This window comes from Schistocerca americana, unplaced genomic scaffold (assembly GCF_021461395.2).
Source record: "Schistocerca americana isolate TAMUIC-IGC-003095 unplaced genomic scaffold, iqSchAmer2.1 HiC_scaffold_520, whole genome shotgun sequence".
In the NCBI taxonomy this organism is placed as follows: Eukaryota; Metazoa; Arthropoda; class Insecta; order Orthoptera; family Acrididae; genus Schistocerca; species Schistocerca americana.
This window is the reverse complement of record NW_025726259.1, coordinates 1-101949: the sequence shown is the minus strand read 5'-3', so window position 1 is coordinate 101949 and position 101949 is coordinate 1. Positions and strand designations below refer to the sequence as shown.

The 101949-nt window shown below is 52.2% G+C and overlaps 65 non-coding genes across 65 annotated transcripts; all 65 read right to left on the bottom strand.

The window, feature by feature from the left end:
- Window positions 1–49081: 49081 nt before the first annotated feature.
- On the bottom strand, window positions 49082–49153 carry Trnae-cuc. Its single transcript has one exon. It is a non-coding gene; the product is annotated as a tRNA-Glu (tRNA).
- Window positions 49154–49431: 278 nt separating this feature from the next.
- Window positions 49432–49513, bottom strand: Trnal-cag. The gene has a single exon. It is a non-coding gene; the product is annotated as a tRNA-Leu (tRNA).
- Window positions 49514–49593: 80 nt separating this feature from the next.
- On the bottom strand, window positions 49594–49675 carry Trnal-aag. The gene has a single exon. It is a non-coding gene; the product is annotated as a tRNA-Leu (tRNA).
- A 724-nt stretch (window positions 49676–50399) lies between these two features.
- Window positions 50400–50471, bottom strand: Trnae-cuc. Its single transcript has one exon. It is a non-coding gene; the product is annotated as a tRNA-Glu (tRNA).
- Window positions 50472–50749: 278 nt separating this feature from the next.
- Window positions 50750–50831, bottom strand: Trnal-cag. Its single transcript has one exon. It is a non-coding gene; the product is annotated as a tRNA-Leu (tRNA).
- An 80-nt stretch (window positions 50832–50911) lies between these two features.
- On the bottom strand, window positions 50912–50993 carry Trnal-aag. The gene has a single exon. It is a non-coding gene; the product is annotated as a tRNA-Leu (tRNA).
- Window positions 50994–52066: 1073 nt separating this feature from the next.
- Window positions 52067–52148, bottom strand: Trnal-cag. The gene has a single exon. It is a non-coding gene; the product is annotated as a tRNA-Leu (tRNA).
- An 80-nt stretch (window positions 52149–52228) lies between these two features.
- Window positions 52229–52310, bottom strand: Trnal-aag. Its single transcript has one exon. It is a non-coding gene; the product is annotated as a tRNA-Leu (tRNA).
- Window positions 52311–58660: 6350 nt separating this feature from the next.
- Trnal-aag lies at window positions 58661–58742 on the bottom strand. Its single transcript has one exon. It is a non-coding gene; the product is annotated as a tRNA-Leu (tRNA).
- A 1073-nt stretch (window positions 58743–59815) lies between these two features.
- On the bottom strand, window positions 59816–59897 carry Trnal-cag. Its single transcript has one exon. It is a non-coding gene; the product is annotated as a tRNA-Leu (tRNA).
- Window positions 59898–60621: 724 nt separating this feature from the next.
- Window positions 60622–60693, bottom strand: Trnae-cuc. The gene has a single exon. It is a non-coding gene; the product is annotated as a tRNA-Glu (tRNA).
- Window positions 60694–60970: 277 nt separating this feature from the next.
- Trnal-cag lies at window positions 60971–61052 on the bottom strand. Its single transcript has one exon. It is a non-coding gene; the product is annotated as a tRNA-Leu (tRNA).
- Window positions 61053–61957: 905 nt separating this feature from the next.
- On the bottom strand, window positions 61958–62039 carry Trnal-cag. The gene has a single exon. It is a non-coding gene; the product is annotated as a tRNA-Leu (tRNA).
- Window positions 62040–69398: 7359 nt separating this feature from the next.
- On the bottom strand, window positions 69399–69480 carry Trnal-cag. Its single transcript has one exon. It is a non-coding gene; the product is annotated as a tRNA-Leu (tRNA).
- An 80-nt stretch (window positions 69481–69560) lies between these two features.
- Trnal-aag lies at window positions 69561–69642 on the bottom strand. The gene has a single exon. It is a non-coding gene; the product is annotated as a tRNA-Leu (tRNA).
- A 724-nt stretch (window positions 69643–70366) lies between these two features.
- Window positions 70367–70438, bottom strand: Trnae-cuc. The gene has a single exon. It is a non-coding gene; the product is annotated as a tRNA-Glu (tRNA).
- A 277-nt stretch (window positions 70439–70715) lies between these two features.
- Trnal-cag lies at window positions 70716–70797 on the bottom strand. Its single transcript has one exon. It is a non-coding gene; the product is annotated as a tRNA-Leu (tRNA).
- Window positions 70798–71880: 1083 nt separating this feature from the next.
- On the bottom strand, window positions 71881–71962 carry Trnal-cag. Its single transcript has one exon. It is a non-coding gene; the product is annotated as a tRNA-Leu (tRNA).
- An 80-nt stretch (window positions 71963–72042) lies between these two features.
- On the bottom strand, window positions 72043–72124 carry Trnal-aag. The gene has a single exon. It is a non-coding gene; the product is annotated as a tRNA-Leu (tRNA).
- A 724-nt stretch (window positions 72125–72848) lies between these two features.
- Trnae-cuc lies at window positions 72849–72920 on the bottom strand. Its single transcript has one exon. It is a non-coding gene; the product is annotated as a tRNA-Glu (tRNA).
- A 277-nt stretch (window positions 72921–73197) lies between these two features.
- Window positions 73198–73279, bottom strand: Trnal-cag. The gene has a single exon. It is a non-coding gene; the product is annotated as a tRNA-Leu (tRNA).
- A 1083-nt stretch (window positions 73280–74362) lies between these two features.
- On the bottom strand, window positions 74363–74444 carry Trnal-cag. The gene has a single exon. It is a non-coding gene; the product is annotated as a tRNA-Leu (tRNA).
- An 80-nt stretch (window positions 74445–74524) lies between these two features.
- Trnal-aag lies at window positions 74525–74606 on the bottom strand. The gene has a single exon. It is a non-coding gene; the product is annotated as a tRNA-Leu (tRNA).
- Window positions 74607–75330: 724 nt separating this feature from the next.
- On the bottom strand, window positions 75331–75402 carry Trnae-cuc. Its single transcript has one exon. It is a non-coding gene; the product is annotated as a tRNA-Glu (tRNA).
- Window positions 75403–75679: 277 nt separating this feature from the next.
- Trnal-cag lies at window positions 75680–75761 on the bottom strand. Its single transcript has one exon. It is a non-coding gene; the product is annotated as a tRNA-Leu (tRNA).
- A 1083-nt stretch (window positions 75762–76844) lies between these two features.
- Window positions 76845–76926, bottom strand: Trnal-cag. Its single transcript has one exon. It is a non-coding gene; the product is annotated as a tRNA-Leu (tRNA).
- An 80-nt stretch (window positions 76927–77006) lies between these two features.
- Window positions 77007–77088, bottom strand: Trnal-aag. The gene has a single exon. It is a non-coding gene; the product is annotated as a tRNA-Leu (tRNA).
- A 724-nt stretch (window positions 77089–77812) lies between these two features.
- Trnae-cuc lies at window positions 77813–77884 on the bottom strand. The gene has a single exon. It is a non-coding gene; the product is annotated as a tRNA-Glu (tRNA).
- Window positions 77885–78161: 277 nt separating this feature from the next.
- On the bottom strand, window positions 78162–78243 carry Trnal-cag. Its single transcript has one exon. It is a non-coding gene; the product is annotated as a tRNA-Leu (tRNA).
- Window positions 78244–79326: 1083 nt separating this feature from the next.
- Window positions 79327–79408, bottom strand: Trnal-cag. Its single transcript has one exon. It is a non-coding gene; the product is annotated as a tRNA-Leu (tRNA).
- Window positions 79409–79488: 80 nt separating this feature from the next.
- Trnal-aag lies at window positions 79489–79570 on the bottom strand. The gene has a single exon. It is a non-coding gene; the product is annotated as a tRNA-Leu (tRNA).
- A 724-nt stretch (window positions 79571–80294) lies between these two features.
- Trnae-cuc lies at window positions 80295–80366 on the bottom strand. The gene has a single exon. It is a non-coding gene; the product is annotated as a tRNA-Glu (tRNA).
- A 277-nt stretch (window positions 80367–80643) lies between these two features.
- Window positions 80644–80725, bottom strand: Trnal-cag. Its single transcript has one exon. It is a non-coding gene; the product is annotated as a tRNA-Leu (tRNA).
- Window positions 80726–81808: 1083 nt separating this feature from the next.
- Trnal-cag lies at window positions 81809–81890 on the bottom strand. Its single transcript has one exon. It is a non-coding gene; the product is annotated as a tRNA-Leu (tRNA).
- Window positions 81891–81970: 80 nt separating this feature from the next.
- On the bottom strand, window positions 81971–82052 carry Trnal-aag. Its single transcript has one exon. It is a non-coding gene; the product is annotated as a tRNA-Leu (tRNA).
- A 724-nt stretch (window positions 82053–82776) lies between these two features.
- Window positions 82777–82848, bottom strand: Trnae-cuc. The gene has a single exon. It is a non-coding gene; the product is annotated as a tRNA-Glu (tRNA).
- A 277-nt stretch (window positions 82849–83125) lies between these two features.
- Trnal-cag lies at window positions 83126–83207 on the bottom strand. The gene has a single exon. It is a non-coding gene; the product is annotated as a tRNA-Leu (tRNA).
- A 1083-nt stretch (window positions 83208–84290) lies between these two features.
- Trnal-cag lies at window positions 84291–84372 on the bottom strand. Its single transcript has one exon. It is a non-coding gene; the product is annotated as a tRNA-Leu (tRNA).
- Window positions 84373–84452: 80 nt separating this feature from the next.
- Window positions 84453–84534, bottom strand: Trnal-aag. Its single transcript has one exon. It is a non-coding gene; the product is annotated as a tRNA-Leu (tRNA).
- Window positions 84535–85258: 724 nt separating this feature from the next.
- Trnae-cuc lies at window positions 85259–85330 on the bottom strand. The gene has a single exon. It is a non-coding gene; the product is annotated as a tRNA-Glu (tRNA).
- Window positions 85331–85607: 277 nt separating this feature from the next.
- Trnal-cag lies at window positions 85608–85689 on the bottom strand. Its single transcript has one exon. It is a non-coding gene; the product is annotated as a tRNA-Leu (tRNA).
- A 1083-nt stretch (window positions 85690–86772) lies between these two features.
- Trnal-cag lies at window positions 86773–86854 on the bottom strand. The gene has a single exon. It is a non-coding gene; the product is annotated as a tRNA-Leu (tRNA).
- An 80-nt stretch (window positions 86855–86934) lies between these two features.
- Window positions 86935–87016, bottom strand: Trnal-aag. The gene has a single exon. It is a non-coding gene; the product is annotated as a tRNA-Leu (tRNA).
- Window positions 87017–88099: 1083 nt separating this feature from the next.
- Window positions 88100–88181, bottom strand: Trnal-cag. Its single transcript has one exon. It is a non-coding gene; the product is annotated as a tRNA-Leu (tRNA).
- An 80-nt stretch (window positions 88182–88261) lies between these two features.
- Window positions 88262–88343, bottom strand: Trnal-aag. Its single transcript has one exon. It is a non-coding gene; the product is annotated as a tRNA-Leu (tRNA).
- A 724-nt stretch (window positions 88344–89067) lies between these two features.
- Window positions 89068–89139, bottom strand: Trnae-cuc. Its single transcript has one exon. It is a non-coding gene; the product is annotated as a tRNA-Glu (tRNA).
- A 277-nt stretch (window positions 89140–89416) lies between these two features.
- Window positions 89417–89498, bottom strand: Trnal-cag. The gene has a single exon. It is a non-coding gene; the product is annotated as a tRNA-Leu (tRNA).
- Window positions 89499–90581: 1083 nt separating this feature from the next.
- Trnal-cag lies at window positions 90582–90663 on the bottom strand. Its single transcript has one exon. It is a non-coding gene; the product is annotated as a tRNA-Leu (tRNA).
- An 80-nt stretch (window positions 90664–90743) lies between these two features.
- Window positions 90744–90825, bottom strand: Trnal-aag. Its single transcript has one exon. It is a non-coding gene; the product is annotated as a tRNA-Leu (tRNA).
- Window positions 90826–91549: 724 nt separating this feature from the next.
- Window positions 91550–91621, bottom strand: Trnae-cuc. Its single transcript has one exon. It is a non-coding gene; the product is annotated as a tRNA-Glu (tRNA).
- A 277-nt stretch (window positions 91622–91898) lies between these two features.
- On the bottom strand, window positions 91899–91980 carry Trnal-cag. Its single transcript has one exon. It is a non-coding gene; the product is annotated as a tRNA-Leu (tRNA).
- Window positions 91981–93063: 1083 nt separating this feature from the next.
- Window positions 93064–93145, bottom strand: Trnal-cag. Its single transcript has one exon. It is a non-coding gene; the product is annotated as a tRNA-Leu (tRNA).
- An 80-nt stretch (window positions 93146–93225) lies between these two features.
- Window positions 93226–93307, bottom strand: Trnal-aag. Its single transcript has one exon. It is a non-coding gene; the product is annotated as a tRNA-Leu (tRNA).
- A 1083-nt stretch (window positions 93308–94390) lies between these two features.
- Window positions 94391–94472, bottom strand: Trnal-cag. The gene has a single exon. It is a non-coding gene; the product is annotated as a tRNA-Leu (tRNA).
- Window positions 94473–94552: 80 nt separating this feature from the next.
- On the bottom strand, window positions 94553–94634 carry Trnal-aag. Its single transcript has one exon. It is a non-coding gene; the product is annotated as a tRNA-Leu (tRNA).
- A 1083-nt stretch (window positions 94635–95717) lies between these two features.
- Trnal-cag lies at window positions 95718–95799 on the bottom strand. Its single transcript has one exon. It is a non-coding gene; the product is annotated as a tRNA-Leu (tRNA).
- An 80-nt stretch (window positions 95800–95879) lies between these two features.
- Trnal-aag lies at window positions 95880–95961 on the bottom strand. The gene has a single exon. It is a non-coding gene; the product is annotated as a tRNA-Leu (tRNA).
- Window positions 95962–97044: 1083 nt separating this feature from the next.
- Trnal-cag lies at window positions 97045–97126 on the bottom strand. The gene has a single exon. It is a non-coding gene; the product is annotated as a tRNA-Leu (tRNA).
- An 80-nt stretch (window positions 97127–97206) lies between these two features.
- Window positions 97207–97288, bottom strand: Trnal-aag. Its single transcript has one exon. It is a non-coding gene; the product is annotated as a tRNA-Leu (tRNA).
- Window positions 97289–98371: 1083 nt separating this feature from the next.
- Window positions 98372–98453, bottom strand: Trnal-cag. The gene has a single exon. It is a non-coding gene; the product is annotated as a tRNA-Leu (tRNA).
- An 80-nt stretch (window positions 98454–98533) lies between these two features.
- Window positions 98534–98615, bottom strand: Trnal-aag. Its single transcript has one exon. It is a non-coding gene; the product is annotated as a tRNA-Leu (tRNA).
- Window positions 98616–99698: 1083 nt separating this feature from the next.
- On the bottom strand, window positions 99699–99780 carry Trnal-cag. Its single transcript has one exon. It is a non-coding gene; the product is annotated as a tRNA-Leu (tRNA).
- Window positions 99781–99860: 80 nt separating this feature from the next.
- On the bottom strand, window positions 99861–99942 carry Trnal-aag. The gene has a single exon. It is a non-coding gene; the product is annotated as a tRNA-Leu (tRNA).
- Window positions 99943–101025: 1083 nt separating this feature from the next.
- On the bottom strand, window positions 101026–101107 carry Trnal-cag. The gene has a single exon. It is a non-coding gene; the product is annotated as a tRNA-Leu (tRNA).
- An 80-nt stretch (window positions 101108–101187) lies between these two features.
- On the bottom strand, window positions 101188–101269 carry Trnal-aag. Its single transcript has one exon. It is a non-coding gene; the product is annotated as a tRNA-Leu (tRNA).
- Between the last annotated feature and the right edge of the window lie 680 nt (window positions 101270–101949).

Genomic DNA, 101949 nt, shown 5'->3' with positions numbered 1-101949 from the left:
TTGTTTAAGTTGTAAATAAAAAGTAACAAACATGAACAAAATTCAGCATTGTTTTGCTGTTGAAGGAAAGGTCAATGTTTCATTAGGTATGTTGGTGCGTCAAAATGTCAGTGACTAGTTAGATCGCAGGTTAGAACAGGCCCCAAGTATTCCCGCCTGTTGTAAGAGGTGACTTAAAGGAGTCTCCCACTTTTGGCCCTACAAGTTTAGGTCTTACTTTATGGTTTGACTTGCCACTTTCCAAATTCCACAGAAGTGCGGGTCATAGGGGAAGGACACCTACATGGTGCACGAGTTATCCACAGCACCCTTAGATTCGATCTCCTGAACCTCTTCTCATCATGGCTTTGCACCTCCACCTGCAATTTAACTACATGGGAGAGGACACTTTCCGGGGTCTGTCATATTCTTCTGTTGTTTCCTGTCCTCTTTCGCCCCATGACAATATTTGATTTCTCTGTGCCCAATATACATCACGGTAGCCAGCCCGTTGTGGTGGGGCCATCATGCACCCATTTGGTGGTAGCCCCCTGACAACACGGGGATCGCACTGCTGATGTCTGAGCTGTAAACTCCCCACGTATGCCCAAGAGTAGATGCCCATTTTTGTGGGGCATCATGACTCCTGGCAACAGCCATCATGCCAGGTGGCCTTTGCTGTGGCTGGGTGGCACCCATTGAGAGAGCCACTGATCAGAGTGGGTGGCATCAGGGCAGATGATCTGCAATGAAGCAGACCAAGTCCTCTCTTGCTAGTGACTGAATGGTGCCAGCAGTCTCTAAGAAGGGAAAGATCGAATACAATGCTGACGGGTATGACCCTAAATCATTTCCCTCCCTCACTACACGATGGGAGGAATGTAGGGCTACAGAAAGAAGAGAGCCCTATTCGCATTGGTATTTAGTCTGTAGCAGAATGGATGGGGACTCGTTTCTAGGTACAAAGCCTCAATTTTTTGTTGAACATCTTGAGGATAAGTTTGGGGAAGTGACAGTGCTGTCCAAGATGAGAAACGGTGCAATCTTGATTCAGACAGCACCCAAGCCCAATCCTGTGTGTTACTCGCCTGTGACCAGCTGAGTGATATTCCTGTTTCCTTCACTCCCATAAAAGCCTCAACATGGTCCAAGGTATTATTTTCCATTGCGATCTCCTCTTGCAATCTAATGATGAGCTCCATGCCAATTTAGAATGGCGGGATGTTCATTTCATCCAGCGTGTTTACAAGGGACCCAAAGACAACAGGGGTTGCTACCGGAGCCTTCATCTTGACCTTTGAGGGTGATTAATTGCCGGAAAAGGTCAAGGTGATGGTTTACCATTGTGACATTAAACCATATGTCCCATCCCCTATGTGGTGCTTTAAGTGCTGGAAATTTGGGCACGCCTTTCCACTGCACTTCCAGGGCCACATTTTGAGACTGCAAATGTCCACTGCATCCAGATACTCCATGTGCACCTCCTCCCACTTGTATCCACTATGGAGGGCACCACTCCCAATGGTCGCCAGACTGTACAGTACTCCAGAAGGAGCAGAAAATCGTGGAATACAAGACCCTGGACCAGATGACTTACCAAGAGGCTAAACGTAAATTTGAAAGATTACACCCCATTCGGTTGATGTCCACATATGCTGCAGCTACTGCAACGTTGGCATCACAAGGGCCAGTAGTTCTACTCCATGTGCCACGACCAGTGGGCCCTCTGGGCCACCAGAATACATCTGCCCACTTGGTGGTAGAGGGCAAATACTTCTCTATTACTCCTAGTGCACCTACTTTGGGAGCAAGGGCCCTCCAAACACAGGAGACATCAGTGCTCTCCCCCCCCCCCCCGCCCCCCCCCCCCCCCCCCCAGCCAGAGAAGCAACAGCCTCCTCTGGCTCCTCTCGTGCAGAAGGGGTCCGTTGGGACCCCTCTCTTCCAAGGTCTCCACTAATGCCATTGTGGACACTCGCCCCTGGCTAAAGCAGCCAAAAGCTGCTGGATGAAGAGCTTCACGGTCTTCCTCCATGCCTGAAGCTACTTCAGAGAAGTTCTCCTAGTAAGTCCCTAAAGAGAAGAGAGAGGGTAAGCAAATGAAGAAGAAGACTGCTAAGGAACAGGACCCCTCTGGTGACCCCAACACCACCACTCCCTACCGGTTCTGCATCTGAGGATGAGGTGGACATTTTAGCGTCTCTTGAGGACCTGGATCTCACTGATGCCACATCCTCAATAGGAATCGATACCAATACTCAATCAGTGGCAGTATGTGACCCTGAACTGTAAACTGCCTCCTTCAGTGTTTCATGCCTTCCCAGCCTCACGATCACGTCATCCTCCAGTGGAATTACGGCGGATTTTTTTCCACCACCTGGCTGAGCTACAGCAGCTGTTAAGCCTTACATCTGCTTCCTGCGCTGCCCTCAAGGAAATCTGGTTCCCGGCAATGAAGACCCCAGCGTTCCATGGCTGTAGGGGATATTTACAGGAACCATAGCGACTATAATAGAGTGTCAGGTGGAGTTTGCGTCTATGTCCTGGACTCAGTATGTAGTGAACCTGTGCCCCTTCAAACCCCTCTTGGAGCTGTGGGTGTCAGGATATGGACGACGCAGGAAATAACTGCCTGGAACGTGCATCTTCCTCCAGATGGTGCAGTACCCCTGAATGTATTGGCTGCACTGAGTCACCAACTCACTAAGCCTTTCCTACTTTTGTGAGACTTTAACGCCCAAAACCCCTTGTGGAGTGGCACCATGCTTCCAGGCTGAGGTAGAGATGTCGAAAATTTACTGTTTTAACTCGACCTCTGCCTCTTAAATACTTGGTCCCCCACACATTTTAGTGTGGCTCATGGTACTTACTCAGCCATTGATTTATCCCTCAGCAACCCAGGACTTCTCCCATCTGTCAACTGGAGAGCCCACGATGACTTGTGTGGTAGTGACCACTTTCCCATCTTCCTGTTGCTGCCCCAACGTCATTCCCCAGACGTCTAACTAGACGAGCTTTAAACAAGGCAGAATGGGAAGCTTTCACCTCTGCTGTCACCATCGAATCTCCCCATCGATGTGGTGGTTGAGTGGGTCGGTAGAAAGATCGTTTCTATGACGGAAAGCGCGATCCCTTGTTCCTTAGGTTGCCCCCAGCGAAAGTCAGTGCCTTGATGGTCGCCAGGAATTGCTGAGGTAATTAAGAGAGCGTCGGCGAGCTCTACAGTGATATAAGGGGCAACCCTCCCTGGAGCACCGAATAGGTTTTAAACGGCTCCGTGCCTGGCTTCGCCAGCTTATAAAAAGACGGAAACACGAGTGTTGGGAGAGGGACATTTCAACCATAGGGTGCCTTACGTCACCTTCCCAAGTCTCAATGAAGATCAGACATGGTTTCGGGTGCCAGACCATAACAGGTGTCCTTGGCATTAACATCAATGGCATATTATCTACCACGCAAACACAATTGCCAAGGACTTTGCTGAGCACTATGTTCAAGCCTCTGCATTGGAGAATGACCCCCCCCCCCCCCCCCCCCCCCCAGCCTTTCGCACCCTGAAATGGCGGATGGGAGGGTAAGTCCTCTCGTTCAGTGAACATCACAGTGGACCCTATAATGATCCATTTACAGAGTGAGAGCTCCTTAGTGTTCTTGCACATTTCCCTGACACAGCTCTTGGGGGGGGGGGGGGGATTGGATCCACAGTCAGATGATTAAAACATCTCTCATTGGATTACATGTGACATCTCCTTGTCATCTTCAACCAGATCTGGTGCGATGGCATCTTTCCATCACATTGGCGGGAGAGCACCATCATTCCAGGGCTCAAACCCAGTAAAAACCCGCTTATTGTGGATAGCTATCGATCCATCAGCCTCACCAACGTTCTTCGTAAGCTGTTAGAAAGTATGGTAAGTCGGCAGTTGTGTTGGCTCCTCGAGTCATGGGGCCTATTGGCTCCATGCAAGGCTGGTTTCTGCCAGGATCTCTCTACCAGTGATAATGTTGTTTCCCTCGAGTCTGATCCGAACAGCCTTTTCCAGGTGCCAAAACCTTGTTGCAATTTTTTTTATTTATGAAAAGCTTATGACACAACCTGGGTGACATCATATCCTACCCACTTCATACGAGTGGCATCTCCAGGGCTGCTCCCGATTTTTATCCAAAACTTCCTGTCCCTTTCTGAGTACAAGTTGGTGCTTCCCAAAGTTCTCCTGCCCGCCCCCCCCCCCCATATCCAGGAGAATGGAGTCCCACAGGGCTCCATATTAAGTGGCTCTCTATTTTTAGTGGTCGTTAACGGTCTAGCAGCAGCTGTAGGACCGTCGGTTTCATGTTCTCTGTATATTGACCTTTACATTTTGTACTGCTCCTCCAGTACTGGTGTTGCCAAGTGGCGCCTACAGGCAGCCATCCACAAGGCGCAGTCATGGGCTCCTAGCCTACGGCTTTCAGTTTTCATCTTCAAAGTCGTGTGTCATGCATGCACTTCTGTCAGTGTCACAGCATTCATTCGGAACCAGAACTTTACCTTACTGATGATCCACTCACCGTAGTGGAGACATATCGATTCTTAGGGCTGGTTTTCGACAACCGCTTAACTTGGCTTCCTCATCTTTGTCAGTGCCATTTTCGACTATAGATTAATCTCTCAGGCAGCTACCCACGCTCTGGGGCCGCCGAATTACTTGTTGATGAAATGGTAGTGTGGCCTGCGGAACATGCGTGAAAAATGAAGAGAGCATTGTGATTTCAAACACTGGCTGAGTATTATCTTTGCAGCAAAAGCAAGGCAAAACTTTCAGAATTGCCGTGACCAGGATTCGAACCTGGGTTATTGCGGCCACAACGCAATGTCCTAACCACGAGACGATCATGGCCGCGGTGGCGCCCGGGGGAAGCAGTTCTCGCGACTGCACCCGCGAGATACACAGCAAAGCTCTGCCCACTGTGTCGGACGCGATCTCCATTATATGTATACGGGCAAACGAACGTGCCTTCGCTGTTAGGATACTAACCAGAGTGGTTAGCTGCCTTCACGTCTCTGGCAGTGTCTTGCAGTCCTCCAAGTCTGTTGACCACAGGTGGACAGGTGTCGCATCTCTCTCGCCGTCACTTGTAGCCGTGATTCATACTTAACGTACTTTTCTGCAAGCGTCAGCGAAGCGTCAGTCAAGCAGAGTCGGGGCAATTCGCGTAAGAGGAGCAACAAAATGATCTTCCAGTACCGGGAATCTCATTTTGTTCGCTTCTGTTCGTTGCATCTGCTCGGGGCGGACATCGGAAGACATCCTTTTGTGTTGGTTGTTGGTCGATTGACTCAGTTTTTTTATTACACAGGGCAGCCAACCCCTGACCGAACACGCTGAGCTACTGTGCCGGCGTCCACTAGACCACACCGGACAACGACGCAAGCGGTTCTTCAGCGAACACAGCAACCACCCACCCGCTGCCTGACGACAAACGTATAAATTAACGTTTCCACTCTGCACAACAGCATGCTCGGACCAGATTTCTGGGGGGGGGGGGGGGGGGGGGGGGGGGGACGCCAGCAGTCATGAGAGCACACAGCGCCTATGAATCCTCTTCGCCTCCCCACGCACTCTGCTACGACAATTTAAGAAACAGACGCTCATACCGTTTCCTTTTCGGGTAAGCAGTTCTCCTGTCTTCGACACAGAAAACATTACACAGTTGGCAGCTTTATTTTTTTTTTTTTAGGGCCTCCCTTCTCCCCTCACAGCCCTTCCTTACACTCTACAATATGTGCCTTCTTCGGCTAGCTTCTCTGGCTGTAATTTTGATTTGAACATTGCCCCGATGTTCTGTTGCCGCTGGCTGCGTGGTAAATTCGATATGAAATCGCATACTCCTTCAGTGATCATAGTTAACAATAATGATAATTCACTGAAAAATCAAAATGTTGTTGTCCGTGATATAACTGGGAAAGGAAACACACTCTGCGTAATGTTCACCCCACGACACATTCACGATCGTACTGCAGGGGTGCAGATAACAAAATCTTCTTAAACGGTATCAACTTAATTTGTGAAAATGCTAATGAAATTGGCGGTGGGTGGTTGTTGGATGCTTAAGGGGGACTAAACAGCGAAGGTCATCAGTCCCCCATTCCAAAATCAGGCGAGCCGAAAATTGACGGAGCAATTAAAAACCAAAGGGGGAGGATACGTCCCCCCAGGCGCTAAAAGAACACAAATGCAGCAAGAAACACCACAGACAAGAACAGGACAGAGGAACACCAGACAGAAAGAAACAGAAGAAAGGAGGATGGCCGGAGACTGGTTGACTGACCATGAGAAAAAAAAAGGGAAAGAGTCAACCATCTGACAGCACACCAGAACAGCAACAGACACAAGGACAACATACACAGAAAGGGAAAGGCGCAGAACCTCCCTAAATCGAACCATAAAACGACTACTACGGATAAAATGTAAAACATGGTTAGCCATGGAGGCATCGTCGGATAAAACCAAAGCCAAAGTGCCCGGGAGATTAAAAGATTGCCGGAGTGTGCGCAGTCGAGGACACTCCAGCAAAATGTGGCCGACCGTCAGCCGGGACCCACACCGACACAAGGGGGGATCCTCCTGACGCAACAGATGGACGTGCGTCAGGTATGTATGGCCGATGCGCAGCCGACACAGGACTACCGAGTCCCTGCGAGAAGCCCGCAGGGAGGAACGCCACACATCGGTCGTCCCCTTGACAGCCCGCAGTTTATTCGGGGCTGTCATGCCACGCCACTCAGCAGCCCACATCCCAATCAGCTTACGGCGCAACACCATCTGCTGGTCGCGAGCCGTAAGGCCGACCTCCAAAGCCGGGGCGTCGATCGCCCCTTTGGCCAGCCTGTCTACACGTTCGTTCCCTGGGATGCCAACATGACCGGGCGTCCAAACCAAGACCACCGAACGACCAGATCGGGCAATGGCGGAAACAGTCTCCTGAATGGAGGACACCAGAGGAGAGGAGGGATAGCAGCGGTCGATGGCCTGAAGGCTGCTCAGGGAGTCACTGCAGATCACGACGGACCTACCTGAGCAGAAACGCATATGCTCAAGAGCGCGCAAGATGGCCACCAGCTCTGCAGTAAAAATACTGCAGCCAGCCGGCAAGGAGCGCTGCTCAACATGGGCAGCATGAGCAAAAGAGTAGGCAGTGCGACCATCAACCAGGGAACCATCAGTGTAGACAGTCTCACAGTCCGAAAATGAGGCGAGGAGAGCAAGAAAACGGCGACGGAGGGCCACAGGCGGAACCGAGTCCTTGGGTCCCTGTGCCAAGTCCAGACGGATGGACGGCTGGGACAAACACCAGGGAGGCGTAGGTGCATGGACCCGGAAGGGAGGTGGAAGAGGGAATGAACCCAATTCCGACAGCAGGGACTGAACGCGGACAGCGACGGAAAGCCCAGACCTAGGTCGCCGTTCGGGCAGATGGAGGACCATGGCAGGGAAAAGCAGGCGACGATTGGGATGGCCTGGCGAGCAATGCACGTGGACAGCATAGTCGGCGAGCAGTCGATGGCGGCGAATCCGCAGCGGGGGAACCCCGGCCTCCACCAGTAGACTATCCACGGGGCTCGTACGAAAAGCGCCAGTTGCAAGCCGGACCCCACAGTGGTGTATGGGGTATAACAACTTCAACACTGAGGGTGATGCAGACCCATAGGCCAGGCTCCCATAATCAAGCCGAGACTGCACAAGGGCTCTGTACAATCGCAGCAGCGTGCAGCGATCCGCACCCCAAGACGTGTGGCTAAGGCAGCGGAGGGCGTTGAGGTGCCGCCAGCATTTTTGCTTCAGCTGAGTAATATGAGGAACCCATGTGAGCCGGGCATCAAACACGAGTCCCAAGAAGCGGCAAGTGTCCACTACTTCAAGCAGGTGGCCGTCGAGGTAAAGTTCAGGATGAGGGTGGACCGTCCGACGCCTGCAGAAGTGCATAACTCGAGTCTTGGCTGCAGAGAACTGAAAACCGTGAGTCAGAGCCCATGATGCTGCCTTCCGAACGGCTACCTGCAGCCTGCGTTCAGCAACTCCCGTAGTCGTGGAGCTAAATGAGATGCAGAAGTCGTCGGCATACAAAGAAGGAGACACCGACGACCCCACGGCTGCAGCCAGACCATTAATGGCCACTAGAAATAAGGACACACTCAACACCGAGCCCTGTGGGACCCCATTTTCCTGTGTATAAGAAGAACTAGAGGCGGCACCGACTTGCACCCGGAAAGAGCGGTGCAATAGAAAGGTTTGAAGAAAAGCCGGGAGCCGACCACGAAGACCCCACCCATACAACGTGGCGAGGATGTGATGCCTCCATGTGGTGTCATACGCCTTCCGCAGATCGAAAAATACAGCAACGAGATGCTGACGTCGGGCAAAAGCCGTACGGACAGCAGATTCCAGCCGCACCAAATTGTCCACTGCAGACCGGCCCCGACGGAAGCCACCCTGGGATGGAGCGAGGAGACCGCGCGACTCAAGGACCCAACACAAACGCTGCCCCACCATACGTTCGAGCAATTTGCACAAAACGTTGGTGAGGGTAATGGGACGATAGCTGTCCACCGCCAGTGGGTCCGCACCGGGCTTCAAGATGGGGACAATAAGACCCTCTCGCCATTGCGACGGGAACACGCCCTCGCTCCAAATGCGGTTAAAGATGGTGAGGATGTGTCTCTGGCAGTCCCTGGAGAGATGCTTCAGCATCTGCGCGTGGATGCAGTCCGGTCCTGGTGCTGTATCAGGGCAATCGGCGAGGGCAGCGAGGAGTTCCCTCTCGCTGAAAGGAGCATTGTATGTTTCATAATGACGCGTGTGGAATGAGAACGGCGTCCGCTCGGCTCGCTCCTTTAGAGAGCGAAAGGCGGGGGGATAGGATGCAGTCACAGAGCTCTGAGCAAAGTGCGCGGCTAGCCGTTCAGCAATGGTGGCAGCGTCCGTGCAAACAGCGCCGTCCAAGGAGAGCCCAGGAACACCAATAGGGGTCTGGGAGCCATAAATCCGCCGGATCCGGGACCACACGTGCGAGGACGAGACACGGGAGCCCAGGGAGGAGACGTACCTCTCCCAGCACTCCTGCTTACGCCGTGCAATAAGACGACGGGCGAAGGCACGGAGCCTCATAAAGGCGATGAGGGTCTCCAGAGACGGGTGCCGCCTATGACGCTGGAGAGCCCGCCTACGGTCGCGAATAGCCTCAGCAATCTCCGGCGACCACCAGGGGACAGCCTTCCGCCGAGGGAGGCCAGAGGAACGGGGGATGGCAGCCGCGGCCGCTGAAATGATGGACGTGGTGAAAACACGGACCACCTCGTCAATGTCACCCTGTGGGGGAGACGCAATGGTTACAGCGGAAGTAAAAGCTGGCCAGTCAGCCCTGTGGAGAGCCCAGCGGGGCAAGCGCCCAGAAGAATGACACTGTGGCAGTGACAAATAGATGGGAAAATGGTCACTACCACACAGGTCAGGATGCACCCTCCAGTGGAGGGACGGGACAAGTCCAGGGCTGCAAATAGAGAGATCGATGGCCGAGAACGAGCCATGGGCCACACTGAAATGCGTGGGAGCACCGGTGTTCAAGAGGCTAAGGTCGAGCTGAACCAACACATGCTCCACGGCCCGACCGCGATCATTGGAGACAGTCCCACCCCATAGAGGGTTGTGGGCATTGAAATCGCCCAGCAGCAGAAAAGGTGGCGGCAGTTGTGCTAGCAGAGCAGCCAGGACATGCTGCGCGACAGTACCATCAGGTGGAAGGTAAATACTGCAGACGGTGATAGCCTGTGGCGTCCACACCCGAACAGCGACAGCCTCTAAAACCGTTTGTAGAGGTACAAACTCGCTGTGAAGAGAGTTAAGGACATATATGCAGACGCCACCAGACACCCTTTCATAAGCTGCCCGGTTCTTAAAATAACCCCGATAGCCACGGAGGGCGGGGGTTCGTATTGCTGGAAACCAAGTTTCCTGCAGAGCAATGCAAAGGAAAGGATGACGGCTGATAAGCTGGCGGAGCTCAGCTAGATGGTGGAAAAAACCGCTGCAGTTCCACTGGAGGATGGTATTAGCCATGGATGGGAAAGGCGTGAAGGGATTGGGGAGGCAGTTTACGCCTCCGGGGCCCCTGCTGCTACGGAGTCACCACCTGGACAACAGCCATCTACTGCATCCGAGGGACCGGCGAGATCCATGTCCTCAGCGGACGCCAGAATCTCCACCTCATCCTCAGACGCAGAGCTTGTAGGAATCGGTGGAATGGGTGCCACCGCAATGTCGGTAGCCTTGGGGAGTTTCTTCTTCTTCTGCTTCTCGCGCTGCGCCTTGGGTGGTTCAGGCTGAGAGGGCGTCACTGGGTCAGTCTCAGGGACAGACGATGACCGTGTGTCCCGACGACCAGGGACTGGCGGTTGTTTGAGCCACTTGCGGCCGTCGGCTTTGGAACCGGTCGGAGCGTGCGAAGGAAGGTCCCCAAGGGACCCCTTCCTTACGAGAGTAGCCGAAGAAGTCTTACGCTTCTCTGGCTGGGAAGGGGGGACTGATGTCCCCGATGGTTGGGGGGGTGTTGCTCCTGAAGTAGATGGAGCAGGAGCAACAGGAGGTTTAGTGCCCCCCATCATCATGGGGGCAGGTGTGGGACTTCGACTCTGAGAGCTGACTGGAGCGGAAGGCATTGTAGAAGGAGTGACAGTTGCGGCATAAGATGCTGTCATGCGCACCGGATGAAGCCGATCATATTTCCGCTTCGCCTCAGTGTATGTCAGGCGGTCGAGAGTCTTTATTTCCATGATCTTCCGCTCCTTCTGCAGAATCGGACAGTCTGGCGAGCAAGGCGGATGGTGCGCACCACAGTTCACACAGATTGGAGGCGGCGCACAGGGATGATCAGGATGGGAAGGTCGACCGCAATCGCGACAGACGAGGTCGGACGCACAGCGTGAAGACATGTGGCCGAACTTCCAACACTTGAAGCACCGCATCGGGGGAGGGATATACGGCTTGACATCACAACGGTACACCATCACCTTGACCTTCTCAGGTAACGTGTCACCCTCGAAGGCCAAGATGAAGGCACCGGTGGCAACTTGACGATCCCTCGGACCCCGGTGGACGCGACGGACGAAATGGACACCTCGGCGCTCCAAGTTGGCGCGCGGCTCGTCGTCGGACTGTAAAAGGAGATCCCTGTGAAAGATAATGCCCTGGACCATGTTCAGACTCTTATGGGGCGTGATAGTGACAGAGACATCCCCCAGCTTAGTACAAGCGAGCAAGGCCCGCGACTGGGCGGAGGATGCCGTTTTGATCAACACCGATCCAGACCGCATCTTGGAAAAGCCCTCCACCTCCCCAAACTTGTCCTCTAAATGCTCTACAAAGAACTGAGGCTTCACGGACATAAAAGATTCCCTGTCAGCTATGGTACAGACGAGATACCGGGGCGAGTATCTTTCGCTCTCAGTCATAGCCCTTCGTTCCTCCCATGGTGTGGCCAGGGAGGGGAACGATTTGGGGTCATACACATTAGCCTTGAAGTGAGCCTTGGAACGCTTAGAGACTGCTGACGGCTGGCCGCCAACGAGAGATGATGTACCACGCTTCATTGCGGGTCATCCGCCCTGATGCCACCTACTCCGACCAAGGGCCCTCCCCACGGGCGCCACCCAGCCACAGCAAAGGCCACCTGGCAGGATGGCCATTGCCGGGAGTCCCGATGCCCCAGGGCGATGGGCATCTACTCCTTGGCATACGTGGGGAGTTAACGGCGCAGGCATCAGTAGAGTGATCCCTGTGTTGTCAGGGGGCTACAACCAAGAGGGTACATGGCGGCCCCACCACAACGGACTGGCTACCGTGCTGGATCTTAGGTGCAAAAACGGCCAAGGTCGTCGTCGCAGTTAAAAGAAACACTGCAGAGTGCAGCGTGGGAATCGCCTAAGAGATCGAAAACGAGCGGGACATCATTGCAACGACGAGCAATCCGGCTAAAGGTCTAATTGCACGACGGATACAGTGCACCATGTAAGGCGCCCTTCCCCAATTGGCTCGCTCTTCGGAATAATTTAGAAAGATGGAGGTCAAACCCAAGAGGGGACCATCACATAAGGCCGAAACATGTGAGACTCCTTTTAGTCGCCTCTTACGACAGGCAGGAATACCGCGGGCCTATTCTAACCCCCGAACCCGCAGGGGGCTGAAATTGGCTTCCGGTGAATGTAAGGAACACAAATAATACAACCAACATGGCCTCCATACAGGAGCCTTTAGATAAAATGGATTTAAAGAAATAGGCCTTCTTCTTAAATAGGTTGGTTGGTTTGGGGGGGATTAAAGGGACCAGACTGCTATGGTCATCGGTCCCTTTTTCCAAAGACAAAGAACACCCACAGAGAATAAAAACGAGGAACAGAAGAGATCACAGACGATACAGAACAAGAGAAACTGAGATAAAGACAAGACAAAACGAACTAAAACCACACAGAGAGTGATGGTGGTTGGCCGACCATAGAAATAAAAAAGGAAAAGCCAACCACTGAGAAACACATTAAAAAATCAGTTTAAAGTCATAGGCCAAAGGCCAGAATCAACACAAAACAATAAAATAAAACAGAAACACTCAGATTAAATGATAAAATCCCCCTGCCCGAATAAAATGTAAAACTAAGTCAGCCATAGTGGAGTCGTCTGTTAAAAGGGCAGGGAGCGTATCAGGCAGCGCAAACGTCTGCCTGACCACAGCTAAAAGGGGGCAGGCCAACAGAATGTGGGCCACTGTCAAAGCCGCCCCGCAGCGACATACAGGAGGGTCCTCCCGGCGCAGTAAATAACTGTGTGTTAGCCGGGAGTGGCCAATGCGGAGCCGACAAAGGACGACGGAGTCCCTGCGGTTGGCTCGCATGGATGACCGCCACACAGTCGTCGTCTCCTTAATGGCACGGAGTTTATTGAGTGTAATCCGATCGCGCCATTCAGCGTCCCAAAGCGCAAAAACTTTTCGGCGGAGGACTGCACGCAAATCAGTCTCTGGGAGGCCAACATCCAGAGATGGTTTACACGTGGCCTCTTTCGCCAGGCGGTCAACATGTTCATTGCCCGGGATACCGACATGACCGGGGGTCCACACAAAGACCACAGAGCGGCCGCAACGCGCAAGAGTATGCAGGGACTCATGGATAGCCATCACCAGACGAGAACGAGGAAAACACTGGTCGAGAGCTCGTAAACCGCTCAGGGAATCGCTACAGATCACGAAGGACTCACCTGAGCAGGAACGGATATACTCTAGGGCTCGAAATATGGCGACGAGCTCAGCAGTGTAAACGCTGCAGCCAGCCGCCAAGGACCGTTGTTCAGAATGGTCCCCCAGAGTTAGCGCATACCCGACACGACCAGCAACCATCGAACCGTTGGTGTAAACAATTCCAGAGCCCTGATACGTGGCAAGGATGGAATAAAAGCGGCGGTGGAAGGCCTCTGGAGGGACCGAGTCCTTCGAGCCCTGTGCCAAGTCGAGCCGAAGGCAAGGGCGAGGAACACACCATGGGGGTGTACGCAGAGGCGCCTGGAAAGGAGGCAGAACAGGGAAAAACCCAAGCCCGCAGAGAAGCTCCTTGACGCGTACGGCTATCGGACAACCCGACCGGGGCCGACGGTCCGGCAGATGGATGACCAACTGCGGGAACAGGACACGGTAATTTGGATGCCCGGGCAAACTAAAAACATGGGCAGCATATGCAGCCAGTAATTGTTGGCGTCGTACCCGCAGTGGAGGTACACCTGCCTCCACTAGTACGCTGTCCATAGGGCTGGTGTGGAAAGCACCAGTGGCAAGGCGTACCCCGCTGTGGAGAATCGGGTCCAGCACCCGTAACGCAGATGGGGATGCTGAGCCATAAGCCAGGCTCCCATAATCCAGACGGGACTGGATTAACGCCTGGTAGAGCCGCAACAGGGTAGAGTGGTCGGCGCCCCAGCGGGTGTGGCTCAAGCATCTCATAGCGTTGAGATGCCGCCAACACGTCTGTTACAGCTGCCGGATATGAGGCAGCCAAGTCAACCGGGCATCGCAAACCACCCCCAAAAACCTGTGGGTCTCCACCACAGCAAGGAGTTCGTCGGCAAGATAAAGCCACGGCTCAGAATGGACTGTTCGGCGCCGGCAGAAATGCATAACGCAGGTCTTGGCTGCCGAAAACTGATAACCATGCGCTACAGCCCAAGACTGCGCCTTATGGATAGCGCCCTGTAGCTGACGTTCAACAGCTGCAATGCCAGTAGAGCTGTAATAAAGGCAGAAGTCGTCAGCATACAGGGAATCGGAGACAGAATTTCCCACGGCCGCAGCAAGCCCGTTAATGGCTATTAAAAACAGACAGACACTTATAACAGAGCCCTGTGGCACACCGTTCTCCTGGACGTGGGAGGAACTATATGAGGCCGCGACTTGCACGCGGAAGGTACGACACGACAGAAAATTGCGGATAAAAATCGGCAGAGGACCCCGAAGACCCCATCCATGAAGCGTAGAAAGAATGTGATGACGCCATGTCGTATCGTACACCTTCCGCATGTCGAAAAAGGCAGCGACCAGGTGCTGACGGCGGGAAAAGGCAGTACGGATGGCCGACTCCAGGCTCACCAGATTGTCGGTGGCGGAGCGGCCTTTACGGAACCCACCCTGAGACGGAGCCAGAAGGCCCCGAGACTCCAGTACCCAATGCAAGCGCCGGCTCACCATCCGTTCAAGCAACTTACAAAGAACGTTGGTGAGGCTAATGGGACGGTAGCTGTCCACCTCCAGAGGGGTCTTCCCAGGTTTCAAAACGGGGATGACAATGCCTTCCCGCCATTGCGACGGAAACTTCCCCTCGACCCAAAGACGGTTGTAAAGATCGAGAAGGCGCCGCTGGCAGTCCACTGAAAGGTGTTTCAGCATCTGACAGTGGATGCCATCTGGCCCAGGAGCGGTATCAGGGCAAGCAGCGAGGGCACTGCGAAATTCCCACTCACTGAATGGAGCATTGTAAGATTCCGGGTGGTTGGTGCGAACGAAAGGCTCCGACGTTCCAGCCGCTCTTTAATGGAGCGGAAGGCCTGGGGGTAATTCGCAGAAGCGGAACTCATATCAAAATGCTCTGCTAAGCGATTTGCAATGACGTCGGAGTCAGTACAAACGGCTCCATTCAGTGAGAGCGCAGGGACGCTGGCAGGGGTCCGATAGCCGTAGACGCGTCGAATCTTGGCCCAGACCTGCGAGGGAGTGACATGGAGGCCAATGGTGGACACATACCGCTCCCAGCACTCCTTCTTGCCTTGGCGGATAAGGAGGCGGGCCCGCGCACGCAGCCATTTGAAGGCGATAAGGTGGGATAAGGAGGGATGTCGCTTGTGACACTGGAGCGCCCGCCGGCGATCTTTAATCGCTTCAGCGATCTAAGGCGACCACCAAGGCACAGCCTTCCGCCGAGGGGACCCAGAAGAACGGGGAATGGCAGATTCGGCGGCAGTAACGATTCCGGTGGTGACCGATTGAACCACCGCATCAATGTCATCAGTAGAGAGAGGCGCAAAAGAGGCAGTGGAGGAGAATAAATCCCAGGCAGCCTTATTCATAGCCCATCTGCTAGGGCGCCCAGAAGAGTGACGCTGTGGTAGTGACAAAAAGAGCGGAAAGTGGTCACTACCACACAGGTCGTCATGCACACTCCATTGGACAGACGGTAAGAGGCTATGGCTACAGATGGAAAGGTCAATGGCGGAGTAGGTGCCATGCGCCACACTGAAGTGTGTGAAGGCACCATCATTTAACAGCGAGAGATCGAGCTGCGACAATAAATGCTCAACGATGGCGCCTCGACCTGTGGCCACTGACCCACCCCACAGAGGGTTATGGGCGTTGAAGTCGCCCAATAGCAAGAAAGGCGGCGGCAATTGGGCGACCAGTGCAGCCAGGACATGCTGCGAGACATCACCATCCGGTGGAATGTAAAGACTGCAGACGGTAACAGCCTGTGGCGTCCACACGCGTACAGCGACAGCCTCTAAAGGCGTCTGGAGAGGGACAGACTCGCTGTGCAGAATGTGAAGGACATATATGCAGACGCCACCAGACACCCTTTCATAAGCAGCCCGGTTCTTAAAATAACCCCGATAGCCACGGAGGGCGGGGGGCGGGGGTTCGCATTGCTGTAAACCAAGTTTCCTGCAGAGCATTGCAGAAGAAAGGGCGAAGGCTGAGAAGTTGGCGGAGCTCAGTTAGATGGTGGAAAAAACCGCCGCAGTTCCACTGGCGGATGATATTGTCCATGGCTGAGAAAGGCGTGAAAGGACTGGGAAGGCAATTTACGCCACTTTTTCACTCACTGCCACCGATTCAGTACCCGTACGAGAGGCATCCATGGCGTCTGAGGGACCAGCGAGATCAAGGTCCTCAGCGGACGCTAGAATCTCGACTTCATCCTCAGACGCAAAGCGCGAAAGGTGCGGTGGCGTTGGTGCCACCGCAAGTTCTTTGGCCTTAGAGGTCTTTTTCTTGGACTTCTCTCGGTGAACCTTGGGTTTCACCGGCTGGGAAGGCTTCACCGATTCAGTCTCCGGGACAGAGGAGGATCGTGAAGCCCTACGCCCGGCCGCTGGTGAGGACTGATGCCACTGGCGGCCGTCATCCTTCCCGCTGGTGGAACCCTGGGAAGGGAGGGTCCCAAGGGAACTCTTACGGGCGAGAGTAGCCGAAGAAGTGAGACGCTTCTCCGGCTGAGAAGCGGGGACGGACGTCCCCGACGGGTGGGAGGAGGTTGCTCCTGAGGTAGGTGGTGCAGGAGCAACTGGTTGGGTAGAGCCCCCCACGGGCAAGGCGGCAGGAGGAGTCTTACTGCTTATCGAGCTGGCTGGAAGTCTCGAAACTGATGGGGCGAGCACAGGTGTTGTAGCAGCTGCATAAGAAGATGTCATTCTCACAGGATGGAGTCTGTCATATTTCCTTTTGGCCTCAGTATAGGTCAGCCGGTCCAGGGTCTTATATTCCATGATTTTGCGCTCTTTCTGAAAGACTTTGCAGTCAGGCGAGCAAGGTGAATGGTGCTCCCCGCAGTTGACGCAGATGGGAGGCGGGGCACATGGAGTATCGGGATGAGATGGGCGTCCGCAATCTCGACATGTGAGGCTGGAAGTGCAGCGGGAAGACATGTGGCCGAACTTCCAGCACTTGAAGCACCGCATCGGGGGAGGGATATAGGGTTTGACGTCACATCTGTAGACCATCACCTTGACCTTTTCCGGTAACGTATCACCCTCGAAGGCCAAGATGAAGGCACCGGTAGAAACCTGATTGTCCCTCGGACCCCGATAAACGCGCCGGACGAAGTGAACACCTCTACGTTCTAAGTTGGCGCGCAGCTCGTCATCAGACTGCAAAAGGAGGTCCCTATGGAAACTAACACCCTGGACCATATTTAAACTCTTATGTGGTGTAATAGTAACGTTAACATCCCCCAACTTGTCACAAGCTAGTAACCTGCGTGACTGGGGGGAGGATGCCGTTTGTATCAGTACTGACCCAGAGCGCATTTTAGACAAGCCCTCCACCTCCCCAAAATTGCCCTCTAAATGCTCGACGAAGAACTGAGGCTTTGTGGAGAGAAAAGACTCCCCATCAGCTCTCGTACAAACTAAGAATCGGGGCGAATAACTGTTACCTCCATCCTGAGACATACGCTCTTCCCACGGCGTGGCCAGGGAGGGGAACGTTTTCGGATCGTACTTCTGAGCATTAAATTGAGCCCGAGAACGCTTAGAGACTGCTGGCGGCTGGCCGCCAGCGAGAGATGATGTACCACGCTTCATTGCGGGTCATCCGCCCTGATGCCACCTACTCCGACCAAGGGCCCTCCCCACGGGCGCCACCCAGCCACAGCAAAGGCCACCTGGCAAGATGGCCGTTGCCGGGAGTCCCGATACCCCAGGAGGATAGGCATCTACTCCTTGGCATACGTGGGGAGTTAACGGCGCAGGCATCAGTAGAGCGATCCCTGTGTTGTCAGGGGGCTACTACCAAGAGGGTACATGGCGGCCCCACCACAACGGACTGGCTACCGTGCTGGATCTTAAGTGCAAAAATGTCCAAGGTCGCCGTCGCAGTTAAAAGAAACACTGCAGAGGGCAGCGTGGTAATCGCACCCAGGGACGTATTCTCGCCCAAGAGATCGAAAACGAGCGGGACACCATTGCAACGACGAGCAATCCGGCTAAAGGTCTAATTGCACGACGGATACAGTGCACCATGTAAGGCGCCCTTCCCCAATTGGCTCGCTCTTCGGATAAATTTAGAAAGATGAAGGTCAAACCCGAGAGGGGACCATCACATAAGGCCGAAACATGTGAGACTCCTTTTAGTCGCCTCTTACGACAGGCAGGAATACCGCGGGCCGATTCTAACCCCCGAACCCGCAGGGGGGCCTTAAACAGGAATACGTCGTGCCACTCCTCAAGTTAAATCACTGTATACAAACATTTATGGAAAACAAAATGACAAACTAACGGCGAATTAACAGGCGAAACTCAAAACAATTCGCATACTCGTTCTCTGCCTACACCATATCAATCAGAAACATAAAATGATAAAAGAATGGAAATGATAATATAATGTAATATAAGAACAGAATAAATAAATTTCACTATAAAGCGACTTGCACAAGATAGTTATGTTCTTCCACTGAGAAAACATTTCGTCCATTAATTGTACAGTGTGGTTATCAGGCATAACGTACGTTTCATAACACAACAAAAAGTTGAGAAGAATTTGCGAGAAACGTGAAATAGACTACGCAGTCCCCTGGTAGAGCAGTTTTTCAAACGCATAGGCTAAGGCAACATTAAGAAAATTTGCAAACGTTTGATGATACTTCTTCTACAGTTGCATCTTATCGTGTTCAGCAGACAAATACACGACATACAGATATACGTCCGTAATCTGCAAATAAAGCATTGCATATACGGTATGGGCCAGAATCCAAGTGGTGGCAGCTCGTTTTGCTGGAGGAAAGGGCCGGTAGTCCGGGATGAGTGCAGTGGTAGCGCTAAAACAGTCTACGTGAGTCCTGTTGACTAGGGCGAGAATCCGCACAGCAACTTGCCAAACCGACGTAAAACGCGCACAAGTAAAACGGTGCTCCAGGGTGTCTTTCTGCGGACAGCTGTCACAAGAGCTGGATGCCCCTAAATTAATGTGATTCAGCTTGGCATTGGTGGGAAGAAGACGGTTGACCACCTTGTACCAGAAGCTGCTCACTGCCGATGATAGATATGGGGCATGAACATTCGCCCACACCACCTTCCACGTCACTGTCGGGTAGAGACCCTCCAGTTTATGTCTGGCTGGTTGCCCCCTCAGACCTTGGTAGATCACTCGTGCATTTCGCGATCTTGGGTCCAGATCGTCACTGTCGAGGTAACTTTTCTGAACATAAAATTCACGAAGATACCGCAGCCGATATGGAATCTTTGTCGGATCAACCGGGGCTGTCTCTGACGGAGGGCGATAGATGTCGAACAAAAAGGCTGTGGGACTCGTGGCATGGACCTCGAGCGTGCGACATGTACGATGAATGAGTAATGCTGCAACTTTCATAGCCTCTCCGCAGGAGCCAGTACACAGCCTGTGTGATGGCTCGCCCCAAGTTCTTTGGCACATGAAAAATCTGGGCGAGGTACCGCGCTTTGCTGAGGACGAAGGAATTGAGCAAAAGAACACGTTGTTTCAGCGTTAAGTATCGGGTGGCATGCAAATGAAGCATCGCTCGAATGCCATATAAAGTGAGACGCCAATTGTAAACCGCCGTTTTCAAAAGGTTGGCTTGGAAATGAACCCCTAAAATCTTATGTTCCTGTTTGACAGTGAACCAAGATCGCTTAAAGCCACGCATTGCATTATGAATTGGCAGAAAAACAGTTTTCCGGGTGTTAATCTCCGCCCCCGAGGCGCGCGCATAGAGCATAAGAACATTGTGGATGGTGTCCAGATCGGAGGGCGAAGACACGAAGAGGCCCAGATCATCGGCATAGGCCCGACAAACATGTTTGACTCCCCCAACACGTATTCCCATGCAGGAGCTGTCTAATTTGCGTAAAAGTGGATCCATCGAAATGGCAAATAACGCCATGGACATCGGGCACCCTTGTTTAACCGAACACTTGAGACCAATACTGTCGGATAAGAATCCATTCACGTAAACACGAGAAGTTGAGGCTTGAAACAAAGTGGAAACCATTGTCACAAAGTTTTTGCCGAAACCAAATTTTTGTAGGGTGCGCCGAAGATAAGTATGGCTGACCCTATCAAAAGCCGTAGCGAAGTCAATAGATAGAATTCCAAAACGGATTTTCTCCACTGTGGCGTAAGCAATGACGTCTGTATAAGTTAACACAGTCCCATAGATTGTCCTATGTGGCACTGCGCAATTCTGAAAATCACTGATAATCTTTGACATGACGCTGCGTAAGCGTGTTGCAACACATTTCGTGAAAAGCTTGTAATCGCCATTAAGCAGAGTAATAGGACGAAGATTGGACATCTTATTGTTCACCCTGGTTTTTGGAGTCAGTGTAATAATCCCTTCAAGAAAGGACGCAGGAACCGACACCCCGTTTAAAATTTCATTAAAAATATCAGTGATAGTAGTACCAAATAAAGGCCAAACCTAAGGTAAAATTCTGGCGGTAGACCATCTGTTCCAGGTATTTTATGTGTAGAACACGACCGCAAAACATCAGAAACTTCTTCCACCGTCAAGGGAGCATTAAGATGGTGGCGATCAGTAGCTGTTAAAACACGTGGTGTCACTTGTAAAAGATCCGCAATAGCTGCAGCATCACTGCGTTTGTCACTAAATAAATCCACGAAGTGACGGTGCACTTCCTTAAGGATTTCTGACTGTGTACGGAGACGCTCGCCATCAGCTGATTCAAGTTCCGTTATACAACTGCGCGCGATGCGCCGACGTTCCCATAACAAGTGGAACATTGAGGGTGTTTCATAGGTAAGGTGTCCAGGAGCCTGGCTCCGCACAACCGACCCATAAAGTGATAACGTTTGCAGTTCCATAAGGCGTCCCTTAATTTTGCGAATTCGCGCCACCCTGAGAGCAGGGTCATCGGTCTGCATGGTAATAACATCTTGCGAACAGAGCTCATAAAATTCAAGCGTGGATTTTTTCCAGAGCGCGACGTTTGAACTAAATTCCTGGAGAGCTTTCCGCAAAGCTGGATTTGCATATGCCACCCACCAAGACAACGTTGTTTCGTATTGAACGCGATATTGCAGAACTCGCCGCCATACATTGACAATGATGGGTTCTAATGTAGTATCAGATAAGTGGCGGGTATTCCATTTCCATAGGCGTCTCACGCGAGGTGGTGGTGGTAACAGAGTGTGGAACTGACAAACGTAAGCACAGTTGTCAGAGAAGATTACAGGATGAACCACCGACGTCAGAATACAATGCTTCCTGTCACTGGATACATATATTCTGTCAAGCCGACTCCTACCAGTGGGATAAAAGTGGGGTACATGCCTCCACGAATCGCTCAACTTAAGTTCCGTAACCAAAGCCTGCAGTTCAAGACATTTGTACGCTCGCGGCTCTTGGTCCCTATCGCCGAGCACACAAAATCGCCTCCTAAAACCACAGGGAGGTGGGGACCTTGGAAAAGATGACAATTCACTGCCATAAAAAACACTCCGTAACGGCTTTGCATCAGCACCAGAAGGAGGTACACATTCACGTAGCGGACGTTGTTGACTGTGCATGCCACACCTCTACCGTTTGGAAGCCTCGTGATGTTTGAGATATCATGCCCTAAACGAACGAGAATTGCTGTGCCACAACGAAATTCAGGATCAAAATTCACTAAAACCTGATATCCTGGCACCGTGTGAATCAAATTTGAAATCACTTCTTGTAGGAAAACGACGTCTGCACGAACAACTGAAGAAAGTCAACCAAAGCTAAAAATTTAACGTTTGACTCAATTCTATTAACATTAATTGTAGCAACAACTGATGGTGGATGTGCTACCATAAAGTATTTGAAGAAGACACGCGCTACAGGGGGTGCGACACCCGGATCTTATTCTACATCTTCGGACCAGTTTATTGGCGTACTCAACTCCGGACAGAGGGGGCCCACCTCCATAGCCACATTAGCTGTAGTTCCAGACGACACATTCGCGGTATTGACTGGTTCAGAAGCAGATTCCGACCCAGCAAAAGGTGGTTGTGAGCGCGGACGCTTTTGATAAGAATCCTCCGACTTGCGTTTCACAGACGGCTGTGTAGGTTGCGTAGTGGGAACACTTTCACCTTGAAATTCGACTCGCTGTTCAATTTCCTGTTCTCCTTTGTTTAAAATTTCTTTCAGCTGACGAACCGTAACGTCACGGCGGCTTTCTGACGCACTTTGATTTTGCACGGGCTGGCTACTAGCTAACGGACGCTGCTGCCGCCGGCCGGAATCAAGCACCTGCTTCGAGGTAACATCGGTGCGGTTCGGGAATCGTTGTGAATTTTTCTGCTTCTGTTTCGGATTCGGATTGCGACGCGAAACAGGTGCCCTATCAGGAGAAGGACTCCGCTCCCTTCGAACCGAAACTCCTTCCAAAATTCCGGAACTACTGGCGCTACGGAATCTTTGCGAGCAACTGTTTCTACCCATATAGCCTGCACGTCGCGGTTTTGGTTCTGGTCCGGCGGGGATGGTTTCCCTTGCCTCACGCCCTTCAATATCAACAGAAGAAACCGACGCACCCTCGTTTACAGAAGCGTCGTCAGCTACAGAAGTGGACGAGCCGATATTTACGACAGGTGAAGCAATAACAACAGGATCGATGTTTGAAACAGGCGGTACATCACTAGAAACAGCAGCCTGGGGCACTATTACAAGTTCTCCTTCACTTACAGACGCTGAATTTTCAAACATTTTCGAAACAGGAGAAATCTGAGACGTGGTAGGAGTAATTTCCATCGCTTCGGCCTCGGTCGTGTTTGTATTTTCGGCATGCCGGCGTTTGGGCGACTGGCCCCGTGCGAGCGACGCATACGTCAAAACATCAGTTTGATCACTGTCGTGACCAGCTAATGGTAACTATACGGGGCGCCTACGTCTCGGACAATTTTGTCGCAAATGATCACTAGCATTACAAAATGAACAGGTCTGTGGCTGCCCGTTGTACGAAATAAACGCCCGGTGGCCAGCAATGACTAAAATCGACGGCACGTGTTTTCGTACAATCATTTTCACACTTCGAATACCATTTTCCACCTGGTAGATGTAAGTAGACGACCATTTTTCTTTAGTTACCGAGAGCATAGTACCATAAGACATTAAGCTCTGAGCTATTGTCTCGTTACGGGTTTCAAATGGCAAGTTAAAAATACGAACATTTCGTATCCCATAACCAGCATTTGAAACAGTCACATTACTAATGTTACCATCAATGTGCTTAAATTTTCGAATACCTCCACTCACGTTCACTAAGGAACCACAAAGTTCGGGAGACTTAAGTTTCAAAAATAAAGAGTTGAGAAAAGCGTCCAACTGCAATCCTAATACTTCAGTTTCCGGTAATTGCAACTATTCCTTAATCCAATTATGTATTCATACTTTAGTTGTTATCCTCATAAGTGCAATTAATATCACACTCTGTCATAACGTGCAGATTACTCCCGTTGTATTTAGCGAAATTCCTTCCCCTGCCAGCCCACGGCTACTTCCATAACCGTTGCAGACCTCGCTGACCTTGGCCGCAGATCCCGTTGCCTCCCTTTGACCTACCCCCTCCCCCTCCCGGCCGCTTTCACTGCACAGAACTGGGAGGACACTCCCTCACCCCCCTCCTTCACGCGCCTTCCGCATTCCTCATGCCAGACCCTCTTGTCACCGCCAACCATGACCCGCAAACATCGGTCGGCAGCCTCCTCGGGCAATCAACACCCGAACGCACCAAGCTGCATATTGTACATGCAAATGTCCAGTCTCTGCCAGCTCACTTCGACGAGTTCAAATATATGTTTCAAACTGCTGATGTACACGTAATACTTTTGTCAGAGACTTGGCTCAAACCAAGTATTCCTACAACTTCCGTAAACCTAGATGGCTATATCTTTCTCAGGAACGACAGATGCAACAGACGAGGGGGCGGAGTAGGGGCGTACATACGCTCTGATTTGTCACCTACAGTTCTACACACATCCGACAACAATGTAGATAAACAAGTGGAATATATTTTCATAGAGATCAAATCACTTAACAGAAAGTGCTTAATATGTGTCCTTTACAAACCTCCTAAAGTAGGTGGGTTCGCCTGCTTCGAAACTGCCCTCTCTAGTCTCGAATCGTCATATGAACATGTAATTATAGCTGGTGACACTAACATTAATTTTCTGTGCAATAGTCCTTCCACTGGGAAATTTAAGAGGATGCTTTCTTCCTCAAATATGACGCTACTTCAGCTGGCACCTACTCATCACACGACTACCAGTCACACTTTCATAGATATATTCGCAACGAAATCCCCGAACAGAATAATCCGCACCTCTCAAGTATCTGCGCCTGGCATGTCTGCCCATGACATCATTTCCATGACGTATTCACTAGAATGCCCTAGAAAGAAACAAAAACTGTCTACATACCGAGACCTCAAACGCATAAATTTGCCTGAACTCGAAACTGGGGCACAAGAAATAGTTTGGGGGATGACCTCTACTCCCCTCATGGACATAAACGACAAACTCCACGATTTCACTAACAAAATTACTCAACTATATGACAAATATGCTCCAATAAAGACCAGAAAAGCAAAAAGGCAACCTGCACCTTGGCTGACTGATGAACTAAAACAGCTCATGAATCTCAGAGATGCTGCACATCGAGCATACAAGATACACCCTACACCTGAAAATCACGCTGTATACAAGCAGAAACGAAACAAAGTCAGTCAAGCGGTGAGAAACGCTAAGCTCAGACATGCCCGTACATTAGCTGACAATAGATGTAGCCCAGCTATCCTGTGGAAAAATCTCCGTAGTCTCGGTTTAGGCAAAATAAAAGTTGCAGAAAATCCCATGGTCCCAGCTGAAGAACTAAACCGATTCTTCACATTACCTGCAACCAAAATTGATCCGCAAAAAAAACAGAGAATCATTGATTACTTCATTGGGATGAACGACTGCAGCAACGAAAAATTCTATCTACAGCACGTCACTTGCACTACTGTCAAGAAAGCCATAATGCGGATTAGATCAGCATCTACTGGACATGATGGTATCACTATCCAGATGGTAAAACTTATTATTGACCAACTACTGCCCTCTATAACAGACATTTTCAACGATTCATTAATCACAAGTGTTTTCCCTGAGACCTGGAAACTGGGACAAATTAAGCCACTGCCTAAAAAGGACATCGCCACAGCAGCCTCTGACTACCGCCCCATCTGCCTTCTTCCTGCACTATCAAAGGCCTCAGAATATATAGTTCATGACCAGCTCACCAACTACCTAACTACTAACAACCTATTAGACGAATACCAATCAGGTTTCCGTAAACATCGAAGCACAACATCCGCTCTGATAAAGGTAACAGATGACCTGAAACTTGCCATGGACAGACAAGAAGCGACTATCATTTGCTTCTTAGATTTCAGCAAAGCATTTGATACTGTCGACTTCGACATCTTACTAGCCAAACTTAGCGGTCTAAATTTCTCACCAAGCGCAGTGCAATGGTTTCGCTCATACATGACGTCTCGTCAGCAACGCGTCCTGTCTGGGGATATAAAATCACAATGGCGGCAGGTAGTGTCAGGCGTTCCCCAAGGCTCAGTATTAGGTCCTATACTCTTCTCTCTTTATGTCAATGATGTGTCATCGGTCCTGACCTATTGCAAATACCATATGTATGCTGATGACCTTCAGTTGTATCTAAGTGCGAAACCAAGCAATCTCAAGAAAGCTATTGAAAATTTCAATACTGACCTCAACGCACTGTCAAAATGGGCACAGGACATAGGTCTAAAACTAAACCCATCTAAAACCCAAGCGGTACTTGTTGGTCACTCTAAGCTTATTAGCCCAAAACATCGGGAATCCGTACCACCTCTTATCCTAAATGGAACAATTATTAACTTCTCGCCCTCAGCAAAGAGTTTGGGAGTAATAATAGATGAAAATCTAAATTGGACAGAGCACGTAACTGCAGTGTGCAAAAAAGCATCAGCATCCCTTCATGTCCTACAAAAATATAAAAAACTCTTCCCTTTCGAGCTGAAAAAGAAATTAGTACAAACGCTTATACTCCCAATCATTGACTACAGCGATATTATCCTACAAGGCCTCTCTCAGGAAAATTCCCGACGTCTAGAACTGGTCACGAATGCCTGCGTCCGATATATCTGTGACGTTCGACTTTTTGATCACATTTCACCAGCATATGCAAAATTGTCCTGGCTGCGTGCAGACAAACGCAGAGATTTCCATACACTCTGTCTCATCTACTGCCTTATAAATGTACACTGTCCCTCATATCTCTCCTCGTCCCTAACACTCATGTCGGAACAACATGACAGAAACACACGTTCCCATCATAATAAAATCCTCTCCGTTCCACTGCATCGCTCAGTCACCTTCTCCAAGTCCTTTACAGTAGCGGGAACCCGACTCTGGAATAACCTCCCTCGTTATGTTAGAGAACTTAAAAACATGACCGGCTTCAAAAAACAATTAATGACGTATCTACTTAAGCAACAGTAATGCCTTCCTCTGTACATGAGTGCACTTCACCTCATTACTTCCCTCTCTCCCCCTCCTTAAACCTCCCTTACCCAAAACTCGCTATACTAGTAAACATCTACTTTACACACCAAAATATTAATGTACATCTGCACAAACCTTCATTACTATTGCGAATCTTTCTCATGTTTGTCATTATTATTTGTTTTTTTTTACTGTTATTATTATTGCTTTCACCATAATCTGTATGTATAGCACCTGATGTAAAAATACTGCCAGCATTTACTTTATTAGGTCTTAGTCATGTTTATCATTATTATTTGATTTTTTGTTTTACTGTTATTATTATTGCTTTTATCATAATCTGTATGTATAGCAACTGTTGTAAAAATACTTCCGCATTTACTTTATTAGGTCTTAGTCACTAGTCTTTATTCATATTGTCACTAGAGTAAGCTAATTTTCTCATTTAAACTATGTTCATGATGTTACTCTGATGTGTGAAATGCTGCATGTGTGGAACACTGGTCCGATGTAAGAGAGGGCCTGATGGCCCTAATCTGATCAGGTTAAATAAATAAAAAATAAAATATTTCGAAAGCAGACGGCCTAACAACGTTCCTATCAAAGGCGCATTGAACGTTATTTTCTCTATTTTCTTGATCCATATTACTCACTGTTCAGAAGCAACACAGCCGCAGAAGAAGACGCCGCCGCGACGAACCGCCGCCGTCCACGAGGCACCAGCAAGCACTACCGAACGCGCCGCTCCCAGGGCGCGATGCGCACGAGACCGCGCCTCCGAAGAGAGTGGTGCCTGAAACCAGCGCCTTAGACCGCTCGGCCACGCTACCCACACAACGGGCAAGTCACGGGAGCTGCGTCCTACCCCACGAAAACACACCGCAATGGCACAAAAACGAGACGCCAAAAGTGGCAGTTTTTTTTTAGGCCTCCCATCTCCCCTTATAGCCCGTGATTTCTCTCACCAAATAACGCCTTCGTCGGCGAGCTTCTCTAGCTATAGTCAGTGCTGGTGGCCTCTTCCAGGTGTAACTGAAACTAAAACGATCTTTGTCCAAAAAAAAGGTTGCAAAGTAAACCATCTTCCTCTTAGGAATTCCTTGTGAGAAATGAAAACAGAAACGTATGCTTCTTCAGGGTAAACAGTGGATACATATGAAGGCTTCTTAAAGTGGGAAAACAAAAATAGAAATAGAAATAAAAAATATATGTAACCTTCGTGAAGTAGTCAAAGAAAAATCCAGCCAGTACACAAATCAAAATGCCATCCAGCAATGGCGAACTCATTAAACACGGACGTTTAGAAAAGTGCAGCGGTGATCAATCCGAATAAAACGAGAAAAGGAGAAGAAAAATAATTCAAGTCAATAAGGAAGAACACACCAGGAATCCTGACCAAAGTAAAATCAATAAAACAGAACGAAATGTCCATAAAAAAAGGGAACACTTTCATGCAACGCCTCGCCCCGGCATCACGATCCCAAGCCAATACATGGCAGAGCGGAAACCAATAGGAAAATAAAGAAAAGTAAAACGAAAAATCCTCGGAAAATGCCATATACGAGGCAATTCCCAAGGGAGAAATGTCTCCCGTTTACTTTACTGGTACTGAATATACATTCATCGCAAGACGAATTCTCTCACTATCACGTCATAGTTTTAAGCAGGAAAGTGTAAAATTAATTAAGTCGACATCGGTAAATGAGCAAAAGCATGCGCCAAGGCGACATGCAAAAAATTTGCAAAAGTCATAGCATAGTCTTTTCGAACACGGTACTTGCCATGTTCAGCCCATAAGTATGTGAGAAAATCCAGACGATCCGTCAGTTTGAGGAAAAATAGAGAATGTATTGTATGACCGAGTAACCAGAGGGTGGCATTGCGTTTGGTGTTCGGAAACGCCTCACACTGGGGTACGATCGCATCTGCCACTGTCACCTGCGCTGTAGACACCCTGTTGACGAGACGCACCATATCCCGAGCAGTGTCCCACACAGCACGGAACCGACGGCACACGAAGCGATGTTCAATGGTATCCTCGTCATGGCACTCTTCGCAGGCGGGGGACGGACTCAGATGAATAAAGTGCAGTTTACCATTTGTAGGAATCGTACCATTCACGACTTTATACCACGTCGCTCTGACATGTGCAGGAACGACGGGTGTGGCGATGTTTCTCCCACTTGTTCCTGGCCGGTGATCCCCGCAGAGCACGGATAATGACGCCGACACGGCCTCCGCTGGAGCCACCATACGCAAGATAGCTGTTGTGAAAATAAAAACGCCGCACGTAATTCAACGAAAAGGGTATGTGGCTGACAGAGACCGTGACAACTACAGAAGGTGGGCGATACTGATTGAACAACCCGACCGTGGCGCTGCTGGTACATTTCTCTAATACGGCCGTAGTCCGTTTGAGGAGGAGCGCCGCGCATTTGGCGGAAAAATCCACCAGACCGAGTCCCCCATCGGCTGGATTTAGGGTGCAGGTGGCTAAGGAAACTTTGAAAATGTCCCCTTTCCAAAGGAGCCGGTAGACGGCCTGTTTAATAGCGCGGTCTAGGAGCTTAGGTACCGGGAGAACTTGTGCTAAATACCACGCTCTAGCTGAGATGGTAGTATTGATAAGCTGAACCTTATCAGAAAGTGCCAAATGGCGGGCCGCATGAATTTTAACGACCGCCCTAATTTTGTGTAAGGTGGGACGCCAATTCAGAGCCTCCATGCGCTGAAGATTATCAGATACAATAACCCCCAGGACTTTATGCTGCTGCACAACACTGAACCAATTTCGTCGCACATGGCTCATCCGTGGAGAAAGGGGGAGCAAAACAGTCTTGTGAACATTCACAATGGCCCCCGTCGCCTTCTCAAATTGCCGGAGAACAGAGTACAGATTATCTACATCTGCCGGCCGACCCAAGAACACTCCAAGATCGTCGGCATAAGCCCGGCAAGTAAGACGATCTTCCCCAAGTTAGATACCCGGACAATCGTGGCAGATAGACCGCAGCAGCGGGTCGAGCGCCAGAGCGTAAATTGTCATAGACAAGGGGCAACCTTGTCTGACCGAGCGAATAAGACGTGTAGGTGGACTGAGGGACCCGTTGACGATGACGCTCGACGTAGCATTGCGCAAAAAGCTCTGAACCACGTGTGTAAACTTAAGGCCAAATCCCACTGCAATCATCACACGCCGTAAATAGGCATGGCCAACCCTGTCAAATGCATTCTGGAAATCGACCAACATAATCGCTGCCGACCGAACCCTGTTGCCGCGTACAAAACCGATATAGTTCATATAGGCCAGAACGGCATCAAAAATATTCCTGTCACGCACAGCACACGTCTGATGTTCACTGATAACGCGCGGCATGACTTGCCGCAGTCTGTGCGCGACGCACCTCGCCATGATCTTATAATCCGCGTTCAACAGAGTGATCGGTCGAACAGTGTGTATATTCGGCGTCGCTTTTGATTTCAGAATGAGCGTTATGCACCCGACTGCAAATTCCGGTGGTAGAGGAGCACCATTAAGAACTTCATTGGCGATAGCAGTTAAAGTATCGCGTAAAAGGTTAAAAAGCTGCAAATAAAATTCAGCGGGAATGCCGTCCATTCCGGGAGATTTCCCCCTAGGACTTCGCTTGACAGCTTCGTGCAAGTCGTCGGACGTAAAAGCCTCATTGATATGGACACGGTCTGTGTGACTTAAAACAAGAGGAATCCCCTGTAAAAGACGATGCGGCGCATCAACATCTTGAAAGAGAGACTCAAAATGTTCAAAATGGCTCTGAGCACTATGGGACTTAACACCTGTGGTCATCAGTCCCCTAGAACTTAGAACTACTTAAACCTAACTAACCTAAGGACATCGCACACATCCATGCCCGAGGCAGGATTCGAACCTGCGACGGTAGCAGTCTCGCGGTTCCGGACTGAGCGCCTAGAACCGCTAGACCACCGCGGCCGGCGACTCAAAATGTGCGTGGAGTTACCTCTCAATCGTCACCCTGTCGGAAGTCTTTGTTCCATCCCGAGTGATCCACGCATCAAAGGCCAACCGTTCACGCATCTTCCGCTCTCTGTTGAGATGATATATAGAGAGCGGCGCCCCGTCCACGGGACCCACAGGCTGGCTCCGAGTAACCGGCCCTCTACTCTTCCGCCGCAGATCGGACAAGAGTTCGGCCTTAAATTGTTTGAAAATGGGAAGAAGATGCGGCTGGGCCGTGACCTGTCGGGCGAGGTCCTTCAAACAGCTCTGATAAAATTGTGACGTCGAGCGACGCCAGTGCGCTGCTTCGCGGCTAAAATTAATTAAAAAGGTCCGGACTGCAGGTTTGGCAATGCCGACCCACCACTCGAGGACGCTACTGTCACCGGTTTTAGGCTTCAAAAGTTTGTGCCACATATCAGCAAAGGACTGCGTAAAATGAGGGTCGGCTAGCAGGCTGCAGTTAAACTTCCATAGATTTTTGCGGTAGGAAGGCCTAGAAATGGGAAGGAAAAGTTCACAATAATAACTGTAGTGATCTGAAAAAATAACTGGGCTGATCTCATATCTAGTTACTGGGGCTGCCAGTGACGATGACGCATAAATCCGATCAAGCCGGCTGTGCCCCGTTGGATAAAAATAGGTATACTGGGTTTCAACCGGGTGGAGCATTCGCCACGTGTCCTTGAGATTAAAGCTGGTGAGGAGCGTACGGAGTTCCTGACACTTGTTGGGGCGCCGCTCCTGGTCGCGATCATCAGAGACCGCATTAAAATCACCGCCTAAAATTAAATGAGCGGAGTTCCGGTGCAAAACCTCACACAGCTCCTGAGCATAAAAGAGCCGCCGCGCCGCGTAGTCGCTGCCGGAGGGAGCATAAACATTAACAAACACGACGCAATAGCGCGGCCAGTAGGTAGACACTCAATATTCGTGACAGTGAGCCCGGGGCATACTAAAATAGCGGTGCCGGTGACATCGGCTGTCACCACATTATTCACAATAACGTAGTCACACAAATCGGTTAGAAGCATCAGAGCCTCACGTGTCACTTCTTGTAAAAAGGCGACACGGCAACGGGTTTCACATAGAAGAGTGTTTAAGGCAGAGACCTTATGCAGACTACGCATTTTGTTGACATTAACGATAAGAATGTGCCACCGACGCGTGTCAGGAACCATACACAACGCAAGGAACAACAAATGCAGTGTTCACAAGAAGCGAGGCAGTAGCGCTGCGAAGATAACGCGGATTGTGGACAAGATCGGCGAAAATGGCATACCGACAGGTGGAAGGTAGCATACACGGAATACACACGAAAGAAGGGTCCACAATAACGGTCACAACGGCGCCGCCAAGGCAAAGCAACATGTGAACATGAACGGTGAAAATGATCCACCGCAGGCTACCGAACACCAGACACAGTTAAAACACTAACAATTAAGCACATACAGTAACAGGTGCCCCGGCACAGCTAGGTCGACGCAGTCGAGCGACAGGATCGGTAAAAAACAAACCGCCGACGCCGTACACAAAAGTAAATCACAGGCACAAAGTGGCACAACGAAAGGTCATGTGCGCTACCAAACGACGCATGCAATCGACAACAACGGAAAAAGTCATCCCCAACAGGTGGAGACAGGAGACATAAGGAAAATAGTAAAAGATACGGACAGAGTAAAAGTACATGTGCGCCGCTAATACTATTCCATGCAGTTCGTCGGCATGAGCGATGAGATATTGCCTCCGACGGGGGCACACACCAGACACAGTCAAAGACAATAAATAATAATAATAATAATAATTAAGAATAAAAGAAGCGGTGACAACTGCGGAAGCAGCGGCGTCTCAAGGAGTATACACGTTGTCGACACAAACGACTAAAAGTTCCACCAGCGTACAACATACACCAGACACATTCAAAGGCTAATAAATAAGTCCGAACAAATTTGCATGCACATGTGCCGCCAAACGACGCAAGTAAGTGGCAAGCACAGTGAAATATGTCTGCAACGGATGTCACACATCAGACGCGAGAAAAAAAAAATATGCGCACAACAAAAGCGGCACATGCACCGTTAAGACAGCGCATGGTATTGAGAGTAACGGGGTAAGCACACAAGCAACGCGTGGCAGACCCCAGACACAACGAAATTACACAACTTTTAAAAAATAAATGTGCACATCGGGAAAAGCACCCGTGCATCCGTAATGATCAAAGGGAGCGGCAAGAACGACTAAAATGAGCCTCCGAACGAGCGGCGGACACCCGACACATTTAAAATTACCGCACACATTTAAAATACACAACAAATAAAAGTACACAACGAGGGGTGCAGTGGCGCTGCCAAAACTACAGTCGCGAGCGAAATAAAGGTTAAAACGCGCAACAGACCGGTATCACACAACACAGACGAGGAAACGTCACAAAAAACAATGTTAGACTGAGACAACGACGAAGGCATGCACGCTGCCAAGCAATGAGCAAAGTCACTTTACGTACCGGCGCCAGTCCCGTCTTCCACCTCCGCTTCCGCCACCCAGTCACACTTTTCACTAGAAAACACGGGGGGCTGAACCACATCCGTGCCCATATTAACAACGGCACCGGAAGGAGCCGCCGGGGAAGGCCCAGCGCCGGCGGCAGAATCAGATCCAGAATCCTGCGAGTGCGGCCGGATGCGACGGCAATGTGAGTCGTCCGATTTGCGTTTGCCTGCCAAGTGTGCAGGCGACACGTTCGAAACAACGTCCATCGCCATATCGCTTCCCACGACAGGTTCCGTTTGAGTAAGTAAAATCTTCAGCTGACGAACTTTCTCGTCCCGCTTGGATTCCGCGGAACTCACGGACGCCTCAGGTTGATTGCAAGCTGCAGGCCGCTGCCGACGGCGATCGGAAGCCGACGCCTGCCGCGAGTCAACAACCGCGCGCTGCGAGGCCCGTTGCAATTTTTTCTGTTTAGAGGTGGACTTGTAGGGTGGGACGCAAGTCACCACCGGGGACGTCGTTCGCGCCTACGAGAAGAAACACCCGAAATACTAGCGCTACGAATGCGGGTAACGTTTTCAGCCACCTCAGTCGGCCGTTCCCGACGCGGTTTGGGTTCCGCGGGGGCGTCAAGACGCTCCTCACGGTCGACAACAACGGTGGCAGCAGCGGACACATTCTCATTCACAACAGAGGGAGCAGCCTCGGGAACGGGTTCCGAGACGGACAGCGTTACAGCTGTCGGTACGGGGTCAGACACAATCGGTATCTCAAGTCTATCAACAGCCAGCGGATCAGGCACGGGGGCCGCTACATTCACAGGCAAAGAAATCACAGGCAAAGCCCGGAAGCTATCAGCAACAGGACCGGGAGGTGTAACGTCCATAGCAACAACGTCGGCCGCAATCTCAGGAATAGATACACGACTAGCACGTGCGGGGGAGGCGCCAAGCGCGACCGCCGCCCACGTCACCTCGTCCTAACCGTCTGTCCGTGGTAGTTGCACAGGGCGCCTACGTTTCGGACAGTCCTGTCGAAAATGTCCGGTACCGTTACAAAAAGAACAGGTCGCCCGTTGGCCGCTATAAGTAATAAAGGCTCGATGGCCAGCAACAAAAACAAAGGACGGTATATGCTGTCGGACAATCATGCGGACACTTCGAACACAATTTTCAACATCGCAATAATATGCTGACGACCATTTCTACTTTACGACCGAAAGCACTGTACCGTACGGAAGTAAACTACAAGAAATAGTTTCATTTCGCACTTCAAATGTCAGGTTAAAGACGCGAACAGTACGTATACCATAACCCGCGTTCGACAGCACATCACTGATAGTACCGTCAAGGTGCTTAATTTTACGTACACCACCATTCACATTAACTAAAGTCTCACACATATCGGAAGAAGACAGTTTCAGAAATATCGAATTAAGGAACGGGTCAAGTTGAACGCCGAGGGCTACACTTTTCGGCAATTGAAGGTCGTTTTTAACCCATTCGTGAATTTCGAAAGCCGTAGGCCTACGCACGGATCTATTAAACGCGCACTGAATATTATTCTGACGATTCTCTGAATTATCGAGATCCATGGCACTCACAGAATGAACAACTCACAGAAGAAACAGCACCACGAAGCACACGCCGCCGACAGCGATCCGCACGTAAACACCGCCCGACACGCCGCAACGAGCGCGCGATGTGTTCGGGCCCACGGCTCCGAAGAGACTGGTGCCTGAAACCAGCGCCTTAGACCGCTCGGCCACGCTACTACACCAGTGTTCCTGGCATTTGTAGAATGCAGTGCACGACACAGATTCCTGATCTGCCGCGACTGGTTGCTCGAACATCGCACCTCAAACGACTGCCCTTTTCGAATAGAGATTAACTACACAGGCAGCTGCCAGCGCCCTGGTGCGGTGGCATCGCGTGTTTATAAGGAATCGGTAGTGCCACCTGCAGCCTGAGGAACATGAGCACAAAATCAGGAGGGCACCGTGATTTCAATCACTGGGTCACTATCGTCATTGCAGCGACAGCAAGGCAGAACTTTAAAAAGTGCCGTGACCCGGATTCGAGCCTGGGTTGTTGCGGCCACAACGCAATGTCCTGACCACTAGACGATCACGGCCACGGAGCCACCGCCGAATTCAACTCTCGCTAATGCAAGTGGCTGTGCACAGCAAAGCTCGGCCGACTGTGTCTCGCAACAGCTGTGTCAGACGCGGTCTGCATTATATGTATACTGGCAAACGAACGTGCCCGCGCTGTTAGGACACTGAGCAGAGTGGTTAGCTGCATTCAACCCACGTGGCAATGTCTTGTAGTCCTCCAAGTCTGTTGACCGCAGGTATGTGCCCGGATAAGAGGTGGACAGATGTCGCATCTCTCTCGCCGTCACTTGTGGCCGCGAATCATATTTTACGTAGTTTTCTGCAAGCGTCAGCGAAGCGTCAGTCGAGCTAAGTACCGGGATTCGAACCCAGGCCTCCTGGGTGAGAGCCAGGCATCCCAACCACTAGACGACACCGGATAGCGACACAAGCACTCCTCCAACAAACACGGCGAGCGTCCACCCGCTACTTGACGACAACTGCAAAAATTAACGTTTCCACTTCGTAGAACGGCATTCCCGGAACGCATCTCATGGAGACGAACGCCAGCAATCATGAGACCAAACTGCGCCGGTGAATCCTGTTGTTACACCACGCACTGTGCTACGACAGTTTAAGAAAGCGACGCTCACGCTTTGCTGCGCTTTTTCCTTCGCGGGAAATCAGTGCTCATGTTTTCGAGACAGAAAACGTTGGCAGCTCTTTTTTTTTTTTTTCTTTTTTTTTCTTTTTTCCGGGCCTCCCAACTCCCCTTATAGCCCGGCCTTGCGCTCTCCAATTTACGCCTTCTTCGGCGAGCTTCTTTAGCTATAAAATAAAACGGTGCTGCTTGCAAACAGAAAAGACGAATTGTTGCACTGTCCATTCAGCTGAAAACCGTAAACTCCTCGGTGGCTCTTTCCGCCTTCCCGTGGTGCCAGACGTCAAGCTCGGCATTCTGCCTTGCGTCAAAAGGGAGAGCTGCGACCCAACCCGATGCGAAAGCGAAGGGTGCGTGGCACAGGGGGAGCTGTGTCGAGGGACCGAACACCAGTCCCTTTCTGTTCGCAGGGCACAGACCAGCAGGTGCTCTGCATGCCGGCGACCTCGTTTGTCGGCGTGGGATCACGGCGCGAGTCGGCAAGGGTGCTTCGCCGCGCCCCTGGGTAACCGGGGCGTGTTCTGCCAAACCCAGGTGGTGGTGACATCGCCTGGGCCAGGTTAGATGGGCCCAGACCGCCGAACGACTGGGGGACCGACCCACCACCTGAGTAGGAGTGGGTCCTTGGCCTTCGGGTGGAAACTCGGGCTAGTAGGCGGCGAAGGGCGAGGGGTGCATCCGCCTCTCCGGAGTGCGGGGTGCACTTGCCGAGGAGCGTCGGGTGAAATCGTCGACGACGAGGCCTTCGATGGGGACCAGTGCGCTGGCAACGGCGCGTTGAACCCTGCAGCTCTGGAGTGCCCTTGACCTAGGGGCGAGGTCGGTGGGCGAGCTGCAATAGTCCCCCCCCATGCCAGAGGAGCCGGTCCGGGGTAAGAGACGGGCTCCCATCTTTTTATCACTCGTCTACAAACATGGCAGATCCTGAGACGAGTGACTCTAGTGCGACCTCGAGGGCGTCGATGGCGACTGTTCCTGCCTCACAGGAGGAAGTGGAACAGAACGAGCAAAGCACACTCGAAAGACACACCAAAATAAGTCAAATCCTTGACTCGAGTGTGAAAAATGGTAAAATAAGCCAGGCTGCAGTCCTGGCAATTAAAAATGAGCTCGCCGCTTGGGCCATTGCTAGTGCTAAGCTTGAGGGGCGACTCGAAGAACTCGAAAACGAAAATAACAGACTCAGGCAGCAGCCAACTAAAACCTGGGCTGCAGTGGCTGCACAAGCAGTCACAAAACCCCAAACCACGAAAGAGACAATTGCCAAGGTTACTAAAAGGCCGGATACGGCGGTCTTTTTAAGACCCCTGCCCGGGCAAACAATTAAAAAGGTACAAGAAATTTTCACTACCACAATTGATCCTGCTAAAGATAAAATTAAAATCAATAAAGTCAAAGCAACAAAGAATGTGGTTGTAGTTGATGTAGCAACTGAGGAAGACAGGGATAAGATCTTAAAGCATGCTAAACTGAACATGGCAGTTAAATGTGAGCCACCAAAGAAGCGCAACCCGCTGGTGATCCTTTATGACATACCTGTAGCATTAACAGAGTCAGACATCTACGAGACGCTTTATAATCAAAACTTTGATGATTTGGAATGGGAAAGTTTCAGAAATGACTTTAAATTGAGATTTAAAACAGGGCCCCGGGAGCGTGATGTCGTACATCACGTTGCCGAGGTCTCAGGAAAGATGTGGCGAAGAATCACCACTATGGGGAGAGTATATATAGGTTTTCACGCAATTAACGTGCGAGATTACCTAGTGGTTCCGAGATGCCACAACTGTGGCGACTTAGATCACATACATAAGCATTGTGAGAGGAGGCCGGCTTGCTCCAAGTGCGGGTCAGAAGATCATTCAAGGAAAAATTGCAGCAAAACTGGAATCTGCATACCTTGTACTAAAAGAGGCAAAAAGTCATGCAACACTACCGGTAGAAATTGCCCTACCTACAGGATGCTTGAGCAGAGACTCATAGCCAGAATCGATTATGGCTGAGTCCCCCAATGGGAACAGGAAGCCCAAAAGAAAGTCTCCCAGCAAGAGGTTGAGGGATGCTTTAAGGGCCAATAAATTCAAAGAATTTATACAGAAAATCACGAGGCCACAACACCTGGCAGTCACAATGAAAGATGTCGGTATTCAGACAGATCCTTGTGATCAGAAAGAAGCACCCTCCCCTCCGAAACGGGGACAAAGGTCGCAAAAAGATCAAGTACGACCACTCGGGCATCCTGTGGTAGGGAGATTGTTAGAGACAGACGATCCTAATACTAAAAGTCATGAAGATCTAGTACAAGTTAACAAAATAAGCAGCACCAGTGTACCCACAAATATAGGTACACCAATAAGCCCATCCATAGTACGAGGACCAGGAATAGATCCTGTCAGGATTTATCCCAATCTGGAGCATGCTTTACAGCTGTCTAGACTTGAAGAGCCGGCCACCCTCACAACAGCCCTGAGGCATGTGGTGCGTGTCGGCCATGAATACGGCAGAGACATTACCTTCCCAGTGATGGAGGCTGTAGACAGAATACAGCTCAAGACAATGAATCTCCCCACAGATTTCGGAGCCCTGCGAGACCTGGTTCAGAAAGTGTTTGAAAGGCGCAACGAAAAGTTTGACCTCAATGAATTATATAATCAATCTGTCATAACCAACGGAAGAATTGCTCACGACTGGCGCAGAAACTGGCCAGAGTCTCATATACATACATACTTCCCACGTGAGCCAGTTAAGAGTGGGACAGATAAACGCACATAATAGTAAACTGGTCTTGCAGGAACTCCGGAAAGCGGTGGAGGAGAAGAGTCTAGATGTAGTCTGCATACAGGAGCCATACTCCCAGGCTGGACGGATCCCGTTCATCGCAGCCACCTGGCAACAAATATATAATCCAGGAGAACCAAGAGCCGCAGTCATAATTACAAACAAAGCATTGAGAGCCACTGTGTTAGCGCAATTCTTGGATGACCACTGCAACGTCGTGGAGCTCCACTCACCAACAGGAATACTATACTTGGTCAATATGTACTTCCAGTACGGAAGACCAATAGATGAATTCTTGGACAAGCTCGTGCAAATAGCCACGGCGTTGCGGGGACACAAAATCCTTGTGACTGCGGACATCAATGCTAAATCCCCCCTGTGGTTCAGTGGTACTCAAGACGATCGAGGAGAACAAGCTGTCGACACCATCATGTCACTACAACTCATGGTCGCTAACAAACAGGGAAACCCTCCCACCTACACTGGGGGGAGGGGGGGGGGGTGGACACGGTACAAACATTGACGTTACTCTAGTAACGCCAAACCTCGCAACAAAAATATCTAATTGGACAGTTTGGGACCGGATTACCACAAGTGACCATAACCTCATAACATTCATCATTGGAGACAGCGAGTGCCACTGGGACATAGGGTGGGAAACACAACTTAACTACAACAAAACCGATTGGGACCGGCTGGCTAGGGAGTGTGACATCCCTGCATTGCTGGAGGGTGATGTCAACATAGAAGAATACGCCCGAGATCTCACTAGTGCAATAACTAAGGCAGTCAAGGCAGCTGTGCCAACCAGGAGGAGGGCCATCGCGGCCTCCCCTTCACCATGGTCAGCCGAACTGGGGCAAATGCGCCAAGCAGTACGGAGGGCAAGGAGGTATTACCAGCGGTGTGCCGTCTGGCAAGAAAAGCAGCGATGGCTACAAATATACCGAGAAGCCAAAGAACAGTTTCAACAAGAACTCAAGGCTGTAAGGATGAGGAGCTGGGAGGAATATGTGCAAAGCCAATTGGCTACAGACCCTTGGGGACTACCCTATAAAATAGTAAGGGAAAAAATTAAATCACCTATGGTGTTATCTACCGTCAGGAGTGGGGACCGGATGACGGAGACCTGGCAGGAAACTGCGGGGGTCCTACTCCGTGCCCTACTGCCTGACGATAGAGAGGAAGATGATACAGAAGAACAACTTAGAATAAGAAGAGAGAACCAACGGGTCTACGAAAACAATCGTGTCGTCTACCCCTTCTCTGAAGAAGAGGTAAACTCCCAAATAAAAGCGCTCAAAAGAGGCAAAGCTCCTGGTCCAGACGGTATAACCGCGGAGGTGATACAGTACCTCGCCCCCCAGCTGGTGGCACCTCTCACTCAGCTGTACAACGAGTGTTTACGGCTTCGGACCTTCCCTTCGATATGGAAGAAGGCTAACGTAGTGATAATTAAGAAAGGCCCGGACAAAGACCCCAAAGAAGCCAAGTCGTACAGACCCATATGTCTGCTGGACTTGTTGGGCAAGCTCTTTGAGAGGCTGCTGGCAGACAGGTTGGCTGCACACCGAGTCTTGTGCGGGATGAGTGACAGGCAGTTCGGTTTTCGGGCGGGGCGGTCGGCGTCTGACGCAATCGCCCTGGCCGCGGATGTCTGTGGCTCTGCCCCGCACAAGTATGTAGTCGGCATCATGGTGGACATCAGTGGCGCCTTCGACAACCTGTGGTGGCCCTCGCTCTTCTCCTGCTTGCGGGAGAAAGAATGCCCAGGGCCGCTATATGGCTGTCTGAGGAGCTATTGTGAAGACAGGGAGGTCTGGCTATCGGCGCCTAGCGGCAAAGTCAGCAAGAAAATCACCAAGGGGTGTCCTCAGGGATCGGTCCTGGGGCCACTCTTTTGGGATATAAACATGGAGCCACTCTTGGAAGAACTAAAGAGCAGTGAAGATGTGCTAGAGGTCATAGCCTACGCTGATGACCTCCTCCTGCTGGTCGGCGGCCGCAGCCGCGAAGATCTGGAACCAAAAATAGAAAGAGCCATTACAATACTAACCACATGGTGTCACAAAACCAAAATGACTATCGCACCCAATAAATCAACTTACCTGCTGCTCAAAGGCCAACTCACTAGAAATCCTACCGTTAGAATAAATGGTCTACCAGTTATCAGGCGCCGCGAAGCCCGGTATCTTGGTGTCATCGTCGACGAGAGGTGGAACTATACATCACATATAGACACAGCAACACAGAGATCACTCACAGTACTAAACAACCTAATAGGTATAGGACACAAAAGATTCCACCTCCCACCTGACCTCATAAAATTATACCACAATAGCATTCTTACATCCATAGTAGGCTACGGGTCAGCGGTCTGGGCACACAGGCTCACGAGGGTCATGCCTGCCGTGGCCATAAGGAGAGTGCAGCGAAATATGCTCCTACGCTCAGTGGGCGCATACAGAACAACCCCAGGAGGGGCACTTTTAGTACTAATGGGGTTATGTCCACTGGACATAAAAATAAGAGAACAGGCCACCTGGTACTGGATCAAGAAAAATCGAAGGGAAAAGACTGAGGAAATTATGGGGATATATATAGGGGACAAACCAAGTATCAAAAGAAGGGGCATGGAATTATGGCAAAATCTTTGGGACAGCGACGAAACTGGCCGCAGAACACATGAACTGCTTCCGAACATAAAGGAAAGGCTAGAACTCGCTTATATCAAACCAACTAGGGGATTGCTGCACTTCCTTACCGGGCACGGACCCTATCCGACATATCTTTGTCGGTTTGGGAAAAGGGCAACACCAGCGTGCGACTGTGGAGCAGAGCTAGGCACTCCAGACCATGTGGTGTACGAGTGTCCTCTCTTCGACGATGTTGCACAACAATATAGGGAAATATTGCCTAACAACGACACGTACCACTTGCTCAGGCACGAAACCACATTCAATATCCTGAACCACCTAACAAACAAAATATCGAGCAAAGTCCTCACAGAATATCTCGATAACAAACGATAAATGAATTAAACCGGACTTGTCAGGTACGCCCCCCTGTTCCGCCAGAACGTGGACTTGGCCAGCCGCCTCACGGCTGGAATCCGCCAGGTTTTTGGACTAGGTTGGGGGGTAGTACATCACCACGGACTTGACACGCACCGACTATGACACTAGATATAAGATTAGTTATAAGATCAATCTAGGATATTAGAAATAGTATAGAACTGCAGCGAAAGCATCAATGGCCCGCCCAGTGCCAGGGGCACTCCCACTGGGATTAGCTCAGTGGGAATGGCCAAACAAGTAGGTTTGTATCTATTCTGGCACGCATGTAACGCTGCAGGTAGTGTAGTCATAACAACAACAACTAACATAAAGTATGATAGATTAACCCCCATAGTGGTGATGGAATGTAGGAAGAAAAACCTGTAGTGTTAATTTATTAAGTAGCTGCAGATACAAATTAGTAATAACTTAGGACCTACTAATGTATTTAGGTAGTAGGTTATATTGTAACATGATATTGATGAAATAAAGATTTTTTAAAAAAAAAAAAAAAAAAAAAAAAACTCCTCGGTATGGTTCCTTGAGCGTCGACGTCCTCCGGAAGACGTTGGTGTTCAAGATGAAGTGATGGAATCGGAGATACTGGATTGCTTTGACGAAAATTTCTTGTGGCTGTTCACCGCTAGCGAAGCATCGAAGGAAAACTAAAATCCTCTTGAAGTGAAAGTGCAGGCCTATAATGACAGCAAAGCAGTCGCTTTGCGCCTACACGCCTTAAAATAAAAAATGAAAGAATAACAGCGCATCAGGCGCTTTCCACCTTAATTCAATAAAAGAAAGAATAAAAAATCAAATACTGCCTGAGTTAGTCCTCTCAGTAACAGGGAAGGAACACCCTTCACACGTCCCATGATATTATGTTCAAAATGCTTCGTGGCGGCCATTAAAATAAGTAATGAAAAAAGTCACAAAAATTAAAAATATCGACACATGTCAAAGGAATGAGTAGACTCCCGAACTTTCCGAACTGTCCGGCGGATAACGAGAGGAAAACACAATCCTCTCCGACGTAATAAAAAGAAAGTAAAAAAAAACCTCGTTTCTTGAAGACCAAACAATCTCCGTGGCAGCGTGGTGCGCAACGCATCCGTGAATGTACGCCGATGACGGAGGAACCAGACGGTGTAAAAAAATGAATAAAAACATAAAGAAATCACTAAATGACAGCAAAACACAAACACACACGAACACAGGATAAAACTGTGTTAAACTTTTCGTCGTCGTTTCCACGTTGCAGTCCGGCACAAGCGTAAGCATCGTACTTGTTCAATGATTCACTGTTCCTGTAGCATCCAATTTGCATTAACTATGTATCCGGACTCGGAGACAATGGAAAACAAAGAATTAAAGAAAGGTCGCAGCAGTGAAGTGTTGATTACAACAGTTTGTCGTGGGCAAATGCGAGTGCAATTTGCAGAAAATTGGCAAAGATTTTGTCATAGTCTTTCCTGGTTTTAGTGAGGTCATGTAGCGTGGACAAATAAACCAGATAGACATAGTCGTCCGTAAGTCGCAATTGCAGGAGGGCGAACACAGTGTGAGCCACGATCCATGCAGTGGCGGCACGCTTCGTATGCGGATATGGGTTGAAGTCCGGGATCAATGCCGTGTCCGCAGAAAAAGCGGCAGCGCTGGTCCGGTTGATAAGTGCGAGCATCCTGGCGGCAATGTTCCAAGTCGACCGTGACCTCAGGCACTCGAAACGATGTTCTAAGGTGTCGTCTTGGCGACAGTCTTCACACAAGCTCGATGGAAATAAGTGGATGCGGCGCAGCTTTTCGTTGGTGGAGAGAATTCTGTTAACCACTTGGTACCAAAAGCTGCTGACGTCCGCTGACAGGAAGGGAGCATGAACGTGAGCCCACGCCGTCCTCCACGCGGATCGCGGGTATCGCGCCTCCATCTTATTACCGACTGGCCGTCCTCTTAGTCCCTGGTAGACACGTTTCACAGTCCGTGTTCGATGGTCGAGTACGTCGGCGGCGAGATAACTTTTTTGAATGTAGTATTCTCGAACATAACGCAGCTGAAACGGTATTGTAGTCGGGTCGAGAGGTGCTGCTTCAGATAGAGGCCGATGAACAGCGAACAGAACAGCTGTGGGGCTCGACGGATCCTGTTCAATAGTGACGCTCGTCCGATGAAGGAGCAACGCTGCGGCTTTCGTAGCAAAATGAATGAGCCCGAGCCCACCCTGTTCGCGCGGCAAAGTACATGTTTCGTAAGACACCTTGAAAATATGTCCCCGCCACAATAGCCAATAGACTGCCTGTGTTATGGCTCTGCCCAAATTCTTGGGTACCTGAAATAACTGTGCGAGGTACCAGGCTTTGCTGAGCAAGAAAACATTTATTAAAATCACCCGCTGTGTTAATGCGAGGGTGCGAGCAGCGGACAGGCTAGCCATAGCTCGTATGCCATTTAAGACAATACGCCAGTTGTAGGACGCAGTCTGTAACAGATTGGCTTGAAAGCGAACTCCCAAAATTTTGTGTTCCTGCTTCACTGTAAACCATGGGCGTTTGAAGCCCCGTGTCGCCGCATAAATAGGCAGAAAAACCGTCTTACGGGTATTGATGCTCGCACCGGATGCACGTTCATACTGTGTAAGAACAGAGCGTATTGTATCAAAGTCGGTAGCCGAGGACACCAAAAGGCCAAGCTCGTCAGCATAAGCGCGACAAACGTGCTTCTCATCCCCAATACGTATTCCCCTACAAACATTGTGCAACTTACGCAACAAAGGATCTAAGGAAATTGCGTAAAGCGCCATTGACAGAGCGCATCCTTGTTTGACTGAACAGCAGAGAGGAACAGGTTCCGACAAAAATCCATTGATACTAATCCGTGAGGTGGAATTTTTGAAAAGGTTAAAAATCATAGTTATATACTTTACACCGAAACCAAATTTCCGTAGCACTCGCCGGAGATATAAGTGGCTAACCCTGTCAAAAGCCATTGCAAACTCGATGGATAAAATGCCAAAAGGAATCCTATTCGTCGAAGCATAGGCAATGGCATCTCGGTATGTCGACACAGCACCATAGAGAGTGCGTTTCGGCACTGCACAGTATTGAAAGGGACTAATCAGTTTTTTCATGACCAGCTTCAAGCGGGAGGAGACACATTTGGTGAAGAGTTTGTAATCATCATTAAGAAGGGTGATTGTTCTAAGATTGCACAGTTTCCTGGCGACTGGAACCCTTGGAGCCAAGACCACAATACCTTCCAGGAAGGACGCAGGAACATCCACACCATTAAAATTTCATCAAAAACATCAGTCAGGGCAGAGCCAAACAAGTGCCAAAATTGCATATAAAATTCCGGTGGCAACCCGGTGATTTATTCTGGGAATACAGTTTTAAGACATCGCTCACTTCCTCCACGGTAAAGTTTTCTGTAAGGCGACGGCGAGCCGCTACGGATAAGACGTATGGAACGTCGTGCAGAAGCTCGGAAATCGCGGCAGCATCAGTGTATTTCTCACTGAAAAGTTCGATGAAGTGACTGTGGGCCTCGGCAAGAATTGCCGCCTGGCTATTAAGCCGCGCACCGTCAGCTGATTCCAGCTCTATGACGTAACGTCGCTTTGCGCGCCGGCGTTCGCGCAGCTGATGAAATACGGAAGGCGCTTCATCAGCAAGCGCCCCGGGGGCTCGGCTCCGTACGACAGATCCGCGCAACGATTCCCTTTTCAAATCCAGAAGACGGAGTTTTATACGCCGAATTGTTGCCATCCGAAGAGCGGGATTATTTGTGTGCAGGTGGAGGGCATCATTTAAACAGGTTTCATAAAATTGCAATGTAGAACGCTCCCAGTGAGCAACATTCTGACTAAACTCCAAGAGGGTCTTGCGTAATGCCGGCTTAACAAAGTCCACCCACCAAGACAAAGTAGAGGCATAGAGATCGCGACATTTCAGCACCCTCTGCCACACACGCACGATAACCGGCGCAAAGTGCGGGTGTGAGAGATGTCGCACATTAAACTTCCATAATCGACTGGCGCGGGGTTTAATCGCCAATAGAGAATGAAAGCGGCAGACATACGCACAATGATCGGAAAAAATTACGAGTTCAACAGAGGATTCCGTAAGACAGTGCTGTTTATCACGAGAAACATAAATTCTATCAAGCCGACTCCTACCCGTGGGGTAAAAGAAAGTAAATCCCACGTCCCGCGGGTGTAAAGAACACCACGAGTCAATTAAATTCATCTCCGTAACGAGCGTCTGTAATTGTAGGCACTTATACTGCCGTGGCTCCTGATCTCTATCTTCCAGCACGCAGTTAAAATGGCCGCCCATGACTACAGGCAGATGGGGGCCCCGTAAAAGGTAACAAATGTCACTACTATAAAACACACGGCGACGCGGCTGCCCGTCGGCACCAGAAGGGGCGTACACGTTAATATATCGTACGTTGTTGATCGTGCAAGCCACACCACGACCATTAGGAATGGTAGCAACATTATTATAGTCAAGATCAACACGAATTAAAATAGCAGTACCACAATTACACTCGATATCAAAGTTCAAGAGAACTTGATAGCCCGGAATTGAGTGAAGTAGATCTACCACAATCTCCTGCAAAAACACTACGTCAGCAGCAATGTAATTTAAAAAACCCACAAAACTTGCAAACTTCACAGGCGACTCCAATTTATTAAGATTAATAGTAGCCACAACTGATGGAGGGCGTGCTACCATAGACAACAAGGAAAAACAAAGAAAACAAATTAGACGGCAGGAGTGGACCCACCCTCCTCCTCCATATCGTCTGCCCAGTCACAACGTTCAGACGGTGCAGCTGAAGTAGGCGGTTCTTGTGTGGGAGGTGCAGACGCGGAATCCTGCGAAGGGGGACGCGTGCGACGCTGGGGGGTGTCTTCCGCCTTACGCTTAACCGAAAGTTGTGCCGGGTTCGTTGCCTGAGACGTCGTAGTGTCCATTGCTACATTTACATCAGAGTGGTGCAACATTTCCTTTAACTGACGTACAACCTCTTTCCGCCTGTCTTCCGACACACTTGTCGTAGGCGCTGGCTGACTGCTCGCCACAGGACGCTGTGGACGACGCCCCCCCCCCCCCCCCCCCCCCGCAACCGACGGCCGAGATTCGACTACGGGGCGGGGCAAGGGCTTGTGCGCCGGCTTTTGCACAGATTTGGGCTTTTGTTTCCACTTCGGACGGGGAACCTGCTTCCACTCCGGAGACGGGCTGCGTTCTCCGCGAGAAAAGGTTCGTTTTTCTAAAATCCGTGAACTACTGGTACTGCGGAAGCGGTCAGTATTGCCACGCCTGTCCGAAACACATTCACGCCTTGGCTTTGGTTCCTGTGAAGCAGGAGCCGCGTCCGGAACACCTTGAAGTACGGAATTAGACGGTGACGAATCCACAACAGCAACAGGGGGGGGTAACCACCTGAACGGGTTCTGATCCGGTCCGTTCCGGAACTTCAGGCACAGCCGGAGGCGGAAGCAATACAGTAGCTAAGGGAACTGACTGAGAAGGTACGGACACGTTTGGAACAGGGTCAAGTCCGGTTGCTGTGGCGTCGGTATCCATCGCGACCGCATCAACTAAATGCGTTTCCGTGTCCGCGGAACGTGCCGGTGAACGGGGAACACCTAACAACACGGCCGCATACGACGCGTCGTCATTTTGCCCACGGGGCAGCAGCTGCACAGGGCGCCTACGCCTAGGACAATTTTGCCGAAAATGGTCTGTAGCATTACAATAGGAGCAGGTTTGGGGCTGACCACTATACGAAATAAAAGCCCGGTGGCCGGCCATAACCAAAAACGAAGGAACGTGCTTCCTAACAATCATTTTGACACTACGGATACCGTTCTCAACTTGATAGATATAAGCGGACGACCACTTTTCTTTCGTAACCGACAAAACCGTGCCATAAGGCATAAGGCTACGAGCTATAGTCTCATTCCTGGTTTCAAATGGAAGATTGAATACTCTAACGTTACGGATACCAAATCCAGCATTCGACAGAGTAACATTACTAATTGTCCCATCAGAGTGTTTGAATTTTCGGACACCACCGTTTTCACTTACAAGGGCATCGCACAGTTCCGGACATTTCAATTTAACAAACAAAGAGTTCAGGAACGCGTCCAATTGCAATCCTAGCACATCACTTTCAGGAATTTTCAAGTCATTTTTCATCCACGAATGAATTTCGAAAGCAGACGGTCGGGTTACGTTTCTATCAAATTCGCATTGGATATTATTTTCCCGGTCTTCAGAGTCCATGTTAACTTACAGTTCAGCTGACTACAGCAGCGAAGAAACAGTCACCGCGATGAACCGCCGCCGACTGCGAAGCACACGTAAACACCGCCCGACACGCCGGAGCGAGCGCGCGATGTGTTCGGGCCAACGACTCCGAAGAGACTGGTGCCTTAAACCAGCGCCTTAGACCGCTCGGCCACGCTACCTACACCAGTGTTCCTGGCATTTGTAGAATGCAGTGCACGACACAGCTTCCTGATCTGCTGCGACTGGTTGCTCGAACATCGCACCTCAAACGACTGCCCTTTTCGAATAGAGATTAACTACACAGGCAGCTGCCAGCGCCCTGGTGCGGCGGCATCGCGTGTTTATAAGGAATCGGTAGTGCCACCTGCAGCCTGAGGAACATGAGCACAAAATCAGGAGGGCACCGTGATTTCAATCACTGGGTCACTGTCGTCATTGCAGCGACAGCAAGGCAGAACTTTAAAAAGTGCCGTGACCCGGATTCGAGCCTGGGTTGTCGCAGCCACAACGCAATGTCCTGACCACTAGACGATCACGGCCACGGAGCCACCGCGGAATTCAACTCTCGCGACTGCAAGTGGCTGTGCACAGCAAAGCTCGGCCGACTGTGTCTCGCAACAGCTGTGTCAGACGCGGTCTCCATTATATGTATACTGGCAAACGAACGTGCCCGCGCTGATGGACACTGAGCAGAGTGGTTAACTGCATTCAACCCCCGTGGCAATGTCTTGCAGTCCTCCAAGTCTGTTGGCCGCAGGTATGTGCCCGGATAAGAGGTGGACAGACGTCGCATCTCTCTCGCCGTCACTTGTGGCCGCGAATCATATTTTACGTAGTTTTCTGCAAGCGTCAGCGGAGCGTCAGTCGAGCTAAGTCGCATAAGAGGAGCAATAAAATGTGCATTTCCGGTACCGGGAATCGAACCCAGGCCTCCTGGGCGAGAGCCAGGCATCCCAGCCACTAGACGACACCGGATAACGACACAAGCACTCCTCCAACAAACACGGCGAGCGTCCACCCGCTACTTGACGACAACTGCAAAAATTAACGTTTCCACTTCGTAGAACGGCATGCTCGGGACGTATCTCGTGGAGACGAACGCCAGCAATCATGAGACCAAACTGCGCCGGTGAATCCGGGTTGTTACACCACGCACCACTGTGCTACGACAGTTTAAGAAAGCGACGCTCACGCTTTGCTGCGCTTTTTCCTTCGCGGGAAATCAGTGCTCCTGTTTTCGAGACGGAAAACGTTGGCAGCGGTGGGATTCGAACCCACGCCTCCGAAGAGACTGGTGCCTGAAACCAGCGCCTTAGACCGCTCGGCCACGCTACCTACGCGACGCGGCGGTCACAGGAGCTGCGTTCTACCCCACGAGAACACACCGCAATGGCACAAAAACGAGAAGTAAAAATTGGCAGCGGTGGGATTCGAACCCACGCCTCCGAAGAGACTGGTGCCTTAAACCAGCGCCTTAGACCGCTCGGCCACGCTACCTACACCAGTGTTCCTGGCATTTGTAGAATGCAGTGCACGACACAGCTTCCTGATCTGCTGCGACTGGTTGCTCGAACATCGCACCTCAAACGACTGCCCTTTTCGAATAGAGATTAACTACACAGGCAGCTGCCAGCGCCCTGGTGCGGCGGCATCGCGTGTTTATAAGGAATCGGTAGTGCCACCTGCAGCCTGAGGAACATGAGCACAAAATCAGGAGGGCACCGTGATTTCAATCACTGGGTCACTGTCGTCATTGCAGCGACAGCAAGGCAGAACTTTAAAAAGTGCCGTGACCCGGATTCGAGCCTGGGTTGTCGCAGCCACAACGCAATGTCCTGACCACTAGACGATCACGGCCACGGAGCCACCGCGGAATTCAACTCTCGCGACTGCAAGTGGCTGTGCACAGCAAAGCTCGGCCGACTGTGTCTCGCAACAGCTGTGTCAGACGCGGTCTCCATTATATGTATACTGGCAAACGAACGTGCCCGCGCTGATGGACACTGAGCAGAGTGGTTAACTGCATTCAACCCCCGTGGCAATGTCTTGCAGTCCTCCAAGTCTGTTGGCCGCAGGTATGTGCCCGGATAAGAGGTGGACAGACGTCGCATCTCTCTCGCCGTCACTTGTGGCCGCGAATCATATTTTACGTAGTTTTCTGCAAGCGTCAGCGGAGCGTCAGTCGAGCTAAGTCGCATAAGAGGAGCAATAAAATGTGCATTTCCGGTACCGGGAATCGAACCCAGGCCTCCTGGGCGAGAGCCAGGCATCCCAGCCACTAGACGACACCGGATAACGACACAAGCACTCCTCCAACAAACACGGCGAGCGTCCACCCGCTACTTGACGACAACTGCAAAAATTAACGTTTCCACTTCGTAGAACGGCATGCTCGGGACGTATCTCGTGGAGACGAACGCCAGCAATCATGAGACCAAACTGCGCCGGTGAATCCGGGTTGTTACACCACGCACCACTGTGCTACGACAGTTTAAGAAAGCGACGCTCACGCTTTGCTGCGCTTTTTCCTTCGCGGGAAATCAGTGCTCCTGTTTTCGAGACGGAAAACGTTGGCAGCGGTGGGATTCGAACCCACGCCTCCGAAGAGACTGGTGCCTGAAACCAGCGCCTTAGACCGCTCGGCCACGCTACCTACGCGACGCGGCGGTCACAGGAGCTGCGTTCTACCCCACGAGAACACACCGCAATGGCACAAAAACGAGAAGTAAAAATTGGCAGCGGTGGGATTCGAACCCACGCCTCCGAAGAGACTGGTGCCTTAAACCAGCGCCTTAGACCGCTCGGCCACGCTACCTACACCAGTGTTCCTGGCATTTGTAGAATGCAGTGCACGACACAGCTTCCTGATCTGCTGCGACTGGTTGCTCGAACATCGCACCTCAAACGACTGCCCTTTTCGAATAGAGATTAACTACACAGGCAGCTGCCAGCGCCCTGGTGCGGCGGCATCGCGTGTTTATAAGGAATCGGTAGTGCCACCTGCAGCCTGAGGAACATGAGCACAAAATCAGGAGGGCACCGTGATTTCAATCACTGGGTCACTGTCGTCATTGCAGCGACAGCAAGGCAGAACTTTAAAAAGTGCCGTGACCCGGATTCGAGCCTGGGTTGTCGCGGCCACAACGCAATGTCCTGACCACTAGACGATCACGGCCACGGAGCCACCGCGGAATTCAACTCTCGCGACTGCAAGTGGCTGTGCACAGCAAAGCTCGGCCGACTGTGTCTCGCAACAGCTGTGTCAGACGCGGTCTCCATTATATGTATACTGGCAAACGAACGTGCCCGCGCTGATGGACACTGAGCAGAGTGGTTAGCTGCATTCAACCCCCTTGGCAATGTCTTGCAGTCCTCCAAGTCTTTTGGCCGCAGGTATGTGCCCGGATAAGAGGTGGACAGACGTCGCATCTCTCTCGCCGTCACTTGTGGCCGCGAATCATATTTTACGTAGTTCTCTGCAAGCGTCAGCGGAGCGTCAGTCGAGCTAAGTCGCATAAGAGGAGCAATAAAATGTGCATTTCCGGTACCAGGAATCGAACCCAGGCCTCCTGGGCGAGAGCCAGGCATCCCAGCCACTAGACGACACCGGATAACGACACAAGCACTCCTCCAACAAACACGGCGAGCGTCCACCCGCTACTTGACGACAACTGCAAAAATTAACGTTTCCACTTCGTAGAACGGCATGCTCGGGACGTATCTCGTGGAGACGAACGCCAGCAATCATGAGACCAAACTGCGCCGGTGAATCCTGTTGTTACACCACGCACCACTGTGCTACGACAGTTTAAGAAAGCGACGCTCACGCTTTGCTGCGCTTTTTCCTTCGCGGGAAATCAGTGCTCCTGTTTTCGAGACGGAAAACGTTGGCAGCGGTGGGATTCGAACCCACGCCTCCGAAGAGACTGGTGCCTGAAACCAGCGCCTTAGACCGCTCGGCCACGCTACCTACGCGACGCGGCGGTCACAGGAGCTGCGTTCTACCCCACGAGAACACACCGCAATGGCACAAAAACGAGAAGTAAAAATTGGCAGCGGTGGGATTCGAACCCACGCCTCCGAAGAGACTGGTGCCTTAAACCAGCGCCTTAGACCGCTCGGCCACGCTACCTACGCGACGCGGCGGTCACAGGAGCTGCGTTCTACCCCACGAGAACACACCGCAATGGCACAAAAACGAGAAGTAAAAATTGGCAGCTTTTTTTTCTTTTTTTTTTCTTTTTTTTCATTTTTTTTTTATTTTTTTATTTTTTTTTTTTTTAATGTGGGCCTCCCAACTCCTCTTATAGCCCGGCCTTGCGCTCTCCAATTTATGCCTTCTTCGGCGAGCTTCTTTAGCTATAAAATAAAACGGTGCTTCTTGCAAACAGAAAGGATGAATTGTTGTACTGTCCATTCAGCTGAAAACCGGAAACTCCTCGGTATGGTTCCTTTGGCGTCGACGTCCTCCGGTAGACGTTGGTGGTCAAGATGATGTGATGGAATCGGAGATACTGGATTGCTTTGAGGAAAGTTTCTTGTGGCTGTTTACCGCTAGCGAAGCATCGAACGAAAACTAAAAACCTCTTGAAGTCAAAGTGCAGGCCTATAATGACAGCAAAGCAGTCGCTCGGCGCCTACACGCCTTAAAATAAAAAATGAAAGAATAACAGCGCATCAGGCGCTTTCCACCTAAATGCAATAAAGAAAGAATAAAATTTGAAAAAAAAAGAATAAAAAATCAAATACTGCCTGAGTTAGTCCTCTCAGTAACAGGGAAGGAACACCCTTCACACGTCCCATGATATTATATTCAAAATGCTTCGTGGCGGCCATTAAAATAAGTAATGAAAAAAGTCACAAAAATTAAAAATATCGACACATGTCAAAGGAATGAGTAGACTCACGAACTTTCCGAACAGTCCGGCGGAGAACGAGAAGGAAAACACAATCCTCTCCGACGTGTTAAAAAGAAAGTAAAAAATCCACTTTTCTTAAAAACCAAACAATCGCCGTGGCAGCGCGGTGCGCAACGCCCCCGTGAATGTACGTCGATGACGGAGGAACCAGACGGCATAAAAAATGAATAAAAACAGAAAAAAAATGCACTAAACGACAACGAAACACAAAACACACACGAACACAGGATAAAACTTTGTTAAACTTTTCGTCGTCGTTGCCACGTTGCAGTCCGGCACAAGCGGAAGCATCGTACTTGTTGAATGTTTCACTGTTCCTGTAGCATTCAATTTACATTAACTATGTATCCGGACCCGGAGACAATGCAAAACACAGAAGGAAAGAAAAGTCGCAGCAGTGAAGTGTTAATTACAACAGTTTGTCGTGGGCAAATGCGAGTGCAATTTGCAGAAAATTGGCAAAGATTTTGTGATAGTCTTTCCTGGATTTAGTGAGGTCATGTTGCGTGGACAAATAAACCAGATAGGCATAGTCGTCCGTAAGTCGCAATTGCAGGAGGGCGAACACAGTGTGAGCCACGATCCATACAGTGGCGGCACGCTTCGTATGCGGATATGGGTTGAAGTCTGGGATCAAAGCCGTGTCCGCAGAAAAAGTGGCAGCGCTGGTCCGGTTGATAAGTGCGAGCATCCTGGCGGCAATGTTCCAAATCGACAGTGACCTTAGGCACACGAAACGATGTTCTAAGGTGTCGTCTTGGCGACAGTCTTCACATAAGCTCGATGGAGATAAGTGAATGCGCCGCAGCTTTTCGTTGGTGGGGAGAATTCGGTTAACCACTTGGTACCAAAAGCTGCTGACGTCCGCTGACAGGAAGGGAGCGTGAACGTGAGCCCACGCCGTCCTCCACGCAGATCGCGGGTATCGCGCCTCCATCTTATTACCGACTGGCCGTCCTTTTAGTCCCTGGTAGACACGTTTCACAGTCCGCGTTCGATAGTCGAGTACATCGGCGGCAAGATAACTTTTTTGAATGTAGTATTCTCGAACATAACGCAGCTGAAACGGTATTGCAGTCGGGTCGAGAGGTGCCACTTCAGATAGAGGCCGATGAATAGCGAACAGAACAGCTGTGGGGCTCGACGGATCCTGTTGAATGGTGACGCTCGTCCGATGAAGGAGCAACGCTGCGGCTTTCAGAGCAAAATGAATGAGGCCGAGTCCACCCTGTTCGCGCGGCAAAGTACATGTTTCGTAAGACACCTTGAAAATATGTCCCCGTCACAATAGCCAATAGACTGCCTGTGTTATGGCTCTGCCCAAATTCTTGGGTACCTGAAATAACTGTGCGAGGTACCAGGCTTTGCTGAGCAAGAAAACATTTATTAAAACCACCCTCTGTGTTAATGTGAGGGTGCGAGTAGCGGACAGGCTAGCCATAGCGCGTATGCCATTTAAGACAATACGCCAGTTGTAGGTCGCAGTCTGTAACAGATTGGCTTGAAAGCGAACTCCCAAAATTTTGTGTTCCTGCTTCACTGTAAACCATGGGCGTTTGAAGCCCCGTGTCGCCGCATAGATAGGCAGAAAAACCGTCTTACGGGTATTGATGCTCGCACCGGATGCACGTTCATACTGTGTAAGAACAGCGCGTATTGTATTGAAGTCGGTGGCCGAGGACACCAAGAGGCCAAGGTCGTCAGCATAAGCGCGACAAACGTGCTTCTCTGCTCCAATACGTACTCCTCTACAAACACTGTGCAACTTACGCAACAAAGGATCTAAGGAAATTGCGTAAAGCGCCATTGACAGAGGGCACCCTTGTTTGACTGAGCAGCAGAGCGGAACTGGTTTCGACAAAAATCCATTGATACTAATCCGTTAGGTGGAATTTTTGAAAAGATTAAAAATCATAGTTATATATTTTACACCGAAACCAAATTTCTGTAGCACTCGCCGGAGATATTGGTGGCTAACTCTGTCAAAAGCCATTGCAAAATCGATGGATAAAATGCCAAAGGGAATCCTATTCGTCGAAGCATAGGCAATGGCATCGCGGTATGTCGACACAGCACCATAGAGAGTGCGTTGAGGCACTGCACAGTATTGAAAGGGACTAATCAGTCTTTTCATGACCAGCTTCAAGCGGGAGGAGACACATTTGGTGAAGAGTTTGTAATCACCATTAAGAAGGGTGATTGGTCTAAGATTGCACAGTTTCCTGGTGACTGGAACCTTTGGAACCAAGACCACAATACCTTCCAGGAAGGACGCAGGGACATCCACACCATTTAAAATTTCATTAAAAACGTCAGTCAGGGCAGAGCCAAACAAGTGCCAAAAATGCAGATAAAATTCCGGTGGCAACCCATCAGCGCCCGGTGATTTGTTCTGGGAACACAGTTTTAAGACATCACCCACTTCGTCCACGGTAAAGTTTTCTGTGAGGCGACGGCGATCCGCTACGGATAAGACGTATGGAACGTCGTGGAGAAGCTCGGAAATCGCGGCAGCATCAGTATATTTCTCACTGAAAAGTTCGATGAAGTGACGGTGGGCCTCGGCAAGAATTGCCGCCTGGCTATTAAGCCGCGCACCGTCAGCTGATTCCAGCTCTGTGACGTAACGTCGCTTCGCGCGCCGGCGTTCGCGCAGCTGATGAAACACGGAAGGCGCCTCATCAGCCAGCGCCCCGGGGGCTCGGCTCCGTACGACAGATCCGCGCAACGATTCCCTTTTCAAATCCAGAAGACGGTGTTTTATACGCCGAATTGTCGCCATCCGAAGAGCGGGATTATTTGTGTGCAAGTGGATGGCATCATTTAAACAGCTCTCGTAAAATTGCAATGTAGAACGCTCCCAGTGAGCAACATCCTGACTGAACTCCAGGATGGCCTTGCGTAATGCCGGCTTAACAGATTCTACCCACCATGACAAAGTGGAGGCATAGAGACCGCGATACGTCAGCACCCTCTGCCACACACGCACGATAACCGGCGCAAAATGTGGGTGTTGGAGATGTCGCACATTAAACTTCCATAATCGACTGGCGCGGGGTTTAATCGCCAACAGAGAATGAAAGCGGCAGACATACGCACAATGATCGGAAAAAATCACGGGGTGAACAGAGGATTCCGTAAGACAGTGCTGTTTATCACGAGAAACATAAATTCTATCAAGCCGACTCCTACCCGTGGGGTAAAAGAAAGTAAATCCCACGGCCCGCGGGTGTAAATGACACCACGAGTCAATTAAATTCATCTCAGTAACGAGCGTCTGTAATTCTAGGCACTTATACGGCCGCGGCTCCTGATCTCTATCGTCCAGCACGCAGTTAAAATCGCCGCCCATGACTACAGGCAGGTGGGGGCCCCGTAAAAGGTGACAAATGTCACTACTATAAAACACACGGCGACGTGGCTGCCCGTCGGCACCAGAAGGGGCGTACACGTTAACATATCGTACGTTGTTGATCGTGCAAGCTACACCACGACCGTTAGGAATCGTAGCGACATTACTATAGTCATGACCAACACGAATTAAAATGGCAGTACCACAATTACACTCGATATCAAAGTTCAAAAGTACTTGATAGCCCGGAATGGAGTGAAGTAGATCTATCACAACCTCCTGCAAAAACACTATGTCAGCAGCAATGTAATTTATAAAACCCACAAAACTTGCAAACTTCACAGGCGACTCCAATTTATTAAGATTAATAGTAGCCACAACTGATGGAGGGTGTGCTACCATAGACAACAGGGAAAAACAAAGAAAACAAATTAAACGGCAGGAGTGGACCCACCCTCCTCCTCCATATCGTCTGCCCAGTCACAACGTTCAGACGGTGCAGCTGAAGTAGGCGGTTCTTGTGTGGGAGGTGCAGACGCGGAATCCTGCGAAGGGGGACGCGTGCGACGCTGGGGGGTGTCTTCCGCCTTACGCTTAACCGAAAGTTGTGCCGGGTTCGTTGCCTGAGACGTCGTAGTGTCCATTGCTAGATTTACATCAGAGTGGTGCAACATTTCCTTTAACTGCTGTACAACCTGTTCCCGCCTGTCTGCCGACACACTTGTCGTAGGCGCTGGCTGACTGCTCGCCACAGGACGCTGTGGACGACGCCCCCCCGCAACCGACGGCCGAGATTCGACTACGGGGCGGGGCAAGGGCTTGTGCGCCGGCTTTTGCACAGATTTTGGCTTTTGTTTCGACTTAGGACGGGGAACTTGCTGCCACTCCGGAGAAGGGCTGCGTTCTCCGCGAGAAAAGGTTCGTTTTTCTAAAATCCGCGAACTACTGGCACTGCGGAAGCGGTCAGTATTGCCACGCCTCTCCGAAACACTTTCACGCCTGGGCTTTGGTTCCTGTGAGGCAGGAGCCGCGTCCGGAACACCCTGAAGCACGGAAGTAGACGATGACGATTCCACAACAGCAACAGGGGGGGTAACCACCGGAACGGGTTCTGATCCGGTCCGCTCCGGAACTACAGGCCCAGCCGGAGGCGGAAGCAATACAGTAGCTACGGGAACTGACTGAGAGGGAACAGACATGTTTTGAACAGAATCAGTACCGGGGGCAGTGGCATCGGTTTCCATCGCTATCGCATCATCTAACGGTGTTTCCGTGTCCACAGAACGTGCTGGTGAACGCGGAACACCTAACAACACGGCCGCGTACGACGCGTCGACATCTTGCCCACGGGGCGGTAGCTCCACAGGGCGCCTACGCCGAGGACAATTTTGCCGAAAATGGTCGGTGGCATTGCAATAGGAACACGTTTGCGGCTGACCACTATACGAAATAAAAGCCCGGTGGCCGGCCATAACCAAAAACGAGGGAACGTGCTTCCTCACAATCATCTTTACACTACGGATACCGTTCTCAACCTGATATATATAAGCGGACGACCACTTTTCCTTCGTAATCGACAAAACCGTGCCATAAGGCATAAGGCTACGAGCTATTGTCTCATTCCTAGTCTCAAACGGCAGGTTGAATACCCGAACATTTCGAATACCAAATCCAGCATTCGACAAAGTCACATTGCTAATTGTCCCATCAGAGTGTTTGAATTTACGTACGCCACCGTTTTCACTGACAAGGGCATCGCACAATTATGGACATTTCAATTTTATAAACAAAGAGTTCAGGAACGCATCTAATTGCAAGCCTAACACATCACTTTCAGGAATTTTCAAGTCATTTTTCATCCACGAATGAATTTCGAAAGCAGACGGTCGGGTTACGTTTCTATCAAACTCGCATTGGGTATTATTTTCTCTGTCTTCGGAATCCATGTTAACTTACAGTTCAGCTGACTACTGCAGCGAAGAAACAGTCACCGCGATGAACCGCCGCCGACCGCGAAGCACACGTAAACACCGCCCGACACGCCGGAGCGAGCGCGCGATGTGTTCGGGCCCACGACTCCGAAGAGACTGGTGCCTGAAACCAGCGCCTTAGACCGCTCGGCCACGCTACCTACGCGACGCGGCGGTCACAGGAGCTGCGTTCTACCCCACGAGAACACACCGCAATGGCACAAAAACGAGAAGTAAAAATTGGCAGCGGTGGGATTCGAACCCACGCCTCCGAAGAGACTGGTGCCTTAAACCAGCGCCTTAGACCGCTCGGCCACGCTACGTACACCAGTGTTCCTGGCATTTGTAGAATGCAGTGCACGACACAGCTTCCTGATCTGCTGCGACTGGTTGCTCGAACATCGCACCTCAAACGACTGCCCTTTTCGAATAGAGATTAACTACACAGGCAGCTGCCAGCGCCCTGGTGCGGCGGCATCGCGTGTTTATAAGGAATCGGTAGTGCCACCTGCAGCCTGAGGAACATGAGCACAAAATCAGGAGGGCACCGTGATTTCAATCACTGGGTCACTGTCGTCATTGCAGCGACAGCAAGGCAGAACTTTAAAAAGTGCCGTGACCCGGATTCGAGCCTGGGTTGTCGCGGCCACAACGCAATGTCCTGACCACTAGACGATCACGGCCACGGAGCCACCGCGGAATTCAACTCTCGCGACTGCAAGTGGCTGTGCACAGCAAAGCTCGGCCGACTGTGTCTCGCAACAGCTGTGTCAGACGCGGTCTCCATTATATGTATACTGGCAAACGAACGTGCCCGCGCTGATGGACACTGAGCAGAGTGGTTAGCTGCATTCAACCCCCGTGGCAATGTCATGCAGTCCTCCAAGTCTTTTGGCCGCAGGTATGTGCCCGGATAAGAGGTGGACAGACGTCGCATCTCTCTCGCCGTCACTTGTGGCCGCGAATCATATTTTACGTAGTTTTCTGCAAGCGTCAGCGGAGCGTCAGTCGAGCTAAGTCGCATAAGAGGAGCAATAAAATGTGCATTTCCGGTACCGGGAATCGAACCCAGGCGTCCTGGGCGAGAGCCAGGCATCCCAGCCACTAGACGACACCGGATAACGACACAAGCACTCCTCCAACAAACACGGCGAGCGTCCACCCGCTACTTGACGACAACTGCAAAAATTAACGTTTCCACTTCGTAGAACGGCATGCTCGGGACGTATCTCGTGGAGACGAACGCCAGCAATCATGAGACCAAACTGCGCCGGTGAATCCTGTTGTTACACCACGCACCACTGTGCTACGACAGTTTAAGAAAGCGACGCTCACGCTTTGCTGCGCTTTTTCCTTCGCGGGAAATCAGTGCTCCTGTTTTCGAGACGGAAAACGTTGGCAGCGGTGGGATTCGAACCCACGCCTCCGAAGAGACTGGTGCCTGAAACCAGCGCCTTAGACCGCTCGGCCACGCTACCCACACCAGTGTTCCTGGCATTTGTAGAATGCAGTGCACGACACAGCTTCCTGATCTGTTGCGACTGGTTGCTCGAACATCGCACCTCAAACGACTGCCCTTTTCGAATAGAGATTAACTACACAGGCAGCTGCCAGCGCCCTGGTGCGGCGGCATCGCGTGTTTATAAGGAATCGGTAGTGCCACCTGCAGCCTGAGGAACATGAGCACAAAATCAGGAGGGCACCGTGATTTCAATCACTGGGTCACTGTCGTCATTGCAGCGACAGCAAGGCAGAACTTTAAAAAGTGCCGTGACCCGGATTCGAGCCTGGGTTGTCGCGGCCACAACGCAATGTCCTGACCACTAGACGATCACGGCCACGGAGCCACCGCGGAATTCAACTCTCGCGACTGCAAGTGGCTGTGCACAGCAAAGCTCGGCCGACTGTGTCTCGCAACAGCTGTGTCAGACGCGGTCTCCATTATATGTATACTGGCAAACGAACGTGCCCGCGCTGATGGACACTGAGCAGAGTGGTTAGCTGCATTCAACCCCCGTGGCAATGTCTTGCAGTCCTCCAAGTCTTTTGGCCGCAGGTATGTGCCCGGATAAGAGGTGGACAGACGTCGCATCTCTCTCGCCGTCACTTGTGGCCGCGAATCATATTTTACGTAGTTTTCTGCAAGCGTCAGCGGAGCGTCAGTCGAGCTAAGTCGCATAAGAGGAGCAATAAAATGTGCATTTCCGGTACCGGGAATCGAACCCAGGCCTCCTGGGCGAGAGCCAGGCATCCCAGCCACTAGACGACACCGGATAACGACACAAGCACTCCTCCAACAAACACGGCGAGCGTCCACCCGCTACTTGACGACAACTGCAAAAATTAACGTTTCCACTTCGTAGAACGGCATGCTCGGGACGTATCTCGTGGAGACGAACGCCAGCAATCATGAGACCAAACTGCGCCGGTGAATCCTGTTGTTACACCACGCACCACTGTGCTACGACAGTTTAAGAAAGCGACGCTCACGCTTTGCTGCGCTTTTTCCTTCGCGGGAAATCAGTGCTCCTGTTTTCGAGACGGAAAACGTTGGCAGCGGTGGGATTCGAACCCACGCCTCCGAAGAGACTGGTGCCTGAAACCAGCGCCTTAGACCGCTCGGCCACGCTACCCACACCAGTGTTCCTGGCATTTGTAGAATGCAGTGCACGACACAGCTTCCTGATCTGTTGCGACTGGTTGCTCGAACATCGCACCTCAAACGACTGCCCTTTTCGAATAGAGATTAACTACACAGGCAGCTGCCAGCGCCCTGGTGCGGCGGCATCGCGTGTTTATAAGGAATCGGTAGTGCCACCTGCAGCCTGAGGAACATGAGCACAAAATCAGGAGGGCACCGTGATTTCAATCACTGGGTCACTGTCGTCATTGCAGCGACAGCAAGGCAGAACTTTAAAAAGTGCCGTGACCCGGATTCGAGCCTGGGTTGTCGCGGCCACAACGCAATGTCCTGACCACTAGACGATCACGGCCACGGAGCCACCGCGGAATTCAACTCTCGCGACTGCAAGTGGCTGTGCACAGCAAAGCTCGGCCGACTGTGTCTCGCAACAGCTGTGTCAGACGCGGTCTCCATTATATGTATACTGGCAAACGAACGTGCCCGCGCTGATGGACACTGAGCAGAGTGGTTAGCTGCATTCAACCCCCGTGGCAATGTCTTGCAGTCCTCCAAGTCTTTTGGCCGCAGGTATGTGCCCGGATAAGAGGTGGACAGACGTCGCATCTCTCTCGCCGTCACTTGTGGCCGCGAATCATATTTTACGTAGTTTTCTGCAAGCGTCAGCGGAGCGTCAGTCGAGCTAAGTCTTAACGCTTCCACTTCGTAGAACGGCATGCTCGGGACGTATCTCGTGGAGACGAACGCCAGCAATCATGAGACCAAACTGCGCCAGTGAATCCTGTTGTTACACCACGCACCACTGTGCTACGACAGTTGAAGAATGCGACGCTCACGCTTTGCTGCGCTTTTTCCTTCGCGGGAAATCAGTGCTCCTGCTTTCGAGACGGAAAACGTTGGCAGCGGTGGGATTCGAACCCACGCCTCCGAAGAGACTGGTGCCTGAAACCAGCGCCTTAGACCGCTCGGCCACGCTACCTACGCGACGCGGCGGTCACAGGAGCTGCGTTCTACCCCACGAGAACACACCGCAATGGCACAAAAACGAGAAGTAAAAATTGGCAGCTTTTTTTTTTATTTTTTTTTTTTTTATTTTTTTTTTTTTTTTTTTTTTTTTTTTTTTTTTTTTTTTTTTTTTTTTTTCGGGCCTCCCAACTCCCCTTATAGCCCGGCCTTGCGCTCTCCAATTTATGCCTTCTTCGGCGAGCTTCTTTAGCTATAAAATAAAACGGTGCTTCTTGCAAACAGAAAGGATGAATTGTTGTACTGTCCATTCAGCTGAAAACCGTAAACTCCTTGGTATGGTTCCTTTGGCGTCGACGTCCTCCGGTAGACGTTGGTGGTCAAGATGATGTGATGGAATCGGAGATACTGGATTGCTTTGAGGAAAGTTTCTTGTGGCTGTTTACCGCTAGCGAAGCATCGAAGGAAAACTAAAATCCTCTTGAAGTCAAAGTGCAGGCCTATAATGACAGCAAAGCAGTCGCTCGGCGCCTACACGTCTTAAAATAAAAAATGAAAGAATAACAGCGCATCAGGCGCTTTCCACCTAAATGCAATAAAGAAAGAATAAAATTTGAAAAAAAAGAATAAAAACCAAATACTGCCTGGGTTAGTCCTCTCAGTAACAGGGAAGGAACACCCTTCACACGTCCCATGACATTATATTCAAAATGCTTCGTGGCGGCCATTAAAATAAGTAATGAAAAAAGTCACAAAAATTAAAAATATCGACACATGTCAAAGGAATGAATATACTCCCGAACTTTCCGAACTGTCCGGCGGATAAAGGGAAGTAAAACACAATCCTCTCCGACGTGTTTAAAAGGAAAATAAAAAATCCTCTGTTCTTAAAAACCAAACAATCTCCGTGGCAGCGGCGTGCGCAACGCACCCGTGAATGTACGCCGATAACGGAGGAACCAGACGGTATAAAAAAATGAATTAAAAACAGAAAGAAATCACTAAATGACAGCAAAACACAAACACACACAAACACAGGATAACACTGTGTTAAACTTTTCGTCGTAATTTCCACATTGTAGTTCTGCACAAGCGTAAGCATCGTACTTGTTATGATTCACTGTTCCTGTAGCATTCAATTTGCATTAACTATGTATCCGCACCCGGAGACAATGCAAAACACAGAAGTAAAGAAAAGTCGCAGCAGTGAAGTGTTGATTACAACAGTTTGTCGTGGGCAAATGCAAGTGCAATTTGCAGAAAATTGGCAAAGATTTTGGCATAGTCTTTCCTGGTTTTAGTGAGGTCATGTTGTGTGGATAAATAAACCAGATAGGCATAGTCGTCCGTAAGTCGCAATTGCAGGAGGGCGAACACAGTGTGAGCCACGATCCATGCAGTGGCGGCACGCTTCGTATGCGGATAAGGGTTGAAGTCCGGGATCAATGCCGTGTCCGCAGAAAAAGCGGCAGCGCTGGTCCGGTTGATAAGTGCGAGCATCCTGGCGGCAATGTTCCAAGTCGACCGTGACCTCAGGCACACGAAACGATGTTCTAAGGTGTCGTCTTGACGACAGTCTTCACACAAGCTCGATGGAGATAAGTGAATGCGGCGCAGCTTTTCGTTGGTGGGAAGAATTCTGTTAACCACTTGGTACCAAAAGCTGCTGACGTCCGCTGACAAGAAGGGAGCATGAACGTGAGCCCACACCGTCCGCCACGCAGATCGCGGGTAGCGCGCCTCCATCTTATTACTGACTGGCCGTCCTCTTAGTCCCTGGTAGACACGTTTCACAGTCCGTGTGCGATGGTCGAGTACGTCGGCGGCGAGATAACTTTTTTGAATGTAGTATTCTCGAACATAACGCAGCTGAAACGGTACTGTAGTCGGGTCGAGAGGTGCTGCTTCAGATAGAGGCCGATGAATAGCGAACAGAACAGCTGTGGGGCTCGACGGATCCTGTTCAATGGTGACGCTCGTCCGATGAAGGAGCAATGCTGCGGCTTTCATAGCAAAATGAATGAGCCCGAGCCCACCCTGTTCGCGCGGTAAAGTACATGTTTCGTAAGACACCTTGAAAATATGTCCCCGCCACAATAGCCAATAGACTGCCTGTGTTATGGCTCTGCCCAAATTCTTGGGTACCTGAAATAACTGTGCGAGGTACCAGGCTTTGCTGAGCAAGAAAACATTTATTAAAATCACCCGCTGTGTTAACGCGAGGGTGCGAGTAGCGGACAGGCTAGCCATAGCTCGTATGCCATTTAAGACAATACGCCAGTTGTAGGACGCAGTCTGTAACAGATTGGCCCGAAAGCGAACACCCAAAATTTTGTGTTCCTGCTTCACTGTAAACCATGGGCGTTTGAAGCCACGTGTCGCTGCATAAATAGGCAGAAAAACCGTCTTACGGGTATTGATGCTCGCACCGGATGCACGTTCATACTGTGTAAGAACTGCGCGTATTGTAGCAAAGTCGGTAGCCGAGGACACCAAGAGGCCAAGGTCGTCAGCATAAGCGCGACAAACGTGCTTCTCATTCCCAATACGTATTCCCCTACAAACACTATGCAACTTACGCAACAAAGGATCTAAGGAAATAGCGTAAAGCGCCATTGACAGAGGGCACCCTTGTTTGACGGAACAGCAGAGCGGAACAGGTTCCGATAAAAGTCCATTGATACTAATCCGTGAGGTGGAATTTTGGAAAAGGTTAAAAATCATAGTTATATATTTTACACCGAAACCAAACTTCTGGAGCACTCGCCAGAGATATATGTGGCTAACTCTGTCAAAAGCCATTGCAAAATCGACGGATAAAATGCCAAAAGGAATCCTATTCGTCGAAGCATAGGCAATGGCATCTCGGTATGTCGACACAGCACCATAGAGAGTGCGTTGAGGCACTGCACAGTATTGAAAGGGACTAATGAGTTTTTTCATGACCAGCTTCAAGCGGGAAGAGACACATTTGGTGAAGAGTTTGTAATCACCATTAAGAAGGGTGATTGGTCTAAGATTGCACAGTTTCCTGGTGACCGGAACCTTTGGAACCAAGACCACAATACCTTCCAGGAAGGACGCAGGGACATCCACACCATTTAAAATTTCATTAAAAACGTCAGACAGGGCAGAGCCAAACAAGTGCCAAAAATGCAGATAAAATTCCGGTGGCAACCCATCAGCGCCCGGTGATTTGTTCTGGGAACACAGTTTTAAGACATCACCCACTTCGTCCACGGTAAAGTTTTCTGTGAGACGACGGCGATCCGCTACGGATAAGACGTATGGAACGTCGTGGAGAAGCTCGGAAATCGCGGCAGCATCAGTATATTTCTCACTGAAAAGTTCGATGAAGTGACGGTGGGCCTCGGCAAGAATTGCCGCCTGGCTATTAAGCCGCGCACCGTCAGCTGATTCCAGCTCTGTGACGTAACGTCGCTTTGCGCGCCGGCGTTCGCGCAGCTGATGAAACACGGAAGGCGCTTCATCAGCAAGCGCCCCGGGGGCTCGGCTCCGTACGACAGATCCGCGCAACGATTCCCGTTTCAAATCCAGAAGACGGAGTTTTATACGCCGAATTGTCGCCATCCGAAGAGCGGGATTGTTTGTGTGCAGGTGGATGGCATCATTTAAACAGCTCTCGTAAAATTGCAATGTAGAACGCTCCCAGTGAGCAACATCCTGACTGAACTCCAGGATGGCCTTGCGTAATGCCGGCTTAACAAATTCTACCCACCAAGACAAAGTGGAGGCATATAGACCACGATATTTCAGCACCCTCTGCCACACACGCACGATAACCGGCGCAAAATGTGGGTGTGAGAGATGTCGCACATTAAACTTCCATAATCGACTTGCGCGGGGTTTATCCGCCAATAGAGAATGAAAGCGGCAGACATACGCACAATGATCGGAAAAAATCACGGGGTGAACAGAGGAGTCCGTAAGACAGTGCTGTTTATCACGAGAAACGTAAATCCTATCGAGCCGACTTCTTCCCGTGGGATAAAAGAAAGTAAAGCCCACGGCCCGCGGGTGTAAATAACACCACGAGTCAATTAAATTCATCTCAGCAACGAGCGTCTGTAATTCTAGGCACTTATACGGCCGTGGCTCCTGATCTCTATCGTCCAGCACGCAATTAAAATCGCCGCCCATGACTACAGGCAGGTGGGGGCCCTGTAAAAGGTGACAAATGTCACTGCTATAAAACACACGGCGACGTGGCTGCCCGTCGGCACCAGAAGGGGCGTACACGTTAATATATCTTACGTTGTTGATCGTGCAAGCTACACCACGACCGTTAGGAATTGTAGCGACATTACTATAGTCATGACCAACACGAATTAAAATGGCAGTACCACAATTACACTCGACATCAAAGTTCAAGAGTACTTGATAGCCCGGAATGGAGTGAAGTAGATCTATCACAACCTCCTGCAAAAACACGACATCAGCAGCAATGTAATTTAAAAAACCCACAAAACTTGCAAACTTCACAGGCGACTCCAATTTATTAAGATTAATAGTAGCCACAACTGATGGAGGGCGGGCTACCATAGACAACAAGGAAAAACAAATAAAACAAATTAGACGGCAGGAGTGGACCCACCCTCCTCCTCCATATCGTCTGCCCAGTCACAACGTTCAGACGGTGCAGCTGAAGTAGACGGTTCTTGTGTGGGAGGTGCAGACGCGGAATCCTGCGAAGGGGGACGCGTGCGACGCTGGGGGGTGTCTTCCGCCTTACGCTTAACCGAAAGTTGTGCCGGGTTCGTTGCCTGAGACGTCGTAGTGTCCATTGCAAGAGTTACATCAGAGTGGTGCAACATTTCCTTTAACTGCTGTACAACCTGTTCCCGCCTGTCTGCCGACACACTTGTCGTAGGCGCTGGCTGACTGCTCGCCACAGGACGCTGTGGACGACGCCCCGCCGCAACCGACGGCCGAGATTCGACTACGGGGCGAGGCAAGGGCTTGTGCGCCGGCTTTTGCACAGATTTTTGTTTTTGTTTTGACTTCGGACGGGGAACCTGCTTCCATTCCGGAGACGGGCTGCGTTCTCCGCGAGAAAAAGACCGTGTGTCTAAAATCCGCGAGCTACTGGCACTGCGGAAGCGGTCAGTATTGCCACGCCTCTCCGAAACACTTTCACGTCTGGGCTTTGGTTCCTGTGAGGCAGGAACCGCGTCCGGAAACCCGTGAGGTACGGAAGTGGATGGTGACGAATCCACTACAGCAACAGGGGGGGTAACCACCTGAACGGGTTCTGATCCGGTCCGTTCCGGAGCTTCAGGCACAGCCGAAGGCGGAATCGGTACCGTAGCGGCGGGAACTGACTGAGAAAGTACGGACAAGGATTGAACAGTATCAGAACCGGTGGCAGTGGCATCGACATCCATCGCGACCGCAGCAACTAACGGCGTTTCCGTTTCCGCGAAACGTGCCGGTGAACGGGGAACACCTAACAACACGGCCGCGTACGACGCGTCGTCATCTTGCCCACGGGGCGGTAGCTGCACAGGGCGCCTACGCCTAGGACAATTTTGCCGAAAATGGTCTGTAGCATTGCAATAGGAACACGTTTGCGGCTGACCACTATATGAAATAAAAGCCCGGTGGCCGGCCATAACCAAAAACGAGGGAACGTGCTTCCTCACAATCATCTTTACACTACGGATACCGTTCTCAACCTGATATATATAAGCGGACGACCACTTTTCTTTCGTTATCGACAAAACTGTGCCATAAGGCATAAGGCTACGAGCTATTGTCTCATTCCTAGTCTCAAACGGCAGATTGAATACCCGAACATTTCGAATACCAAAGCCAGCATTCGACAGAGTAACATTACTAATGGTCCCATCAGAGTGTTTGAATTTTCGTACACCACCGTTTTCACTTACGAGGGCATCGCACAATTCCGGACATTTTAATTTAACAAACAAAGAGTTCAAGAACGCGTCTAATTGCAATCCCAGCACATCACTTTCAGGAATTTTCAAGTCATTTTTCATCCACGAATGAATTTCGAAAGCAGACGGTCTGGTGACGTTTCTATCAAATTCGCACTGGATATTATTTTCTCGGTCTTCAGAATCCATGTTAACTTACAGTTCAGCTGACCACAGCAGCGAAGAAACAGGCACCGCGATGAACCGTCGCCGACTGCGAAGCACACGTAAACACCGCCCGACACGCCGGAGCGAGCGCGCGATGTGTTCGGGCCCACGACTCCGAAGAGACTGGTGCCTTAAACCAGCGCCTTAGACCGCTCGGCCACGCTACCCACACCAGTGTTCCTGGCATTTGTAGAATGCAGTGCACGACACAGCTTCCTGATCTGTTGCGACTGGTTGCTCGAACATCGCACCTCAAACGACTGCCCTTTTCGAATAGAGATTAACTACACAGGCAGCTGCCAGCGCCCTGGTGCGGCGGCATCGCGTGTTTATAAGGAATCGGTAGTGCCACCTGCAGCCTGAGGAACATGAGCACAAAATCAGGAGGGCACCGTGATTTCAATCACTGGGTCACTGTCGTCATTGCAGCGACAGCAAGGCAGAACTTTAAAAAGTGCCGTGACCCGGATTCGAGCCTGGGTTGTCGCGGCCACAACGCAATGTCCTGACCACTAGACGATCACGGCCACGGAGCCACCGCGGAATTCAACTCTCGCGACTGCAAGTGGCTGTGCACAGCAAAGCTCGGCCGACTGTGTCTCGCAACAGCTGTGTCAGACGCGGTCTCCATTATATGTATACTGGCAAACGAACGTGCCCGCGCTGATGGACACTGAGCAGAGTGGTTAGCTGCATTCAACCCCCGTGGCAATGTCTTGCAGTCCTCCAAGTCTGTTGGCCGCAGGTATGTGCCCGGATAAGAGGTGGACAGATGTCGCATCTCTCTCGCCGTCACTTGTGGCCGCGAATCATATTTTACGTAGTTTTCTGCAAGCGTCAGCGGAGCGTCAGTCGAGCTAAGTCGGGACAAGTCGCGTAAGAGGAGCAATGAAATGTGCATTTCCGGTACCGGGAATCGAACCCAGGCCTCCTGGGCGAGAGCCAGGCATCCCAGCCACTAGACGAGACCGGATAACGACACAAGCACTCCTCCAACAAACACGGCGAGCGTCCACCCGCTACTTGACGACAACTGCAAAAATTAACGCTTCCACTTCGTAGAACGGCATGCTCGGGACGTATCTCGTGGAGACGAACGCCAGCAATCATGAGACCAAACTGCGCCGGTGAATCCTGTTGTTACACCACGCACCACTGTGCTACGACAGTTGAAGAATGCGACGCTCACGCTTTGCTGCGCTTTTTCCTTCGCGGGAAATCAGTGCTCCTGCTTTCGAGACGGAAAACGTTGGCAGCGGTGGGATTCGAACCCACGCCTCCGAAGAGACTGGTGCCTGAAACCAGCGCCTTAGACCGCTCGGCCACGCTACCTACGCGACGCGGCGGTCACAGGAGCTGCGTTCTACCCCACGAGAACACACCGCAATGGCACAAAAACGAGAAGTAAAAATTGGCAGCGGTGGGATTCGAACCCACGCCTCCGAAGAGACTGGTGCCTTAAACCAGCGCCTTAGACCGCTCGGCCACGCTACCCACACCAGTGTTCCTGGCATTTGTAGAATGCAGTGCACGACACAGCTTCCTGATCTGTTGCGACTGGTTGCTCGAACATCGCACCTCAAACGACTGCCCTTTTCGAATAGAGATTAACTACACAGGCAGCTGCCAGCGCCCTGGTGCGGCGGCATCGCGTGTTTATAAGGAATCGGTAGTGCCACCTGCAGCCTGAGGAACATGAGCACAAAATCAGGAGGGCACCGTGATTTCAATCACTGGGTCACTGTCGTCATTGCAGCGACAGCAAGGCAGAACTTTAAAAAGTGCCGTGACCCGGATTCGAGCCTGGGTTGTCGCGGCCACAACGCAATGTCCTGACCACTAGACGATCACGGCCACGGAGCCACCGCGGAATTCAACTCTCGCGACTGCAAGTGGCTGTGCACAGCAAAGCTCGGCCGACTGTGTCTCGCAACAGCTGTGTCAGACGCGGTCTCCATTATATGTATACTGGCAAACGAACGTGCCCGCGCTGATGGACACTGAGCAGAGTGGTTAGCTGCATTCAACCCCCGTGGCAATGTCTTGCAGTCCTCCAAGTCTTTTGGCCGCAGGTATGTGCCCGGATAAGAGGTGGACAGACGTCGCATCTCTCTCGCCGTCACTTGTGGCCGCGAATCATATTTTACGTAGTTTTCTGCAAGCGTCAGCGGAGCGTCAGTCGAGCTAAGTCGCATAAGAGGAGCAATAAAATGTGCATTTCCGGTACCGGGAATCGAACCCAGGCCTCCTGGGCGAGAGCCAGGCATCCCAGCCACTAGACGACACCGGATAACGACACAAGCACTCCTCCAACAAACACGGCGAGCGTCCACCCGCTACTTGACGACAACTGCAAAAATTAACGTTTCCACTTCGTAGAACGGCATGCTCGGGACGTATCTCGTGGAGACGAACGCCAGCAATCATGAGACCAAACTGCGCCGGTGAATCCTGTTGTTACACCACGCACCACTGTGCTACGACAGTTTAAGAAAGCGACGCTCACGCTTTGCTGCGCTTTTTCCTTCGCGGGAAATCAGTGCTCCTGTTTTCGAGACGGAAAACGTTGGCAGCGGTGGGATTCGAACCCACGCCTCCGAAGAGACTGGTGCCTGAAACCAGCGCCTTAGACCGCTCGGCCACGCTACCCACACCAGTGTTCCTGGCATTTGTAGAATGCAGTGCACGACACAGCTTCCTGATCTGTTGCGACTGGTTGCTCGAACATCGCACCTCAAACGACTGCCCTTTTCGAATAGAGATTAACTACACAGGCAGCTGCCAGCGCCCTGGTGCGGCGGCATCGCGTGTTTATAAGGAATCGGTAGTGCCACCTGCAGCCTGAGGAACATGAGCACAAAATCAGGAGGGCACCGTGATTTCAATCACTGGGTCACTGTCGTCATTGCAGCGACAGCAAGGCAGAACTTTAAAAAGTGCCGTGACCCGGATTCGAGCCTGGGTTGTCGCGGCCACAACGCAATGTCCTGACCACTAGACGATCACGGCCACGGAGCCACCGCGGAATTCAACTCTCGCGACTGCAAGTGGCTGTGCACAGCAAAGCTCGGCCGACTGTGTCTCGCAACAGCTGTGTCAGACGCGGTCTCCATTATATGTATACTGGCAAACGAACGTGCCCGCGCTGATGGACACTGAGCAGAGTGGTTAGCTGCATTCAACCCCCGTGGCAATGTCTTGCAGTCCTCCAAGTCTGTTGGCCGCAGGTATGTGCCCGGATAAGAGGTGGACAGATGTCGCATCTCTCTCGCCGTCACTTGTGGCCGCGAATCATATTTTACGTAGTTTTCTGCAAGCGTCAGCGGAGCGTCAGTCGAGCTAAGTCGGGACAAGTCGCGTAAGAGGAGCAATGAAATGTGCATTTCCGGTACCGGGAATCGAACCCAGGCCTCCTGGGCGAGAGCCAGGCATCCCAGCCACTAGACGAGACCGGATAACGACACAAGCACTCCTCCAACAAACACGGCGAGCGTCCACCCGCTACTTGACGACAACTGCAAAAATTAACGCTTCCACTTCGTAGAACGGCATGCTCGGGACGTATCTCGTGGAGACGAACGCCAGCAATCATGAGACCAAACTGCGCCGGTGAATCCTGTTGTTACACCACGCACCACTGTGCTACGACAGTTGAAGAATGCGACGCTCACGCTTTGCTGCGCTTTTTCCTTCGCGGGAAATCAGTGCTCCTGCTTTCGAGACGGAAAACGTTGGCAGCGGTGGGATTCGAACCCACGCCTCCGAAGAGACTGGTGCCTGAAACCAGCGCCTTAGACCGCTCGGCCACGCTACCTACGCGACGCGGCGGTCACAGGAGCTGCGTTCTACCCCACGAGAACACACCGCAATGGCACAAAAACGAGAAGTAAAAATTGGCAGCGGTGGGATTCGAACCCACGCCTCCGAAGAGACTGGTGCCTTAAACCAGCGCCTTAGACCGCTCGGCCACGCTACCCACACCAGTGTTCCTGGCATTTGTAGAATGCAGTGCACGACACAGCTTCCTGATCTGTTGCGACTGGTTGCTCGAACATCGCACCTCAAACGACTGCCCTTTTCGAATAGAGATTAACTACACAGGCAGCTGCCAGCGCCCTGGTGCGGCGGCATCGCGTGTTTATAAGGAATCGGTAGTGCCACCTGCAGCCTGAGGAACATGAGCACAAAATCAGGAGGGCACCGTGATTTCAATCACTGGGTCACTGTCGTCATTGCAGCGACAGCAAGGCAGAACTTTAAAAAGTGCCGTGACCCGGATTCGAGCCTGGGTTGTCGCGGCCACAACGCAATGTCCTGACCACTAGACGATCACGGCCACGGAGCCACCGCGGAATTCAACTCTCGCGACTGCAAGTGGCTGTGCACAGCAAAGCTCGGCCGACTGTGTCTCGCAACAGCTGTGTCAGACGCGGTCTCCATTATATGTATACTGGCAAACGAACGTGCCCGCGCTGATGGACACTGAGCAGAGTGGTTAGCTGCATTCAACCCCCGTGGCAATGTCTTGCAGTCCTCCAAGTCTTTTGGCCGCAGGTATGTGCCCGGATAAGAGGTGGACAGACGTCGCATCTCTCTCGCCGTCACTTGTGGCCGCGAATCATATTTTACGTAGTTTTCTGCAAGCGTCAGCGGAGCGTCAGTCGAGCTAAGTCGCATAAGAGGAGCAATAAAATGTGCATTTCCGGTACCGGGAATCGAACCCAGGCCTCCTGGGCGAGAGCCAGGCATCCCAGCCACTAGACGACACCGGATAACGACACAAGCACTCCTCCAACAAACACGGCGAGCGTCCACCCGCTACTTGACGACAACTGCAAAAATTAACGTTTCCACTTCGTAGAACGGCATGCTCGGGACGTATCTCGTGGAGACGAACGCCAGCAATCATGAGACCAAACTGCGCCGGTGAATCCTGTTGTTACACCACGCACCACTGTGCTACGACAGTTTAAGAAAGCGACGCTCACGCTTTGCTGCGCTTTTTCCTTCGCGGGAAATCAGTGCTCCTGTTTTCGAGACGGAAAACGTTGGCAGCGGTGGGATTCGAACCCACGCCTCCGAAGAGACTGGTGCCTGAAACCAGCGCCTTAGACCGCTCGGCCACGCTACCCACACCAGTGTTCCTGGCATTTGTAGAATGCAGTGCACGACACAGCTTCCTGATCTGTTGCGACTGGTTGCTCGAACATCGCACCTCAAACGACTGCCCTTTTCGAATAGAGATTAACTACACAGGCAGCTGCCAGCGCCCTGGTGCGGCGGCATCGCGTGTTTATAAGGAATCGGTAGTGCCACCTGCAGCCTGAGGAACATGAGCACAAAATCAGGAGGGCACCGTGATTTCAATCACTGGGTCACTGTCGTCATTGCAGCGACAGCAAGGCAGAACTTTAAAAAGTGCCGTGACCCGGATTCGAGCCTGGGTTGTCGCGGCCACAACGCAATGTCCTGACCACTAGACGATCACGGCCACGGAGCCACCGCGGAATTCAACTCTCGCGACTGCAAGTGGCTGTGCACAGCAAAGCTCGGCCGACTGTGTCTCGCAACAGCTGTGTCAGACGCGGTCTCCATTATATGTATACTGGCAAACGAACGTGCCCGCGCTGATGGACACTGAGCAGAGTGGTTAGCTGCATTCAACCCCCGTGGCAATGTCTTGCAGTCCTCCAAGTCTGTTGGCCGCAGGTATGTGCCCGGATAAGAGGTGGACAGATGTCGCATCTCTCTCGCCGTCACTTGTGGCCGCGAATCATATTTTACGTAGTTTTCTGCAAGCGTCAGCGGAGCGTCAGTCGAGCTAAGTCGGGACAAGTCGCGTAAGAGGAGCAATGAAATGTGCATTTCCGGTACCGGGAATCGAACCCAGGCCTCCTGGGCGAGAGCCAGGCATCCCAGCCACTAGACGAGACCGGATAACGACACAAGCACTCCTCCAACAAACACGGCGAGCGTCCACCCGCTACTTGACGACAACTGCAAAAATTAACGCTTCCACTTCGTAGAACGGCATGCTCGGGACGTATCTCGTGGAGACGAACGCCAGCAATCATGAGACCAAACTGCGCCGGTGAATCCTGTTGTTACACCACGCACCACTGTGCTACGACAGTTGAAGAATGCGACGCTCACGCTTTGCTGCGCTTTTTCCTTCGCGGGAAATCAGTGCTCCTGCTTTCGAGACGGAAAACGTTGGCAGCGGTGGGATTCGAACCCACGCCTCCGAAGAGACTGGTGCCTGAAACCAGCGCCTTAGACCGCTCGGCCACGCTACCTACGCGACGCGGCGGTCACAGGAGCTGCGTTCTACCCCACGAGAACACACCGCAATGGCACAAAAACGAGAAGTAAAAATTGGCAGCGGTGGGATTCGAACCCACGCCTCCGAAGAGACTGGTGCCTTAAACCAGCGCCTTAGACCGCTCGGCCACGCTACCCACACCAGTGTTCCTGGCATTTGTAGAATGCAGTGCACGACACAGCTTCCTGATCTGTTGCGACTGGTTGCTCGAACATCGCACCTCAAACGACTGCCCTTTTCGAATAGAGATTAACTACACAGGCAGCTGCCAGCGCCCTGGTGCGGCGGCATCGCGTGTTTATAAGGAATCGGTAGTGCCACCTGCAGCCTGAGGAACATGAGCACAAAATCAGGAGGGCACCGTGATTTCAATCACTGGGTCACTGTCGTCATTGCAGCGACAGCAAGGCAGAACTTTAAAAAGTGCCGTGACCCGGATTCGAGCCTGGGTTGTCGCGGCCACAACGCAATGTCCTGACCACTAGACGATCACGGCCACGGAGCCACCGCGGAATTCAACTCTCGCGACTGCAAGTGGCTGTGCACAGCAAAGCTCGGCCGACTGTGTCTCGCAACAGCTGTGTCAGACGCGGTCTCCATTATATGTATACTGGCAAACGAACGTGCCCGCGCTGATGGACACTGAGCAGAGTGGTTAGCTGCATTCAACCCCCGTGGCAATGTCTTGCAGTCCTCCAAGTCTTTTGGCCGCAGGTATGTGCCCGGATAAGAGGTGGACAGACGTCGCATCTCTCTCGCCGTCACTTGTGGCCGCGAATCATATTTTACGTAGTTTTCTGCAAGCGTCAGCGGAGCGTCAGTCGAGCTAAGTCGCATAAGAGGAGCAATAAAATGTGCATTTCCGGTACCGGGAATCGAACCCAGGCCTCCTGGGCGAGAGCCAGGCATCCCAGCCACTAGACGACACCGGATAACGACACAAGCACTCCTCCAACAAACACGGCGAGCATCCACCCGCTACTTGACGACAACTGCAAAAATTAACGTTTCCACTTCGTAGAACGGCATGCTCGGGACGTATCTCGTGGAGACGAACGCCAGCAATCATGAGACCAAACTGCGCCGGTGAATCCTGTTGTTACACCACGCACCACTGTGCTACGACAGTTTAAGAAAGCGACGCTCACGCTTTGCTGCGCTTTTTCCTTCGCGGGAAATCAGTGCTCCTGTTTTCGAGACGGAAAACGTTGGCAGCGGTGGGATTCGAACCCACGCCTCCGAAGAGACTGGTGCCTGAAACCAGCGCCTTAGACCGCTCGGCCACGCTACCCACACCAGTGTTCCTGGCATTTGTAGAATGCAGTGCACGACACAGCTTCCTGATCTGTTGCGACTGGTTGCTCGAACATCGCACCTCAAACGACTGCCCTTTTCGAATAGAGATTAACTACACAGGCAGCTGCCAGCGCCCTGGTGCGGCGGCATCGCGTGTTTATAAGGAATCGGTAGTGCCACCTGCAGCCTGAGGAACATGAGCACAAAATCAGGAGGGCACCGTGATTTCAATCACTGGGTCACTGTCGTCATTGCAGCGACAGCAAGGCAGAACTTTAAAAAGTGCCGTGACCCGGATTCGAGCCTGGGTTGTCGCGGCCACAACGCAATGTCCTGACCACTAGACGATCACGGCCACGGAGCCACCGCGGAATTCAACTCTCGCGACTGCAAGTGGCTGTGCACAGCAAAGCTCGGCCGACTGTGTCTCGCAACAGCTGTGTCAGACGCGGTCTCCATTATATGTATACTGGCAAACGAACGTGCCCGCGCTGATGGACACTGAGCAGAGTGGTTAGCTGCATTCAACCCCCGTGGCAATGTCTTGCAGTCCTCCAAGTCTGTTGGCCGCAGGTATGTGCCCGGATAAGAGGTGGACAGATGTCGCATCTCTCTCGCCGTCACTTGTGGCCGCGAATCATATTTTACGTAGTTTTCTGCAAGCGTCAGCGGAGCGTCAGTCGAGCTAAGTCGGGACAAGTCGCGTAAGAGGAGCAATGAAATGTGCATTTCCGGTACCGGGAATCGAACCCAGGCCTCCTGGGCGAGAGCCAGGCATCCCAGCCACTAGACGAGACCGGATAACGACACAAGCACTCCTCCAACAAACACGGCGAGCGTCCACCCGCTACTTGACGACAACTGCAAAAATTAACGCTTCCACTTCGTAGAACGGCATGCTCGGGACGTATCTCGTGGAGACGAACGCCAGCAATCATGAGACCAAACTGCGCCGGTGAATCCTGTTGTTACACCACGCACCACTGTGCTACGACAGTTGAAGAATGCGACGCTCACGCTTTGCTGCGCTTTTTCCTTCGCGGGAAATCAGTGCTCCTGCTTTCGAGACGGAAAACGTTGGCAGCGGTGGGATTCGAACCCACGCCTCCGAAGAGACTGGTGCCTGAAACCAGCGCCTTAGACCGCTCGGCCACGCTACCTACGCGACGCGGCGGTCACAGGAGCTGCGTTCTACCCCACGAGAACACACCGCAATGGCACAAAAACGAGAAGTAAAAATTGGCAGCGGTGGGATTCGAACCCACGCCTCCGAAGAGACTGGTGCCTTAAACCAGCGCCTTAGACCGCTCGGCCACGCTACCCACACCAGTGTTCCTGGCATTTGTAGAATGCAGTGCACGACACAGCTTCCTGATCTGTTGCGACTGGTTGCTCGAACATCGCACCTCAAACGACTGCCCTTTTCGAATAGAGATTAACTACACAGGCAGCTGCCAGCGCCCTGGTGCGGCGGCATCGCGTGTTTATAAGGAATCGGTAGTGCCACCTGCAGCCTGAGGAACATGAGCACAAAATCAGGAGGGCACCGTGATTTCAATCACTGGGTCACTGTCGTCATTGCAGCGACAGCAAGGCAGAACTTTAAAAAGTGCCGTGACCCGGATTCGAGCCTGGGTTGTCGCGGCCACAACGCAATGTCCTGACCACTAGACGATCACGGCCACGGAGCCACCGCGGAATTCAACTCTCGCGACTGCAAGTGGCTGTGCACAGCAAAGCTCGGCCGACTGTGTCTCGCAACAGCTGTGTCAGACGCGGTCTCCATTATATGTATACTGGCAAACGAACGTGCCCGCGCTGATGGACACTGAGCAGAGTGGTTAGCTGCATTCAACCCCCGTGGCAATGTCTTGCAGTCCTCCAAGTCTTTTGGCCGCAGGTATGTGCCCGGATAAGAGGTGGACAGACGTCGCATCTCTCTCGCCGTCACTTGTGGCCGCGAATCATATTTTACGTAGTTTTCTGCAAGCGTCAGCGGAGCGTCAGTCGAGCTAAGTCGCATAAGAGGAGCAATAAAATGTGCATTTCCGGTACCGGGAATCGAACCCAGGCCTCCTGGGCGAGAGCCAGGCATCCCAGCCACTAGACGACACCGGATAACGACACAAGCACTCCTCCAACAAACACGGCGAGCATCCACCCGCTACTTGACGACAACTGCAAAAATTAACGTTTCCACTTCGTAGAACGGCATGCTCGGGACGTATCTCGTGGAGACGAACGCCAGCAATCATGAGACCAAACTGCGCCGGTGAATCCTGTTGTTACACCACGCACCACTGTGCTACGACAGTTTAAGAAAGCGACGCTCACGCTTTGCTGCGCTTTTTCCTTCGCGGGAAATCAGTGCTCCTGTTTTCGAGACGGAAAACGTTGGCAGCGGTGGGATTCGAACCCACGCCTCCGAAGAGACTGGTGCCTGAAACCAGCGCCTTAGACCGCTCGGCCACGCTACCCACACCAGTGTTCCTGGCATTTGTAGAATGCAGTGCACGACACAGCTTCCTGATCTGTTGCGACTGGTTGCTCGAACATCGCACCTCAAACGACTGCCCTTTTCGAATAGAGATTAACTACACAGGCAGCTGCCAGCGCCCTGGTGCGGCGGCATCGCGTGTTTATAAGGAATCGGTAGTGCCACCTGCAGCCTGAGGAACATGAGCACAAAATCAGGAGGGCACCGTGATTTCAATCACTGGGTCACTGTCGTCATTGCAGCGACAGCAAGGCAGAACTTTAAAAAGTGCCGTGACCCGGATTCGAGCCTGGGTTGTCGCGGCCACAACGCAATGTCCTGACCACTAGACGATCACGGCCACGGAGCCACCGCGGAATTCAACTCTCGCGACTGCAAGTGGCTGTGCACAGCAAAGCTCGGCCGACTGTGTCTCGCAACAGCTGTGTCAGACGCGGTCTCCATTATATGTATACTGGCAAACGAACGTGCCCGCGCTGATGGACACTGAGCAGAGTGGTTAGCTGCATTCAACCCCCGTGGCAATGTCTTGCAGTCCTCCAAGTCTGTTGGCCGCAGGTATGTGCCCGGATAAGAGGTGGACAGATGTCGCATCTCTCTCGCCGTCACTTGTGGCCGCGAATCATATTTTACGTAGTTTTCTGCAAGCGTCAGCGGAGCGTCAGTCGAGCTAAGTCGGGACAAGTCGCGTAAGAGGAGCAATGAAATGTGCATTTCCGGTACCGGGAATCGAACCCAGGCCTCCTGGGCGAGAGCCAGGCATCCCAGCCACTAGACGAGACCGGATAACGACACAAGCACTCCTCCAACAAACACGGCGAGCGTCCACCCGCTACTTGACGACAACTGCAAAAATTAACGCTTCCACTTCGTAGAACGGCATGCTCGGGACGTATCTCGTGGAGACGAACGCCAGCAATCATGAGACCAAACTGCGCCGGTGAATCCTGTTGTTACACCACGCACCACTGTGCTACGACAGTTGAAGAATGCGACGCTCACGCTTTGCTGCGCTTTTTCCTTCGCGGGAAATCAGTGCTCCTGCTTTCGAGACGGAAAACGTTGGCAGCGGTGGGATTCGAACCCACGCCTCCGAAGAGACTGGTGCCTGAAACCAGCGCCTTAGACCGCTCGGCCACGCTACCTACGCGACGCGGCGGTCACAGGAGCTGCGTTCTACCCCACGAGAACACACCGCAATGGCACAAAAACGAGAAGTAAAAATTGGCAGCGGTGGGATTCGAACCCACGCCTCCGAAGAGACTGGTGCCTTAAACCAGCGCCTTAGACCGCTCGGCCACGCTACCCACACCAGTGTTCCTGGCATTTGTAGAATGCAGTGCACGACACAGCTTCCTGATCTGTTGCGACTGGTTGCTCGAACATCGCACCTCAAACGACTGCCCTTTTCGAATAGAGATTAACTACACAGGCAGCTGCCAGCGCCCTGGTGCGGCGGCATCGCGTGTTTATAAGGAATCGGTAGTGCCACCTGCAGCCTGAGGAACATGAGCACAAAATCAGGAGGGCACCGTGATTTCAATCACTGGGTCACTGTCGTCATTGCAGCGACAGCAAGGCAGAACTTTAAAAAGTGCCGTGACCCGGATTCGAGCCTGGGTTGTCGCGGCCACAACGCAATGTCCTGACCACTAGACGATCACGGCCACGGAGCCACCGCGGAATTCAACTCTCGCGACTGCAAGTGGCTGTGCACAGCAAAGCTCGGCCGACTGTGTCTCGCAACAGCTGTGTCAGACGCGGTCTCCATTATATGTATACTGGCAAACGAACGTGCCCGCGCTGATGGACACTGAGCAGAGTGGTTAGCTGCATTCAACCCCCGTGGCAATGTCTTGCAGTCCTCCAAGTCTTTTGGCCGCAGGTATGTGCCCGGATAAGAGGTGGACAGACGTCGCATCTCTCTCGCCGTCACTTGTGGCCGCGAATCATATTTTACGTAGTTTTCTGCAAGCGTCAGCGGAGCGTCAGTCGAGCTAAGTCGCATAAGAGGAGCAATAAAATGTGCATTTCCGGTACCGGGAATCGAACCCAGGCCTCCTGGGCGAGAGCCAGGCATCCCAGCCACTAGACGACACCGGATAACGACACAAGCACTCCTCCAACAAACACGGCGAGCGTCCACCCGCTACTTGACGACAACTGCAAAAATTAACGTTTCCACTTCGTAGAACGGCATGCTCGGGACGTATCTCGTGGAGACGAACGCCAGCAATCATGAGACCAAACTGCGCCGGTGAATCCTGTTGTTACACCACGCACCACTGTGCTACGACAGTTTAAGAAAGCGACGCTCACGCTTTGCTGCGCTTTTTCCTTCGCGGGAAATCAGTGCTCCTGTTTTCGAGACGGAAAACGTTGGCAGCGGTGGGATTCGAACCCACGCCTCCGAAGAGACTGGTGCCTGAAACCAGCGCCTTAGACCGCTCGGCCACGCTACCCACACCAGTGTTCCTGGCATTTGTAGAATGCAGTGCACGACACAGCTTCCTGATCTGTTGCGACTGGTTGCTCGAACATCGCACCTCAAACGACTGCCCTTTTCGAATAGAGATTAACTACACAGGCAGCTGCCAGCGCCCTGGTGCGGCGGCATCGCGTGTTTATAAGGAATCGGTAGTGCCACCTGCAGCCTGAGGAACATGAGCACAAAATCAGGAGGGCACCGTGATTTCAATCACTGGGTCACTGTCGTCATTGCAGCGACAGCAAGGCAGAACTTTAAAAAGTGCCGTGACCCGGATTCGAGCCTGGGTTGTCGCGGCCACAACGCAATGTCCTGACCACTAGACGATCACGGCCACGGAGCCACCGCGGAATTCAACTCTCGCGACTGCAAGTGGCTGTGCACAGCAAAGCTCGGCCGACTGTGTCTCGCAACAGCTGTGTCAGACGCGGTCTCCATTATATGTATACTGGCAAACGAACGTGCCCGCGCTGATGGACACTGAGCAGAGTGGTTAGCTGCATTCAACCCCCGTGGCAATGTCTTGCAGTCCTCCAAGTCTGTTGGCCGCAGGTATGTGCCCGGATAAGAGGTGGACAGATGTCGCATCTCTCTCGCCGTCACTTGTGGCCGCGAATCATATTTTACGTAGTTTTCTGCAAGCGTCAGCGGAGCGTCAGTCGAGCTAAGTCGGGACAAGTCGCGTAAGAGGAGCAATGAAATGTGCATTTCCGGTACCGGGAATCGAACCCAGGCCTCCTGGGCGAGAGCCTGGCATCCCAGCCACTAGACGAGACCGGATAACGACACAAGCACTCCTCCAACAAACACGGCGAGCGTCCACCCGCTACTTGACGACAACTGCAAAAATTAACGCTTCCACTTCGTAGAACGGCATGCTCGGGACGTATCTCGTGGAGACGAACGCCAGCAATCATGAGACCAAACTGCGCCGGTGAATCCTGTTGTTACACCACGCACCACTGTGCTACGACAGTTGAAGAATGCGACGCTCACGCTTTGCTGCGCTTTTTCCTTCGCGGGAAATCAGTGCTCCTGCTTTCGAGACGGAAAACGTTGGCAGCGGTGGGATTCGAACCCACGCCTCCGAAGAGACTGGTGCCTGAAACCAGCGCCTTAGACCGCTCGGCCACGCTACCTACGCGACGCGGCGGTCACAGGAGCTGCGTTCTACCCCACGAGAACACACCGCAATGGCACAAAAACGAGAAGTAAAAATTGGCAGCGGTGGGATTCGAACCCACGCCTCCGAAGAGACTGGTGCCTTAAACCAGCGCCTTAGACCGCTCGGCCACGCTACCCACACCAGTGTTCCTGGCATTTGTAGAATGCAGTGCACGACACAGCTTCCTGATCTGTTGCGACTGGTTGCTCGAACATCGCACCTCAAACGACTGCCCTTTTCGAATAGAGATTAACTACACAGGCAGCTGCCAGCGCCCTGGTGCGGCGGCATCGCGTGTTTATAAGGAATCGGTAGTGCCACCTGCAGCCTGAGGAACATGAGCACAAAATCAGGAGGGCACCGTGATTTCAATCACTGGGTCACTGTCGTCATTGCAGCGACAGCAAGGCAGAACTTTAAAAAGTGCCGTGACCCGGATTCGAGCCTGGGTTGTCGCGGCCACAACGCAATGTCCTGACCACTAGACGATCACGGCCACGGAGCCACCGCGGAATTCAACTCTCGCGACTGCAAGTGGCTGTGCACAGCAAAGCTCGGCCGACTGTGTCTCGCAACAGCTGTGTCAGACGCGGTCTCCATTATATGTATACTGGCAAACGAACGTGCCCGCGCTGATGGACACTGAGCAGAGTGGTTAGCTGCATTCAACCCCCGTGGCAATGTCTTGCAGTCCTCCAAGTCTTTTGGCCGCAGGTATGTGCCCGGATAAGAGGTGGACAGATGTCGCATCTCTCTCGCCGTCACTTGTGGCCGCGAATCATATTTTACGTAGTTTTCTGCAAGCGTCAGCGGAGCGTCAGTCGAGCTAAGTCGCATAAGAGGAGCAATAAAATGTGCATTTCCGGTACCGGGAATCGAACCCAGGCCTCCTGGGCGAGAGCCAGGCATCCCAGCCACTAGACGACACCGGATAACGACACAAGCACTCCTCCAACAAACACGGCGAGCGTCCACCCGCTACTTGACGACAACTGCAAAAATTAACGTTTCCACTTCGTAGAACGGCATGCTCGGGACGTATCTCGTGGAGACGAACGCCAGCAATCATGAGACCAAACTGCGCCGGTGAATCCTGTTGTTACACCACGCACCACTGTGCTACGACAGTTTAAGAAAGCGACGCTCACGCTTTGCTGCGCTTTTTCCTTCGCGGGAAATCAGTGCTCCTGTTTTCGAGACGGAAAACGTTGGCAGCGGTGGGATTCGAACCCACGCCTCCGAAGAGACTGGTGCCTGAAACCAGCGCCTTAGACCGCTCGGCCACGCTACCCACACCAGTGTTCCTGGCATTTGTAGAATGCAGTGCACGACACAGCTTCCTGATCTGTTGCGACTGGTTGCTCGAACATCGCACCTCAAACGACTGCCCTTTTCGAATAGAGATTAACTACACAGGCAGCTGCCAGCGCCCTGGTGCGGCGGCATCGCGTGTTTATAAGGAATCGGTAGTGCCACCTGCAGCCTGAGGAACATGAGCACAAAATCAGGAGGGCACCGTGATTTCAATCACTGGGTCACTGTCGTCATTGCAGCGACAGCAAGGCAGAACTTTAAAAAGTGCCGTGACCCGGATTCGAGCCTGGGTTGTCGCGGCCACAACGCAATGTCCTGACCACTAGACGATCACGGCCACGGAGCCACCGCGGAATTCAACTCTCGCGACTGCAAGTGGCTGTGCACAGCAAAGCTCGGCCGACTGTGTCTCGCAACAGCTGTGTCAGACGCGGTCTCCATTATATGTATACTGGCAAACGAACGTGCCCGCGCTGATGGACACTGAGCAGAGTGGTTAGCTGCATTCAACCCCCGTGGCAATGTCTTGCAGTCCTCCAAGTCTGTTGGCCGCAGGTATGTGCCCGGATAAGAGGTGGACAGATGTCGCATCTCTCTCGCCGTCACTTGTGGCCGCGAATCATATTTTACGTAGTTTTCTGCAAGCGTCAGCGGAGCGTCAGTCGAGCTAAGTCGGGACAAGTCGCGTAAGAGGAGCAATGAAATGTGCATTTCCGGTACCGGGAATCGAACCCAGGCCTCCTGGGCGAGAGCCAGGCATCCCAGCCACTAGACGAGACCGGATAACGACACAAGCACTCCTCCAACAAACACGGCGAGCGTCCACCCGCTACTTGACGACAACTGCAAAAATTAACGCTTCCACTTCGTAGAACGGCATGCTCGGGACGTATCTCGTGGAGACGAACGCCAGCAATCATGAGACCAAACTGCGCCGGTGAATCCTGTTGTTACACCACGCACCACTGTGCTACGACAGTTGAAGAATGCGACGCTCACGCTTTGCTGCGCTTTTTCCTTCGCGGGAAATCAGTGCTCCTGCTTTCGAGACGGAAAACGTTGGCAGCGGTGGGATTCGAACCCACGCCTCCGAAGAGACTGGTGCCTGAAACCAGCGCCTTAGACCGCTCGGCCACGCTACCTACGCGACGCGGCGGTCACAGGAGCTGCGTTCTACCCCACGAGAACACACCGCAATGGCACAAAAACGAGAAGTAAAAATTGGCAGCGGTGGGATTCGAACCCACGCCTCCGAAGAGACTGGTGCCTTAAACCAGCGCCTTAGACCGCTCGGCCACGCTACCCACACCAGTGTTCCTGGCATTTGTAGAATGCAGTGCACGACACAGCTTCCTGATCTGTTGCGACTGGTTGCTCGAACATCGCACCTCAAACGACTGCCCTTTTCGAATAGAGATTAACTACACAGGCAGCTGCCAGCGCCCTGGTGCGGCGGCATCGCGTGTTTATAAGGAATCGGTAGTGCCACCTGCAGCCTGAGGAACATGAGCACAAAATCAGGAGGGCACCGTGATTTCAATCACTGGGTCACTGTCGTCATTGCAGCGACAGCAAGGCAGAACTTTAAAAAGTGCCGTGACCCGGATTCGAGCCTGGGTTGTCGCGGCCACAACGCAATGTCCTGACCACTAGACGATCACGGCCACGGAGCCACCGCGGAATTCAACTCTCGCGACTGCAAGTGGCTGTGCACAGCAAAGCTCGGCCGACTGTGTCTCGCAACAGCTGTGTCAGACGCGGTCTCCATTATATGTATACTGGCAAACGAACGTGCCCGCGCTGATGGACACTGAGCAGAGTGGTTAGCTGCATTCAACCCCCGTGGCAATGTCTTGCAGTCCTCCAAGTCTTTTGGCCGCAGGTATGTGCCCGGATAAGAGGTGGACAGATGTCGCATCTCTCTCGCCGTCACTTGTGGCCGCGAATCATATTTTACGTAGTTTTCTGCAAGCGTCAGCGGAGCGTCAGTCGAGCTAAGTCGCATAAGAGGAGCAATAAAATGTGCATTTCCGGTACCGGGAATCGAACCCAGGCCTCCTGGGCGAGAGCCAGGCATCCCAGCCACTAGACGACACCGGATAACGACACAAGCACTCCTCCAACAAACACGGCGAGCGTCCACCCGCTACTTGACGACAACTGCAAAAATTAACGTTTCCACTTCGTAGAACGGCATGCTCGGGACGTATCTCGTGGAGACGAACGCCAGCAATCATGAGACCAAACTGCGCCGGTGAATCCTGTTGTTACACCACGCACCACTGTGCTACGACAGTTTAAGAAAGCGACGCTCACGCTTTGCTGCGCTTTTTCCTTCGCGGGAAATCAGTGCTCCTGTTTTCGAGACGGAAAACGTTGGCAGCGGTGGGATTCGAACCCACGCCTCCGAAGAGACTGGTGCCTGAAACCAGCGCCTTAGACCGCTCGGCCACGCTACCCACACCAGTGTTCCTGGCATTTGTAGAATGCAGTGCACGACACAGCTTCCTGATCTGTTGCGACTGGTTGCTCGAACATCGCACCTCAAACGACTGCCCTTTTCGAATAGAGATTAACTACACAGGCAGCTGCCAGCGCCCTGGTGCGGCGGCATCGCGTGTTTATAAGGAATCGGTAGTGCCACCTGCAGCCTGAGGAACATGAGCACAAAATCAGGAGGGCACCGTGATTTCAATCACTGGGTCACTGTCGTCATTGCAGCGACAGCAAGGCAGAACTTTAAAAAGTGCCGTGACCCGGATTCGAGCCTGGGTTGTCGCGGCCACAACGCAATGTCCTGACCACTAGACGATCACGGCCACGGAGCCACCGCGGAATTCAACTCTCGCGACTGCAAGTGGCTGTGCACAGCAAAGCTCGGCCGACTGTGTCTCGCAACAGCTGTGTCAGACGCGGTCTCCATTATATGTATACTGGCAAACGAACGTGCCCGCGCTGATGGACACTGAGCAGAGTGGTTAGCTGCATTCAACCCCCGTGGCAATGTCTTGCAGTCCTCCAAGTCTGTTGGCCGCAGGTATGTGCCCGGATAAGAGGTGGACAGATGTCGCATCTCTCTCGCCGTCACTTGTGGCCGCGAATCATATTTTACGTAGTTTTCTGCAAGCGTCAGCGGAGCGTCAGTCGAGCTAAGTCGGGACAAGTCGCGTAAGAGGAGCAATGAAATGTGCATTTCCGGTACCGGGAATCGAACCCAGGCCTCCTGGGCGAGAGCCTGGCATCCCAGCCACTAGACGAGACCGGATAACGACACAAGCACTCCTCCAACAAACACGGCGAGCGTCCACCCGCTACTTGACGACAACTGCAAAAATTAACGCTTCCACTTCGTAGAACGGCATGCTCGGGACGTATCTCGTGGAGACGAACGCCAGCAATCATGAGACCAAACTGCGCCGGTGAATCCTGTTGTTACACCACGCACCACTGTGCTACGACAGTTGAAGAATGCGACGCTCACGCTTTGCTGCGCTTTTTCCTTCGCGGGAAATCAGTGCTCCTGCTTTCGAGACGGAAAACGTTGGCAGCGGTGGGATTCGAACCCACGCCTCCGAAGAGACTGGTGCCTGAAACCAGCGCCTTAGACCGCTCGGCCACGCTACCTACGCGACGCGGCGGTCACAGGAGCTGCGTTCTACCCCACGAGAACACACCGCAATGGCACAAAAACGAGAAGTAAAAATTGGCAGCGGTGGGATTCGAACCCACGCCTCCGAAGAGACTGGTGCCTTAAACCAGCGCCTTAGACCGCTCGGCCACGCTACCCACACCAGTGTTCCTGGCATTTGTAGAATGCAGTGCACGACACAGCTTCCTGATCTGTTGCGACTGGTTGCTCGAACATCGCACCTCAAACGACTGCCCTTTTCGAATAGAGATTAACTACACAGGCAGCTGCCAGCGCCCTGGTGCGGCGGCATCGCGTGTTTATAAGGAATCGGTAGTGCCACCTGCAGCCTGAGGAACATGAGCACAAAATCAGGAGGGCACCGTGATTTCAATCACTGGGTCACTGTCGTCATTGCAGCGACAGCAAGGCAGAACTTTAAAAAGTGCCGTGACCCGGATTCGAGCCTGGGTTGTCGCGGCCACAACGCAATGTCCTGACCACTAGACGATCACGGCCACGGAGCCACCGCGGAATTCAACTCTCGCGACTGCAAGTGGCTGTGCACAGCAAAGCTCGGCCGACTGTGTCTCGCAACAGCTGTGTCAGACGCGGTCTCCATTATATGTATACTGGCAAACGAACGTGCCCGCGCTGATGGACACTGAGCAGAGTGGTTAGCTGCATTCAACCCCCGTGGCAATGTCTTGCAGTCCTCCAAGTCTGTTGGCCGCAGGTATGTGCCCGGATAAGAGGTGGACAGATGTCGCATCTCTCTCGCCGTCACTTGTGGCCGCGAATCATATTTTACGTAGTTTTCTGCAAGCGTCAGCGGAGCGTCAGTCGAGCTAAGTCGGGACAAGTCGCGTAAGAGGAGCAATGAAATGTGCATTTCCGGTACCGGGAATCGAACCCAGGCCTCCTGGGCGAGAGCCAGGCATCCCAGCCACTAGACGAGACCGGATAACGACACAAGCACTCCTCCAACAAACACGGCGAGCGTCCACCCGCTACTTGACGACAACTGCAAAAATTAACGCTTCCACTTCGTAGAACGGCATGCTCGGGACGTATCTCGTGGAGACGAACGCCAGCAATCATGAGACCAAACTGCGCCGGTGAATCCTGTTGTTACACCACGCACCACTGTGCTACGACAGTTGAAGAATGCGACGCTCACGCTTTGCTGCGCTTTTTCCTTCGCGGGAAATCAGTGCTCCTGCTTTCGAGACGGAAAACGTTGGCAGCGGTGGGATTCGAACCCACGCCTCCGAAGAGACTGGTGCCTGAAACCAGCGCCTTAGACCGCTCGGCCACGCTACCTACGCGACGCGGCGGTCACAGGAGCTGCGTTCTACCCCACGAGAACACACCGCAATGGCACAAAAACGAGAAGTAAAAATTGGCAGCGGTGGGATTCGAACCCACGCCTCCGAAGAGACTGGTGCCTTAAACCAGCGCCTTAGACCGCTCGGCCACGCTACCCACACCAGTGTTCCTGGCATTTGTAGAATGCAGTGCACGACACAGCTTCCTGATCTGTTGCGACTGGTTGCTCGAACATCGCACCTCAAACGACTGCCCTTTTCGAATAGAGATTAACTACACAGGCAGCTGCCAGCGCCCTGGTGCGGCGGCATCGCGTGTTTATAAGGAATCGGTAGTGCCACCTGCAGCCTGAGGAACATGAGCACAAAATCAGGAGGGCACCGTGATTTCAATCACTGGGTCACTGTCGTCATTGCAGCGACAGCAAGGCAGAACTTTAAAAAGTGCCGTGACCCGGATTCGAGCCTGGGTTGTCGCGGCCACAACGCAATGTCCTGACCACTAGACGATCACGGCCACGGAGCCACCGCGGAATTCAACTCTCGCGACTGCAAGTGGCTGTGCACAGCAAAGCTCGGCCGACTGTGTCTCGCAACAGCTGTGTCAGACGCGGTCTCCATTATATGTATACTGGCAAACGAACGTGCCCGCGCTGATGGACACTGAGCAGAGTGGTTAGCTGCATTCAACCCCCGTGGCAATGTCTTGCAGTCCTCCAAGTCTTTTGGCCGCAGGTATGTGCCCGGATAAGAGGTGGACAGATGTCGCATCTCTCTCGCCGTCACTTGTGGCCGCGAATCATATTTTACGTAGTTTTCTGCAAGCGTCAGCGGAGCGTCAGTCGAGCTAAGTCGCATAAGAGGAGCAATAAAATGTGCATTTCCGGTACCGGGAATCGAACCCAGGCCTCCTGGGCGAGAGCCAGGCATCCCAGCCACTAGACGACACCGGATAACGACACAAGCACTCCTCCAACAAACACGGCGAGCGTCCACCCGCTACTTGACGACAACTGCAAAAATTAACGTTTCCACTTCGTAGAACGGCATGCTCGGGACGTATCTCGTGGAGACGAACGCCAGCAATCATGAGACCAAACTGCGCCGGTGAATCCTGTTGTTACACCACGCACCACTGTGCTACGACAGTTTAAGAAAGCGACGCTCACGCTTTGCTGCGCTTTTTCCTTCGCGGGAAATCAGTGCTCCTGTTTTCGAGACGGAAAACGTTGGCAGCGGTGGGATTCGAACCCACGCCTCCGAAGAGACTGGTGCCTGAAACCAGCGCCTTAGACCGCTCGGCCACGCTACCCACACCAGTGTTCCTGGCATTTGTAGAATGCAGTGCACGACACAGCTTCCTGATCTGTTGCGACTGGTTGCTCGAACATCGCACCTCAAACGACTGCCCTTTTCGAATAGAGATTAACTACACAGGCAGCTGCCAGCGCCCTGGTGCGGCGGCATCGCGTGTTTATAAGGAATCGGTAGTGCCACCTGCAGCCTGAGGAACATGAGCACAAAATCAGGAGGGCACCGTGATTTCAATCACTGGGTCACTGTCGTCATTGCAGCGACAGCAAGGCAGAACTTTAAAAAGTGCCGTGACCCGGATTCGAGCCTGGGTTGTCGCGGCCACAACGCAATGTCCTGACCACTAGACGATCACGGCCACGGAGCCACCGCGGAATTCAACTCTCGCGACTGCAAGTGGCTGTGCACAGCAAAGCTCGGCCGACTGTGTCTCGCAACAGCTGTGTCAGACGCGGTCTCCATTATATGTATACTGGCAAACGAACGTGCCCGCGCTGATGGACACTGAGCAGAGTGGTTAGCTGCATTCAACCCCCGTGGCAATGTCTTGCAGTCCTCCAAGTCTGTTGGCCGCAGGTATGTGCCCGGATAAGAGGTGGACAGATGTCGCATCTCTCTCGCCGTCACTTGTGGCCGCGAATCATATTTTACGTAGTTTTCTGCAAGCGTCAGCGGAGCGTCAGTCGAGCTAAGTCGGGACAAGTCGCGTAAGAGGAGCAATGAAATGTGCATTTCCGGTACCGGGAATCGAACCCAGGCCTCCTGGGCGAGAGCCTGGCATCCCAGCCACTAGACGAGACCGGATAACGACACAAGCACTCCTCCAACAAACACGGCGAGCGTCCACCCGCTACTTGACGACAACTGCAAAAATTAACGCTTCCACTTCGTAGAACGGCATGCTCGGGACGTATCTCGTGGAGACGAACGCCAGCAATCATGAGACCAAACTGCGCCGGTGAATCCTGTTGTTACACCACGCACCACTGTGCTACGACAGTTGAAGAATGCGACGCTCACGCTTTGCTGCGCTTTTTCCTTCGCGGGAAATCAGTGCTCCTGCTTTCGAGACGGAAAACGTTGGCAGCGGTGGGATTCGAACCCACGCCTCCGAAGAGACTGGTGCCTGAAACCAGCGCCTTAGACCGCTCGGCCACGCTACCTACGCGACGCGGCGGTCACAGGAGCTGCGTTCTACCCCACGAGAACACACCGCAATGGCACAAAAACGAGAAGTAAAAATTGGCAGCGGTGGGATTCGAACCCACGCCTCCGAAGAGACTGGTGCCTTAAACCAGCGCCTTAGACCGCTCGGCCACGCTACCCACACCAGTGTTCCTGGCATTTGTAGAATGCAGTGCACGACACAGCTTCCTGATCTGTTGCGACTGGTTGCTCGAACATCGCACCTCAAACGACTGCCCTTTTCGAATAGAGATTAACTACACAGGCAGCTGCCAGCGCCCTGGTGCGGCGGCATCGCGTGTTTATAAGGAATCGGTAGTGCCACCTGCAGCCTGAGGAACATGAGCACAAAATCAGGAGGGCACCGTGATTTCAATCACTGGGTCACTGTCGTCATTGCAGCGACAGCAAGGCAGAACTTTAAAAAGTGCCGTGACCCGGATTCGAGCCTGGGTTGTCGCGGCCACAACGCAATGTCCTGACCACTAGACGATCACGGCCACGGAGCCACCGCGGAATTCAACTCTCGCGACTGCAAGTGGCTGTGCACAGCAAAGCTCGGCCGACTGTGTCTCGCAACAGCTGTGTCAGACGCGGTCTCCATTATATGTATACTGGCAAACGAACGTGCCCGCGCTGATGGACACTGAGCAGAGTGGTTAGCTGCATTCAACCCCCGTGGCAATGTCTTGCAGTCCTCCAAGTCTTTTGGCCGCAGGTATGTGCCCGGATAAGAGGTGGACAGATGTCGCATCTCTCTCGCCGTCACTTGTGGCCGCGAATCATATTTTACGTAGTTTTCTGCAAGCGTCAGCGGAGCGTCAGTCGAGCTAAGTCGCATAAGAGGAGCAATAAAATGTGCATTTCCGGTACCGGGAATCGAACCCAGGCCTCCTGGGCGAGAGCCAGGCATCCCAGCCACTAGACGACACCGGATAACGACACAAGCACTCCTCCAACAAACACGGCGAGCGTCCACCCGCTACTTGACGACAACTGCAAAAATTAACGTTTCCACTTCGTAGAACGGCATGCTCGGGACGTATCTCGTGGAGACGAACGCCAGCAATCATGAGACCAAACTGCGCCGGTGAATCCTGTTGTTACACCACGCACCACTGTGCTACGACAGTTTAAGAAAGCGACGCTCACGCTTTGCTGCGCTTTTTCCTTCGCGGGAAATCAGTGCTCCTGTTTTCGAGACGGAAAACGTTGGCAGCGGTGGGATTCGAACCCACGCCTCCGAAGAGACTGGTGCCTGAAACCAGCGCCTTAGACCGCTCGGCCACGCTACCCACACCAGTGTTCCTGGCATTTGTAGAATGCAGTGCACGACACAGCTTCCTGATCTGTTGCGACTGGTTGCTCGAACATCGCACCTCAAACGACTGCCCTTTTCGAATAGAGATTAACTACACAGGCAGCTGCCAGCGCCCTGGTGCGGCGGCATCGCGTGTTTATAAGGAATCGGTAGTGCCACCTGCAGCCTGAGGAACATGAGCACAAAATCAGGAGGGCACCGTGATTTCAATCACTGGGTCACTGTCGTCATTGCAGCGACAGCAAGGCAGAACTTTAAAAAGTGCCGTGACCCGGATTCGAGCCTGGGTTGTCGCGGCCACAACGCAATGTCCTGACCACTAGACGATCACGGCCACGGAGCCACCGCGGAATTCAACTCTCGCGACTGCAAGTGGCTGTGCACAGCAAAGCTCGGCCGACTGTGTCTCGCAACAGCTGTGTCAGACGCGGTCTCCATTATATGTATACTGGCAAACGAACGTGCCCGCGCTGATGGACACTGAGCAGAGTGGTTAGCTGCATTCAACCCCCGTGGCAATGTCTTGCAGTCCTCCAAGTCTGTTGGCCGCAGGTATGTGCCCGGATAAGAGGTGGACAGATGTCGCATCTCTCTCGCCGTCACTTGTGGCCGCGAATCATATTTTACGTAGTTTTCTGCAAGCGTCAGCGGAGCGTCAGTCGAGCTAAGTCGGGACAAGTCGCGTAAGAGGAGCAATGAAATGTGCATTTCCGGTACCGGGAATCGAACCCAGGCCTCCTGGGCGAGAGCCAGGCATCCCAGCCACTAGACGAGACCGGATAACGACACAAGCACTCCTCCAACAAACACGGCGAGCGTCCACCCGCTACTTGACGACAACTGCAAAAATTAACGCTTCCACTTCGTAGAACGGCATGCTCGGGACGTATCTCGTGGAGACGAACGCCAGCAATCATGAGACCAAACTGCGCCGGTGAATCCTGTTGTTACACCACGCACCACTGTGCTACGACAGTTGAAGAATGCGACGCTCACGCTTTGCTGCGCTTTTTCCTTCGCGGGAAATCAGTGCTCCTGCTTTCGAGACGGAAAACGTTGGCAGCGGTGGGATTCGAACCCACGCCTCCGAAGAGACTGGTGCCTGAAACCAGCGCCTTAGACCGCTCGGCCACGCTACCTACGCGACGCGGCGGTCACAGGAGCTGCGTTCTACCCCACGAGAACACACCGCAATGGCACAAAAACGAGAAGTAAAAATTGGCAGCGGTGGGATTCGAACCCACGCCTCCGAAGAGACTGGTGCCTTAAACCAGCGCCTTAGACCGCTCGGCCACGCTACCCACACCAGTGTTCCTGGCATTTGTAGAATGCAGTGCACGACACAGCTTCCTGATCTGTTGCGACTGGTTGCTCGAACATCGCACCTCAAACGACTGCCCTTTTCGAATAGAGATTAACTACACAGGCAGCTGCCAGCGCCCTGGTGCGGCGGCATCGCGTGTTTATAAGGAATCGGTAGTGCCACCTGCAGCCTGAGGAACATGAGCACAAAATCAGGAGGGCACCGTGATTTCAATCACTGGGTCACTGTCGTCATTGCAGCGACAGCAAGGCAGAACTTTAAAAAGTGCCGTGACCCGGATTCGAGCCTGGGTTGTCGCGGCCACAACGCAATGTCCTGACCACTAGACGATCACGGCCACGGAGCCACCGCGGAATTCAACTCTCGCGACTGCAAGTGGCTGTGCACAGCAAAGCTCGGCCGACTGTGTCTCGCAACAGCTGTGTCAGACGCGGTCTCCATTATATGTATACTGGCAAACGAACGTGCCCGCGCTGATGGACACTGAGCAGAGTGGTTAGCTGCATTCAACCCCCGTGGCAATGTCTTGCAGTCCTCCAAGTCTGTTGGCCGCAGGTATGTGCCCGGATAAGAGGTGGACAGATGTCGCATCTCTCTCGCCGTCACTTGTGGCCGCGAATCATATTTTACGTAGTTTTCTGCAAGCGTCAGCGGAGCGTCAGTCGAGCTAAGTCGGGACAAGTCGCGTAAGAGGAGCAATGAAATGTGCATTTCCGGTACCGGGAATCGAACCCAGGCCTCCTGGGCGAGAGCCAGGCATCCCAGCCACTAGACGAGACCGGATAACGACACAAGCACTCCTCCAACAAACACGGCGAGCGTCCACCCGCTACTTGACGACAACTGCAAAAATTAACGCTTCCACTTCGTAGAACGGCATGCTCGGGACGTATCTCGTGGAGACGAACGCCAGCAATCATGAGACCAAACTGCGCCGGTGAATCCTGTTGTTACACCACGCACCACTGTGCTACGACAGTTGAAGAATGCGACGCTCACGCTTTGCTGCGCTTTTTCCTTCGCGGGAAATCAGTGCTCCTGCTTTCGAGACGGAAAACGTTGGCAGCGGTGGGATTCGAACCCACGCCTCCGAAGAGACTGGTGCCTGAAACCAGCGCCTTAGACCGCTCGGCCACGCTACCTACGCGACGCGGCGGTCACAGGAGCTGCGTTCTACCCCACGAGAACACACCGCAATGGCACAAAAACGAGAAGTAAAAATTGGCAGCGGTGGGATTCGAACCCACGCCTCCGAAGAGACTGGTGCCTTAAACCAGCGCCTTAGACCGCTCGGCCACGCTACCCACACCAGTGTTCCTGGCATTTGTAGAATGCAGTGCACGACACAGCTTCCTGATCTGTTGCGACTGGTTGCTCGAACATCGCACCTCAAACGACTGCCCTTTTCGAATAGAGATTAACTACACAGGCAGCTGCCAGCGCCCTGGTGCGGCGGCATCGCGTGTTTATAAGGAATCGGTAGTGCCACCTGCAGCCTGAGGAACATGAGCACAAAATCAGGAGGGCACCGTGATTTCAATCACTGGGTCACTGTCGTCATTGCAGCGACAGCAAGGCAGAACTTTAAAAAGTGCCGTGACCCGGATTCGAGCCTGGGTTGTCGCGGCCACAACGCAATGTCCTGACCACTAGACGATCACGGCCACGGAGCCACCGCGGAATTCAACTCTCGCGACTGCAAGTGGCTGTGCACAGCAAAGCTCGGCCGACTGTGTCTCGCAACAGCTGTGTCAGACGCGGTCTCCATTATATGTATACTGGCAAACGAACGTGCCCGCGCTGATGGACACTGAGCAGAGTGGTTAGCTGCATTCAACCCCCGTGGCAATGTCTTGCAGTCCTCCAAGTCTGTTGGCCGCAGGTATGTGCCCGGATAAGAGGTGGACAGATGTCGCATCTCTCTCGCCGTCACTTGTGGCCGCGAATCATATTTTACGTAGTTTTCTGCAAGCGTCAGCGGAGCGTCAGTCGAGCTAAGTCGGGACAAGTCGCGTAAGAGGAGCAATGAAATGTGCATTTCCGGTACCGGGAATCGAACCCAGGCCTCCTGGGCGAGAGCCAGGCATCCCAGCCACTAGACGAGACCGGATAACGACACAAGCACTCCTCCAACAAACACGGCGAGCGTCCACCCGCTACTTGACGACAACTGCAAAAATTAACGCTTCCACTTCGTAGAACGGCATGCTCGGGACGTATCTCGTGGAGACGAACGCCAGCAATCATGAGACCAAACTGCGCCGGTGAATCCTGTTGTTACACCACGCACCACTGTGCTACGACAGTTGAAGAATGCGACGCTCACGCTTTGCTGCGCTTTTTCCTTCGCGGGAAATCAGTGCTCCTGCTTTCGAGACGGAAAACGTTGGCAGCGGTGGGATTCGAACCCACGCCTCCGAAGAGACTGGTGCCTGAAACCAGCGCCTTAGACCGCTCGGCCACGCTACCTACGCGACGCGGCGGTCACAGGAGCTGCGTTCTACCCCACGAGAACACACCGCAATGGCACAAAAACGAGAAGTAAAAATTGGCAGCGGTGGGATTCGAACCCACGCCTCCGAAGAGACTGGTGCCTTAAACCAGCGCCTTAGACCGCTCGGCCACGCTACCCACACCAGTGTTCCTGGCATTTGTAGAATGCAGTGCACGACACAGCTTCCTGATCTGTTGCGACTGGTTGCTCGAACATCGCACCTCAAACGACTGCCCTTTTCGAATAGAGATTAACTACACAGGCAGCTGCCAGCGCCCTGGTGCGGCGGCATCGCGTGTTTATAAGGAATCGGTAGTGCCACCTGCAGCCTGAGGAACATGAGCACAAAATCAGGAGGGCACCGTGATTTCAATCACTGGGTCACTGTCGTCATTGCAGCGACAGCAAGGCAGAACTTTAAAAAGTGCCGTGACCCGGATTCGAGCCTGGGTTGTCGCGGCCACAACGCAATGTCCTGACCACTAGACGATCACGGCCACGGAGCCACCGCGGAATTCAACTCTCGCGACTGCAAGTGGCTGTGCACAGCAAAGCTCGGCCGACTGTGTCTCGCAACAGCTGTGTCAGACGCGGTCTCCATTATATGTATACTGGCAAACGAACGTGCCCGCGCTGATGGACACTGAGCAGAGTGGTTAGCTGCATTCAACCCCCGTGGCAATGTCTTGCAGTCCTCCAAGTCTGTTGGCCGCAGGTATGTGCCCGGATAAGAGGTGGACAGATGTCGCATCTCTCTCGCCGTCACTTGTGGCCGCGAATCATATTTTACGTAGTTTTCTGCAAGCGTCAGCGGAGCGTCAGTCGAGCTAAGTCGGGACAAGTCGCGTAAGAGGAGCAATGAAATGTGCATTTCCGGTACCGGGAATCGAACCCAGGCCTCCTGGGCGAGAGCCAGGCATCCCAGCCACTAGACGAGACCGGATAACGACACAAGCACTCCTCCAACAAACACGGCGAGCGTCCACCCGCTACTTGACGACAACTGCAAAAATTAACGCTTCCACTTCGTAGAACGGCATGCTCGGGACGTATCTCGTGGAGACGAACGCCAGCAATCATGAGACCAAACTGCGCCGGTGAATCCTGTTGTTACACCACGCACCACTGTGCTACGACAGTTGAAGAATGCGACGCTCACGCTTTGCTGCGCTTTTTCCTTCGCGGGAAATCAGTGCTCCTGCTTTCGAGACGGAAAACGTTGGCAGCGGTGGGATTCGAACCCACGCCTCCGAAGAGACTGGTGCCTGAAACCAGCGCCTTAGACCGCTCGGCCACGCTACCTACGCGACGCGGCGGTCACAGGAGCTGCGTTCTACCCCACGAGAACACACCGCAATGGCACAAAAACGAGAAGTAAAAATTGGCAGCGGTGGGATTCGAACCCACGCCTCCGAAGAGACTGGTGCCTTAAACCAGCGCCTTAGACCGCTCGGCCACGCTACCCACACCAGTGTTCCTGGCATTTGTAGAATGCAGTGCACGACACAGCTTCCTGATCTGTTGCGACTGGTTGCTCGAACATCGCACCTCAAACGACTGCCCTTTTCGAATAGAGATTAACTACACAGGCAGCTGCCAGCGCCCTGGTGCGGCGGCATCGCGTGTTTATAAGGAATCGGTAGTGCCACCTGCAGCCTGAGGAACATGAGCACAAAATCAGGAGGGCACCGTGATTTCAATCACTGGGTCACTGTCGTCATTGCAGCGACAGCAAGGCAGAACTTTAAAAAGTGCCGTGACCCGGATTCGAGCCTGGGTTGTCGCGGCCACAACGCAATGTCCTGACCACTAGACGATCACGGCCACGGAGCCACCGCGGAATTCAACTCTCGCGACTGCAAGTGGCTGTGCACAGCAAAGCTCGGCCGACTGTGTCTCGCAACAGCTGTGTCAGACGCGGTCTCCATTATATGTATACTGGCAAACGAACGTGCCCGCGCTGATGGACACTGAGCAGAGTGGTTAGCTGCATTCAACCCCCGTGGCAATGTCTTGCAGTCCTCCAAGTCTGTTGGCCGCAGGTATGTGCCCGGATAAGAGGTGGACAGATGTCGCATCTCTCTCGCCGTCACTTGTGGCCGCGAATCATATTTTACGTAGTTTTCTGCAAGCGTCAGCGGAGCGTCAGTCGAGCTAAGTCGGGACAAGTCGCGTAAGAGGAGCAATGAAATGTGCATTTCCGGTACCGGGAATCGAACCCAGGCCTCCTGGGCGAGAGCCAGGCATCCCAGCCACTAGACGAGACCGGATAACGACACAAGCACTCCTCCAACAAACACGGCGAGCGTCCACCCGCTACTTGACGACAACTGCAAAAATTAACGCTTCCACTTCGTAGAACGGCATGCTCGGGACGTATCTCGTGGAGACGAACGCCAGCAATCATGAGACCAAACTGCGCCGGTGAATCCTGTTGTTACACCACGCACCACTGTGCTACGACAGTTGAAGAATGCGACGCTCACGCTTTGCTGCGCTTTTTCCTTCGCGGGAAATCAGTGCTCCTGCTTTCGAGACGGAAAACGTTGGCAGCGGTGGGATTCGAACCCACGCCTCCGAAGAGACTGGTGCCTGAAACCAGCGCCTTAGACCGCTCGGCCACGCTACCTACGCGACGCGGCGGTCACAGGAGCTGCGTTCTACCCCACGAGAACACACCGCAATGGCACAAAAACGAGAAGTAAAAATTGGCAGCGGTGGGATTCGAACCCACGCCTCCGAAGAGACTGGTGCCTTAAACCAGCGCCTTAGACCGCTCGGCCACGCTACCCACACCAGTGTTCCTGGCATTTGTAGAATGCAGTGCACGACACAGCTTCCTGATCTGTTGCGACTGGTTGCTCGAACATCGCACCTCAAACGACTGCCCTTTTCGAATAGAGATTAACTACACAGGCAGCTGCCAGCGCCCTGGTGCGGCGGCATCGCGTGTTTATAAGGAATCGGTAGTGCCACCTGCAGCCTGAGGAACATGAGCACAAAATCAGGAGGGCACCGTGATTTCAATCACTGGGTCACTGTCGTCATTGCAGCGACAGCAAGGCAGAACTTTAAAAAGTGCCGTGACCCGGATTCGAGCCTGGGTTGTCGCGGCCACAACGCAATGTCCTGACCACTAGACGATCACGGCCACGGAGCCACCGCGGAATTCAACTCTCGCGACTGCAAGTGGCTGTGCACAGCAAAGCTCGGCCGACTGTGTCTCGCAACAGCTGTGTCAGACGCGGTCTCCATTATATGTATACTGGCAAACGAACGTGCCCGCGCTGATGGACACTGAGCAGAGTGGTTAGCTGCATTCAACCCCCGTGGCAATGTCTTGCAGTCCTCCAAGTCTGTTGGCCGCAGGTATGTGCCCGGATAAGAGGTGGACAGATGTCGCATCTCTCTCGCCGTCACTTGTGGCCGCGAATCATATTTTACGTAGTTTTCTGCAAGCGTCAGCGGAGCGTCAGTCGAGCTAAGTCGGGACAAGTCGCGTAAGAGGAGCAATGAAATGTGCATTTCCGGTACCGGGAATCGAACCCAGGCCTCCTGGGCGAGAGCCAGGCATCCCAGCCACTAGACGAGACCGGATAACGACACAAGCACTCCTCCAACAAACACGGCGAGCGTCCACCCGCTACTTGACGACAACTGCAAAAATTAACGCTTCCACTTCGTAGAACGGCATGCTCGGGACGTATCTCGTGGAGACGAACGCCAGCAATCATGAGACCAAACTGCGCCGGTGAATCCTGTTGTTACACCACGCACCACTGTGCTACGACAGTTGAAGAATGCGACGCTCACGCTTTGCTGCGCTTTTTCCTTCGCGGGAAATCAGTGCTCCTGCTTTCGAGACGGAAAACGTTGGCAGCGGTGGGATTCGAACCCACGCCTCCGAAGAGACTGGTGCCTGAAACCAGCGCCTTAGACCGCTCGGCCACGCTACCTACGCGACGCGGCGGTCACAGGAGCTGCGTTCTACCCCACGAGAACACACCGCAATGGCACAAAAACGAGAAGTAAAAATTGGCAGCGGTGGGATTCGAACCCACGCCTCCGAAGAGACTGGTGCCTTAAACCAGCGCCTTAGACCGCTCGGCCACGCTACCCACACCAGTGTTCCTGGCATTTGTAGAATGCAGTGCACGACACAGCTTCCTGATCTGTTGCGACTGGTTGCTCGAACATCGCACCTCAAACGACTGCCCTTTTCGAATAGAGATTAACTACACAGGCAGCTGCCAGCGCCCTGGTGCGGCGGCATCGCGTGTTTATAAGGAATCGGTAGTGCCACCTGCAGCCTGAGGAACATGAGCACAAAATCAGGAGGGCACCGTGATTTCAATCACTGGGTCACTGTCGTCATTGCAGCGACAGCAAGGCAGAACTTTAAAAAGTGCCGTGACCCGGATTCGAGCCTGGGTTGTCGCGGCCACAACGCAATGTCCTGACCACTAGACGATCACGGCCACGGAGCCACCGCGGAATTCAACTCTCGCGACTGCAAGTGGCTGTGCACAGCAAAGCTCGGCCGACTGTGTCTCGCAACAGCTGTGTCAGACGCGGTCTCCATTATATGTATACTGGCAAACGAACGTGCCCGCGCTGATGGACACTGAGCAGAGTGGTTAGCTGCATTCAACCCCCGTGGCAATGTCTTGCAGTCCTCCAAGTCTGTTGGCCGCAGGTATGTGCCCGGATAAGAGGTGGACAGATGTCGCATCTCTCTCGCCGTCACTTGTGGCCGCGAATCATATTTTACGTAGTTTTCTGCAAGCGTCAGCGGAGCGTCAGTCGAGCTAAGTCGGGACAAGTCGCGTAAGAGGAGCAATGAAATGTGCATTTCCGGTACCGGGAATCGAACCCAGGCCTCCTGGGCGAGAGCCAGGCATCCCAGCCACTAGACGAGACCGGATAACGACACAAGCACTCCTCCAACAAACACGGCGAGCGTCCACCCGCTACTTGACGACAACTGCAAAAATTAACGCTTCCACTTCGTAGAACGGCATGCTCGGGACGTATCTCGTGGAGACGAACGCCAGCAATCATGAGACCAAACTGCGCCGGTGAATCCTGTTGTTACACCACGCACCACTGTGCTACGACAGTTGAAGAATGCGACGCTCACGCTTTGCTGCGCTTTTTCCTTCGCGGGAAATCAGTGCTCCTGCTTTCGAGACGGAAAACGTTGGCAGCGGTGGGATTCGAACCCACGCCTCCGAAGAGACTGGTGCCTGAAACCAGCGCCTTAGACCGCTCGGCCACGCTACCTACGCGACGCGGCGGTCACAGGAGCTGCGTTCTACCCCACGAGAACACACCGCAATGGCACAAAAACGAGAAGTAAAAATTGGCAGCGGTGGGATTCGAACCCACGCCTCCGAAGAGACTGGTGCCTTAAACCAGCGCCTTAGACCGCTCGGCCACGCTACCCACACCAGTGTTCCTGGCATTTGTAGAATGCAGTGCACGACACAGCTTCCTGATCTGTTGCGACTGGTTGCTCGAACATCGCACCTCAAACGACTGCCCTTTTCGAATAGAGATTAACTACACAGGCAGCTGCCAGCGCCCTGGTGCGGCGGCATCGCGTGTTTATAAGGAATCGGTAGTGCCACCTGCAGCCTGAGGAACATGAGCACAAAATCAGGAGGGCACCGTGATTTCAATCACTGGGTCACTGTCGTCATTGCAGCGACAGCAAGGCAGAACTTTAAAAAGTGCCGTGACCCGGATTCGAGCCTGGGTTGTCGCGGCCACAACGCAATGTCCTGACCACTAGACGATCACGGCCACGGAGCCACCGCGGAATTCAACTCTCGCGACTGCAAGTGGCTGTGCACAGCAAAGCTCGGCCGACTGTGTCTCGCAACAGCTGTGTCAGACGCGGTCTCCATTATATGTATACTGGCAAACGAACGTGCCCGCGCTGATGGACACTGAGCAGAGTGGTTAGCTGCATTCAACCCCCGTGGCAATGTCTTGCAGTCCTCCAAGTCTGTTGGCCGCAGGTATGTGCCCGGATAAGAGGTGGACAGATGTCGCATCTCTCTCGCCGTCACTTGTGGCCGCGAATCATATTTTACGTAGTTTTCTGCAAGCGTCAGCGGAGC